The sequence below is a fragment of the Neopelma chrysocephalum genome, unplaced genomic scaffold, assembly GCF_003984885.1.
Source record: "Neopelma chrysocephalum unplaced genomic scaffold, ASM398488v2 Primary Assembly neopelma1_74, whole genome shotgun sequence".
Taxonomy (NCBI): domain Eukaryota; kingdom Metazoa; phylum Chordata; class Aves; order Passeriformes; family Pipridae; genus Neopelma; species Neopelma chrysocephalum.
In genome coordinates, this window is record NW_020897735.1 from 3876959 (window position 1) to 4021137 (window position 144179).

Genomic DNA, 144179 nt, shown 5'->3' on the forward strand with positions numbered 1-144179 from the left:
AGAGAAGCTGTGGCTGCCCCATCCCTGGAAGTGTCCAAGGCCAGGTTGGATGGGGCTTGGAGCAACCTGGGCTAGTGGAAGGTGTCCCTGCTCATGGCAGGGGGTTGGAATGAGATGATCTTTAAGGTTCCCTTCCAACCCAAACCATTCTATGATTTTTTAAATTAGTTCAATAAAACCATGATTGCACCACAAAGTCTACTTTTGTAACTAAAAATCGCTGTATTATGGTCGTGTTAGGGTTAAACTATTTTCCCAGTTCACTTTGTGCCACTCAGCAAAGGCACCCTCTGATGTGGTTTCTTTGTTCAGTAATGCTCAAAGTCTGAGGTTTTAAACAAAATAACACAAACACGTTTGTGATTATTTTTCATTTTAATTGTCTGATTCTACGTAACATTTTCAGACACAGCATCAATCTAAGTTCCTAACAGGACAGTAAGAAAGCCCAGCATCAGGCAGTTTCCAGAAGAATCTTCCAGAGATGGTTAAAATGCTTTAAAATATAGAAAATTTTTCACATTTCTACAAAACAATGACAACTGGCAGAATCTTTTTTTTTTTTTAACATACATTATTTTAGCAGTAGAGAAACAGTGGAAGGTGGATCATATTCTTGACTCTTTCTGGACCTGTTTGACTATAACAACAAATAAGTTTATAACATGACAATTACAAATATAAAATTTCAAATGTGCCAACTTTTAAAAAAAAAATCTGGATTTTTCCTCAGTACCTGCAGTACCTTGCTTCTGTAATAAATATTAAAAACCATCTTTACATTACAGAAAATGTTAAATAAGTTATTTACCAAAAGAATTCTTTTTTTGTCCTCTTTTCTTTTTTTTTTTTTTTTTTTTTTGGTCAAAGGCTGATTCCATTAAAAGAGCTGAACAAACATTTTTACATCAATAAATAGTAAGGCAGCATGAAGCAAACAGCTCCCAGGACCAGTCTTTGTTAGCAGAACTTTCTCCTTCAGAGAATCCTCTTTTTGCTGGTGTAGGAAGGTGATTTTTGATTCTCAGCTGGTGGGACCTGGTTAGAAAAGCAATAATTACTATTATTGTACAGTACTTCGATGCCCACAATTTGTCCCTACCCCATCCTGCTGCACAAGGAGCTGCAAATAGGAGCTTCTGTGTTCAGCAGATCTTCAAATTAAAGTGATAAGACTTTTGTAAGCAGAAAGACTCTTTTATGTCATCACTTTCTAGCTCAGGCAGGGCTGAGACAACAGCACAGCAGCTGCACAGGGAAGTGCTGAAGGAGGCACTGATGGGGATGAGGGAGAAGGGGTGCACAGAAAAGGTTAGAGGAAAATTCAAGGAGGGGCTGGGAGCTGTACAATCATTCACAGTGGAGGGGTGTGAGGAGCAGGTTGGGATTTAGCAGTCAAGAAGTGTATTACATTCTTCTGGGAGCAAAGTCTGAACCTTCTGGGAGAAATTATATCTGAGCAGTGATTATTTAAACACTCCCAGTGATTTAACACCTTCCACCAACAAAGAGATGGTTGCAAAAGCTTTGCCTGTTGGGTCCATGTTTAAAAAATAAAAGGTGCACCAGTTACTAATACACACTCCAGCTTTAAATAAGGGTGTCTTTGTGAACTTGTTCAGCAGGCAGGTTATCAGGCTGTGATCGCCTGAAAATAAACTGCTGGAAGGTGATGACAGACATGAATATTAATCTAGGGAAGCATCAGGAAGGAGAGGGTTTAGCTGTTTTATGTGGTCAGTCATAAAACTCTTAATTCAGACATCAAACACAGCAGACTATTTATCATACTAAACTGCTGTCACCCAGACTTGATTAGGTAGCAAACCTAAAGCAAATCAGACTAATTCTGCAAAATAGTCCTGACACAGCAATGCAGATTTCTGATTAGCATATACCAAGGAATTAAAAACAAGCAAAAATTTTACTTACTTCCAGGTTTCCTCTGGCTTTCTTCAAGACATCATGAGTCAAAACCACTGGAAAGAAAGAGGAGATTAAAAGGACTGCTTCAAGTCTTTCTAAATTCACTGTATTCAAGTCTTATGACCAAATATTAGATAACATCTGAGCAGGAGGACTTCCTCGGGACCACAGGGCAGGTCCAGAGGCCACCCCTGGAATGTCATTTCCTACTCCTGGCCTATATTCCATAATCTGCTTTTCAAATCTAAGCATCATGGAAGTGGTTTAGAAGTATTTCTGCCACACCAAGAACATTCCATGTGAAACAGGAATAGCTCAGCACTGCGTGTAACATCCCAGGCACCAACAGCCCCTGCGATCCTGAGCGCCCGGTTCCCTCCACCTAAGGCAGAAAGGAAGACTTTCTGTTCATTCTGAGGGGAGATGGTGCCTGATTTAACTCCAGTTTGAGCCATTATATATCCTATTTGGGCTGGGGAGGGCAGTTAGTAGGGAAGAGGGAAAATTTGCAGTGGAGATGTTATGGGGGGACCATGGGCAGGTGGCAAAAGGAGTCACCCAGATCCTCCAGCAGTTCAAGGACAAGGCAACTCCTCTGGACCATGGGGAAATCACATCAGGGGCTTGTTCTGAAGGGTTCCAAGTGTTCTCTGTTCTTCCAGCTACTTTGGCTCTGTGGGGACAGCAGCAGACCTGTGAATGGAGGGGGGGATGCTCCCAAACAAAAACCGGTATTTAGAAATGTCAGATTAAATCTGCGAGTCTCTAATCTGTGTCAGCTCCATAACTGCTGAAATGCACCCCTCACAAGTACCAATTTGATATTCCAGTCTCAAAAATAAACAATTTAGCCACAATAAAGATTTTTCATTACAACAGTAAGAACCCAACAATGCCAAGGGTAGAGCTGTCATGAGATAATTACACCCTTGGCAGATTACTGCAATTTGGCACCACATTGTTCCATGTTCAGAGGTTCAGAGGAGGTTTATAAGCAATGAGTTCTCTCACCAGAGAAAGCACACAGAAGACTCCGAGCCACAAGAATGTTCCAGTCTCTGCCTCTCAATATATTTAGGAATGTTCAACTAAATAACAGAGGGAACCTGAATATCCTCAGTGGAGGCCAGGTAACAGGATGTGTGGAGAATGAAGGCAGGCAAGGTCACCTATGGAAAGGAAAGCGATGCTTTTCCTTTCTTAGCAGCAAAAGGGGAAAGGAAGAAATCTCAAAAACAAGTGTGAACATCCTGACAAAATCCAGCAGCTTCACATGATCCCCCAGTTTCGCTGTATGCTCGGTCAGGAATTTGTGTACAGATGCAAATTAGAAACATTTATTAAATTGCTCTTTAAGGCAAAGGCAACTCGACATCCATAATTCCCATAATCAATGAAACATAGAGAAAATCATATCCAGGCCTTTCTGGTTAGCAGAGTGCTCTCTGCTCATAAGAGCTCTACTAGTAAATTCATTTCACCTGGCAAACTAGATTTTTTTCTAAATCAAAAATGTTAAATTCAGCCCATGAAGAGAATTTGGAGGCTGTGACACTGCTGGCACAGCTGCTGCTCCCCAGGCAGCACTTTTGCATTACGGAGGTTTCAGAAAATGCAGGTTTCAGTTTCTCAGCCCCTCGTTCAGATGAGGCTCAATGCCCTGCAAAGAGGGAGCAAAATTAGGGGGAGATGTGCTGTTTGCACATTTCCACAGTGGTGGAGTGGCAGAGGGATAACACTTTGGCTACAAGGATAAAAATCTCTGTTGATTTATACCCTGCCTAGTTCTGAAACTACCCAGTGTGTCCCAGATGTCACTGGAACTGGAGAAACTACCCCAGTAAATCTACCCCAGGGATATTATTTGGAAAGACATAATACAATAGCTTTGATCTTTATATGACAACCCCAAACTGAGCTATTTAGCTTTAAAACTTGAACAAAACACAGTTTATGATTTAATATAAGTAATTGGTACATCGTTTAATATAACAATTCTGAAAGAATGACCAAAAACCAGCCCATAAATGCTTAAAACAACAAAAATCTGCAGGCAGGAGATATATGGACCTTAGATATAAAAGTTACAGGCTATGGAGCAAAATAACATTTATCACTCTACACTGCATTTAAATGACTTGAGTCACATATAGCGTTATGGTTATTTTTATAACTTTGTATGGTGTGGAACATTTTCCAGTCTAGGTGAATTATTGGTAACACAAGTGCCACTCCAGCACAGACTAACGAGCCATTCAGTCCCACCTCTTCAGAGAAGGTAAGGAAGGACTTTTAAATTTTCTTTTTAAAGAAGAAAATTAAATCCCCCTCCCACAATACACATATTGCTGTAGCATGAAGGTAGAGGAGAGATCCATTCAAAGCTCTTCTGGTGAGTGATTAAACTCTAAAGCAGCAGAGATGGATCTCTTCAAATCTGGCTTAAAACAGCTACAATATTGCCCGTGCCCCACTTGTTTTCATGTTTCCAGCTAATTTCCTAGATATGGGATGCTAAGGGTAAAATATCATTTCACAGCATGTCCTAATTTTTCTTTAAAAAATTACTCATCATAAATTTTTGTTTCCCTCATTCTCAGCCTTGTTCTCCTGCACTCCCCAGTCTGGTGCAGAGCACTGACAGATCTCCTTTGCTACAGGGCAGCACCTCAGAAAATCTAAAAGCCTAATTCCATGTTTACTAAGACTGAGGCAAAATCACAATTCTGAGAAGGACAAAAATCTTTGGTTGAAAAGGTCTACAGCAACAGTAGCTTTGCCTCTGTCCAGAACTGTTGCAAGATAGAAAAAATAGTATCCAAAATGGAACTACTCAAGTGGCAATCAGGGGCAGCTGCATGGATTGACATGTTAGCAGTGGTTTGTGTAAAACTGCTTCCCATGATATTCTCTGCAGCATTCTGTACTTTGGGCAACTTTTTTCCACTGGAATGAGGCTCCATCAGTCTGGCACAGCCTGGACCTCGTGAGCTGTTTGTCACTAACAGCTGGGAGTGCACAAGGCCAATTTTAAAGGCAGCCACAGACTACAAAAATTAAAATAAGAATCATTAACAAAGCACACACTTACACTGGTCAATGATGACTTTCTCCATGTTTTCCTTCAGCTGGTTTGTGGAGTGCAGGCGTTTCACTGTGCTGTGCAACTTCTTCTCTTGCTCAGACAGTTTCTTCCGTAATCGAAATATTTCTGCTTTCATCCCTTCATCCTAAATTGAGAGAAGAAAATATGACATTAAACTATTACATAAAAGCACTATCTACATTGGGAATTGCTCGATATTTTTGTACAAGCACTCACTCTCAAGCTTCCTTAGAGTATGAAAAACTTAAAGGAGTGAAAGATGCCTGAGTCCTGTCCTTCCTCATTCACATCCCCCATGACATGATTCTATGATTCTATGACACCTGTCAAGAGACAACTACAATTTTTCTCTTACACTGGGGAAAGTCTTAACACCAGTGCCTATTTTTCTCTCTAAACTGGAAAAAATAAGGAAGGGCAGTGCCATGGGATCAGCAAGTGTCCTGTCTGCAGGTTCAGAACTTCCATCTTGCTCCTCCAGGGTTCTGTTAACAGTTGATGCTGCCTTTACAAAAGGGCTAAAAGGCACTGGACATATGAACAGGATGGTTTAATTGCAAAATTATTTGACAGTATCATTATTAAGGTTCAGTTTTCACCAGTTCCAACCAAGTTATGGTTAGTAAGTTGCAAAACAGGACAGTGAGCAGCCCTGACACATCTGCCCAGGATCCTTGGGCAAAGTTAAGCTTGCACGTTTTTAATCTTGTGCCACTTGTTAATTAATGTGTCTCTGGAATTTGCCCCCAGTACTTAGCTCTGCAGAACTGATTACTCACAGCTCCTGTGGGGCTGCAGAGAAGGCAGTGAATGCTCTGTATCTTTTACAATCAAGCTTCAAGAGACATTCTTTCATATGCTGCATTTAAGACATCAGAAGCAATCTAATACCCTTAAGATCTCGGGATGTTGGATAAGAAACTTTAAAAAAGATTCTATTAGGCTCTAATTAGGTGCATCCTGGGAACTCAAATCCCCACACACATTAAGGTCAGATTTTCATAAGTGACTGATCCAAATGAAGAAGGTTTAGATCAGTGTGACAGGGAAGCACAAGATGCATCACCCACATACTGAAAGCCCTGAGTGTGTGTGAGGTATGTTCAGATACTGCAACCCAGGCCAACATTTAGCTCTCTGTATAGATTACACACATGAGGATAAAAATGGAAGCACACACACTTGCCAAGACATTCCAAATATGGAGCTGAAACATCAGTGAATATATCAGACAGCAAACTCCTTCTGCTTTTGTGAGTCTATATAAGGATGCTAGAAAACATCACCAAAAATGATATGAAATTATATATAAAATGTTTATTTTCTTAAAGTTTGAGGGGTTTTTCAGGAATATCCTACTTCCCTTAAAAAACACATACAAAAACCTCAGTGAAAACACTTCAGATTTATTTTAAAGCCAGAGTTTGAAACAGTTGCTTTGCTGAGTGGTGGTACTCTGACAGTAGAGATAATTCATTCCTCATTTAGTTTACTTTCATTCATTTGCATAGTGCAATCCTTTTTAACTAAAATGTTATAAAACTTGTCTTGGGGTTTTGTCACACTTCTACAAAAGCATCCTCTTTTACAGCTTTGGCATCAACAACATTTTGTAGCTGAGATTACATCAAAGTTGCTGATGTTTCTGTTCTTACTGGAATACACATAATCAAATTGAATTTGGCTCAAATAACAGAGAGTCCAAACCTTTTCTTGCAGAAGTGGAACATTTGCCACCTGCCTGGGTTTCCTGAATATCCTGTAACAGGGTTACAGATGACATCTTGATTATAAAGTATGTTGTAAATTAACACCTGGGCACACAATATGACCAGGACAGGAACCAGCACACACTGGACATCCTGGGTTCATGATTTTCAAAAGATTTTCCCAAAGGACACGTTTGTAACTGGTCCATATCCCTTGACACATTATCAGAGATCAGAAAAAAAACCTCAAATCCAACAAATTCCAGTGAAACCCAGCAGTACCTGAGTGCCCTGAGCAGTACCATGTGCAGCTTTCAGGGGAAGGGAAACTCTCCAGAGAAGCTTCAGTAAACGTGCAGCCTCTTCTAAAATCTGCTGCACTGTGTGAGTATTTGTGGAAAAGCCATGCAGGGATGCCTGGGCTGGTACCTGTATCACAGGAGTAGAGACATGTCATATTTCATACTTAAAACATTATGGAAATGTAATCTTAATGAATGGATTTAATCCAGTGGGTGTGATTTCATATTTAAGATAATGTACACAGACATTGTTTGCCATAAAAACTAATTTGTTAGTTAACAAAAGCTGATGAATTATGCATTATCTGAGAATTTCAGGGAGGGAGGGGATTCATCCTAATCAATAACCATGATTAAGAATAGATTATATTTACTAGATTTGCTTTGCCACATGGTAACAGTTGGCAACTCTCTTCTTTCTCCATTTGCATTTCGTGTCATGTTATTTGAAAGTCAATGATTACAGACATCAATTTAAGCAATATAGATGTTTCTTCCTTAGCAGACCCTTTAAACTGTTCCATTTAATGCTAAAATAACCATCAGGACACACATAAAATGTTTTCCTCTGCTGACAGATGAGAAAACCAAATTGAAGAAATTGCATAAATGTGAAATAAAGGAGGGAAAGAATGTGAGGGGAGCAAATGAATTACCAAAGCAGTGGTGCTACAGAAGGGGGAAGGGTAATGAAAGAAAAGCATTTGCAGTTCCTACCCCATGCAGGATATAATCTGAATATTTATTTAGCATTGTTATCTAACCAGAATCCTCCTGTCACATAAAACATCCCATTTGCTAAGTAGTCTGAAAATTCAGTGATGTAAAGCTTGATAGGAAACTGCAAATTGTGAAACTTACTGCTTTTATCTTTACACCAACAAAACAAGTTAAAAACTTAGAGAGATTACTTTTCCAGTCATTATCAGTATGTTAACTAGGTCATTTGGAAATATATGATACTTCAGAGAGTCTTAACTGTCATTCAGGCATCATTTTCCTGGGTGAGCACACATGTGATACCACAAAAAGAATTTCAGAATTGTTGAAGACTGCACCTTCAATAGCTTCACTAATTAAAACTGCAAAAATAAGTAGCACAAATTTATCCCTGCAGTTACGACCTTCTGGTTTTTGAAGAGCAGCAGGAATGGTTTTTACAACATTTATATTATCATAAAATCATAGGGGTGAAAAGGACCTTCATTAGTCACTTAGTTTCCTTTCCCACTCCAAGGCAGGAGAGCATTACATGGAATTTTTCAAATATTGGCATAATCATTTTTAAAATTGCCTCCAGTAAGTGTCTCTGAGCACCCTCCATGCCAGTGGTTCATTATTTTTACCACTGGCTGTTGTTTTCAGTGCCTGTTCCAAGCCTTTCCTGTTGGGGTTTAAGTTTCTTAGTTCTTTATTAGATGCCACAGACATGTACAGATTGTTCCTTCCCTTTAATTGAAGCTTGTAGGCAAATTTATCTTTTCAATCCACCCCAAATATGCCATCATTAACTGTGTCCAGGAATTAAAAATATTACATAAGAAAAAATGAGCAGAAGTAAACACTAACCAGTTCTCCTGATTCTAGAGGAAAAGGACTGACATTATTCAAGACAACACAAACATTTGATTGGTTTAAACATTGTTATGTTTAAGATTACAGCAAGAGCACCAAGACTTGCAATTACTGTGTCACAGGATGCAGAAAGGATGATACACTGTGTTCCAGAAGACAATATTTGATCATTAATAAGATATTCCAGTCTCTGGGTAGCCACTGATATTGCTAAAATGCTCAGCTGATACCAAGAAGTGAAAAAATATTACAAAGCTTCCCTGAATAGGAATGTAATATGAAACAACCCTCATTAGCATGCATCAATCATTAAAGTACAGTTACAAGCTGGTGTTACTAAAGGGCTGAATTCAACTAAGTGGGGAACTTTATTAGCTCTGTATCCCATTTCTTTTAATTGTCTCATATTTCCTGCATTAGTCTCAAACCTGCATTACAAGAAAATCTCAATTAGTTTTATCCTTAGATTATCTTTACACACCACTACTTTATGCCCTCTTTAAAGCATTTTAGACTGTTACCTGAGGTTTTCTGTTGTTGCTTTCATTTGGCTTTTTTATCATTTCCAGCGTAACAAACACCACTTTTCATATAAAAGCAAGCAGTTTTACCTCATTTCAACTTGCAAGTAAAACTAAGATTGCTTAAAGCACCAGAATTAACTAATTTACCTGTAGCCTCATTAACTCAGAATCACAAATAAGTGCCTACATCTAGATGAGGCTTAGACTGTGAAGGTCAGGGTGTCCTGAGTCATTCAGTGCCTGCTGCACAATTAACCTGGTTCTTCTTCTTCTATAAATTCACCCTCCTTTAGCAGCTTTCTCTGCTTACCTTTACTCCAGGCTCCTGCAGCTTCGTACCAGTGATGTCTCTGAGGGAAATATCCATTTCTGCCAGGACCTGCTGCCCCTCTGTGATCTGTTTCCTCAGGGCCTCGTAGTCCTCGATCAGCCCCAGCACGTGGCGCCCGTTCTTGTCCGCCCACACCCCGTGTCCGGGCACCAGGCGAGGGGTGCACGTGGTGCTGGAGCAGGAGGTGCTGCTGCAGTGGGAAGCACTGTCTACATCATCCTTAGGAGCTGGGAGTGTACCTGGGACAGAAAAACAGTGGACTTATTTTATCCTTACACGCAGAACCGATTTACACTAAATTTCTCTCAAACAACACGTCTGAGGTACCAACAGTTACAGGATCATGGAATATTCTGAGCTGGAAGGGACCCACAAGGATCTTCAAAGTCCAACTCTTAAGTGAATGGCTCATACAGGGAACCCACAACCTTGGCACTATTAGCACCAGGCTCTGACCAACTGAGCTCATCTCAGGGTCATAACTGACATTTAGAACACATTTGGATGTACCTGTTTTCCCCAGTGAAATGCAACGTCCACTCCTCTGCTTCTGCTGTTCACAAATGTTTCTGCTGGCAGCAGGGCATTTGCAAAGGTTTTCTACATATAAAAAGGGAGAAGGAAAACTCTTATCAGTAGATGTTTACATCTATTAAAAAAACTTCCCAACTCTACTTCTGCTTCTTTTATTGCTGATGCTGCACTTGGACTCAGGAAGCAAGGAAATGCAGCCATGGATCTTCCAGTATTTACCTACTCTTGTATTTTAGCATCTATCCAAAGTTCTACATATCTCCCAAAATAGTAAAAAAATCTAAAATACCTCCTGAAGAGCATATTTTAATTAGTAAATGTAAGCTTCCTATTAATTCCACAAGAAGTATGACACTCTCCACACTACCAGATTAAAGACCTTCCAAATTCCCTAAGCACTTGTGAGTAAAGACAGCAACCTAAAAACCTAATAAAGTCAGCTGTTGACATTCCAAGGAGTTTTTCTGGTCCATGTGGCTGTATGTTGGATGTATGGAAAGCTGTTACTATGCAGAGCACTTTAAGCAGCAAGGAAGAAGATTTTCATGCCCTCTGCATCCCATGTACATTTATATTGGAACAATAACCTGAGTGTAAACATTACATTTTCCTTGATTTGCTAAAACAGCATCACTTAACAGTGATGGAAATAAAGGTAAAATATTCCTCAAGGGCAAAAAAGGGACAAGTGATTTATCCAGAGCCCATTTAGTGCACTTATTGATCATTCTTGGGTAACACATACTCACCCTTAGCAAACACTACAGAGCTCTGGAGTGAAAAAAGAACCCCCAGGTAAGGAAAGTTTCACTTCACACCCCCTGCACGAACAGCTCTACCAGGAATGGGATTTGGGTGCAGCTGATGTTGTATAAGGCTTTTAGAGCATCTTTAAAGAGCAAGGCACAGGTTTCACAGCACAACAAAAGCACACACAGCACAGTACCATTCACTCCTGCACAGTGCTGAGATCCTGGTTTGAAAAGACAGTTGATATTAACAGCTGACACTGATGCCACTTCCTCCCTCTTTCCTTTGGAAAGCTGTTCCTCTAATTTTTCATGCAAGGACTTGTTGGTGTCGATACTCCTTTCCAGCTGCACCCGCAGACTCTGTATTTCAGTCAATAGTTCGTGTAAGTCAAGTGGATTATTCTGATCTTTTCTGAATTCCTCCGAGGCATCACATCTGGGATCTGAGACAATTTCAAAAGAAACACTTAAACATCTTTAACAATTAAAAAATATTAGCCACTAGAACACTCAGCAAGTAAGTTATAGCCAGTGTTATCCCCAATATTAAGAATTAACTACAAACACCATTGAGATAAACAAAAAAGCACATCTTAATTGCTTCTACCCTGGAAAGATTTAAAGAGTTGAAAATTATTTTTCACTTTGTCCATTAAAGCTACTAAGTCTCAAGCCAAAAGCTAAAAAATGTGATAAAAACAGAATGAAGAGGATTTACAAAATCTGAAGCTCAGTAATGCACAGTCTGGTGAAAGAAAAAGGAATGGGTAATCTCAGAGTACAGAGGAGGGATGAAGTAGAATTGGCAGTATAGAATTGGCAGTTTAATTTTATACATAGAATTAAAAACAAAGTAGTGATCACCTGGCAACGAGAGGAACAAATCTGAACATGAAAAATAGCAAGGGCTATGTTTGCCTTTTCACAGAAAGAGATCAGCACACAAACAATTCCATGTATTCTTTCCTGCTGAAATCAGTGATCAGGGTGTTCTCCAGACAAGTGGGAAGGGGCTGAGCCACATGAGGAGGGTGCTGCTACTCTCTAATGGCATCACCAGTTCCACAAGGAGAATCACTTCCACTCTGAGCCCACTTTGACTTAAAGCCTTGTGCCAACAGGGCTCTTCTGCTGCAGCCAGGCAGGAAATCCAGTGGCAGCAGGGCACATTAGAGGAGCAGGGAGAAAAAAAATCACCTTTTACAAGAACTTCCAATAAGGAATTTGCTGGATCTGGTAAGGGGAGTGCAGCAATGAGCAGCTTTCCACTCTTTTACCTCACCACACCAACAGCTACGTGGTGGCACAGCTTCCTTACAAGGGGTAGGAAGAACAGGTGAGCTCCAGTCCCCATCTCACCTTTAGTGACATCAAAGTGGACTGGAAATTATTAAACAGCTGGTTCAGAAAGCAGTGCCAGCACTTCTCCCAGCCCCAGGGAGAAGCCATACCCTCACCTTCAGCCAAGAGAAAGCACAAGCTACCTGAGTAAGCACGACCTGTGAGGATGCAGCAGCAGGTACTTAGATGACAAGTAAATATCTAAGATTCCCAGGAAGCCTGAGCCACTAAATCTTCAATTCTTGTTTTTACCTTAGCTAAAAGATAAAGGAAACTTGGGGGGTGTGCAGTCAACACCTCAAACAGCCTGGCAGTGACACCAAGTAAAAAGCAGCATTTGATTAGCAAGTTGTCAGTTCTCAGCACAGCAGAGAAGCAGAAGCACAGAAACAGTGACCCAGCCCTACAAGGTCATATTCAGAGGGAAGGGTTGCAAGGGCAAATTTTGTGCATTTATACCTGTCCTCTTCCTTCTTGCTTCTTCCAACTTTTCATACACCTTGATCTCCGTCCGCAGCGACTGCAGCAACTTCTCATTCTCAGAGATCTGATGTTGCTTTACATTAATTTCTGTTTGCAACCTGTTAAGTCCCAATAAACAGCTGAGTTAAATTCTTATTTTTTTTCAAAATCTAAAATCCATTCCTCTTTCCCTCCGTAATTCTTGCCTTGCCTTTTGAATACATCCATGCACCTCATCAATGTTAATGGCTATGGCTAAACACGTGCTTGTCACATTGACAATCTTCTTCTCTAAATGACTGTTTAAATGTGGACAGAATCAATACCTGTTTAATTCATTACGACTGCTGTAAATTTGACATGTCAGGTATCTGATTTCATCTTCCTTTTGGCAAATTTGTTTTTGCAACTTTTCGTTTTCCTTCTTGATGCACTCATGATCCTCCTGAAGATGCTCAATGATTGCACTCTTTTTAGAAAGAGATTCTCTTAACTTTTCATTTTCCTTTTGTTTATCTGAAACAAGAAGAAACACAAGGTATCTGTAACGCCCCCACTAAAGCTATGGTTTTTAACTAAATCAGCTTTTTCAGAGGCTATCAGAAAATAACAGCTGCTACTCTATTATTGTTAATCCCAGTTTGAATGCTTATGGTTGAGCATGGAATTTCAGGGGTGGGGAGAATGGTTAAGTCAGTTTAATGAGTAGAATGTGACTATTTTATTGTTTTCTGATCTGGGATGAGTTGCAGGCTACTCCTGTAAAGCACAGTTCACGTTTTTACCTCTGGATCCTTTTGCTAACATTGCATTCAGAACTTGATTTTGCTTCCTCAGGAAATGTATTTCAGAAGTGAGGGAATTATGCTGCTCTGAGCCATGGATAAAAATGTTTGCAGAACCTATAAATATATACATAAAAGATGATTTATGAGTCATCTCTAGGTCATTAAAGATTAAACTTTCCAGACAAGAACAATTTAAAAAATTGCAGAAAAACATGTTATGAAAGCTATTTCTCCACTATATATTTTGAAGGTTATGACTACAGGCTAAAAGGCAGCTCAGGTTAATGCCAAGTAATCCAAAGCCCTGAGCATCACAAGTATCTCTCATTGCTGGGCAACCATTACCAAAATTGCAGAATTATCCCCAGCAGTCTTTACCCATCAGTTAATATCCCAGTAGGACAAAATGCAGGAGTATTTTGTGACATTTCTATGATTTGAAAACTGTTGGAGGGTTTATCATATATTTTAGTCTTGCTCTGCTCATACTCCATTGTATTCAGTGAGAGAACAACTAGATTCTACCAACTAATCCACAGGGATTAATGCAGGAGTAACATAAATAATCTGGTAATAGATCTGTTACCACACAGCCAAGAGTCACTGTCTTGGCCTCTGATTACAAACTGAGAACACATTTATGACCACAGGGATGAAGATTTATCCCTCTCAAATTCGTGTCTCTAAAATTCCAATAACTGAGCCCATCTTCATCAACCATCAGCAGCCCCAGGGAGGAACAGGCCCCTCCAGAGAGCAGCTCACCCCGTGCATCCTCTGCACACCCCTCTGTGGGTGAGAGCCCCGTTCTCCAAGAGCTGCACTTCTCTCCAGTGCCTCCACGAGAAGCTTTGGAAAACCAGCACAGATTTAGATGTCTAAATTTCAGAAAGATAAGGGTGATGAATCCTACCCTGAGGATCTTATTGCGTTAGTCATATGAATATAAGTGTTACATCCTGTATCCAGTCAGTCAAATTCCAGCCCAGGCACTCCTCATAATGTACTGTATTTATGTTACTCATCCCCCAAGTGCACTGTTACAGTACTGCCTGGAAAGTGCCACATTCCACTCTCAAGGTGCTGCCTCTGAAATGCAAGTCAAGTAATTGTTATTGCCCTTTACAGCCTTCTCATAGTCAGTAAAACACTTCAGGACCCACTGGAATTAAAAGTATTTTTCAGTTGATTGGTTATCCCAGTATCTCCTGAGATAACTACAAGAGTGTCAAGTATTTGGTTAATAGAGAAATAACCAGCTGGCAAAAAAAATTAGCTGAATGTACGAGGAGGATGCCTTTCAGCTCTGGCAGTTCAATTCAATTTGATGTGCTGCACTTCCTCTGAGTAATCTCATTTTATTGTAATCCCAATTGAAGCTTTTACCCACTACCTAACTGGGATGTAGTGTGCCATGATATGCACCTCTTGTCACTACTGAAAGGCTCAAAGGCTCCAGAAGCCTGGCACTAATGGCATTTCACTATCTATATGTTAAAGAGTTGAGGCAGCTATGTGAACTCAAAAGGCTTTTCCCTTTTCAGACTTTAACAAAGCAATTCAAGTTGAAGTGGCAAGGCTTGATGGTCTCATCTTGATTCTAATTTAATTTATTGCCCATCACCCAGCTTTATCCTATTTGAAAAGTTATGCTATCACAGTTCTACTGAAAGGCTTTAGAATATAACTAGTAGTTATCTTACATAATAAGGGATAATGTAGAGCCAGTGGTAATAGGGACACAATCCTGCAATTTGACCCACTATTGAGACTACTACTTCTGTGCAGAGCCCTGCTGACATCAATTACACTCTCCACAGAGGCAAAGGTCCATCTAACCAGAGGAAAGTGGAGCATCAGGGCCCACAACTGCAATACACTTGAGTTCTCATTCTGTTTTGTGCTGAAAAAGTGAGTGCTAAGGAAGCATACCTTGAAGGTTTCAAAGGAAACACTGACTGAAAGAAAGGCACTATTGAAAATCACAGCAAAGAGGAAGAAAATATTCATTCCCGGGTAAAGCAAAATAAAGGCATTGACAGATGAAGAGAATTCTGAGTAGATACAGTCACTTATGGGTTAAAAAAGCAAATAACCCCCCATTTTAATGTTAACTGACATTAATAACATTTGAAACCTGGGAAACTCAAAATTAAACCTTTGATTTTATTTTGAAGCCTAACATTTGAAATGATTGAAGCAATTATTTCAGTTCTACTTGCACTGCAAACCTCAGCTCTACAGGAACGATGTAGTCATTACCAGCACTTGAGTCATTTATAGAATACTGGAAGCCCAGAGGCATTTAAATACTTAGAGAATCTAAATATTAAAAATAACACGGCAAAAATAGTGGGCAGATGTGTGTATGTACATCCATATAATATTTATTAGACAAGAATAAATCTATGCAATAACTTTAGTTGAACAAATGATTCAATATCATGAATTTAACAGGCTCTCATGAACAATTAAGTATGTTACAACTTGGCTTCCTGTTTTAAAGGAAAACAAACTAAGGATATTAAATTAAAAGTATTGAATTCATAGAATCACAGAGTGGTTTGGGTGGGAAGAGACCTTAAAATTTATCTCATTCCACCCTAGGGGACACCTTCCACTAGCCCAGGTTGCTTCAAGACCCGTCCAACCTGGCCTTGGACACTTCCAGGGATCCAGGGGCAGCCACAGCTTCTCTGGGCAACCTGTGCCAGGGTCTCACCACTCTCACAGGGAAGAATTTCTTTCTAATATCCAATCTAAACCTACCATCCTTCAGCTTAAGGCCATTCCCCCTTGCCCTATCACCCCATGCCTTCAGGAATCTGCCTCAAACTTCACTTGTGAACTTCTTTTTACACTGAAAGTCAAAGAAATCTCATCTATCAGGGAAAAAAAGGAGCATCATTATTAGAAGAGAGCACAGGCTTATCTGATCTCATGAAACAGATCTTCAGTACAGAGAGAAATAAGAAGGACTGAAAGTACACAGTAGCAAAAAGGAGCTGTTCTAACAGGTAGTTGTTTTTTTTCCTTTACTTTTCCAAATTTCTCCTCCATGCATTGGTAGATGTGCTAAGGCAACAAGAAGACAGATGGAAGGCATAAGACAGTTTATAAAGAAAATATACTTTCACTGCATTAATGGATGCCCTTGCCAGAATCTTTATGAAGCTGTAAAAGAGTTGGAAGTGTTTCAATGTGGTTATTTCACGAGCACAGAATGCCTTTCCAGCAGTGTAAATACTTCATGGATGAAATGGATGCTTTTTATCCACCTTTCCATCACTGTAAATTATCCCTGAAAGCAAACTGCCATGTGCAGGTTGCCTCCATTTAAACAACAACAGAAATGGATCATGGGGTGATGTAAAACATAATGAATCTAATGTCAGTATTAGTGAAACTGAGGCAAAGGAAAGTATGTCTGTATTTATTGCCTGCTTTCAGTCTGAGTAATATTGCATATTAATCAATTGTCCTGTGGGGGGAATGTGGGAGAGCGAGAGCAAAGTGCAGGGAAGTGCAGGTATGGGGTGCTTCAAAGGTGCTCCAAAAGCATCCTTTTAGTGAAAGCTGGCTATCTCCTCGTGAAAAGTGTTAAACACAGCTCAGAGCTTGGCTTTCAGAGATGCTGAACACCAGCAACAGAGAGCACTGACTCCCAATTTGCATAACTATTCTTAGCATTTTTCATCCGCTGCTTTATATTAGAGTTTGGAATGAAAACCAACTCCGTGTTAAAATTTCCATCAGTTGCTGTCAGGTATTTCTCATTAAAACCTCACGGTGGCATTTTGTCCAGGACACATTTATCCCACCAATCAACTCCAATGACAAGCTGACATGGCCCAGGCTCTGTCTTACAGGCATTTTGTCCCTGTGTGTAAACACAAGCTGGCTTTAGAGTAGTCAGAAAATTCCAGAGAAGGCATCTCCAGCTGGCAGTGGTGCTGTGCTGACTGCCCCAGGTGTACATGGGACAGGGGCAGGAAAGCTAATTCTCCCCACAATTCCTACTTTGGATCAATAGCAGGGATGTAATTCAGAGCAAAGCACCTCCTTCTTTATTCAGACTGAAAAATTCATACTGAAATGATGTTGATGAAATGGGCTTCCCCTCCTGCAACTGTCCCTGGCTGGACATGGCTGAGAAGTGAAAGAGGACATCCTAAAACACAAGAACACTGAAATAATGATATCCCAAAGGCACAAAAACAAAAAAAGGAAAAAAAAGCAGGCTGTTTGCTGGTAACAGAACTAGGAGGGTCGTTCAGTTCTCTGTATGAAATTCAACCACAGCACCATGAAATGTTATAAAACTCCCTGGCAGTCCTGTTCTCTGAGCAATCTGTGCACGTGCAGGTTTGAGGCTCTGTGGTGCAACGTGTATCCCATAAAAGATTTGTGCTTTGGTATAGGGTACACTTCCAGCACTGGACTCAAGGAAAAGGCACATCAGGTCTGTATTTATGTCACAGGCAGTGTGGGAAACCAGTGTCTGCTGAGAAGCTCAGAATGCAGCAGGACTCAGAGAAAGGCACACCATTTTAAGGGGTGGGGTTATTAAAAAAAAAAATCACACAAAACATTTCCAGCAGCATTTGATCTCTCAGGCTCTCATCAGAAAAGGTGGATTTCATTTCTCATGAAATAAATTCTTACCTTGATCTAGTTCCTTGTCCGTTACTTGTCTCTCAAGCTGCTTCCTCAGTCTCTCATTAGTTTTTATGGAGTATTCTAAACGCTGTCTCAGGATTCTAATTTCTTGCAGATGCTCCATTAATAACTCTAAATAAACCAGGAGACCACTTCTTATTTAGAGCAAATTACTGTATTCTTTTAAACTACGTACTCCTGCCAAATCTAATGGCTGTTAATACTAAAAGATGATACAGAGCTGTTAAAAATGGCAGATATTAAATACTTGACTCCACAACAGTCTTTTTTTTGTACAGTGCTCAAGCCACGCATTTAGTGACAACTCCTACTCTACATTGTAACTTAAGCAATATTCCAGTTTTAAGGCTCTTCAAATTTCTTCTTCCTACAAAACTGGAGTAGATAACAATTTTATCTACTTAAACATTCCCTGTACTGAGAAATGAATTCAAACTCTGCAATGCAGTTCCACATTCTGGCTCAACACACCAATCATATACACTTTCCCTTACAACAAAAGGAAGCTCCCAGAGTAACTCAGACAGAAATTTGACTTTGACTTACCCAATGCATACCATAATAAATAAATCTGTTGAATCAAGTTTCATTACTGTACCTTTTCCTTCTTCCTCTGCCATCCTACCATTTTTCTTCCATTGGCTGCAAGTTTCAGCTTTATTCAGGAGCTGATCTGTTCTACCTGTCACTGTCTGATTTGTCAGTTTATCCGTGTCACACACTCCTGGTTTACTCTGCAATATTTCTCCCTGAGCAGTCGGTGCCAGCTCAGACATTAAATTTTCATCGCTGCCGATAAAGTACTGCAAGCATCACTCGTGCTTAGTGAAACTATCCAGGTCAAACATGACACCACTTATTAATTATGCAGAACTTAACAATCCTCCAGGAAACACAACGCTGGCTTTCACAAAATTAGAAAATCTCTCTTTTTCAACGTAATAATCTCTTGACAATTGTCTATTTTCCCCCTATAACTTGTCTATTTAAGGGCTGTCTGGAGCACTGTAAAAGCCGAGAGTCTAAAACAACAAAGGCACAAATGATCACGGTTTATTTTGTCTCAAACAGGAGGCAGCTCACATCCTTGCCATCTCTGTGTGCCTTAGCACTGGAATTGCAATGATTATGCAAGGAACTGGAAAGCTGAAGCAGACAAACATTCTTCATTATTTCTTAATTAGTTCCCTTGTGTGTTATTCATCAGCTTTTCCCAATATCCAGCGAATCTGCAGTGGGAAAAACATTACCTGGGGGGAACTTGCTTGGCACTGTGCTGTGCTGGCCTTCCAGGTCACGCCTGTGCTCGGGTGAGCCAAGGGGAGACTTCTCTGACAAATCCAAATCAGACAAGCTCTGAAGAGCAGATGGTACAGGGGACTCATCCTGCAGCTGCTGGTACATCGTGGCGTTCTTCTCGTTATCCCTTTTGCGCCAAACAAAACGGTTTTAAAATATAAACGTTGTTTTATTGACTTTGGAAGCACAGACAGAGGGCTTGGTGTCAAATTCACAGGTAAAGCAAGGGAATTTATACAGGACATGACAAACCACACATCAGAGGTTGTATCAAGACTGAAATTCAGAGCTCACTGAAGGCAGCAGGAATTAATCACTGGACCTCCAGCCCGTTTTGTATTTTCCAGCACCAGGTATTCACCTTGGTGTTCAGGGGACCTCAAGCTGCCTTGAACAGGCAGCTGAGGGTTTCTGTAGCACAGAAGAATCCCAGGCTGGCATAAAACCAACATATGCAGCACAACAACACCTGCTCTCTTCACCTTCAGCAGAAGGGGGCTGTGAGAACGAACCTCAGCTGTGCTGCAACTTCAGTGATCTGAGCCAGCCCCAAGGTCACAGGGAGCTCCCTGTCCCTCCTGGCAACCAGGATAATGTGTGAACATCCACCACAGTGGATCATGGCACATGTATTGTTTGTTCATCACTGGAACAGTCCTGGTAGTGTGATGTTTCTTTTTCAGTATCTCAGCTTTTTGATAAGAAGTGGGGAAAAAAGCCTTAGTTTGTTTTTGATGGATATTTTATTAAAAAATTGAATATTAATAAGCAAAGCTCTGCCAAAAAGCAAAACAGTGGAAGTTGTGCTACAAAACATCCTTATCAACTTAAGAAACAACTACATTTTTGCTAAACATTCAGTTGCACTCTTACCTTTGAGCTAATTCATAAAGTATAGTAACTTCTGTACCTATTGATTCTCCTGCAAAGCAGAAACAGCTGATTAAAAACACATACTGAGAATTACAATTTTTTCCCCTCCATCTTACTCTATTTAAATATAGAATGGTAAATTAATGAGAAATTAGAGAAGTCAACAGATACTAACACACTGTGTATTAGTGTTAAATGCTGTACATAAGTAAAACTATTTATAGCTTAGCAACAAAGCAGCATCTTGCTCTGAAGCTCAAAAAAAAATTATTAGGGACCACAGGTGCCAGATTTTACATCCTCGGTGTTTTAGTTAGCTCACAGATGTGAAATAATTCTGCTGTATGCAGAAAGATTAAGAGTAAATGCTTCAATTAAAAAATATATAAATAAAATGATATAAAAACAATTCTGTTGCACTTGGATTTTGTCCACCCAGCATCATGTTAACCAGTAATTCTTAATAAAGGGGCACACACGGGATTTTGCCTGCAATATTCTCTGTGGAATTGTGTGTGAGCACAAGCACAGTTTAGTGCAAGAGACCTGGACTCAGCCACTAATTTGAATAAGGAAATGAGAGTTTCATGGTGTCACCTTGGCTCCCCAGATTTTAAAATTTTTGTGCAATTAAGCAAAAGTGGCAGGGAGGAGCTGCACAGCTGAAGTTTCAGGGGAATGAACTGAAGGTCAGGATGGAAATGCCGAGACAGACGGTTGTTTATGCTGCTTCTTTACAGTCAATTCTTAGTACACTGGATGTTCTTTACAACCCTACAAACATCCTTTTATTTTAATGTGTGATTCAATGCAACACCATTGTGTTAGATATATTGAATTGTCTCGGTTGTCAGTGACTTTTCATAGTATATAGGATACCATCTGTTGGCTTAAAGGCATTTAATGTTTATTCACTACAGACTTCTCATTTGTAATGCAAGGAGTCTCTGCAGCCACTGAAATCGTTGAATACACTCAATCTTTTATTACCCTGCTATGACACAGTGCCTGTAATACCTTTTTCTCATATACAGCTGCTTTATATGAGCAATCAAAACTGCAACATGCTGCTGAGATCTTTAATGAAAGGCAGAACACAGATCATGGCATAGCTGGGCCCTGAATGGGGCTGAACAAAGTCATCTTCCAGAGCCAATTCCAGGAGGATGTGGGGGTCAGGGTCCCTATTTCAGGTGCCTCAAGTGTTTTGCTGAAGATGTAATTCCTGCTGCTGACATCTGTGGAAGTATTGCTGGTTGTCTGGGTCAGCAAGAGAAACACTTGCAATGCCAGGAAAAGGTTTTTCTTGCTGAATTACTCACGATAACGTCCCTTTTCCATCACTTTCCTGCTAACCTTCTTTAAACTACAGACTGAAGGCAATATGCAGGATATAATCTTCCTTCAGGTGACCAGTGTCAATTGTGATACTCATTTTCCCACACATGATTGCATTTTAGCTCTCTGTGTGTATTTCCTAACCAGTCAGACTATTGGCAGCGAGATAGAGGTCCCTCAAGCAAATCATAGAATAATTTAGGTTGGAAAAGACCTTTTAGACCATTGAGTCCAACTGTTCACCCAGCACTGTAAAGCCCAGCACTAACCTATGTCCCCAAGTATCTTCAACAGTCAGCTGGGCTTGAAACAGGAAATCCTGAAGCTACATTTAACAAACTTTTATCAAACTAAACATAACCACTGCATTTTGGACAGCTAAAATATGCTTGTGTTAAGATAAACAACTCCAAATAACAGGTGTCAATAGAGAGCACAATCACAAAAGTAAACTCCAGTCATGGAGTAATGGCCATAAACTAAAACCCAAGAAGTTCCACCTCAACATGGGGAAGAACTTCTTTCCACTGAAGGTGGCAGAGCTCTGGAAGAGCTGCCCAGGGAGAGTGCAGAATCTCCCTCTCTGGAGACATTCCAAACCCACCTGGTGTTCCCGTGTCACCCACTCCAGGTGACCCTGCCTTGGCAGGGGATTGGACTGGGTGATCCCCAGAGCTCCCTAATTAGCCTGTGATTCTTGTTGGAGCACAAAAATTTTACCTTCCAAGACATCCCTCCCCTATAACTGATTTTAAAGCAACCCTTCCCCTAAAAACACAATAAAACCCTTCCCATTTGGAGAACGTGAATACACGTGAAAATAAGCACAAAACATTGCTGCTTACCATAGAGGAATTTCATTTCCAGCTTCTCAAACAACAGGACACTTTGATTCAGCTGCTCACGGAAGCCTTCAGCAACATAATAATCAACATCACTGGCCTGAAGCAGCTCCTCAAAGGCTTTAACCAGACTTGTCAGATGCTGATGGTAAGTGACACAGCCACAGCGGATCTCTTTAATTTGTTGGCATTGAAAGGAGAGCTCTCGAGCTTGGGAATGAACTAATGAATCATATCTGAGAAAATGAAATTATCTGTAAGGCAATTTGCTGACCGTAAGCGACACTTAAATAAAAATAAAAAGCGAATTAAACTTATATTCCTGAACTATAATTTTACGCGACTCGATTTGCTTTTAAAACACTTTTACGGCCGTAATGAGAGATGTGTTGTCTCTAAGTGTTGAGTTTGGTATTTATGGGCATAACTTGTGGGTTATTCTCCATCACTGAACTGCTTCATCTATAAAATGGGCCAAAACTAAGGGAATGACTCGATGGTCTGCTGGGAAGGAACCTGGATGGCAGCAAAGGTGCCAAATTAAGATAAAGAAGAGTGAATCCATGAAAAGAAGTTTTAAGAATACACATATTTTTCCTGATTGAATGGTTTTGGGTTTTTTTTCAGGATGGGTTTTTTGATGCTTTGTGGGGTTTTTTTCTTAATTCATTATGGAAGAACAGAGCTGTCCCTTCTGAAATTTTATGTATTTACGTACAAAAGCACAATAGAGGACTTTCTGGTTTCACCCAGTCTGAAAATTCTGCATATTTCTGCATGTTTTTTACCAGAGACATGACCATGACAACCACTGTGGTGTCCAAACTCCTGTACTTCACAAGCCAGGATATACATTTCAACTCAATTGAATTTATTTATTGAGTTTACACTTGCAAATGTAGACATACCCTTTATACTGCCACTGTCTCTACCACAGGTATAGTTCTTTGTACAGAATCACACATTAGTAGAGAGAAAAATAGAGAGGATTTAAAAAGATGCAGAGAATCAACCAAAATCTATAATGGTCTGGGTTGTTATAGAATTTTTATTGTCACTTGTATATAAAATAATTCATTTTTGGGTCTGTCACTTGTGACTCATGATGTTGTCCTACACAGTGGCCATAAAAACTTCACAGTGACCCATACTGTCTCATTCCTTAATTTACAGTCAGATCTTCCTTTGTAAAATGGATGAAGTATATTTTCAAGGTATGTAAAATTATGAGGGCTATGTAACACAATTGTATTTTACAACAGTAAGACTCAGAGATATAATAGTCCGTGTTGGTGGTTGCTCAGTGTCTCCAAATATTTCTCCTCAAGCATTTGGAAGAAAGCCAAAAGGCTAAACCCCTTTCTTTGTTACACTTCCTGGCATCCTACAAGCCCTCAGGACAATAACAATATTAAAAAGGGAAAAAGGGGGGTGGATGTTAAAAAAGGTTCACTCTCATGAGCCCCCATTCCATGGCTGTGATTTGTACATGTGCAGCCAAAATGCTGCTCCCGGTCTTATCATACAAAAAGCAAGACTGATACTTTCCAGCTTCCCATAGATGATTTTCCAGCTTATGAGTTTATGCTATAAAATTTCATTCATTAATTTCTATATATATATATATATATATATCCACTTTCACAGGAAGGCATCACAGCACTTCAGCTGCAAAATAAACGGGAACTGGAGCGGAAACGTCTTATTTTACACATGAAGTCTGGTCCCATGAACAGAAGGGCCAGCGTGGATGTGCCAGCCAACTGCCCACAGAAACGTTTCTGGCTTTAAAGGGACGTTCCATTTTCTTGCACTTGCCACCTGAAAAAACCCTGAGTGATGCAAAACTGTGACACTTGGATTACAGAGCTCAGCCCTTCTCACAGGTAACCTGAGATGTGGCTGCTCAAGGGAGGGTATCTTGCAGCAAAGAGAGTTGTGGACCTGAGGTGTGGGCAGAGACAAAGGTGTGTGGCACAGGACAGTTACACATGAGCTTATCAGGAGCAGTTCTGTTGTAGAGGATTATTGTTTTGTACTTCAAGGGGCCTTTTAACTAAGTATTTCAGTTTATTTATGGTAATGTTGGTGAAATAGCCTTTACTACAACATACTTCTATGTGAATAAAATTATCTTCATGTTACCTTCCTATTGCTGGTTACAAAATAGAATCTGAAACAGCAACAGTTTTACTCACTTGGATGGTGATGTTTCCCCCAGTTTGTTCTGAAGGTGATACACTTCATCAAGATGCACGTTTGCAACTTGCTCTTTCTCAAGTTCTGCCTCATTTTCCAACAGTATTTCCTTAAGGTTTTGTGCTGCCCATGTATCAGGTGATTTTGAAGACTCTGAATTCCTGTTTTCAGCGTGGATCTCATAATCCTGCTGATGGACATCAGAGAATGCTTTGATTTCTTGCATAGCTTTATGTGACTCTTGTGTTCCAGACCCTTCCGCGGGCAAGGCTGTGTCACTCACAACTTCATTAGGAATACAACTGAGCAGGAGATGGTCAGAGCTCTGCAGCTGAAACAGGAACATTTTGTACTTTTCAAGCTCAGACTTCATATTCTTAATTCTTTGTTTCAGTTCTTCTACATCATCTGTGGCTTCACAGCCATCGAGTGCATCTGTACTTGTTCCACTCAATTTGCAGGAGCGCGGGCGCTCGGAACCCGAACGTGCCGTGGCTGAGTCCATGTCCTCGTGTTCCATGGGATAAAACTCTGCATCCATCTCTCTTAATGAACTCTGAATATTCCCATTGCTAATGTTATGATGATTTTGCATGTCTGAAAAACAGGAGGCTTGAGAGTGAATATTAATATTTCTTTATCTGACACTCTGTTCTCAACAGCACGAGAATGAATTCATTTAATTCTACAATAGCAGAATAAAAATGCAGATAATTACCAGCTATACAATATTAGTTTGGGACTTTTGACCTCTTTCTTTGATTTGTCTGTTAATTCAATAACTCAACCCCTTATCACTTTTCAAATAAACAATACTCAAAATACACCCACTTTCTTTTCCCAAATGTTTGGAAATTCCTTTTGCCATATGCTGTCCTGAATCAGACACCAATGAAGCCCAGACCTTCCCAGTCACAAAGATATAACCACAAATATGAGGCCCTGAGATTTCAAAGGAGACTCTGACTTCATATGGTTCTTCCTAAAGCTTCTAATTAAATATTCCTCTTCTCCTCACTTCAAAAATCTATACAAAACCAATTGGAGCATAAAGTCAGTGGAATTTTAAAAAGGTTATCAACAAAATAGTAAAATTTGAACAAGGGGCTTTAATAACTTCTTTTCAAAGGTTGATCTAAACAAAATCCATTAAAGTGTTTGCTCTTAAAGGTTTTACTGGCACACATTTGACATGCACATCACATTCCTCAGGTGACTTTGCCATTCCTAAGTAATGCAATCGCCCTAGATTCAGCCCAATAAAAGTCATATATTCCTACATATAATCCATGTTTATACTTGTGTGTGTGTTGAGGGCTGTATGTGTTAGTAGCTAGCAAAATGATTATTTTCTAGTTACCAGTAAATTAAATTTTGCCCTTCTATTAGTTCTGCAAAAGATCACTATGAATTAGAACTTCCCTTTTGGGAGTCACTCATTGATCTTTCAGAGGCCTTAATACTTTCAGATTGGTTTCCATGGAGAATTTGAATGCCCAGGTTCAAGCTTTAAATCAGCACAAAATCTCAGGAGGAGCAGCTCTATATGAAGGCCCAAGTCAAGTTCAAGCACAAGCAAATAAAAATAAATATAACATAAAAGCTTGAATAAAATAAAGCTGTGATACTGGAATATCAACACTGCCCAGAGAAGATGTGGCTGTCCCATCCCTGGAAGTGTTCAAGGCCAGGTTGGACAGGGCTTGGAGCAACCTGGGCTAGTGGAAGGTGTCCCTGCCCATGGCAGGGGGTTGGAACAGGATAATCTTTAAGGTCCCCTCCAACCCAAACTTTGTGTCTCTGTGCAACACTTCATTCATCAGCTTCTCCTCCTTCCCCACCAGTGGGTTGCTGCAGTAACACAGATGTCAAAAAACCGAAGTACTTGGTGAACTCTTAAACTCTGAAATCCTGATTCCATGTAAACATTCCAGATAATAAACAGATAAAATAACAAAAACAGATATTAAGGAAGAAATATTTCAGATTAAAGCACTGGCTGTAGTTTTAATGAACCAGTGCCCTTTAATTAAAGGAGAACTAATAAGCTCTCTGTGCCTATATGGCCACACATGGACACAACCCTGCACACCAAAGGATCACAGATTTGGCCATATCTTCTCTCTACAGTATTAATCAGGTTATTCAAGCTCTCCCAAAAAAAGACTAATGGATGATGCAGAAACATGGAACACACAGTATTAAGCCTATTTATATTTTCATTAAATGATTCCATTAGGTTTCAATCTAATTGAATGCCTTCAAATAATTCAGATAAGCAAAATTCTATCATTCAGTTGCTTCAATCCAATAGTTCAGAACTAGATGCAGAAGCAATAAGTAACAAACATTTAATTCAGAGGAGAGTTCAGAAGTGAGGACATTAGCAACAGAGATCAGAGTCAGGCATATAACTCATTATTTTTACTGGAAACCAGACTCATAAATCCCTGTGGCCCTTCTGAAAGCACAACCCTGAAAGACCAGCTTGGATCCTTGGAGCAATTAATCCATACTAGCTAAGAAAATGAGATTTAAAACCCACAAATAATGGCAAGGGAGATGATTACCTGCAGCAATTTATGATTTTATTCAACTCAGAAAAAAATAGAGTTTTAAAATTTCCTTTTTTCTTATACTATACCATATAAATTCTTTACCTTGATAGTTTTGCTGATTTTTGTCCATCCCATACTCATTCTTGTCCTCTGTACCTGGATCAACACCTTCCAACTCCACCTGGGCTTCACTATTATCCAGTTTGAGCAATGAGTCAACTGGAGAACAGCGGAGGAAAGTAAAACACAATTCAGTAAGTGACTGAAATAATTAAATGGGGACAGTTAAAAGAAACAAAACCAAAAACCAACCAACCAAAGCACAAAACAAAAAGCAAAAACAACCCCACCTCACAAATCCCAACCCGGTTCTCTGACAATTTGGAACAGGAAAATATTGGTCATGTGAAACAGTGCTTGCACATATTTTTAAAATATTTGATTTAATTATAAGGATAACTACTGAGAATGACTTGTAAAGGCTCCTACTAACAAATGAAGATAAACATTTGCAAGTCCCCTTTGTGATGTTACAGTTCATCAACTTGTAGTGCATTTTTCAATGTTTTATGTTAAGCTTAGAGAAAAGGCTTCGAAGTTTCTCCAGTATGAGCACTGATCATAAACTAATCTTCTGCAATCTCCCATTGCAGCAATTCTTGGAATTACCAAGTGTGCAGTACAACTGTTACCCAGGGGAAAGAAATCAGTGTGGAAAGGAAACCACAGGAGTGCAGCTTCTGATTCATCTCAGCATTCAATTCAAAAGTACTGCCCTTCTCAGCATTCTCCATGGACTTTGTACCTATCAGAATTAATTGCTCCAGTCCCATCACCTCAAGTATTTACAATAAATTGTACCATATCTGTCCCTTTCCACAACAACTTTATTAACAAAAAAGTCTCTGCAAACTCCGTGTTTGCCAGTGGTTCACTCACCACTTGATTGAATCTTATTTCTCACACTGACACTCCCTCCCCTATCCTTCAGATCTCTACTAACTTTTTATTCTAACTGCTAAGTGCATTTTTGGTTTTTCACCACTCCAAATCTTTCTGTAATACCCATTGCTCTCTGTCTTAGAATTTGTCATAGTTTGCTGATCCTGATACTTTGTCAACAGCTGAGTTTAGATTAACCCACCACACTGGAAACAGACACAGATCACTTGATTGATCCGTGGAATATTGGAAAAACTTAATTATGCAGCATAAACAAATACAGTATTTTTTACTCCCTTGTCTCCATTACTGACAGTTTTCATTAAACTTGGCATCCTGTAAAGGAAATTTTTTATTTACCTAAACACTGACAGACACGTGTGCACGTGTGGCACTCTGTGCATCTGTCATTTATTACGGATTTTGTGCCATGTGTACACAGCACTTTCTATTCCATAAAAAGCTGGTTTACATTTTAGTGGCAAAGAGGAAAAAAAAGGTGTTTTTCAAGATCTGTACATATTTGTCTACTCAGGAAATTCATAAGGTTAAGCAGCACTGTAGATATATAAAGACAATCTGGGTTTAAGCCACTATTCCAAGCAGCACAATCACCACGTCTGTTCATTATTTACCTCTCCCTGATGTGCTTCCCTGGGCAGGCTCTTCTCCAAGGTTTTCAGCTCCAGACTCATCCAATGAGTCTCCATTAGTTTGTGCCTGCAATGGTTTGGTTTGTGCTTCACAAGCTTTCAGACCTTCCCAGGGTGTCCTGGTACAACACTGTGGTTCTGACCCTGATTTCTGCATCCAGGAGTTCAAAGGCACATTTCCTAAGGGTCTGGAGGATTTTAAGAGCACAGGCAGACGGGATTTCTTGGGCAGGGAAGAAGAGCCAGCCTGAAAAAGGTGTGGAATAAAATGGGGAGTTGTAGCTCACATGTAACAGTCAAGTATAGGAACTATAAGGAAACATTTTGTAGAAAAATAAAATTTTTCCTGTAAGATCAGTCAGCTGTCACCTTAGTTTTGACAATAAGTTTGCAATGCCCTTGGCTACATGAAAAACATTCAGAGAGACAAAAAACCCATTCCACTGGTACAACTTTCTGTAAGTACCAGCTGCTCATGCATCCACAGCCTCCCAGTGACTGGCTTCTAGCTCAGGAACCAACACAGCAAACCCAGCAGTGATCAGTAAAGGTTTTTTAACCAGCAGGACTGTTAGTTCTGAATTTGTGGATGCCTTAGGAAAATAGTTTCTCACCCAAACTGACCTCTCTAACTGCTTCTTCCTACTGTCATTTATATCATAAATGTCTGCCAGCCCAGCAACTTAAAACCTTTAAGTTAACTTTAAAACCTGTTCCCCTTAAAATACTTTTTTTTGTTGTTTTAGGTGAGGATCTTCCTCATTTTTAAAAAATTCTGAGCTTATTTTCCTTTCTTTCTTTTGTCTCCACCTAACAACCCCTATTTCCATAGCTCTGAGAAAATCAACACAGCTTTGCATCAGCCACAGGGGACATTTATCCTGCCACAGAGAAATTCTTTGTGAACAAAACCAGCTCCTTCACCCATACAGTCCATAAATTGCTTCTGCAGGATTCCCAGTTCCTACTGTAACAGACATTCTGTCATTGGAATTGGGGGAAGTTAAATTTCTTAAGTCACCACATTTTAGCCTCTTGCCTTTTGGAAAGTCTGCATAAAACAAAGGTTCCTTGTTTAAAGCACAGAGCATAAAATAGTGCTATCTCCAAAAAGATAAAAGCATGCTATGTGCTGATGAGAGTTATGGAATTGTGTGCAATAATAATAATAATAAAAATCAATAATGGCATGCTCAGATAGATTGAGTTTATTTTTTTGCTGTTCATTTGCTCTACCAGTGTCCTGAGTCCCCTAATTTCTTTCACCACCCAATGCATTCTGAAATACCTTTCCTCATTCACTTCTTGGCAATTATAGTCTTTACACAATCTAAAATAATAAAAAGCAAGTTCCATTTTCCTAATGCCATATTCAATCCTTTTTGCACATACATGAATACAATATCATCCACAGGTTGAAATATAAATCCAGAATTTCCAGTTAACTAAACTGCATTAATAACAACAAACCATTCCCAGCTGTCTCAGGGCTGTGGCACAGACACATATGTCACCCAGATTACCCAAAGGCCAGTTCAGCTGGGTAATTTATAAAAGCCATTCCAGAGCTAAAGATACACTGCATTAGTCCAAACCAGAAAGCTTTTAAAGCAACTGATTCAGGGATTGCATTGAGATTGCAGCTGATTAAACTAGAGAGGAATCAGAAGAGTATATTGAAACTCAGGGAAAGCAGGAACCTGGAAAAAAGAGAAGTGCAGAAAAAATTATGGAATGGTTTGGGTTGGAAGGGACCTCAAAGATCAACTGGTTCCAACCCCTGCCGTGGGCAGGGACACCTTTCACTATCCCAGGTTGCTCAAGCTCCATCCAACCTGGCCTTGAACACTTCCAGGGATGGGGCAGCCACAGCTTCAGAAAAATGAATCCAAAAGGAACAAGCCAGAATAAAAATGAACAGTTCCTAATTGCTGCCTCCCATAAATCTCTTGATCACTAAAGTCATGGAAACCACTCTTTGCAGAAGGTGCTACAACATTCCCCATTAGTAGTGCACAAAATCAAAAGCAACGCTCTCCTTTGTCTGCGCCGCAGGAGCCAAGATCTTCAAAGAGTTTTCAACTTCACTTCTATCACTGCTACTGAAACAATACACAGGAACTCTTTAGCAGACACTGTTTTCCCACCTCTTTGTTTGGGATCACAGGCTGCCTGCAGACAGAAGGTTTGAAAACCGGAGTTCTGGCTGTGCTGACAGAACAGATTCTGTGCTCTCAGGTTCCAAACCAACACGACAAACTGCCCCCAGTTTCACAGTGCCCTACTGGCCACACTTCTCTAAAAGCAAGGCACAATTATTAGATGTTAATTAATGGCTAAAATTAAGGTTGGAGTTCATGGAAGTCTACCCCTGACTCCTCACCAGTCTGCTCTCAGACATGGTGCAAGGCTGGAATTTTCTAGAACACGTTTGCCATTTAGACTTAATCAATGAGTTCACTCTGCTCAGGCTCTGCAGGCTGTGACCATCTCTGCAGGAACACAAGGCAGTACAGAATCAGGCCTTTATGCTATAAACTCTTTCTCCAAAAGCTGTAATATTTACTAGTATCTGGTCCCGGTGAGGATTGAAATTCAGTTAATTAACGTTCTAAAGCAGGCTGAAGTATGTGATGAAAAGCTCTGAACATTAAGAACAATTATCTAAAATATATTTGGCTTACATCTCTTTTCCTAATATTAAAACTTACACAAAAGCAAGATTCAATATTAGAAATGAAACATATTTTTCCCTTTTATATATCTATTCCCTAAGTACCGGAACGAGAATAAACTTACTTCATTTGTTCTTGCAAAAAAAAGTCTTTCATGCTGTTCACCCTTCTTATACACATTTCCTTGCTGATGTTCTCTTTCTGCATTTAATCTTGAATAGTTTGACTTTTCTTCTGAGGCTCCTTTTTTGCCTTCATGTTTGAATCTCATGACATTACTCTCTAAAGTCATTGTTTGTGTAGCTGCATCTTTCAATTCCACTTTCAACAACTGAATATCCTGATTAATCTGTGGCACTGCATCTGGATAAAGCTTCTCTTTCCCATCAAAAGTTGATTTCAATTCTACTTGCTGCTTTAAGAATTTAGTGACCTGCTTGAAACGTTTGAGTTCAGCTCTTAGTTGAATAATCATTTGCTTAAGATCTTTTTCATCCTTTTTCTCTATATCTTCACTTGAACATTCTTCCTCAGTCGTGTTCAGATGATCTAACAGTTCATTTACAATTTTCATTTGTTCTTGTCTGCTGCACTCGGGAAAGAGGAGAGAAAAGCCATGAATTTAGATTTTTATTTAAGCAAACAAAAATACCTTCTAAGAAACTCTTCTGCTGTGTCGTGACACATCTGAAATTCCCAGGAGATTTTGTTTTACTCACTAATGAATTACGAACAAACAGAGTTTTTGAAACCTTTTCACAACTCATATTCTATCATAAATTATCAGTGCTTTTCTCCTATTTATGGCACAGACATGCTCTCCTGTCCCTCTCCCAATTTATGAACTGACACTAAACCTCTGGTAACTAAACTGATTGCTTATGTAACAAAGGAATATACGAAATATTAATGGATTTTCAAAAAAGTTTACTCTCTACCTTAAAAATTAATTTATACCAAAACCACGGAAGACTTTAGATCATGGATTCATGGAATATCCTGAATTGGAAGGGACCCACAAGGATCATCAAAGCCCAACTCCTGGCCCTGATGCTGAGTTTTTCTAAAAATCTATCCCTTCATGTATTTTTAATGTAACAGGGAAGATGGAAACTGAGAAAGCAGCCAAAAGCCTGCAAAACCAGCTCACTGCAGACCACCAAACTGCCCCATGGATAACTAGTGGTTCATGGACAACAGTTTGGAAAATTATGTTTAAGAGAAACTGAAGCCAAACAAGAGGCATTTCAAGCACAAGCAAGCTCTCAAGTTCCACAGACAATTTTGTGTGTCCAACAGAGAGCTGTTTGTGCCATTAAACATATAAAGCAGCATTTTAAACAACTGCATTTGTATAGTTTAGCATTTGAAATGGTAGAAGCTAACTAGGCTTTTTATGGCTTTCTCTGGCATCTGATGTCATTAGTGAGAATTGAGTTATGCAAAGTACAGGCTCATCACCCGTCAATCTGGTCATTTATACTGGAACATAGAAAAAATTACACGCTAGAGTGGTAAAGATGACGGTGCTGGAATTGCTCATTAGCAGACTTTTAAGTAAAGTTAACAAATAAACAATGTTTTCTGTTCATCTTCTAAGGGAGTAGTACCTCCTCATTCACCACTAACTACTGCTGTGACAACCAAGACCATTTATGCCTTTTGGGAGGGTTTTAAATAGTAATGCAAAAATAGAGAATTGCTGGAGTAAAGCCAGGTGCAGGATGGTGAACACAGAAACCAGGATTTCACTTGTGTAGCTCCACATGATATTCTGCTCCCAGCATTGCTCAGCACAGTTTATGGGGAAGGTCATTCCCATCACCCTCCAGAAATCACAGTGAAGGAACAGCACTGAAAGGCACTGAAAAGACATATAATCCTGGACATAGTGACTGCAGTGCAGAGAACTGGGAAAGGAAAATGAGAATCATCTCCACCAAGGCTCTAATTCAGTTCTCAATCAGGAGATTAAGTGGTGTAAGCATGAAACTGGGGAAACAAGTCGGGGTGTGTGGTTTTCCTGTACAGCCATTTCTTGCTTGGTATCAGCCAGTTCCTATGGAAATGAGCATTTTAGCTGGGAATTGATCAAATCAACACACACAGACACTTCAAAAACACCGGTTACACCAGGGCTTGTACAGATTTAGGTACACAAGTGTCTCCTCCTGCATTGAAAGTGACCCAAATACTCACAAAATGGTTCAGCTCAGCACAGTCCTACAAGTGGTTGTATTGGAATAACCTCCTATTCAACTGCAGGACATGGGCCCCAAAAATTCCCTGAACCACTGACAGAGCAAACCTCTGCCCAGGCAGTTCAGGTGAATGCATAGAGTACCATCCAATTCAAAATTATCCCTGTAAAAATCATTGTAACTCTAATTCCTTCACCCTCAGATCCCCATGTATATAGTTTTTACAGCAGTGAGGTGTCGTCCCCTCCACCACACCACCTGTGCTCTCAGATATTTTGGGTTTTTAAAGAAAAATACCACCTATTATGAACTGAGCCCTTTAACTCTGCTAGACCCCATCCTAGAAGCAATCAGTCCCTGCAGCAAAGCTCCACATATCAGTAACTTTGGAGAGTTTCTTTCTTGCAATGGGTTTTTCTTAAGGATTTCTACTGATAGTGTGTTTCCTAATTACTTAATTGCATGATAGACTAAAATGGCTCTGAAGGTGTCTTGCCAATCTCTCAGGTAAATTAGACAGTGCCATTATCTAAATTCACTTTAGCAAAATTACTTTATTCTCTTCTCAAATAGAAATACTGTCAAAAGCAGTGCATATCCCTCATACTTACATAGATTCCAGCACAGATGTTCTATTTTCTCCTAAAAGAGATGTGAGCAAGCTCTCTTCTGTTTCGTGTTCACTCATTCCCATTCTGCCCAAGTGTTTGTCAGCTGTATCATGCTCAAATTGAGGCTTAATTGGACTCCTATAATGTCTGTCTTTGCAGAAACTCTCTGAATAGCCTGATGGAGTTATCTGCTAAAAAAATTGCAAACACTGTCTTATTACACAGGTATGTAATGTTCTATTAAATTCAGGGCTGTAATCTTTTTTGTAATCAGGTTTTGTAATTCCTGATGCTCTTTATCTGCATTAAGAAGCATCCACAGACATTTCGCTGACTATTTATTAATAGGAAAACCAATTAACATCTATTTCCTATGATTAATTCATAGCCATCAGTTGTTTAGGAAGGAGTAAGAAGATTTCCCTGAAGGTCTTTATCTGTGAAGAGGTATGAAACTTCTGGAATGTTGCCTGCAAACTGCAGCTAACATTTTATTAGTTCAACTTGGAATCATCTGTATTTACAGTACAAATTCTGTCCTGGGACCTCCAGATGCAAGTGATGGCTGGGACAGGATACAACATCAAGTATTTTACAAGCTGCCAGCTTCTTGCAGAAAACACTGCAGATGTGTCCTAGGAAATTTCTACCTGGGATTTCTGCAGTCATTCAGCCCCCATTAAAACCATCAAAGTCAGTATCAATCACATGAGAATTCAGGCCCATGTGGGTACAATTTCCATCAGCAGAGAGAGAGGAGGATGTTAAAGAGCCAAGAGAATCGTATCAATACATCACTAACCTGTTTATCCACCTCACAAGGAAAATCCAAAGATACTTGAAGGCATACCTGGTAAGCAAACACAGAAATTACAGATTGCATCATTATTCTTCAACATTACTATACAAAATGCCCCATTTTGTGTCATATTTTAGAATGTTACAGTTTTTAAACCCAAAAGGTTCAATTTTAATTGCACTCGACGATTCTCTAAGGTCCCTGCAGCCTGAATTATTCTGTGATTCTGTGATGCTTTATATTAGAATAAGAGGACAGCAGATTCCTGTGTGTATGAAAATGCAGTCTACCAGTTACCAAGACATCAAGTACTTCAAACCTGAAGAAAGATCTACAGTATTTTTTCCTCAATCACAGCAGCAAACGAATTTCACACAATTGGTACTATAGGCCTGGGTGCAATGGAGGGAGAAGATCAGTGTGTGTTTAGATAAAGAAACATGATTTGAAGGGACTCTCTGTCATCCCCTTTCAGGATGACTATAAGTACTCCAACAAGAGAACACAAGGTCCACAATGAAACCTATTTCGACTGTAAAGCCAGCAGAAAAATACAGGAAAAAACTTCCACAAACTCTTAAGGATAACAATCAGTAGAAAGCAAAATCAGATAACAAGAAAAGCACGTTTTGGTCGCGTAAGACTTCGTGTTCTAAGAAAATAAGAGATTTTAAAGGCATGCAGAGAAGAGGGCACTGTAACCCAATGTACCCTGAGCAGAGTCCTACCTGACTGACCCTCTCACAAAACTGACTGTTCTGCATCTTCCTGTCATTGTCACCATCTTCAGTCTGCATCACAGGCTCCTCTGTTGTTTCAAGACACTACACAAAGTATGGAATGATGTGAAAATGTAGCACAAAAAAAAAATACTGTGATATGAAACATGCATAAATAAGTCAGTGACATGTCTTAAAAGAAAAATAAAAAAAGCCTGTAATACAAAGTAACAAACACTGAATTAGATTTCTTCGACAAGATCAAAGAAAATTAGTACAAACCCCAGGAATGACTCTCATCAAATACAGTGAAACTTCATCTTATACATTCCTTTATTTTTATCTAACCCTTTCTCCTCAGAATTTATAAAACATATAAAACCAGTCAGGCCCTCGTGGCAAAGGAGCTCTGTCTCCTCAGCCATATTGTTGTTGTGCCTATTTTATTTTCCAATTTCCAGAATTTATATTCATTTGCTACACAGTTCAGGCTCTTCTCCAGCATCCAAGAAATAGATGCTTTTAAAAGTAAGCACATGTGGCTCTCTGTACTCTAAAAACCACTAAGGTTACAAACTGCTGGGTCTTGCCTAAATTTGCCCATTTGTAGCAAACGGTGCCAAATCATCTTTTACTCTCTGTTTTCCAGAGAACCCAACCCATGTCTCATCACTAATATTGCCTGAGCAAAGAGGAGGAGGAGAATCCAAGTCCCTGACATCAGCATTACTGAGAACAGGACCAGGATCCCTCTGGTTTGGTGGATGTTACATCCCACAGCGAGGAGATCCACACACTGCTCCTCCTCCCTCAAAAGCAGTGACACCACTGAGCTTCACTGACACACAGGTCACAGGGAATATTTTCACTCTGCTTCCAACTCACCTCCTTCACTCAGTTTGCTCTGGAGGTGAGGCCAGAACTCAGCCTTGCCTACGGTGATTTAACACTGACCATATGAAAACTTGTTTACAATGAATTCTCATATTCAGTAGCCCCATTGCAGTTCACAGATTCACAGACTGGTTGGGTTGGAGGGGACCTTAAAGATCATTTTGCCCCAACGCCCTGCCATGGGCAGGGACACCTTCCACTAGCCCAGGTTGCTCCAAGACCTGTCCAACTTGGCCTTGGACACTTCCAGGGATCCAGGGGCAGCCACAGCTTCTCTGGGCAACCTGTGTCAGGGCCTCACCACCCTCACAGGGAAGAATTTCTTCCTAATATCCCACCTAACCCTTCTCTCTGTCAGTTTGAGGCCATTCCCCCTTGTCCTGTCCCTCCAGGCCCTTGTCCAAAGTCCCTCTCCAGCTCTCCTGGAGCTCCTTTAGGCACTAGAAGGGGCTCTCAGGTCTCCCTGGAGCCTTCCCTTCTCCAGGTGAACCCCCCCAGCTCTCCCAGCCTGTCTACAGAGCAGAGGGGCTCCAGCCCTGGGATCAATTTAGTGGCCTCCTCTGGAAAGACTAAATAAGCCTAAACCATACATAGGATCTTCCCTGACACAGAGGATTCCAACCTGCATGGGATAAACATTCTAGTCTTTAAGGACTTGTGGCAGTAACACCCCTGCTGGGTGTGAGTCGTGTTTTTGTGTGACTTGGGCCAAAGAAAAATTACCTTAAGTCAAGGAAAGAAGAACCTTGAGCATAGCTACAGAAAATTGAGATTACAGGTCCAGAGACTCAGGTGAAAGACTGGAGGGAAAGGAACTGGTGTCTTGGGGTCCTGGATGTGGTATTTATAGCTTGGTGCTGAAACTCAGAGAGAGAGAAACCTGCTTCCCCAGGATCACAGGCTGGAAAGTCCTGGCTCACAAGTCAGTCCCATTGCAGGCAAAAAGGATTCTATGAGCAGAGTTATTTCTGCTTCCTAAGAACACTGGGAATTGAATGCATGTGTGGGGTTTGATTTTTTAATTGAGCATACATTGAATGTATGTATATATATATATATCTATATCTATATATATGAAATTAATGAGAAAAACCTTTTTAGCTCCCAATCCCTTGCAGTAGAAGCAACCCAAATGGTTTTAAGTACGAATTTTAAAAGGCAGGAACCGGATGGTGCAGTGTATTAATACATTTGCCTTTTACAATTAGAATCCTATATGGAAAACTTTACTTCCAAGTCATGTTTGGATTATTTTAGTATTTTCACTCAGATTTGGTTTTCTAGGACAACACAGAAGAAAGACAACTTGAAAACTGGAGGAAGACAGAGATGGGACTGTGGTATATGGCAAGGGCATGCATTATAAAAAATCCTTTTGTTGTCATCATGGGATGACAAAAGTCCAATAATGTTAGCTATTATAAAAAAAAAAACTGTTTAGATTTAATCTTCCATGTGTAGATTAAGGACAAATCCTGCATTTGTGTATTAAAAATAAAATCGTTTGCACATGTAACTTATCCATCCAATGCTACCACCTTTTATAACTCAACATTTTTTAGTATATGCTCTTCCAAGGCCAGTATTTGGTTTTATAAGTGAGGATTCTTAGACTGAAACTACTGCATAAGACCAACAGGTTATAAATACACTATTACACTGAATTACTGCAGGTTGAGCCTGGTCCTATGGTCCTCTCTCTGAGAGGTTGAAGACAAACTTTCTGTGCTCCAAGGAATATAACCTAATGTGCAACAAAATATTAAGAGAAAATAAGTGTCTTAAGGCCAGAAAAATAAACCTACGAAGAATAAGCTGCTTGTTTTAAAGTATTTCCTTGGAGACTGAAAACCTTGAGAATGTTTTTTCGAAGTGAACCCTGATATGCTTGGTTTGCAAAGATCCTCGGAGCCCTGAAGGTTGAAATCACTGAGGCTGCTTCTCTCCAAGAAAGCAGATGTTCAGAGGACAGTACAAAAACAACCTTCTCCTCTCCTCCTTCTCCCTCCCAGCACGAACAGGAAGGCAAGAAACAGAGGACTAGGGGCTGTCAGACCCTGCAGAGGCACCAACATGCAGATTCATCTGATTTGTGCTGCAGCTTTGGGAAGGAGAAGCAAAATGGGAACATTTTAAGAACCTGAGAAAGATATATCTTCCTGTGTCTGTCCAAATTCCTCTTACAACACATGTTAGTGTCATCCCAGCACCACCTGCCAACAAATTTTAGCTCAAAACCCACACAAAAAATAGAACATAGGGTTTATTGACAGTGGTTATTAATATATAAAACACACTGTTGTCACAATCCATAACCCGAAATCCAGGTTGCCATTTATTGCCAGGCCTGATAAAATGACAAATGGTATAAATGATAAATGATAAAAACTTTTAAACTAAAAACTTTTAACTAAAGATCCTTTCACTTTTGAGCTCCAGAGCACTACTGTCATTCTGGCACAGGTTAAAATCCATATTTAATTTTCTTATTTCCTTTACCAGAATTGTGAGGTTTATTTATATTTTACAAGCTTCACTCCTCATCATTCTACATCTAATTTCATGTAGGGAGCTTTCAGAGAGCAGGTCTGTGTGCACTTGTCATGTGGAGACAAGCAGGAGAGCACAGTGTCCTGTCATGATAATCCCAGCACAGGACTGGAATTCCTTTGGAATTAACTGCAGCATCCTTGGGGGTGCAGCACCCTCTGCAGGATAACGAGGCAAATTGCAAAAAATATTAATTATGGGAAGTGCAGGCACTAGGAAAGGGATCACCCACAAGCTCTGTGCCCAGACCTGTTAGTGACACATAAATTCATTATTTCAATAAAACCACGGCACCTCTAAAGGCCTATGTCTCATTTAAAATGTATTTCAATTAAAGGTAGCATGAGTAAGTCTTAAAACTGAAAAAGCAAGAATATTTGGTGACTTTTGATGTTGTTGTTCGACAGCACATCCAGGAAAAGACATGAGCCTTTTTCCTGAGTCCTGCAGAAAAATCATCAATACCACAGTCCCAGTTCTGGAATCAGCCAGTCCCTACACATAAGTAATTCAAACTGTTCCTGTCCTTATTCTTCTAATTCATAAATTCAAGGCACAAAATACCAGCACCATCATTATTCCTTCCACATTTTTTTCCTTCCTATTCAATATGTTCTGCAAACAACAACGGGACCTAAAGCAAAAACCACAAAGGAATGTAAAGACAAGCACTACCAGCCACACTTCCAGAAATATTTTCCAACAAGCTGGAAGGGGCACTAGGATCTCCCAGAGCCTCCTGAACATCCTTCACCACTCACACACAACACAGTAACACAAGTGGGGACCCAGTTCCCAAAATGCTTCTCAGTGGAACCTTTTCTTTCCCACAGTTAAAAACAGCCTCAGCCTCAGGAAAAAGAAGGAAATACCAGCAAGGATTATTTCCACAGTGCTGGGGGTCCCTTCTTCATGTAATTCTCTATATATTCTTCCTGTAACTCTCTATATGAAGAAACAGCCACACATTTAGGTGACCTGAAGTGCTATTCTCTCTTTTTTGGCTACATTGGACCCTTTTGTTTTGTACATGCAAAGGAAATCTAAACTAAGCTCAGAGAATTAGACCCAGCATGAGAATGACTCTGCAACAGCAAAGAGATTTTCAGGAATAACTAAAATGTTATATAAGATACTGCTTTCTTTGTAAAATTAACTATTTCCTTCCCTTTCCATTGACAAAACAAATAGATCACAGACCCAATTAATATTTAAATGAGTATGTTGCTTCCTTAAAATCAACTTGACACATCACTGAACACTTGAATTGAGCTGATTCTCTGTTGTGCTAACATGTTAAGGTTGTTTACATCATTAATTTAAAAAGTTATTATAAGGAATTAGCAACTTCAGCCCTGAGGGCTTTACACTCCTTCTGAACTGATGTAAATGACTCCACAAGGTACATTAGATGAGAGAGTCAGACTCAGTACTTTAAAACAGAAAACCTACCTCTCTGTGTTTTAATGTTTTCAGTGCTTCCTTCCCTTGAGAATCTGTTGTACAACATCCAGACTGCCTTTCCTTAAGTTCTTGATTAATTGACTGCAGTTCCTTAACCATCAGGAGCAGATCAGACACCTAAATAATCAAAGGAAGAACAAGCAGAACTTTTAACATCCAGACTAGTATGAAAACACATGATGATATATAAATGTCCAGCTAAATCCAAACTGCAAAGTGGGAGAGGCTGGGCTTGTGTGCCTGCTCTTGAGGTAATCTATGTGTGGAAACCTGGTTATGTATTTGTGAGTTAGCATTCAAGGAACCTTAATTTGTAAGACTGTAGTTTCCAGTCAGTTATTAAGTTCAGGTATTAAGTTTCACAACTCAGTGGCAAGAACAAACCTGAGGGCACCTCACACCAACAGCTGATTTGAAAAGAAACATTTAATGCAAGAAAAAACAGCATTGCAGGGAAATAGCATCATCCAGAAACAACCTGTTCTTCTGCCTCCAAACCCATTTATAAATTACTCCCATTTTGAGCAACTTCACAAACACAAAATCTGAGTGGACACTCATGTTCAAAGCTCTTGAACAGACATTACAGTCACAAACCCATTTAGTATATCGACAACATTTGGAGAAGAAGGTGAAATATTTTTATTAGACCAATTAATATACTTGGAAAAACAGGTCGGCTTTCAGGCACACAAACCCTTTTTCCAGTAAGAAATTATATATAAACATCTTTTGCTAATGAGTGTCCCTGAACCTATTGAAGGGAATATGCTCAGAGATAAAAGTGGTGTAACCCCAGAATGGCACTGGGACACAATCTGGGGCTTTTTTAGTGACACCTGTTCAGTGTAAGGCAAAATTCCTTCCTTTAGATTACCCACCTCCAGAGTGTGAGCACCTGCCTACAATTCAGCTGGCCCTGAGAAATATAAAACTCCTCTTATGTTCACTCCCAAACAACCATATTCAAAATACTTCCTTGTCATAAACTGGAGCATGGACCAAAGGTCACTGCACGGGGTAAGGAGTAAGAGAACAAGTTTCTGAAGTCTGATATTGGTTTATTATATGGCAGAGGTCTGCACGTTTAACCCCTGTGAATTTCAGTTCTCCTTATGTAGAATGGAGACAACATTCATTTACCTCTGGATTATTTTATAACATGTCCTATTTACCAAAAGGTTTGAAAGTCCTAGAGTGTGCTGTATAAACTATATATCATCATGTTTATAAAGGTGCATGAAATACACATTGTGGGATATTTAATGTCAAAACTTTCCTTTGGAGTTGATGTACATGATGTCTGCAACATGGAATTGAGTCAAAAACTTGAGTCCAAGTGTCTCAGAGCATAAAACTTTGGCAGCAACTCCCCCCACCTTTCAGCTGATTCTGAAGCTCATGTGGTGTAACAAAGACTAAACAGTTCATAAAAGGTCGGTCAAAGAACCACAGAGATGTTTCCTTCAAATCCTTTCAGAACAATCCAACTGTATCTAAATAACATTTCTGTGAGAGATACAGAAACTATAAACAAAGCAGAATAAAGCCATTAGAAACAGTAAATAATAAAAAAGATCAATACCTTTTTCTTAAGTTCTTCAAGAGACAGATGATCTATCTGTAGGCTTAAATGATCTTGTTCTCCTAAACAGATACTCATATAAGATGTTTGATCGCCACAGAAAGATAGTGTTTCATCTGCCAAAATAACCATGGACAGGCATTATTTCAGAAACTCCATTTGCAGGAAAACACAGCACAAAAAGCACAGACAGGACTTTTCGAATAAGAACCTTCCAGTAAGTCTCTGAGAGGCCAGTTAAAATGTTTCATTCCCAAAATAAGCTTTCTGTTTAATTGAAAAAAATTTTGTCCTCATATTTCTTTGTGCTTCTGACACACAGACATGCTGCATTTTCTGTGGCTGTATTTTCTGTGGTTATCAGCATGAGTTGTGAATGTAATTCTGAATTACAATTTGCATATTTAGCATTACAATTAGACATAATTTTTAGGAAGGATAAGTTAGGCATGAATAGTTATTCTGTTTTAACTATATTTTTATGAACATGAACTCAAGGTCTCAAGGCAAAAGGCCAGGTTAGACAAAGTTAATGAATTTATTTTGCTTTTGGGTCAAAAGAATGAAGTCATTGAATTGTAAATAGTTACTTATTTGTTTCCTCTATAACTGCAGGAATTATTTGTTATGTTTCAATAAACACCTGCTTATTTACAATATAGATGACAGCTAATTCTACAAATGGATCTCATTAGATAGAGAGAAAGCATATCCAAAGTAGGACAAAGAAGAGACATCCAAATCCTACTCCCAGCTCTGACACTGATCCCGTGGCTGCTGCAAGGACCCCAAACTCACAAATCATCACTAATTTTTCAGTCTTCATTCCCAGCAGCCTCACCCTCAACAAAACTGCTCCTGAGAACACAGGAGGATCCACGAGGCCCTTTGGCCCACCCTGGTTGTGGATCATCTGTGGGCTTTTGAGGCTGGAAACTCTGAAACAGTCAAAGTTTACCTTTTATCACTCATCAGAGCTGTCAAGGGAGTGATGCTAAAATTGAAAATCCAAGTTGAAAGGGGAAAGTGAACAGGCTTTATTGTTATTTATATATCCCCTAAGGAATAAACCAGATACATCTTGTACATATGCAGTAAACTATATTTAACAGTGCCCACAGACATTATTCTTTCCTATATCTAAGAATATCCTAAAAACACCTCCCAAGACGTACAATAAAAAAGCTTGAAGATAAAGTTATAGTTTAAGGCTCTACTGTTTCTGAATCACTAAATAACAAAACCTCTGGCTGCCTTTTCTTTCTCTAGAAACAATTCTTCTGTTAGGAGGAGGTTATCCATTGTCTGAGACACAAGCTCTTTGGGAAGTAATTACATCCCATGGTCAGAGAGTGATCTCATTGCCACAGGTCGATTCCAAGTCAGGAATCACAGACTTCTGTGAAAAACATAAATTCTAAGGGTACAAAACCTGAGGCAGCATGAAATGATCCCTGCTGCAGAATTGCCATGGAATTACCAACACCTGCTGCATGGAAAGAGAGAAGCTGTCCCTCTGTATGTGCCCTGATTGCTCCAAGATGTTCTATTACAAATGCCCCAAATCATCTTCAGCATAGAAAGCCAAAAAGAAACCTTTTCACACCTTTTTTACTCTCAAATATTTCTTCTCCATCACAGCAAATTGACTGTAAAAAAAAAACAGGGTTTTTTTTTGTGCAGGGAGAGGGTTGGGCTGCACATGGCTACAGACCTTGGCGGTTTTTCATGTCCTTTATCTGATTTTCTAAAATCTTCTGTAGATTCCGGTTGCCTAAAACATCTTCTTCCAGTTGTTTTCTCAACATGAAAATGTTGTTCAGTTCCACTTGCAAGCTATTTATGCTGGAAAGAAAAGGGGGGGAAAAGAAATCTTTGAGATTCAATTCAAACCTCAGCACATTTTATCCACTTGGGCTTCCACCAAGAGCCCATTTCACGTTCCCCATCGCTGGGTTTCACCACAGTTACATCATTTTCATGCACGAGCACAAACAAATCCCTACACAGGAAGAGGAGACTAAATGTTTACACACACAGCCTCTTCCTGCTGTTTTGAGCTGTGCTGTTTCTAAGTCAGCTTCCATATGACAGAGTTATTCCAGCAGCCAACTCTGGGCGATTCTTTTGAAGGAAAAATCAAAATTACTAACTTCTGGAAAGTATGCCAGAAAAATATCATTATTATATAATGCTGATGGCTTTGTGTACTCCATTATGTGGTGACCATGGAAACTTCATTCCCTTGCCACAGAGCTACACTATATAATCTAAAGCTCCACTTAAGAAAAACATCAAAAAATCCTGTTTCACTGAAAATATGACCCAGACATAACCAACTGTTTTATTTCTTCATTTATCCACACAGTCTGTAAAAAGACCTTTTGAGGTCTAAATTGTCTCAATTATCTCAATAGGGCATAAATGTCAAAACTTACAATTTATAAATTTGTCAAGGTGAATTAATTCTTTAAGAAGCTTTGCCAGGGAAGCTCTTCAGCATCAGCCCCTCAGGTCTCAGAGTGTCAGCACCTGGAGCTGTCCCTGTCTAAATCTTCCCCACACCCTTCAACTACATCAACAAGACAGTTCTGATCAGTCCACAAAAAGACTTAAGTACTGAAAAAAACAACCTGAAATTGTACTAAAATGAAATAAATAGGATTTAATAAAAAATAAGTAACACGGTACGACTGAACTCATCGTATTATTTATTTTCACGTTTACTTTACTCGGTGTTTTAAAATAAATGAAGCTGCTGTAGAATTTCCACTGCACTAAATGCCAGAGAATTCAGGGATCTTTAAAAAATTTAAATCCATCTTACAGGAGACTGTACAAGAACACAGAGCACATCATACTTGCATGAAAATAACAGCGTATTGTAGAAGCACATTAATTAAAAGGCTGCATGTATGAAAAGACTCTCAGGCTGTCTCCTGACAACTGTGCTGTTGTCAGGGTTTCCTGCACAAGAAACTACTGCTTTAACCAATTCTGCCTCATACAAGAGCTTCTTTGAAGAGAGACCTCTCTTAAAAGCTCAGCAAAAAAATTAAGAATAAAAACAAATCAACGCATTACTAGAAGCCAGGTAAGCACATTTTCTCCTTTTCATGAGTTAGAGGTTTTATAAGAAAAAGCATTGATTCCCCACTTGGAGAGACGGGGAATGTCTTGGTCCTGTACCTTATTTTGAAAAATAACCACCCAGGTTGCTTAAAATAAATAATGCCTAAAAGAAGATATGTCAGCAGGAAAACAGATGTTTGCCTAAAATCCATGTCACTGCTGATGGCAATTAAATTCAGCTTCCTCATCTGTGTATCTGCAGGGCTTGTTTATCCATTTCCAAGAACTTTGGCTATTCAAGTCTTCCCTGATGAGATTCACAGCACATCTCAGCCCCCAAAACTACGAGGGGGAGAAACAAGACCAGTCTCCAACTTTGAGCGTCGCGTGCAACTGCTGCGTGACACTGCTCTGTGCATCCCAGAACCCCACAGCAAGAAACCACAACTAACCATCCTGATCCTGCAGAAGTTAATTGCAGAATTCCTAGGACCCTAATGATTACACCTACAGTTATAAGTTTCCTTATTTTAAAGGGAAAACTTGTTTCAGAGCCACTTTCCTCTGCTGTTGTTACTGCGAGGAGCGATGACAACCACCTTACCCACAGAACATGACTCAGTGTCAGGCCACACTCCTCATGTGAAATAAGAAATAATCCCCATAATCTGACTTCTGTCACTGTTTTTAATTAACAAAATTCTAGTATCTAAAGCAGCTCCTGAGCTGTGGCCAAGCACAAGCTGGCACAATTGTTAATGTGCTTAACTCACATACAGATCTCATCTACTCACTTGATGGTTTCCAAACTACAGTGGGCTATAGACCAACTGCAAAATACAAACACACATTCCCCCAGGGCTGGCAGGAATAAGCCATTGCCTTCAGGCAGAAAGAGTCAGGAGGCTCTCAAACGCTCTCAATATCTAATTAGGGTGTTTGTAATTATAACAGCAACAGTAAATTTTTCATAAAACATTTAAATCTATTTTACCTTACGGCTAAGAATTTTCTTTATTTTATCATAACATCTCCTCCTCAACTGCCAAGCAATAACAGGGTACAAAGTAGGCCACGGATTTCTCTCTAAAATGTTGTGTTCTTTGATTTTAAAAGGTTAAAAACCACTTGCTCCTGCCATACTTCTCAATGCCTTACATTGAAAGTGTACTATGTAATGTTCAATTATTCTGTTTTGTTTAACCTTTTCCAAAGTCTTACAGGTTTATATTCTCATCAAAATTCTCAAAGTGTCACTTTTAAGATAAGCATTATCTGCATTTTAGAAGTAAACCATGGCAAATTGTCCAGCACCCAGAAGTTCACTGCAATTTGATTTTTCCCCTATATTCCCACACACCACATGTAACTGCTGAAAATCCAGCTGCTTACTTTGGTACCTCAATGGAAATTTGGGTTATTTCAGATTCCAATCCAAACAGAAATATTTTCAGAAACATTTAAGTAATTTACATAATAGAGTCTCACTTACAAAAATATTTCCCTTTACAGAGACGACTGTGGTAAGTTTACAAACAACTGTCTGGTAAAAAATAATCTCCAGTTAAGCTGCACATTTTTCTCCCAAGTTCTGACTTTTGCCCTTTGAGTTTAATTATCCCCCAAACCAGAAGTACTCACCTGTCCGATTCTTTGAAGGTCTTCACTAGGGTAGAATATATATTTTGTTCTTTCCTTAAAGCAAGAATCAGCTTCTCATATTCAGCTTCTTTATTTTCCTAAATTAAACCAAGAACATACTGAACTTGCAAGGTAATTTTTAGATTTGTATTGTATCACTGTTTACCTACCATGAGTGAGTCACACATCTAGACAGTGAGTCACCATTTTTCTCACAGTCTAAGAAGATTCCCCCCCACCTCAACCCAAAGCATCCTCACTCCTAAAGTTCCAAAAATCCAGGAACAACCCAGCAGGCAGCTATTCCAGAGGAGAGGAAGGGAGGGAAGGGAAAGCAGACAAACCCAAGTTCCAAGAACACATTTTAGAACAAGTCCTCTCGGTGTTCTGGATAAATTTGGCTTTTTTGGGGCAAGAAGTTCCTGCAAATTCTGTTCCATTTCTGAACAACAACAAAAAAAAAAGGGTTGTGTTGAGCCACAACTAAAGGATGACCGTGTCAGACACTCTGTGAGTCAGCTTTCTGGACACTCAGCTGGGTCACCACAAGCTGCTGCTTCACTTGTGCAAAGGAAAGAAAATGGTTCACCTGCAGTCTTGCTCACAGAAAGGATATTGTTATTATTTTAAGGATAAACCCAGACTCTTAGGGTACATTCTCAGTCAGGATCCACTAATTCCCCCAGACTTCTTTGACTGCAAAACAACCACACAGTCACTTTTTGAGCAGCAAGCAAAAAATGCAGCTATTCAAAGGATTACTTGCTTGCACTTATTGCATAAAAGTATCTAAGATATCAGCCATCTCCGAAGAGAAAACAACTGGAATATCTGTAGCAAATTTAGATGTATTAATACCAGGCACAAATTCTGCCTCTGTTTAAGAATTGTTGCTTCTCTCAGTTTTCTTTTTTGACTGAAAACTGAAAGCAAGAACAGAAGAGGTGCCACAGCTCAGGGGGAATCTCAGCTAAGGGAACTCCAAAGAGATACTAAATCATTAGTGAACAGATCATTAACAAGGAACAAACCTACACCCAGGAGTTTTAAGCAGCTGTTATTACTCCAACTGCAATTCCTAAGGAAGGAATTGCAGCAAAAAAAAAAAATCAGCTACAGTATAATCTTGTTAATTCACATTAACGATGCAAAGACTGTTAATTTGAAAAATTCAGTGTTCTGCAAAGTAAACAGCACAAAAGCAAGGACAACTGGTGTTTACTTTTAATTATTTACACTCATACTTCACTGTATGCTGGCAAACGTGTTAAATAATATTTTGCAAGTGTAATCAAGTTTTGCTCAAATGACTCCTGTTCAGGTAACGTGCCTGGCAGGTCCTGCTGCAGCTTCTACCACCAAGGCTACAGAATCTTTGAAGAGGTGACCTTGCCTTTGGACCCAGGCACCGTGTTCAGCTGCCACCTACAGGCACCTGTATTCTAATAAATGTCTACATGTTCTAGTGCAATTTATACATTAAATACTACTCTGTACTGAAGTGCAAAATACTGAGATTCATATCAAGTTTATTATCTAGACAAGCAGAGGAGGAGCTCACAGCACAAGCTTCTGCTGACTGAGTAACACAAAGGCAAACAGATGGATGTGGGTGATCCAGAGGCCATTAATAAAAAAACCTCATGCAAAAAAAATGTTAAAAAGTACATCTTGCAGCCTGAATTAAGGAGCCTTATCAACGTGCTGGAACCTCAGCCTTTCAAGAACAGTCACTAAACATGAAATACACAGGTTGCTATTTAACTTGGAAAGGTTTGGTCACAAACACTGATCAGCGACATAGAAAAAGCAACAGGAAAAAATAAATCTTTTGACTTAATTTAGTCGGTTCGCAGTCTGTTAAAAGTTCTAGTGAACTCTTCCATATGTCTGATACAAGCCTTGCAATTATTACTGAAGACATACAGAGCTACATCCTAATTAAAAGCTCCTTCTGAAGCAGTGGCAAAGCAGTGTCACTCTGCAGGGTTACGGTGCACAGAGCAGGTAACGGGGTCTGTAACTGCTGCCTGAACAAAGCAGTGCTGAACACACCACCCTGCTAAACACACCACCCTGCTAAACACACCACCCTGCTAAACACACCACCCTGCTCCTTTTAGAAATTCACGTGTTCATTGAGTCCTACATTTGTACCAAAACCTCAGTGAGCTCGTGAAATCCTCCCAGCTCTTTCTCTGCGTAACGGGAGACAGGAGCTGCTCGTTAATTCCAAATGTCACAGACTATACACAAATTATTAAATTCTAAATTCAACCAGCTAGGTAAAGGTTAGCAAAATCATGAAGAAGTGTTCCTGATTTTTCAGAATCTTTCATGAATAATAAGGATGAGAAGGTACAGCATGAACTTCCTTTTTTTTTTTTTTTGGTACATTATTACTGTCATTTCTAAATAACGTGTAGGAGTGAATTATTTCAATCAACTCCCCGACGGTACACAAAACATAAGGCAGCTCTGTAACTTAAATAGACTGTAATGCTGGGGGAGTTAATGAAACATTAAACCTCTTGACACATGGTGTGAGGGAAAATGTGTTAGAGGAGATAGCTGTAAGACATCCAGGACCATATTGCAGTGAAAGATTTATATTCCCATGAAAGGAGGCAATCTAATACATTAAAGTCTATATTTAAGTCTCAAATACTATTGCTAAGCAGCAGCGGTGGAAAACATAACTTATTTTCATTAAAGGTTTCTCAGATTGTGAGCAATGAAAATAAAAGGTTTATACCTCCACAATAAATAACTTACTGGCAAAGTCACAAGAATATCTGGTTGCCTCACTGAATATTCTCTTGCTTCCAACAATCCTCAGGATCATTTCAAAATCTCTGAAGATCAGAGAATGAATGACTGAGAGAAAGCCATAACCTACACCTCTTTATTGATCCATCAGTCAATCAGTACCAAAATTTAGTAATTTCTTCTAACTTCTAAATTCCTTGGCTCTAAAATATATTTAATTCTGAGACTCCACAGACACCAGAGTCAGCAGTTGCCTGACTCCCCTATAATTATCAATGCCCTCATTCACTCTCTTTCTCCAGCCCATGACAGTGGCTCAAGAATCCAAATTCCAAAATTAGAAACTATCATTAAACTTCCCCACCCTGGCCAAGGCACCCAGCAGAGCTCTGGATGTTGGTTGCCTTAAAACTTATCATTGCATTAAAACAGAGTACAAAGATATGATGAAAGAGAGAAAGTTCTGCATCTCTCAGATCAGTTTCTTCAACTTTAAAGATCAGTGAGGCTGGAAGAGCTGGGTTTCTGTTCCCTCTGGTGGGGAGGATCCATCCAGCTGTGGTTTTGCTGGGAGTTGGTGCAGCATCCAGGAGTCCCAGGCAGCCAATGAGAGCAGAGCTCTGGATAATCCGTGTCCGAAAACTGATGATTAATATGCCAAAGTGGGTTCTTACAGGAGATATGTGACACTGGGGTTGAGCTGAGGGGACAATGGGCTGTGATTAGCTATTGTTCACAGCCACCGAGTGCACCAGCAGCAGAGAATGGGCTGTGATTAGAAGGTGGGTCTGGGTGATTGCCATGCACAGCTTCACCTACCACTGCTCTCACCCCTGCTTATACACCTGAACTGAGAGTGAGGTGTACAGAGGGGAGTTACTGTTTGATTTTCATTAATTCTGTATGATTTTCCATCACTTTTAGGTCCCTTTGTGACAGAAGTTACGTGCGTGCACTGCAGTTTGTTTTACAGAGGTTGAATTTCTGCTCAACCTTTCCCAGACTCTATTTCCTGCCTGTACATTCATATACACTGGATATACCCTCACTGGTACCTGGGCAAACAGGGCTGCAGCTCCTTACTCTGAGCTTCTCCCATAATCCATGACTCAACCTGTGCTTGTCTCTACCACGTTTAATAATAGTGCCCATCACATCAAACATTTCATGATTCAGAATGTGACCCAAGATACTGCACTTATGCTTCCTTTGCCATTGGCTCACTTTGTTTTGAACTCCCTTCAGAAAATCTCATTAATGACTGATTTATTATTAAAGAAATGAAAAAGCTTTCTCCACCATTATAATGTACTAGTCTAAATCTTTTTACCTTGCCTGATGCTTCAAGAAATCTTAACATACCAGGTTGCAAACAACACAAGAAAGACAAGAAATGTAACCTCAAAAGGAGCTTATTCAATAATCTGTACGTAATAATGCACTGATGGAGTCAGCAAGTGATTCAAAAATTTAACAGTATCTGACTTTTTTTTGCTTGTACAGAAGTGGGGGGTGAAGGGAGAAGGAACTAACTCTACATTTTAAGACTTTGAATTTTGAGATCTGATTTCAGTTACTAACAAGTTTATTCATTTTATGGCATTAAATAAAATGGGCATATAAATACATATATATATTACTGTACTATTGCCTTTCTTCTTTGCTTTAAAGCAGTTTTCTTCTTGCCCTAGACATATTTTCACTGCTGTATTTTTCCTCACACTCCATTTATCTCCTTTGGTCACTGGCTCTGTGCAATCTTCCCTCTTATCTATCAGAAGTATACAAACCTTCCTCTGTAGCTCTCTTCAGAAACACAGATATCCTCTCACTCAGGGAAATATGTCTGCCCTAACCACCAAAAAACTCTACCTCTTTATGGCAGGAAAACCTTTAACTTGCTTTCTAAGAGTACAGAGTTTAGTGATGCCATATGAGCTCATCAGAGTACAATATTGGTGAATTACAACATACATGAGTCCACAGCTTGGAAGTCAAAGGCAAAATTCTCTTCAATTTGAACTCAAGGTATTTATCTGCAAATGATCAATTATGAAAAACTCACCTCTAACTCTCTGGCTATCTTGATAATTGACTGTTGAGACTGTGCAGCACGTTTTTCCTTTACTAGGCCCTCATTTTTCAGCTCAAGTTCTTCATTAGCTCTTAGAAGGTTCTTGTATTTATTCAGGAGCTCCTGCAATTCTGCATCCTTTTCTTTAACTGTTCCATCCAGTTTCTAACAAAAGAAAGCCATGAGACACTTTTACAAAATTCACTCCAGTTCTAAATTGCAAAATAGCAAAACAAAATTCAGGAGAATATCCAAGGATGACCTGGCACATGTTATTGACACACCTTGCAAAAAGAGCAAAATTTAAGATATTAGAAGCAAAGAAAGACACACAGAAGCTTTGCCCAGCTATTCAATCTTTTAAGTATTAATAAATAAGTCAAGGCATGCACCTTGGTCTCCAGGTGCAGAGCAACCTTAAGTTTTTGTACTGCAGGCTGAACACCATCAGTACTTTTCAGTGTTATATCTCCAGTAAAAAAACTGAGCAGGGTCCATTACCATTCAGACTGGAACCTTCTCACACAGGTCATTTGGGCTTCAAAAAGGGAAGATAAAATATTTCAGTATCTCTACCTATTCCTCAGCTTCCAGTTTCTGCACAATAAACTGAAAATCACAGGCACTTCAGAGCTTTTGAGGTATCTTACCACAACAGTGAAAATTCTACATAAGCATTAGCAAAGTTTCCTTCTCCCTCTGTCCACACGCTTCAAAAAACCCTAAGAAATCCTGCTGAATGCCACACACTCTGTAATTATATGTCTGTTCTGCAAATAAGGCATTATAAAAACTGAAGGATTATCAGCAAAATCAACAGTAACTCCAAACACAAACGTGATTTTGTAATAATTCCTCACACAATATCAAATGATAACTTTCCATTTTTCATTTCAAAGTCAGTCTACCTACCTCAAGCAGCAGATCCTTGTGATTGACACTGTCTGTCAGCCGCCTGATAACGAGCTCTTGGCTCTGCAGCTTCTGATTGCTTTCACTCAAAAGAATATTGTAATGGTGTTCAACTGCCTTTTCTTTCTCAGTCATTTCACCATGTAATTTCTCTAGTTGATTTCTAAGGTCCTACCAAAAAAAAGAAAAAAAAAAGAAACTGAATATGTAGCAAATCAACTTTAAAAAATGTTTAAGGCTAACAACCCACATTATTATTTTATCTTTCCATCGCTTTAAATTACCCATATCACTGGGTAGCCCGGAAAACGTACTGAAGCCACTTTCTTTCTGTTGGCATCAGTGAACACAATTAAAGAAAGGAAACTTTCAGAAGAGATCTCAGTATTTTCTTCTAAAAATCTAGGTGGCTGTTGTTGTTTAAATGCTTTTCATACCGAATTACTGGACTGCAAGCCTGGGGGGAATATTACGCACGTAGATGTTGTCGCTGTCAGAATGAACACTCACTCCCGAGTCAATTCACTCCCTTGCTAGAAATAGGAGAAAATTGGTTACGGGTGATTCAGTTTGTCATTTGCTCCTTTTTCTCATCACACCATGAAAATTGTTGCACTAACATTGTATTACTGGTTACTTTTGCATCAAACGAAAGGTCAGAAACGCTCAAACTTTTTTCTTTTGACAAGAGCACAAACTTGAAGTGACCAGTCGGGTCAGTCTCGTGATCAGAAGGGGTGAATAGAACTTGATCTTGATTGTGGCTCTGTTAATTACTTTCTGCAGCTCCAGGATTAGCTGCATTATCTCCCCATCTTAGTTCCCCATGAGAAACGTGGGCTTCTTGTCCATTCTGCTTCTAAACCACAGAAACAGTGTCTTTCAACAGCCTGATGCAGTGGCAAGTCCAAGGGACTCAGAGATCTGTAGGACCAAACTGGAATAGTGCAATGCAAAGAGCAGCATCTCCTGGGTTGCAGGTTACACCACAATCCCAGCTCTTTCCTCTGCATCCCTACAGATCCTGTCCCACTCCACCTGATAACGTAGCTCTCTGTGGGGTTTCAAAGTCTGACCACCTGAGAAAGCCTCGGGTTCCAAGAAACAACATCAAACAATTCCTATTCCTTACATTTTGCTACAAAGCAGGAAAACACCTAAATCTATGTAAATATATGAGATTATCAGCATGGAATTAACAGTCAGCTCCCAGTTACTGAGTGGAAAATATCAAGAGCACAAGGCAATAGAAAAATCCATAGTGTGGCTTCTCTCCCACTCTTTGTGTCACTTCTGATTTTTTCCTGATTTGGTGAAAGTTTCAACACTCAGTTGAAGGAGGCAGAGGTTGCACAGACATGAGTTTCATTTTATAAACTGTTCCTCTGCATCTACTGCACAGATTGCATGGAAAAAGAGAAGTGGAAACTTGTAACAAAGGAGCTGTTGCCTAAAATTAAACAATTAAAACTTACAGAAGACTTTATACTATCTAAACTTCTGTTCAGACCCAAAGAACCAGGTAACACAGACTACATCTTAAAATAAATGTTTTCTATTTATTCTCCAAAGGGGCCCATTTGTGAAGTAGCATAAGCCCTTCAAATAGTTTGCACATATGGTAGTCACCTATAAACCTTACATTTACCTCCACTGGGATTTAAAATTTAATAGTTGTTTCTTATTCTAAGTTCAAAGAAATAGCACTAGTGACACTTTAACTGCAATCTCTTTACAAACTGTTTTATGTCCTTTTCTTGACTTAATTACCTCACTTCATGCAGGTTCACATCAAATCCTTAACATCATTTTATTACTGCAGTGTTTTACTTGTGTTTATTTTGCACAGTAAATGCAAATTGTCATTTACAATGCCTTTTGGTTTACTTGCTTCATTTTAGCTTCATCACCAGGATTGAGATAAGAAACCCCTAACAGCTCCCAAAACCCCCTCAGATGTTATTCAAAGAATGATTAAAACTAGACTTTCAGTTCTGCAAACTAATAAAGTTATTTTTTTCAGGATCAAAAAGAACTACTTGCTTGACTAAGAAAAATGAAGAATTGCAGAATCAGGTCCAAGTGTTGTCTATGCAAACAAACTCTCAAAAATGTTGCTATTTTTTCCTAACTACCTATAAATAACAAACTGCAGTAGGAAGTAGTGTAAGGTCTGATAACTGCAAAAGCTTATGGTTTCAAGTTATGGAGCTCTTCAAGTGGGTCAAATTAAGCCTGAATTCCCATTCCCAGCATGGGAATTGGAAGCAAAGGATCAACAGCAGCGTTATGACTTTCCCTGCACTGCAAAGTTCACTCCTTAGGGGTTTTTTTAAATGTTGTTTTTATGCTATTACATCATTGAGAAGCTTTAAGTGAATCAACCACCTGCAACTAAACACCAAAGGAACATTTTTGATCTGTCCTGTGACTTAGGTGACCAACACCCTGAGCATTCTTCTCTTTATAAAAACCATGAACAGCTTTAGGAAGGTGACAGACATGCAGAGACAGAAGAGATGCTGCTGCAACACCACCCCTGTTATCTAATCTCAGTCCTCTTGGTGTACAACACTTGTCAGGTGCAGAAACCAGGTTTCTGCCTTAAAAGCACTCTGTTATATCCAGGTTTATGGAAAGAACTGGACTGACAAGGGATACAATTGTGGAAAAACCAAAACAGCCTGTGAGAGATTTGCAATGTGCAGGTAACTTTGCCTCAACTATTTCTGCCCCCAGAGTTCCCTAAATCCTTCCCAAAACAAGCTAGAGGTGAGACTGAAAATGATCTCCTTTGCATGAGCTGGAATTCTGTAACACACCAAACTATCCATCACTGTAGCAGGTTGTCTGAACTCATTGACCACTCAAATTGGCTGGGAGAAAATCTATTGGTTTCCATACATTGAGTTGCAAGGATAATATAGTACCTACGGCTCTCGGAGCACAAACTTCGCAATTCCCCCTGCCAACCTTTTTCCCCAGAGACTTTCCCATGATTAATGATAGCTGAACTAAGAAAAATGAATGTGAAACACTGTAATATAGAACACTGGAGCAGATGCCTCCCCCTCCTTGTCAGATGAAATCCAGTTTGGTGAATAATTAAGTCACGAAGCTCCAAAACTTCCCTCTCAGGCTTAACTACAGGTAGGAAGGCTAAATAATAAATTCTGCCTAATGAGTTATTCTGCATTTCCCCAACCAACTGATCAAATATGAATATCTAGTAAATACACTCTAATTGTCTACATTTAGGTCTGGAGAGAGAATGGGTATGTGAGGTGTTTAATCATGTAAATTTGAACAAACTCCTCGAAGAAGGAGGACTGAATCCCTGCTAGAGGCACAGTAACATGGTAGGCACAAGCAACAAAAAGGATGAGTTGATGTTTATTCCTCATCAATAGTATATAAGAATATAGCTCAAACCTCCTTGTCTCAAAGAGCTTAAAGTGATACTTTTAGCAGCATCTCAGTGGTGATGCTCAAAGTGCTGCTTAACAGCAGCTTTTGGAAAGTACAGAACTGAGAGCTTTTAAAAGCTCTTTCAGAGACCTTTAAAGTTGCCCACCCTGAGGCAGGAACATGGTTCAAGGACATCTAAGGCCCTTATTCCAGAAGACTCCTAATACTGGACAGAGTCTGTGATTTGGATGATCAGCCCACATGTAACAGTTTTAACTGATTTAGTTTCACCCCCTTCCCTTCCAGGCCAGTAATGCCCAAATCATGCCCAGATAAACTTGGTTTACAACAGGGGAAAGGACATTTTCTGGACCTCAGGGTTTTTTTAGGGTTTGTTACTTGTGGTGTTTTTTGGGTTTTGTTGTTTTTCTTTTTAATGGATATATGAAAAAATTTGCATTATCCTAGTTTCTCATACACAGAAAGGCATTGAAAATTTCCCTGTGAGTGAGTGAAGAGCCAGGACAGCAGTTCATTACAAATGTTGAGGGCATTTTCTACAGTTTATACACTTTCTTGCTGGCTTTATTCTAACAAAATAGAAACACTGATAAATAGGTATCTTGGAGCATAAATAGAAAACTGAATTTTTAAGGTTGTCTCATAAAAAGTTTGCATCACATCACTGAAGCAGTTTCCTGTTTGTCAAAGAGCAAAATCTCACAGCATATTTTTTTACTCCCACATATCTACTACTTAATGGGCTCCACTTCACAGGCAATGTGGTTATATCCCAATGTACTCACAGCTCTGAAATGGAAGCAGCTGTTCTGCAAGGACTAGGAAATAGGTTAGGGATATAATTTTTATAAGACTGCTCATCTTTTGGCAGGAATGCTTCTCCCCAAGGAGCCAGTCATTTACATGAAAAACTTGGACATAATGGAGTCAAATAGGGCTTCTGTAATCCAAGCAACTTTGAATCCCCTGGCAACTCCTTACTCAGTCCTATTTTTCCTGTCTCTCCTATACAGTTATATTCTGGCTCCCCTGAAAGATGAAAAAAAAAAATTCTGAATAGAGAAGACAGTTAAATATAAAATACCTCAAATCAATAAAACGCTCTTTGTGGCTGTTTTACTGACAGGAGCGATCTGTTCTCGCTCTCCTTAACCTCAACACCCTGAAGAAATTTCAAAGCACACCAAAGATAGAGACTTTGTGACGGCAGCCAAACCACAGTTGACAATCAAACAAAAATGCGTTAAATTGGGGGTGGGAGGGGGGGAGAAGAACTTAATTGGTTTGTAGGTAAAGAGACCCCTCTGCTGGTTTTAAGGGATAGTGCAGGAGCTGCAATTTCCACGTCTCCCTGCTTTATTAAGGCCCTTATTTAATAATGGAACCAAAACAGCCACTGAATAAGGACAGGCTCATTTAATCTTTTATGTAATTTAATATAGCAGGAGGCTAATCCCTGACTGAGGAGGAGCAGACTCTGGATGCAGGAGGGACTCTGCTTGTTATGCAAATGCTGCCCTGATGGAAGCAACAACGGTAGGAAGAATGCATGTTCAGATCCTCCCATCAGAAAACTGAAACCAACAGTAACCATTTACCACTTCTAAAGGCTAATGTTTTTCCCTAGGACTTAACTATAAAAACTGTATTTATTTTAATATATTCTTCTGTGTAGATTATGTGCCAGAATTTTCCTCAGTCTTCTTAGCTACATTCTTTTGAACACTGGCATTAGGCAGTGTTAGGCATTTACCTTACCAAAAGCTATTTAAATTAAAAACCTAACTTTGTGAGTAAAGGACCTGCTAAAATGCTGAATTAAATGTTATGAAATAAAGCAAAAAAGTGATAATAACATTAATGGTTTTGTCACTTCTACTCTTCTGTAGCTGTGCTTCATCCAGCTCCTTCTCCATTTTCTCTCTTTCCTGATTCAAATCACTCAGCTCTTGACCGGTCACTTTAATTATCCTTTGTAGTCTGCGATTCTCAGCGTCCTTGGTGAGGTTTTCTGAACGAAGTTCTGCCAACAGGGTTTCCTTCTCCATCAGGAGAGCTTGATAATCTGCAGCACCCTGAAACATAAAGCAGCATTCAGGCTCTAGAAGGTGTTTGTAGAGCCTGGAATTATTTATTCCTATTGCATCCAAACCCCCTCTCCTGCCCCTCTTCCCACTACTTCAAAATTAGGGTGCAAAAAAACAGTGAAATGACAAAACAGGGAAAGTGTTACACTGATAGTTTGCCCTGCTAAAGTAACACAACTTTCCATGACATCCACTGCAGGATAACAAAGTCTGAGATAACAAAGAATGAGATAAAGGTTGACGTGCAAAGGAGGTGCAAACCAGGTCATAGTTGTATTATTGCTTCTCAAAGCTTTAACTGAATAAAGCTCTGCTTTTGGGGCAGTTTGAATCTGGCCTAGGGCAGGTAGCCACCAAGTCTTTCATGGAACCATTAAGATTGGAAATGACCTTTAAGATCATGGAGTCCAACCACCCTGCACCACCACTGTGTTCACCACTAATTCATGTCCTCAAGTGCCAGATCCATGTGTTTTCTGAACCCTTCCAGGGATGGTGACTCCACCACTGCCCTGGGCATAAGTATGATTTTTAATATAAAACAGCAAGTCAGAATTGTGTTCTTCCCCACCAAACACTGTTTCAAGTGGCTTTGAAGCTGACAGGAGTAGTGGGCTGTGCAGCACAGTCTACTCACAGAGAACTGCCTTCAACTCAAGTTTGTAGCTAAGGAGCCGAGTACTGAGGAGAAGGGCTGGCTCTGTCACCCACCATGCCACGTGGACTCTGTGGGCAGGAGGGATTAGCCACACACTTTATAAGCTTAGAACTTTAAAAAAAAAAAAATCAACAAGGTCTCAAAAATAAATAGATAAGAGTCGTATTTCAAAGCAGGTATGAAACAGCAAACATAAGCTATAGAGTCACATACAGGCCAAAATGACCTGAAAAAGAAATATGATAAACTTTTCTCAGTAGAGCACGATTAAAACATGGGCTTAAGTAAAATAAAAGGCTTTTGAAGAAATGGATGTGCTCTGAGAGAACTAAACATTACTACTCCATTAGACTCTGGGATAACAGCCAGTCACAAAGGCTGTAGTGGGGGCACCTCAGAAGCAGCTGAATCCACCTCTGCCATCCCTGCTGGGCTGAAACCACGTGGATGAACAAACAGCACAATGGAAGATGCAGCACTGCCTTAAGCAGTGTCAGTTTTATCAAACTTTAGATGAGTTTGAAAATGCTACAAGAGACATTTCATTGCCTATTTTAATATCTAATTCTTATTTTCTCCCATTTTACATTTTAAGACCTTTACAATGCAGAAATTATCATCATAAAGTCCTTCCTCCACCACACACTGGAAAGCATTACTAAATCACATTTTCACAAACAACATTCCACTATTTTGTAAATAGTGGTTTCACATTTATTATATAAATAAATCCAAACAAGTGTCTCATATCCACTCTGCTAACAAGAAGCCTGTGCTGGTACCATACTTTTGGAAGAGAAAACAAAACAGGTCAGCAAAAAAAAAAACCTCAAGATCATCTCAGCTCCACAACTATCTGTGTCTTTAACTTCTTTTTCTTCTATTTATTTCTCTCTTAATGTTTCTCAGTTTTTATGGAAGAAAAATATCAAGAAACAAGGTAAGTAATATCACATTTTAACATTTCACTTTTCCAACTATTTGATTTGGGAATTTTTTTTTCAAGGTAAAAAAAAAAAAAAATCAAACATTTTAAACAACATTTTAAACTAATTTCCATTTCTCTGCTTTCAAAGACACAAAGCACTACCCACTGCATGGAGTTACAGAGGAGGGAAGAGCAGGGATGGGGAAGCCACATTAAATTGTTTGTTCTTACCTTGAATTTTTGTACATGGGCCTTGTGAGTTGCCTCTCTTGCCTTAGCCAATGAAGCATTTAACTCTTCAATTTCAGAACCAAGCTCCTCATTCTTTAAGTAAAAGGAATGTAGAAATAGTTATTTCCAAGGGATGGCCACTCAGTAATCGTCATCCCACCTCATCATCCATTCATCCAGCTACATAAAACACTTTCAAGAACAAAACCACCAAATAGATCATAACAAATCTCATATAAAGAAATACTTGTTCTTATACAACACTCACTAGACTGCCTATCACTCAAGTTAAGTATTTCCCATTCTTCCACACATTCTGAATTTCAGCTTGACCTCTCCTCTTTTAGCTGCCTTTGACAGCTCCACTTACTCAACAAATAAAATACTCCTCATACCATGTAAGTGGTGCTCAGAGCTGATAAAAATCAGTGTGTAAGTGAAAACATTTTTCTTTTAAGTTCTTAGGGGAGAAAGTATCAGTTAAGTACCTTTTTTCTTCTCTCCTCCAGTCCAAGAGCCCAAACTCCTGGCAAACAGAACAGCTTAGAGCTGAGAGCAGTGATCAGGGACCCACTAGAAGCCTCCTCATGGTTACAGTGAGATCAGACTCTGTCACACACACAACACAAAATTCCACTCCCAGTTCAACAAACCAGCAAGATCACAATCACCATACCTCTCTTTCCTTTGCTTTTAAGGCAACAGTTAGGCCTTGGATAGTTTTGTCCCTTTTCAAACCATTCTTCTTTTCAACAGCAAGCTCATTTTCCCTCTCTTGTAGCTCTTCTTGGAGTGACTAAATCAGATTATGTGAAAGTTGCATTAACTTCCCACTAAGAGACACTGTAACTGCACATTAATAAGAACATTCCCTCAGAGTTCTGGAAGCTTATTACTCAGATTACCAACATAAAACACAGTCCCAAAATGAGAGTCATCATCTTAAAGATGTGCCTGGAATACAGTAGAAGAAGGCTAATCTCATGGGCTGGCCATGAGTATCAGCTCCAATATTTGATAAGTGGCCTTATCAGCTCTACTGAAAATTGGTTCAAAAAAAAGGAGGAGCCTTCCTGTCATGAGACATAAAAGAGAATTTACCAGAGGACTTGCTCTGCCCTTTCCTGTCTGTACCTATGAATACATAACAGAGGGAGCCCAACACACACTGCAAGGAGTGAGGGAAACAGAAACAAAATCAGAACTCACCTGAAATTTTTTTTCAAAGGAATTTCTCTCATTTTTAAGCTCCATTCTAAGAGCCTGTAAGAACAACATAACTCATATAAGAACCAAAAAATTCATTCTCAACACAACTATAACTCATTAAGCATTAAAATGAAGCAAAATGAGCTTAAAAAGCTCGGGGGTGGAGGGAAAACTTAATATACACATTTTGACAGGAATATATTGAATCAGTTGCTTCCTGGACGTCTAAAAATCTACCTGGGCACAGTATGAGCCAGTCCAAATTAAGAAGAAGGACAAAAAAAGAAAATAAAACAAAAACCCACACAACATGTTCTTCCATGAGACAGGAACAACTGTACTTGCCGAGTTAATAAAGGTGCATTTTTAGGTGACATTTATCTTTGCCAGCAAGATGCTTTTATCAAGGCAGATTTTAATTAGCACTTTTCCCCAGGGAGGTTACAGAATTATTTGTTTTTAAAAGGTAATCATATATAAAAACCAGAGCTGTGCAAAGCTATTCATCAGATTTTTTCCTCCAGTACTGCATCCCAAATGACCATGCAGGCTGTGCACCTCCTATGAAGTGATTAAAGATGACACTGTTTTCACCTTGACACACAAATATTCTTGTGAAACCAGAGTGGTCTTTCCTGACACACATTGATTTAATTGCAAGACCATGCAGACTGAAAAATTTAAATTTCACTAATCAGTCCAATTGTTGAAGGTTCTCATCTTATCTTGACATAAACAAAAAGGTGTGTAGGTACTGAGTAAGATTCAGTTCCAAAACAAATCCTGACAGCCCCCATGACTAACCTTCCTATTTCTGCCAGCTTTAATTTCTTGTTTGAATAACCAATGGGAAAAAAAGAAAAAAAAAAAAGACAGCAAGCCTCAGGACCTGATTCTGCATTCCAGCTGTCAGGATATCTGCCTTCCTGTTTAAGAGCCAAGTGAAATAAGACTGACTCTTGCGCCTTTAGTAAGCCAAAGGCTAAACTTCCACTTTATTTCATGAGATTTTTTTATGCCTACCTACCTTACCACAGCTTTTTTTCCAGACCCCAACAGTAGAGACACTTTCCAAGAACAAACTCTCAAGTCACATTCTTAACTTTCATAGCAGTTATGTCATCTAGTGAGGGATCTATTAACATCTAGTATTTCTTTAATATGTACTTCTGTAAAGCAATTGCACAGTATCTATAACACAGGCATAAAGGCAATAGGAAACACAACCTCTCACTGAATGAATGGATAATAAAGATGAATATTGCCCCCCAAACCACAGTATAACCAATGAATGGTAAGGAAATGGAGAAGCAAGGAGGAAATAATATTTTTAAAAATCGGCTTAGGTCACTCGCATACTGTCATGCACAAAACCTTTAAAGTCCTACCCCTAAAGATTTATAACATGTAACTGTTCAAGCAGTTTCCTCACCTCTATCTCACTATCCTTTTCATGCCTCAAAGCAATGGTAAGTTCTCTGATTTTTTCTGGTGACAAGTTCCCATCATAAGATCCACTCTTAGACTTTTCCTCTTCGAGGTATTGAATTAGAGCTTCTTTACTCTTCAGTGACAGATTCAGTTGCTCTATAAGTCTAAAATGATAAGATTTTTAATATTAATCTTGCATCATTTACCACCAATTCAGTCATTGTAGTAAATCTTGCAGACAACTTGCCTAGGTGGAGACTCCAGACAATACCTGTAAAATTTAGGGGAGGACTTTCACAACTCCTTCTCCCTCCAGAGAAACACAAAAAGAGATGTAACTTTAAAGCAAGCAAACTGGGTTGAGCTATTTGCAAAGTGCTCATTCTTATTTTCCTCCAGTATCACTTCAGATGTCAACATTTAAAGTCATTATTTAGTTACATTATCCTTTAGATAAAAACCTTACCAAGCTATTCCCTTTCTCTGCCAACAAAACACCACATGTAGTTTACCTTACACATCTAAAATAAAAGCAAAAACAATCCTCCAGACTACTGAGATTTGGGTTTATACACTTTCCCCATCTAAAGTTATTGAACAACTTACACACCTTACCAGCTACCAGCCAAAAAAAACCCACAACCGGTACTTTGCAAAGAACAATCGAACCCACAAAGCTCAAACACAGTGTTTCTCTTCCCATTAAATTTACCACCCTCACCAGGCACATCACTGGGATTGAGAGCACACAAACACCACGACATGAACACCAAGGGCTGTTCTCTTGAGCAACAGCTCAAGAAAGCAGCGAGCAGGAGGTGAGTCAAAGTTACAAAGATGCTTTAATGTAGGACACGCTCGTGTCTCAAGCATCCTGATCCTTTTACACTTTCAGACAACCTTTAAAGATGACTTTGCTACATGTAGCATGTGAACTGGTTGCTGTGTTGCCACTCATGTCCCAGCTGAGCAGGTAAGATGGTCAGCAACACTTCTGTATCCCAGGGTAGGACCAAACTATTAAAACCTAAACCCATGTCAGCTCTTCACACTTTCACAATAAAGAATTCCAGTAGTCAGAAACATCACTGGCAACGGTTCTGACCTGTCTTTCTCAGCTGCTGTAACCATATCCACATCCTTGGCAGGGGCATTCATAATTGAAGAAAGTTTCTGCTCAGCTGCCATTCTCAGAGCTTTCTCCTTCTCTGTCATTGCCACGGCTTTTTCCACATCTTCTTGGGCAGCTTTAAGGTTCTGTAATCAAAGCACACAATCCTGATGCTTATAAGAGCAAAATGCTCATGAAATTTTTCACATATTGAAGTTTTTTTCCTACCAAACATATGTCAGGATGTTTAATTTAGGACCTTTTACCAAGTATTTCAATGGCTTTACAAATGCTTCTGAACTCTGCAGCTGCATTTTCAAGATTAATCCATTTTCTGTGGCACAGAAAGAAGGGAAATTTGTTTCAAAGAAATAAAAGAAATATCCTAACTGATAGCAGAACTGGAAAAAAGTGCCCCTATGCTATGGTTTTAGATTTAGCTATTATAATTTGGTTTTGTCTCACTGTCCTCCCTCTATCATAATAAATTGCTACACTTAAATTAAAGAGGTTAAAGAAGGGCTTTTTTATTCAATAAAATTAATATTCCCAGGCTCACTGTAGCTAATTGGAACTCTTCCCAACATCATTTATAATATTTTGCAAGAATTGATAAAGTATGAACCAGACATTTTTCTCTTGAACAGCAAAGGAAATGGAGATAAGACCCAGAGATTCCAGCCAACTTCCTCTGGGTGACCCAACTCACAGAGACAGGGAACACCAAAAAAAAAAAAACTATACTTGCCTTACACTACATCAAATTTGTTTCAGATCTTCATTTTTATATTGTAGGCTTCCCTGCTGTGCTCACCCAATTTTGCTTTCTATGAAATAAAAGCCCCCTTGTAGCCTAATAAGTAATTCCCCTTCAGATACAAACTAAAAATAATCTCTCTGGGGGAGGGGGAGGAAAAGCTCCTTCACCACTGAACTTCCCCACTCAACCCCTCTCCTCAAAAGCTGTTGTGTCAACATTCATCTGTCAATCAAGAACTCTGAAGGAAATTAATCCTTGTTAGCATTACCTGGATCTGTATAATTACATGTGCTGAGAAAACCAGTGACTAACACCACACTGCAGTGTTTGCATTCATAAGAATACTAAAATTAATGTCAGAGGCCAACACTATCTCCAGGCTACAGAAAATACTCCATCTCCACAAGATTGGAATATTTGCCCTTCTACCTGTCAGATCTGAGAACACCAGTCTGACTGGCTGGTTTGGTACAGAGGAAGTAATTTAGGAACTTCTCTACCAATCAAACAGTACAAAGAATGCTTTCAGAAATTCCAGTTCCATTAAAGAGAAGAAAAGGTCACAGAGATCCCCTCCTCCCTGAAGGAGCTCACTGCTCAAATGGACTTGGATGATCTTTACAACTCAGGATTCTGTGATCCTGACAGAAAAATATGATCAGGAGTTTGCTTCTAGTATGTTCCTTGATCAGTTCATTCTTTAAAGATGGAAAAGCAAATATTGGAATTAACCCACTTGTGCTATTTCTACTTTCAGAAAGAGCACCAGACATGGATCCCCCTCACAAACACAGCCACAAAATCCCACTTCTCCAAAGAAGTGTAGACAGTTAATGATGCAAACCAACCACAAGCTTCTGTATTTCTAGAACTTGGCACAAACATTTCCAGCACAGACTATTCAATATCAGATTTGTTCTTAGTAAGGAACTGAACTTCTCCTTGCTTGGAGGAAGCATGTTATTCATACAAAGAATTTTTTTTTTGCCTTTACACAAAAAATGAGGAAACACGAAGCAGTTCTCCTGTAAAGATATCAGTGATGGCTCAACTATAAATACAGGAATAAATTGTCTCAACTACAGACAGTGGGGAATTAAAAAAAACCCAAAGATATAGGTAGGTCATGATATCAAATATGAGACAACACTACAAAGACAGCACTGATTCTTTACTATTCCTTCAGCTTTGGTCACTCACCTCTTCCAGAAGTTTTATTCTGCCAGTCAGCATCTCTTCCATCTCTTGCATCTTCTTTTGTGCCTCTTTCACACGCTGCACTTCAGCATCACCACCCTGGGCCAAGCTTTCAACTGCCTTGCTGAAAGGCAGTTACACAAGAGATCCCATTGCATATCAAAGTGGAAAACATTTCAAGTGCCATCCATCAAGTGCTGATGGATTATGCTCAAGCATCTTCCATTGTATCTGTACCTGCTTGTCACTTCAAGGTTAAATACAAACATCCACAGACAATATGGCAATTTGGGTGGTATAGTCTGAGAGTTCCACACACAAGCCTTGTCACAGCAGATAAAGAAGCATTTTATATGTATGATGAAAAAGTGAAATATTTCCTTTGTATTTTTAAAGTTTCCAAATACAGTATCAAGCCTTCAGCAGAGTTGTATTTTCTACAGGAAGCAGCACTGGAATAAACTGAAGACATGCAGCTGCTGAGATCTCTCCAGCTGCCTTTTCAGTATTTGCTAATGCCTTGTGAGAGAATAACAGGTAGTGTTTCCTTACTAAACACAGGATGACCTCTTGTATATTACTGATCCCTAAATTTCACTTGCTATTTTGACCTTGTGCAAGGTTCCCTTCAAAGCCCAGCAATATCCCTTGATCCACCTGGAAAGACCAAACAAAAATTGGTCTGGTCCTCAGGAAAACAAAGAAAATTCCATTGCAACTGAGGCCCATGGAGCAGCCAACAGCTGTCAGTCATTGCCAGCCCGGATTAGTTTTGAACCAGACATTTATAGATAAGTACCCTTAAAATACTACTGTAAATCCTCCTGTTCCTAAAGGATTAGGAAAAAAACAAATAGAAACAAGTCCAAGTAATGGACATCCAGAAATATTCTGGTACTTACTAGGCCTTGATGAGTAGTTTCTCTCTCTCCTGCAGTTCACGCTTCAGACTTTCTACCTCAACTTTCAGCTCAATGTTCTACAGCAAGAGAATGAAAACCCAAAAGTTATTGGCAATGTGTAGATTAATTGTTGCTTGGACCAGCAAATGTAAAGTGTCATTAGGGTAAGAAAAGTATAGAGACATTTCAGCTTCTAAAAGACATATTTTGCAAGGTTCAAGCCTTTCAGAAATCTCAGAAAGTATTAAGGATTCACTTAACTGCTCTAATGGGGAGTCCTGCACCTCAACTTGGGAATTTCTAGGGCTTCCATGCATGTTTGTTCTTGAAGACACAAGAAATTTTCTTTTCCTTGAAAAACCTGATTGCATCAGCTATAGAGGTTTTTAACAATTTTCGAATTATTTTGTTATAGCCTGAGAAAACCTCTCCTGATGTAATTGTACAAAGAACTCCTTGCCCTGGAAGCTGACAGATGCCATTTCCAAAAACAAAACAAAAAAAGACTCAAAAGTTAAGTGGAATAGGCAACCTCCCCACAAAACAAACTCTTCAAAAAGATACACAGTACTATGAAATTAATCTAAATGCATACAATTTTATATATTTCTTCAGTGGGACCATCAAACTTCTGCTGCATTCGCTCCTCCAGGAAATAGATACGAAGCTTCAGGTTGAAGTTTTCTTTTTTCAGATCAGTGATTTGCTGTGAAATAAGAAAGAAAATGAGCAAATTATGTGATGTGTTTCAAATGAAGAGTAAAAACTACTACAGAATTTGGTTTTGCTCTCCACAGTGCAATACTGGAATCCAACCCACGGGACATAATTAAACATGTAGATGATACACATACACATATATATTAAATTGTGAAGGTGTTAATTGCACCATATGACACCCAAGTCCAAATAAACATCCTTCCCTCTAAGACTGTGTCACCCACAGAGCTATAAATACCCCAAGCCTTTCAACAGGTTTCTGTCTCCTACAGCTTCAGCCCAAAGCACAGAACATAATGTTCTCCCACCATCTCAGCCATAACATTTTTTCCCCAACTCCATTTCTCACCTGAACAAGAAGAAATCCCACTCCAGCCTATCCCTTCTAAATGTTTTGAGATTTGTCTTTTAGTTTGGTTTTAAGACATGCAGCCATGTTGGCACACACATAAACGTTGCGTGTTTGTCCAAGACGTTATCATTTATGATAACATTTTGTGTTTATTTTTAGCCCTGCACAGCACTTAAGCAAATAACAACTACAAAACAGTACTGTTTAAAAATATATAATACAAGCTGTAGTGCAGACAGTGCTCTTTAGAATATTCCTTCTTTAAAACATTGACTGACTTGACAAAAAAAGTATCCAAAAAAAGTTTTTAAAAATAGTAGGCAATTCTTCTATAAGATGGAACTTGAAGAAAATATAAGACATTATGTTGAAACAAATATTTTCTAAGGAAAAGCCTGGGAAGGAAGCCTCATTCATGGGACCAAGGTAATCTTATTCATGGGAAGAACAGCCACAAGCACACAAGGCACATAAGCCCAATCGAACACCAATAAAACCTTTATCCCATCCCATATTTCATAGTGCAATTCTTCAGAGAAAAAAATTGCTTATCATTTTTAACCTTCCTTGTAGAAGCAGTAACATGGTTGATGGTTTCATTAAAGAAAGGAGTCTCCCTCTAAATTTTTTTAAGAGGCTAAGCATAAAACATTCACTCAAATAAGACTCGTGTCCCCTGCCAGATGCTTTCAGCAAATGGAAATCTAATATGTTACAGAGCTACTAATAAAATATTTATGTAGGCTTTTCCAGAACTGTACAGTGTCATTTGTAAGAATTATTAGCGATACAATTTCTAAAATATTTGGCTTGTGAAACCTAAGATTACTTTCTGTAACTGCACTCAGAACCTGCATCTGCAAACAATTCTTCAGTTTAACAATCCCTGCCCAGCAAGATGCCTTGTCATTATTCACACAAGTGAATATCATCCAAGCAACTGAAAATCCAGCTGACTACATAAACTTTGTGGCTCATTCCCACACCTTGTCAGTAGATCATTCCTAACAGTCTCTGCTCATTCAGAAAAAGTCCAAGCAACAAAGACACTCTGAATTTATAGAAGTTGAACTTCTAGTTAGTCTCCACACAGTCAATATATTTCTGAGTCAAAAGGAAAAAATAATGTCAAAAGAACTCAGCATACCATGATTTTAGTCACATGTATTTCAGTGGCAACAGAAATAAACCAAAGAGTTTAAGGGCAATATTTTCAAAAGGCAAATAAAACAGACTATGCAACCATAAACCAAGAAGTGAAACAAATGTGTCTCTGATGTTGTTTCTCAGATGAAAGTTAATTCAGGCAGACTACATCTAAAAAGTTATTGCTTAATAAAAGACAAGATGTATAATGTGAGCAAGTTCACACTGCAAAGAGATTTTAATGGCAACTCTCTCAGTTTATGCATTTGAAGACTAAGTTTTAATTCCTTTATGCATTTTGATTTCTGTATTTGAAAAAAGGAGTAAAACCCAATACAATGATATACACACTACACAAAACAATCCACACCATGGACAGCATGGCAGCAAATCCTAACTCAGATTAGCTCCTTTCCCAGCCTGCACAGAGCCACTTTCATGCCAAATGGATCTGTCAGCAGTGACTGTGGTTTCACAGCACAACACAGTTTTCACCAGCAGAGGCCTTTTTACAAGACAGTAAAACTCTAAGTGGGTTTGGAGAGACAAGAAAAAACCCACAATTACTATTACTCAGTTCCCCACCTTAATACCCATCACTCTTTCTATCCATGAGCACCTAATAACACATAACTAGGTCCTCAATTAGAGATTCTTTCACTTCGCCCATGTAATCATGTTTTCTATCACAAGGTGGTTCCTTCTATATTGCAAGGAAGTGAGACACCATAAATAATTCAAAAATGTGTACCTCTAACATTTTCCAGCTCAGCACCTTCTCCAAGTCTAAACATAAAAGGACCTTTCCTACATGGATCCACCTTTTAGCCCATTACATCCATCCTGCTCCCTCTGAGCTGCAAGGCCAAAGCCACTCTTTTTAAGACACTGTTTTAACTACATCCTTCTCATGTCCTAAATAAATAACATTTATAGAAATATCTCTGTGTTTAATGGATTCTTCTTCCTTTACTTGAATGGATCTCTGAGATTCATTATACTGCTGGCATCCATAAAAGTTCTTATCCCATGAGAAGTTTAACAGCTCAGTTTAACATGAGGGGTCTGCAGACACCAGGATGACAGACCTGTGGCCTTTCTCCCTACATAACATGATTTTTCCTCCCTGCTAAAACTTTTTCCCCCCATGCAAAAGAACCCTGCAGACAATAACCCACTTGCAGAATGTATAACCTAGACTGAGGTCTTTGGGATGTATCACAGTAAAAGATTTTAAGCCCATCCTAATGCCAAGGCAGCGTCTGCCTACCCCAGCAGACAAAAGAGAAAGAGAAATAGATACAGATTGTAAAAAAACATCCTTCACCAAGGCTTTCCAAAACAAGCTTTAAATTCTGAGCAAAGAGCATAGTTTCCCCTCAGGGGGATATAAGGCCACGAGAAACTGAAAGAGTTTAGAAGAAGCACTCATTTCAAAAACAATGCCACAAAAGATAACAGCAGCTACAGCAATGCCCTGAAACTGCAGACACTTAACACAGCCCAAAACCAGCAGCCACAGCCTTTATCTGCAGCAGTCATCTCAAATATTCTAGGTTGCTTTCCCCTCTACAGCTTCTTCTCACAGTAAGAACTAGAGTTAAAAAAAGTGTAAAACATTTAACAGGGAAGTTGTCCTGCAACACAGCTACACCCCAATCAAACCATCGTTCAGTAGATACAAACTTATTCAATTTAAACAACTAATACAATTAATATATTTTTAAAAACCTAATGTTTTCCTTTATATTCTAGTGAGTGCCAAAATAATTTTGCCTACAAAACTGTCACAATGACACTAGACCTTTACAACAGAAGTATTCTCAGCACTCTGGTACGTAGTTATAATAAAAGGCATCATGCTGCAGCCAATGAATTAAAAAGCCAAATCCTGCACTAGCCTAAATGAAAATAAACTTGATGCCTCCCTGAAATAAATCAACAGCAGATGTGCAAACCAAGCTCTGGTGCTTGTGGTGATTTGCAGGAACTTTTGAGCAGAGGGTGCCAATTTTTGTTTCACAACTTCAGCGCAGCAGTTGGCTGCTCTCAACAAGTTCCTGCCTCGGTTTTGGAAGCAACACTTAAGAAACGGAGGTTCAAAGCACAGCCAGGGACATCCACCTGGTCACACCTCCAACAGATGTGTGTCAGCCGACACCAACTACAAACCTGACCCCAAGAGGCAACACTTCAGGCAGCATGCTGGGAATATCTTGGCCATAAATCTGTCACCGAGTCCTATATTAAAAGTCTGCTTACATTTTCATAGTCCTTCATGGTCCGAGCTCGAGTTGGTGAGACTGTGTCTTCTGCCACATCTGGCAACACTAGACATTTAAAAAGACAGAACAAGTTCAGACAGCAGAATCCCTATAGCAAAGCTTTAATTTGGCAAAGGTCTACACTAATCTAAACATAATAAAAGTAGAACACCTTTTGGGAAGCAAGGGAGGCGATGCTTTGCCCCTTGTTTACATCACATGTTAGTTGTACTAAGTAGTATCTAGATTTCTTTCTGATCACAATAAGCTAACACTTAAGCTCCCAAATTCCAGCATCACCCATTTAAACCATGATATACACTGAAATTAGGCTATGTGAGGTGCACTCACAAGAATAAGCCCTCAGAGCAACTACAGAGGAATCCCATATTAAATTAATTCTCATTAATTTACTAGAAAGCAATTCAAGTCTCTCAGTATCTCACTGGTCACAGGACAGGCCTAAACCTTAGACTGAGGGAAAAGACAAACAAAGGAAATGGCCAGGATTTACATTCCTAAAATTTAATCCCTCCTGAACCTACAAGTTCTGTTTGCACACACATTCTGCAGCAGCCACATTTAACAGGGCTGCATAACTTATTTCCACTCAAATCTGAGAGAGTAAACTTCCAATCAGAATAATGACAATGTATAAAACATGTAGAACTTACATCATCTTAAATATAAAGAAGATATAGCTGGGGACTCAGACTGACTCTCATACTAACTAAAAGAAAATATTTCATTTAAATCACTTCCAAAATTGTTATGCAGCTGTGTAGAGCAGTCTTAAAAGTTACTCAAAGAGCCAGTGGTTTTCACATCTTGAAAGTCTAATTAGTTTCACAAGGCAGCTTTCCTTGAGCAGTTGCACAATAGAGCAACATTATTTTGCAGCACGAGTAAGTAATTTATATTTGCTTCCTTCTGCGAGTAAATATAACTTCCTGGTAAACCATCTAATTTGATTTGTCTTAGGTTCAGTTACTACTTCACCTATACCATGAAGTCAGCCATTCATAAAGGAAGTCAATGCATTCATAAAGAAACACATTCATAAAGAAAACCAAAACAGACACCTGAAATTGACCCTAACAGAGCACAGGGTAGTAAACAACAGAGGCGGGAGGTTTCAAACCAGTATTGTCCAGACATTTTACTTTAAAATAAGTGTTTCAAGCAAGTCTCCCACACCTGAGGATGAACAGTTACATGGCACCTGGCATACCTGATGGAGCTACAAGACAAGCTTTTCATAAGGACCTGGAGTGACAGGACAAAAGGGGAAGGGCTTTAAACTGACAGAGGGCAGGGTTAGAGTAGAGATTCGGAAAAAATTCTTCCCTGTGAGGGTGGTGAGGCCCTGGCACAGGTTGCCCAGAGAAGCTGTGGCTGCCCCATCCCTGGAAGTGTCCAAGGCCAGGTTGGACGGGGCTTGGAGCAACCTGGGCTAGTGGAAGGTGTCCCTGCCCATGACAGGGGGTGGAATGAGATGATCTTTAAGGTTCTCTTCCAACCCAAACCAGTCTGTAATTCTACGGTCATCATACAGAAAAATGCACAGAATTACAGCTCCTGTTCAAGAGGAACTGGACAGGAAGGTTTCTTAATGCACGACCAGCTAAAAGCCGAGACACCGGGTCTAGATCTTCAGGCAGGCGGGAACCGAACAGCCGAACTGAGAAGCGGAGGATGCACAGCGAGCAGAGCACAGCCGGGCAGCATCGCCCGCCTGGATATTCCAAGCATTTTAAGTACGCGCTCCACAAAATCGCTGATCGTCTTATGTAAGGCTGCGAGCCGCAATGACCGCGAGCAGCGGAGCTCACGGCAGCGACGGCAGCAGCCGCTGGCCCTAAAAACCCTTCGCTTACACAAAAACACATCACGTAAAAGCCATATTTTTGCCCCTTTCTTTTTCCCGCGGGGCTGAGGTTTTGTCCCGCAAGGTTCGAGCACCGAGCCCGGGCGGGCTCCCGACAGCGACCCAGCCTTACCTTGTCCGCCGGGCGGGCCGGGCTGGGGGTCCCCGCGGGAGATGTCCGGCAGCTGGGAGGCGCTGGCGCTGGGGAAGGAGGAGGAGAAGGAGGAAAAGGAGGAGAAGGAGGAGGAGGAGAGCGCTGAGAGCCGAACGCCGGAGGGGCTCGTCCCGCTGACCCCGCGGCCGGCGGGCCCAGCCCCGCGCCCCAGCGCAGCCCCCGCCGCGCAGCACTCGCCGTACCTGCCCTCCAGCGCCAGCGGCAGCGTGGGGTCCTCCCCCGGCAGCGAATCCATGGGACGCTCCCGCGGCTCCCGCCGCCTTTGTGCGAGGGTTTGGCGGCTTCCCTGGAATTCAAACGCCCGCAATCGCCGCCGCCATCTTTGCGTCGGCAGAGCTGAAGCCGCTGAAGCCGCCGAGGGGGCGCGTAGAGGGCGGGCACTATAGAAACTGAATGGGAGCCGCCATGTTTGTTGCGGGCAGCGGGCGAAGGTGGGCGGGCAAGGCGCCATGTCGGCTGAGGGCAGAGCGGGGCGGGTGCCAGATGGGCAAAGGGGGAGGGAGCCGGCGGGCGCCATGTTGAGTGAGGGAAGGAGCCCGAGAGCGACCCCCGCCGCTCCCCGGGCCCCGCTCCAAAAAATACCCCTTTGGAAGAGGCTTTTGCAGGGATGCGCCACGGCCCCGGGCTCCTGCCGGGTCTGGCAGAGCCGCTGGAGCTGATGGTTTCCATGTTCCCCCCGCAGCGCCAAGCCGTCATCAGGCTTGGCGGGAGAAATAATGACGCTTTAATTCCAAATTCTAATCGCTGCTCTCCGGAGCTGGCAGGGGCGAAGCCAGCTGCTGTCAGCATCCATGCGGGCTCATTTTAAGACAATCTGGGTTTGTTGTTTGTTTTTTGGTTTTGGGTTTTTTTTTTGTAAAGCAAAGGTCTAAGCACGTCGGCTCTCCCGCTTTTTGGGGGCGGAAAATGCGATTACGTTGAACATTTCAGAATATTGACAGCTGGAAACGCTAAACTGGATTAAATGCTGTGGTGTCCCCTCCTACACCGTGTCCCCGAGGGCATGGCCATGGTGACCCTGCCGAGCCAGTGGAGCTCCAGACACCCCTTGCTGCCCATCCTGCTTGCCCTCCTTTTGAATTCATTATTTGGGAGCTGTTTGTGTGTAGGGCTGAAATATTTCCCTGCAATATTTACAGTGTCACCGTGCTGGGACTGGCTCTCAGTGTTCCGTGTAAGACGAGGAAGCTCCATCCGTCCCAGCGGGACACTCACCTCACCCACGGGAGTAACCGTGTGCCTTAGATTTGGTTTCCTCTTCCAGATTTGGTTTCCTCTTCAGTACCACTGTCTCAGGTTTCACTCACTGTGTCAGGTTTCACTCTCCATCCTCTGGGCTGTCTCAAAGGGACTTTTACCCGGCCAGGAAATCAGCCACAGACAAGGGCTGACCATGGGCCACAGTAATTCTGTGAGTTTATCATCCCCAGTTGTCCTGGTGCCCAGTGAGCTCCGTTTCCTCCATGCACCTGCACCATCTTACTGTTCAGAACAGACTGATGCTGTCACCTGTCAAATGCCCCAGGCGGGTGGCAGCAGCCCCTGCAGCTCTGGGTGTGCAGGGTCATGGTGGGCTTCCCATCCCTGCTTCATCCTTTCAGCTTTACGAGTACAAGTGCAGGATGGAGCAGCTGTCAGAGCCCCCAGACTGACAGGAAACGCCAGGTACTACTCAGCACAACTAAGCTCTTAATCCCATCTTCCGTCCAATTGGACATGCCTCACGCTTTGCCTTTGGGTTCTGGTGACCCCAAGGGATGTTTGGTCCCTTCAACTCCCCCATGGCAGACCTTGGGACACACTGGTCACCTTATGTGACTGGGACCCTTCCGCAGTGACCTCTGCCAAGATGAAGTTATGTTCACATCTGCCATATGGCACCAGACCTGACCAGCCAGGCTGAAATGTGGCTTCCCTTCTTTACAAAGCAGCTCTTCATAAAATTAATGAGTCCATTCATTGAGAGGATGATACCAATTTGCTCTTGTTTAAGGTTTTGGTGAGGTGTGACGTATTTGATGCATGTCTTTAAATCAGTGTCCATAAGCCACATGTACAGAGCAAACCACTCTCTGCTCATTTGCTGTGGGCACACACAGCACCTCTGTCTGCAGAGCCACAGTCCATGTCGAACATCCTTTATTCAAAAAGAAATCAGGAGGGCCCTCCTTGTGAAGTTTATTGCTCATGAAGTGTTTGTCCAATGGATAAAGATATGGATATATAGAGATATATCCATGTCTATCTTCCCTGGAAGTGTTCAAGGCCAGGCTGGATGGGGCCCTGAGCAACCTGGTCTAGTGGAAGGTGTCCCTGCCCATGGGGGTTGGGACTTCCAGCCCAAACCATTCCAGGATTTTATAAGTCTATGTATACACAAACAGATAGGATGGGAAATTTCCCTGGGTTACTGCACTGCACAATGTTTTGAAACCTGCAGCAGCACCAGGAAGCTGAGAGGGGCAGAAAGGCCTGGGAAATGCGTTTAGAAGCAGTTAACAACTTGCCTTCTGATAATCTGCTTAATGTTGTTTAACCTTAGCTTAATTAGCAGCAGCACATTTGGGGAGATTACACTAAATCCTCATGCCAAGAAGCTGTGTTGGAACTTCCCTCCTTCTCAAGGAAGCCCGAGGTCCTTCCCACCTCAGGAAGAGAGTCCCTAAAGAGAGTCTGGGAAGGAAGTACCTATGGTGAGTGTAGTGTAGGGATGAGTTGTGCACAAGCTGCCCTGGAGCAGGACAAGAGCCAGCTGCTCACTGTGCTGGGCTGTGGTGGCACAAGGAGGGTGGATGTCACCATCAGCTAAACACAGGTCCTCCTCACCCTCCTGCTCTCACTCCCCACTCTGGGGACCTGGTTCAGCTCTCAGTTCTGCCTCCTCCTCTCACAGCTCACAGCAAGATTCTTCCTAACTTAAGTCATCCACAGTCCAACTGCTCTGCTAATGCAAATCAGGTCCCAATAAACTCCCTGGAATTTCACCGCTGTGGCCCTTACTTATATAGCTCTGGCTCAGCTAAACATTTGAGTGAACACTTAAAACCAAGTGCTCGCTTAGTTTATGAAGCCTTACCTCTCCAAGTTCTTTGCTTAATAAGGGCTGCAGAGTCAGACACAGCTTTCAGCAGAAAAGCTGAGCCTTTAGCAGTTGTATTTGCAAATAAATTAATTTTTTAATGCTGCCAAGTGAGACAGAAACACAACTTTTCCACAGACACTCCCTGAAGTGTTCAAAACTACTGACGCCACACATGTGGATTTCTGAGTATCTATAGCAGAAACGGCCTTTGAAAGACATTTGTGGTCATGAAGAAAAATCTGATCCAATATCCTCATCCCATTTCTAGCTTTGCTCGGAGGGTTTTGTTGTTAATGACTCACATCTCTGACAAAATGTGCCCGTGCGAATGATACAGAAAACAGTGGCAGAACAGACACTGACTGTGGAGATCTCAAACATGTCAGTGTGAGCAGCTGAGGGCTGGGATGGTTCACAGCAGACACAAGAGACCAGAGGACTCATTTTTTAGCTGGATTATCCGACACAGGATGTCAACTGTACTTATGGATATCTGATGTTAAAAAGCATTTTTGTGCCTTGGTTCTCATCTCACATACAGGGCTGTAATGAAGGAATAATTCTCTTGGAACAAATATCATTACTAGGATGAGATCAGATTCAATCCTTTCTGTCATTGGAAAGACTCCTGCTGAACTTCAATGAACAAAACCACAGATGCAAAAATCCAAGTGGCATAGATACAAATTATATACATTTATTTTTATTCATTTTAAATAACATTCTTCTGTATAAATTCTGACATATATTCAAATCATACACTTTTTTTTTCTTTTTAGAAATGCATTTGTAAGCACAGCATATGCTTGGGAGACGCCGTGTTTGGACGTGTAGTGAGACTGATGGGTTTCAGTTGGGAGCAAGTATAACTTTTAAGGCCCACATTTTTCTTATTTTAATCCATTCCTCTGACACACAAAGAGCAGAGTCCTGTGGGAGCTCATTCTAAAACTTCACTTTAAAGAGAAAAGTATTTTTATACCCTTTATTTAAAGGAGACTGTGCAAACTTTCTGCCACGTTTACATTGCCTGTAACACTGAAGGTAACAATGCTGCACAGCAGTGGTTAACTGACCCAGGATACCTGAAGGATGCTGAATACATCCACTCCTCTTTCCTAAATGCTAAGTTTGCTCAGCCTGGCCCAAGGGAATTACCATTCCAGGGGCTGACATCTCCTGACAGCTCCCCAGGGCCAGCGTTCCTCGCAGCTATTTCCAGCCACGTTGGTTCACGAGACTCGAGATCATCTATTCTCATTAACCCAACCCCTTCTCTGCACATTTGCTGCACTCTGTGCTCACCAACTGCTCTCCCAGCCATGAGCCCTCCAGGCTGCCCCAGGCCTGACACACCTTTGTGCCCTTTACCCGCTCCAGTCCGACCTCTTGCCTTTACTGCAGAACTGGGCTCACCCCATACGGACCAGCCCGGTCCTCATGACCCCAAGGATTGTGCCTTGAGGTGGTTTCCCACACCCACTCAGCCTCCCCTGCCCTGTTGTGCCTTCTCTGAGCTCTGCAGTTACTGTCCCATGCCACGACCCCGTTCTCTGGGACACCCTCACCGCTGGATCCGGGCAGAAGGTGCTGCCCGGTGGCCCCTCAGGAATGCCACGTGTACCTGTACTGTCACCTCGGCCCTACAAGATGCCTCCCCCTGCCTCGCTGGCTGCTGAGATGGGCCTCAAAGCAGCCCTGAGAGTCCATTTCTGGTTTACCTGCCCCTACCCCAACGTGGCATAACCTGAGCACCCGGGAAGCCTCCTGACAAGCGATGACACAGATCATGGTCCTGGTGACCTTCAGCAGAGGTGTCTGAGCTCTGCACCCCCTCCAGTCAGAGCTGACTGGAGACAGAGTTAGCTCAGCCTCTTCCTCCCCTCTGTGGTGCCAGGTATGATTGATGAGAGCACGGAGGATCTGGTCTCACATCACCAAAGCCAAACACAAAGCTGTTTATTCTTTCCTTGCTGAGGCATCGACCTCCTCCTCTAACTGTCGTTCTCGTGTGCCAAGGCCTGGGTGGCAGGAGGTGGCTGGTGGGTCCCTGCTGAGTCATTCTGCCATCTAACAAGCCTCGTGCCAGTGCCACATCCTTGCTCTGTGCCCTGCTAAAGGACATCCTGTGCTTTCCTCTGCCATCCAAGCCTGGGCAGCCAGGTTCCTCCTGCCCAACCAAGCTTCCCATCACACCTGCCAGGCCATCTACATCCCTTCATCCAGATGTGCAACCCACAGACAACAGCTGCACTGCCCCCCCTTGCATCCTGACTGCAGGGCATCCTGACCTCCTCCTCTGTCCAAACACAGAGTGTTTGGAGCACTCTGAAGGTCAGAAGCAGCCCAGGTGCCAACACCTCCTGTGCTGTGGCAGGCAGGGACTAGGAGGGCTCAGCACCTGAGCCCACGCTCTGCTTGTGCAGATGGTCCTTATTTCTACAGTGAGACAAAAATCCAAGACTGTTCCCATTACAAAGCAGCCCAGTCACACCAAAATTTGAGGAAGAGGTGTTTTGTGGCAGAGATTAAAAGATCTACTAAAGTATTTTAGAAACATTAAAGTGAACAGTCCGTCCTTCACTTTGCTCTCTAGTATCAGTCCCCAAAACTAACACTTCCTAAATTACCTTGCCCCACCCTATGAAGTGACCAAGTGCAAGTGTATCACTAGATTACCAATGCTACATAATTACAATTTTTAGGAAATTTTCTATTTCAGCACCACTCTGCTCTTTAAGAGTTCGGTGAGTAACTCCAGGATAAGCAATATCCAGATTTTCTCCTCCAGTCCTCCCCCGTTTTATTACTAAAAGTAACCCTATTATGAATGACATCAGCCAGATTTATTACCTAAACTATGGCACCTCACCCAGGCTCACAGCAGGCAACTGCAGCTTTCCCATTGGGCCTATATGCAATTCCACACTCTGCCCTCACCATTTCCCTTGGTCAACCTCAACTATTTCCCTCCTGCCTTGTCATGCCTCATCTTCAATTCAAATTTTGAGGCAGAAATGGCATCCTTGTGCATGTGTTTAAAGCACCTATTTCCCCCCCTCCCAAGCCTCCAAAGATAAGAAAAGCCTCCACGCAGCACCAGCAATCAAATAAATAACCACCACATTCTCCCTACCATTTTTCACCTGGAGAAATATCCACTTTTGCCTGGCTCTGAGGATGCATCCGCCAGCTCCTGCTGACCTTTGGCAGGTACTTCACTGATCCTCAGCATTAATTGCTGGACAGCAACACAGCTGCAGCTCTGGGACTCGGCAGGAGTGAGGTGCAATATTTGTTCCATGCCCTGTTTCAATGCAATGGTTTGATTTCCAGGGGCGGGACCCCCGTCTTGAGGCTCACAGGCTGCAGGGACCAACTGAGGAGCTCCCTGGTGTGACCTCCCTGTGCTGTGCTGCCTGTTTGGTGTTCTCCCTCTGCAAACAGCCCACCAGCCTCCCACAGAAATCAAGAGACTCTCTAAAACCTGTTCCCTGTAGGTTTGTTTGACAGCTGACTACCCCCCCTACCTTGTGCTGCGTTAAATTCCTGAAACCACCCGTGGTGCACTTTTACCTGTTGAGCCTTGAAGTGCAGATCTGCCCCTGTGAGCTCTTCATCTCAAAGCTGCCTCCACCCAAATCCAGGAGACCTTTGCTTTTGACCCTCGAGAGGCCAGGAGGCTGCACTCAGCCCGCTGGCACATCTGCCCCATCAGAGGTGTCAATGGGATCCCTTCACCCCGTGAGCAGCTGCTTCAGAGAACCTCAGCCATGGAGACCAGGCTCTCAGTGTGTTCGTGACAGTGAATTTGCATTTTGGATGGAGATTGAAAAGCAAACAACAGATTGGTACATCCGATTTTTGGACACCTACTCGGCCCTAGTCATGGCAACACTGGTATTCGCTCTATATTTAAAGGAATGGCAAAATTTGACAGATGCAAGTAGGGAGCACTCACATTTTCTCTAAAAAAGAAAGTTATTCAATGACACTAGAAGAAAAGCTTTAAGCAGTCGTTGTTTGCCAGAGGCCCAGCTCCAACAATATTGCCATCTCATTTACAGTATTTTAAACAATCCTCATGTTTTGTTTTTGTTTTTTTTTTTAACAACGCCACTAACCGCTGTACAATTAAAATCTAGAGGATAAAACATGACCTGGGGAGTAGGGGAGGTTGGGAAGGGGTTCATGGTTTTACGTTGTTGGGGGTTTTTTTGGTTGGTTGGTTGTCTTTTTTACAAATAATTACAAATACAATTCCAAGAAGATATATTACATTTTATATACAGAACACACCATTTCTATCAGGGTAGGGTGTTAAGCCTGGCTTTTATTTTTACACGGCAACCCTGAGATGTCTTGTCGTCTTCCCTTGCACAGAAACTATACAAGTTCATTAACTCCTTCTAGAAAAAACTGGATTGCTATGCTTTAACAGCATCATCACCCTGTATAAATACTCAGAAAGGGAAAAGCTTAGTCTCTTCCCTAATTTAAATGTTCTCATGATTTTTATCCTGTTTCCCTGCTTAGTGGAAACAGATAATGGTGACTTTTTTTCAAGTGTGCAACTCACTCCTCTACTTGCCTTTTGGTAGCACAGTGAACAATTATTTCCCTTTTTTTTGTCCTCCTTTCAAACAAATTTCTATCAGGAACTAAAATGATGCCTTTCTAGAAGGTTTGCTTCCTGAAATTCCACTGTTACTTCATGAGCTACTTCTCAAACTAAAGGATGCAGACACAAGTGTTGGGCTGGCTGGAAACAAAGTAGCTTCTGATTCCTCACGGGGTTTCTGCTCTCTCCACCCCACCACCTCTTCATAACAAAATGTTTCAGATCAGCACAATCAAGTGTTTAACAACAGTGAATTCTATGGATCTTTATGGAGAACAGGACACTGAATGCATTTCACCACATTACCTGGAATTCGGATGTACTACACTGCCTTCTGTTCACCTGCAAGCTACAGCACGCCCAGCATTAGAGTATCTGAAGAGCAAATTCCTCTGCCTGGAGCCTTGGCACGGATCCTGATACCCCTTCCACAAGCCCTGTAGCTTTTTGAAGCCAACTTTGGAATAGCTGGATCGCTCCTAAGCTTTGTAATTATGCATGGGAGTCGTCAGCGTGAGCTGTCCGTTCGGTGCCACTTCATTGCCATCGTCCTCCAGCAGCCCCGACACGTCGGCGTTGGGAATGCTGTCGTGGTAGCTGCTGAAGCTGATGTTGTCCTCCTTGAGCTCAATGGTCCAAAAAGGAGCGTTCAGTTTTCGGTTCTGATACTCACGGTACATGTAGACGGCGCCCACAAAGCCCATCAGCAGGACCACCACGATGATGATCACCGTCAAGATGATGATGTTGAACTGAGTCCACGACACGTCTGCGAAGGCAGAGGTGCTGTTGTCAGAGGAGCTGACAGGAAATATCGTCTGTAGGGTTGTTGGTGGCAACGTACTGTTCAGCACTGCCGTGGAAAATGATGTTGCCTTGGTGGTGTTTGGAGCAGAAGTTGTAAACGTTTCTGGGCCAAGAGTGGTTTCTACGAAACAAATAAGAAATGATCAATAAAAATCTCCTAAGCTGGAATCGAACACAAACAGAAGAGATTTGACATTTATATCAGTTATTATGGCAATTCAGTCTACACTGTTAAAGCTGGTATTTTTTTTAAATAGTTTACAAAATGGTTCGCCAGGGTTGGGTTTCATGGTTTATTAAACTAATTCTCTGTGCTAAGTACCCACGGACTGCAGCATCCCTATGAAAAATCTGGTGCTGGAGGGATAAGTGAAGCAGTCAGGATTCAGTGTTCCATACATGAGCTTGTGATGAGAGCAAGTCACCCAGCCCAGCTCCTGTTCAGCCCACGAAAACGAGGCTTTACCAAGCTCAGCACATTTGGACTCTGAACCAACGTGTCACTTGGTGTCTGTGTGGCTGCACAGTCAGGCTGGGAGGACACAGCGACTCCAGGAGCTTAAACCCCTCACAACCAGTGCACCAGATGTAGGATTATTTTCATGATATTATTTCTGCCTTACTTGTACAAACAAGAAGATCAAAACGGAGAAAATGAACCACAAGTATTCCGCCGTCACAGCCTTTAGCAACAGGTTTCAGTGTTTGCAATGCTTTAGGTAAAAGGGCAAAATAACCTCAGTTCTGCTTTTGAGTGAGGAAGTTGTACACAAACCTCATGGAAACCCCCTGCCTGCACAGCCAGAAGCAGAAGGTGACCAAATCACAACAAAAAAAAGACTGTGGATGTTCTTATGGAGCTTTCAAACACAGCAGGGGCCAGTTGGGATCCCGTGTTGGTTTCAGCTGCTGCCACATGAGCATGGATGAGAAAGAACATGGGAACTACCAGAGTGTGCCACGAGCTCTGCCTTCTTCTTGGCACTAAATATCCAAGAACCTGCCTTGCTTCCAGCAGTCATGGGATAACTCCCTTCTCAGATCTAGGAATCAGTGACAAGTCAACGCTGGAGATCTCATAAGTGGGATGCAAAGTCATTATGCCTGCATCAAACCAGCTGAGCCACAGGCCTCACAGAGCACCATAAATCCTGAGTATTAAGCTCATAAAAGCAACTAATAAAGCATTTCCTCACATGAACAACCTGATCTATTTTAGACTCTCAAGTCCAGGCAGCAGGAACCCTCCAGAAACTGAAGCCTCAATCAGCCAGAATGTTCTCTACACCTATTGCTCCACAGGACTCTCTTCACCCTCTTTCCCACTCTCTTCCTGCTCTCGGAAAAGCAACTTCATTTTAAACCCACGTACAGCTGCAGCAATTACAGCTGATGGTGCTGTACAGATCCAGCTCTCCTGAACATCTACTAATTATGACTGAGGAGGAGAGTCACTTCCGAAGGACTAATTTTGCACTAAGTTGCATCTCCAACGGCAACAGGAGCTGGAAATACTCAGCACATCTCCTGCCACGGGTCCTCAGGGGAACTCCCACGAGTTAACTTTGGGCTGTCATGTTCCCAGTTCATGCAATGAAGAAATGCCTCTGGAATGGGCATCACACACCTCATGGAGCCTCCTGCTCAGAGTCCCCTCCCTGCAGCAGCTCCTCTATTATCTGCAGGTCCTGCCTTAGGCTGATAAGGACTCAGGATGCTGAATGCCAGAAGGTGTTTCTCTATGGGATAATGGGCAGAATTCTGCAGTAGGAAGCAACATGACATGAGCAAGAGGTTCCTGGAAAACCTTTGACTTTGGGGAAAGGGCATGAGGAATTCAGTCATCCTTCCCAAATTCCTTCATCAACACTCAATCCTTGGCAAGCCCCGCCAGCAGCTATAATTAGGGAAAAAAACAGAACAGAGACAATGGCTGATTCACCAGCAAGGAAACAGCACTTTTCTGGGCTTTATTTGTGAGTCAGCATCAGCTCAGTGCTGGCACGGAGGCCCTGGGTGAAGACATTTCCTGCAGCTCCCGGTGACAGGGCGGGCAGTGCCGAGCTCCGGCCGCGGCGTCGCTCCCGGGCCGTGCCACGGCGCTGCCTGTTCCGCTCCCGGGGCCGTGCCAGCTCTCCAGATGTCCCAGAGCAGCTCCTTGAGAGCAGCAGCTGTTCGCTCAATGGGCTGCTTTGGCAGCTTTGACGTGAGCATCACATCCAGCTGCTTGATTGAGATGCCAGCTCGGCAAAGCTTCTGCTGCCTCCTGCGAGGAGTGAGCTCTGGCGGGAGCCCACGCGCCAGCTCCCGGGTGGCACAGAGCCACACTGCACCACTGAGTCCTTGCTCTGCCTCACCATGGCAGCAGGAACACCATCCCCTCTGGGGCTGGAAACACTGACTTCAGTCACCCAGCACGTCCTTGGAATATTCTCTCCATCAGCCTTGAAACCATCGGAATCTTGGTCAGGTTTAAGGCTCTGTGGGTACCCAGGGTTGGGTTTGGCTTTGCCCAGGCTGTGCAGAACCTGTTATCTCGTTTCAGCTGCCACCACTGAAACAGAACTTGGGTGATGATTTGACTCCAGAAGCCCCTCAGAACTAGGCCACTCTGATGCACTCGTGGTTTAGAAAAATCTTAACCTAAAACTAGTTAATGCTCAGTACCTCAGCATGTCAATTTTTAGGCTATTTGCGTGTAAGAAACGGGAAAGAAACCACACACATTTTTAACTGCTTAATAAGAAAGGGGAAAAACAAGTGTCAGGGAAAGAGGAAAGCTCAAAGAGCATGTCCCAGTCCCTGTGAAAGGCAACAGTCTTCCCCCACATCAGGAACTGCCTATAACAATGCTATTAAAATAAAACTGAATGGTGAGAGCTACAAGTACACAAGCAAAGCCATATATATGGATTTTAATGGAGCAAGGTCATGTGGATCTTTGCACAAAGCCAGAGCTGTGCAGGGGGAAGTAATGGATGAGCTGATGCAAAAGTGCTGTTTCCAGCTGCATGACAGCACTGTTACAGCTAATGAGCCTCCAACTTTGCTGTATTGATCACCTCCCTGAGCAGGGAAGGACTCTGTGATTACATGTCCAGAGAGCAGCACAATACTAAAAAACCACATTAGCTCCTGATGGAAGATCTGAATTGAATCTCTGTTGGTGATAAGGCCCAATTTATGCCCAGACACTTCCTTGCACTCTGGGTTCCCTCATCTAATACATCACACCAGTAATATTGCCATGAATGGAGCTGAAGATCCAATGTAAGGACCAACCTCCAGATAAACACTGAAGGAGCAACTTCAGAATCATTTTCTTTCATTTTAGTCCAAGCCCTCCTGCTGTGCAGCAGCCCCTTTAAGCACCAGAGTTTGCATCTGAGATGCTACAAATAGTGGATTGGAGACTGATGAGACCCCCAGAACTGCTACCAGCAAATTCTGGTGTTGACTCTCTCTGAAAGTTTGGATCTCATCTTTCTGAGCTTTGGCTTCCCCATTTAGAAAGAAAAAAACCACAGAATACCTAAAGTTGGGCCAAGCAGCTCTTGTTTGCAGGGTGTGAAGAGTGATAACATTAAGAACAGCCTTCCTAGGGAACCAGCCAGTGCTATGGAATGGAACAGTCAGTAAGGACAGTTCACTGGGCACTACGACACCAAACAATGGAAATCTGAAAACCTCCATTTAAATTCACTGCAAATAGGGTTTTCTTTTCCAGCTTGTTCACTAACAGTGCCTTCAAGGGCACTTCAAGGACAGTAGGCACCAACACGTTACAAACATCCAACTTTCTTCCCTTCACCACAGGCCAGATAAACCCAAACCAACGCAAACAACCAACGCTACTCCCTCTCCAAGCTGCTCAGCGAGCTTTGACAGACCTGAGGAGCCTGTTTTACCTTTCCTGGTGCAGTTGCTGCCCTCGGGGTCCCTGGTGTAGCCCTCCTCGCAGCGCTCGCAGTGGAAGCCAGCGGTGTGGTAGAGGCAGCCGATGCACTCTCCGCTGTCGGGCCGGCACACGCTGGGGGAACGCGCCGGGTCCACGTTCCCGTTGCACCTGCAGCTCACGCAGATGCTGTCGGAGTTGTAGTAGCCCTTGTCACACTGGTTGCAGTTGAGGCCCATGTAGCCCGTTCGACACCGGTCACACCTCGGCACGGTCTCACCAGGCTCTGGGGGACACAGAAAGGAAAGCAGGGATGTGCCGCAGCCCCTGGCGAGAGACACGGGGATTTTTCCCACAAGGCGCTCTGACAAAAGTCAGCAGCGTCCAAGTATTAACCAAACTCCAGTTTTTGAGCTGGAAACACAGTTTTTGAACTGCAGCAGTTTTTCTCTGTTCCTAGGGGAAAAAGCAGCTTTAGGAGTTTCTGATGCCTCACACCAGCCTCACAGAGCACTCTCAGCACGTTGCTAAGGAAAGAGATCATTATTCCTGAATATTTCCGTCTCAAACAGGCAATTTCAGAGAACAGCTGGAACTATATCGGGAATGCTTGTCATCTGCAAGAACTTTTTGGCCTATAAGAAGCCAGAAGTGCCTTGATTGCAAAACTGATTAAGGAAGTATCAAAAAAAGTTATACACATGATTATTACAGCCATGACTTCTCTCGGTTACATTGAGGAATCTCTACTTGGAGTCCCATGGAGATGTTCAGAAGCAGGCTCAGAGGTACAGATGGCTACATGGCACCGCTGGGCACCTCTCCTGGCTGCCACAGGCTCAGCAGTTTCTCTCTGCAAAGTTTTGCAGGTTCTTCAGAGCAGGCTGCAGCAACACACTAGGATTTAGACCTAGACTTTTAAGATCCCTTTCAACCTAAACCAGCTGATGTGATTTTATGATTCTACGTTCCCTCCACTGCACAGCTGCTCTCACAAGAGGCAGCACAAGCACCAGGGACACGTCACAGCGGGAGCTACTTCCACAAGGTGCCCACAGACAGGAGATCCACAGGTGTAAAACACCTCACTGGGCTGATGCACTCTGAGGGGCAATTTAACAGAAGAGAGTAACGTTCATTGTGAGGAATTAGAGCAAAAGAAAAGGCTCACGTAAGCGGCAGGTGCCGGTGGATGCCACGGTGGAGCAGGGGCAGCGCAGGCAGGCGTGGGCAGGATGGGCGCTGCGGTAGAAACCCTCCTTGCAGAGCTCACAGTGGTCCCCCTGGGTGTTCTCCTGGCAGTTCAGGCAGGTGCCTGGGGAAGGGAGAGGAGCACAGGCAATGGTTCAGCAGCAGGAACTGGAGCAGAACATTTGGAGCAAGAATCCGCGTGGAGCGCTCTCAATTATTGGAGCTCACAGGTGGGTTGGGATGCCCTCTGGCCAAAACACAATCCTGGCCTCTTATGACCTTCTGATGCTCATCCCCTCGCTCCACACACACACTGATCACGTGAAAAAGCAGGTGGCCCCAGAAGAGAGGCCCCACAGCTCATCACTGAAAGGTCACTGCAGGTAAACAGGGCCTACCAATGTTAAACTCTCCTCAAGGAAAGAAATTTCAGTTTGCCTTTGTACCAGTGAGATGGAATTTTGAAGCTTCAAGTCTCCCACCCCCACAAGGGGTCCCTCAGGTTTATGTCTTCAGGTTTTTTTGTGTGCAGCCTCTTCCTACACCCCAGAGCTGGTGGTGAGGGGTGTGTCACCATCCTGCTTTGGGGACAGGCTGCTCCATCCCACCAGCGTGGCTCCAGCTTCTCCATCCCCAACACAGGAGAAGGCAGCAGCGAGTCACTGACCTTCCCAGAGGAACAGAGGAGAACTGGGGGCTCACATGAGCCACCTCCCCTTCCTGGGGAAGCCCCTGAATCAGAAAGTCGACGTGCCGTGTCTCAGCAGAGGCTGTGTCCTAATGGCCTCCAAATTGCATTTTGATACCACTGTGACCAGAGAAGAAAAATCTCCCTAGTTACGAAAGCACAGCCTCTATCCAAAGCTCATCCATCACCAGGAACATGCTGTAATTCAGCCAGCTCCTCAGTGAGGTGGCAGGGAGCTGAGGGAAGCTTGTGTGATTAAATCTCAGTACCACGCTCTGCAAAGGCAACAGCCCCCTTCTGTAAAGCAGGGTGGCACAGAGCAGCGTATTCAGCTCATGTGAGAGCACAGATTCACTGAACTGAGCCAGCAGCGCTGCTGGGGAATGGAAAAGTCTCATATCAACACCAACCACAGGAAAAAATCCTGATTTAGGTTAATGCTGGCTGTTAAAAAGCCCACAATAGATTTTCTTATTAATATCAGAACAGTTTGGCTCCCTCACAAGCCCAACATGCTGTATGGCTCCTGCTCCTCTCTTTCCACAGCGATGACTCTGCAGCTGAGCATCCCTGAGCCAGCCTGGAGCGTCCTTGCAGCCAACCCTTGTGCCGAGGGCAGGAAGCAAACCCGGGAAGCAGCTGATTCACCCCCCAGCAGGGTGCTGACAGCACCCCATGACTATGGACACTTGCTCGGCATCAGCTCCCACCCACTGTTTGCTCTTCCCTCAGCAGCTGTCAGACACGAGCCAGTGGTTTTTGTGGGAGAGATGTCAGGGTTAGAGGGGAAAATTATTTGCTGGGCTCGGTTTCTCCAGCAGCAAACCCTGATCAGCTGTTCCAGCAGGATGGATTCCTAGGACAGGGCAACTCATGGGAAGTTCATTTTCCCGGTCACAGCACAGGTGCCTTGGACTGTCCTCCACAGGCATCAATGGGGGCATAAATCTGGAATCACACCTGCGTTGTCTGCACAGTCCTGGTCATTTCAGGACCAGTGCCTTTCCCATGGGCAGAAATCACTCCCATTTATCCCCAGCAGCCCTGCAAAATGGTTGTGTTTCCATGAGTCAGCACATTGCTCAGCCCTGAGGAGCACGCACAGGCCTGCCATCAGGTATCGCTGTGGAAAGCCTTAATAATTAATAGCACTTCTCATCCCAATAATGCCCTCAGGAAGGATCAGACCTCACAGTACCCCAGCTGGGAAGAACCAACCCACCTGATTGCACAGACACACCACGGGGTGCAAGGGTCGTGTCGGAGGAAGTGCTGTCGCCTGGGGAGCTCTCGCTGCCCAGTTTATTTATTTATGCCCAGTAATTTTGAATATTCCTCCTGGACAGAGCAATGCCAAGCAGGAACCAGCTGCAGAGCCGGCAGAGGGAGCCCAAAGTACAGCATTAATGGGAAAAAAAACCCTTGAAAATTTGACAAAGACTACATAGAGTTGATGCAAAGCTGAGGAGGTCACACAGAGTGCAGTCTCTAAAGCAAGCTGAGTGTTCTCCTTATTTATTAAGTATCAAATCTAATCTTTAATTGACTGTTCTCTGTTCTGGTTTTGTTGGGTTCCCCCGCCCCCAGATGGAGGAAAATTTAAAAAAAAAATAATATTTTTGTCAAATCAACAAAAGGTCATTAACCAAAATGAGGGGTTTTCCTTGCAATGCCATGGGCAGCGATGGGCAGTAGCAGCAGAAAGGCTGCCTGAACAGCCCCATCCCAGGGACAAGGTCTGTGCTGGGTTTTCTTTGGGTTTTGTTTCATAAATCAAAAGCAGGGAGAACACTGAGGGGAAAAAAAAAAAAGGAAGAGCAGATTATCCTCCTCCTTCACAAAACCCACACACCCAGCTCCAAATCAGTAACACAGCTGATGTGTGCACAGCTTTAGGGACAGTCTTATATCCTTCAATACTGGTAGGACATAAGCACATTGAGCTCAGTAGAGGAGAGAATGCAGTAATTCATCCTCGGGGAAATGCAGTGATTCATCCTCAGGGAGCACAGATCCGGCACCCGCCGCTAACGCCGAGCGGGATCGGGGCACCAGCACTGCAGCTGCCTGTTCCTCTGCTGCAAACACACAGCCCAGGAGGGAACACTGGGGCAGAAACTGCCCAGAAACACCTCATTTGATGGGCTCTGCCTCTCTGCCAGCTACACAAAAGCCCTGCAACATTACTTTGAATTATTACCCCTTTCTAAGCTCCTGGATAAATATCACACCATTTCAGCTGGAAGTTTGGATGAGAATTTGGATTTTTAAGAGAGTCCTGTGGCTGAAGTGAGGGTTGCACAGGCAATCACATAACATCTCTCCTCTGGGATCTGTCCTTCCAGTGGAGATGGGAAAGTGATTAGGCTCCCCCCTGCCCTCCCATAAGCTGTTCAAGCACAGGTGCCTTGACATTTGCACTTCATCAACATCTGAGTGAGAGACAGTCAAAGAAATTATCTAGGAAAATGAACAAGACCAATTTATAAAAAGTGGGCAATTAATTAGGGTTTTTTCCAGCTCTAATCCTGCTATCTGTAGCAAAATGCCCCCTTACATCAGTGCCAGTACAGTATATGTTTCCAGGTAAACAGCAATTAAACAAAAGCTCTTAAAAAGACCATGTTTTGTGTTTATGTAAGTGCAGAGAACAATAGAGCCCTGATTTTCAATACAGACTGCTGAATTAAGGCTCTGCATTGCAGCCTGGGGTAAAACACACAGCCTTTATTGCCTTCCTTCAAAGAGGACCAGCTCCATCCTCGCCCTGCATTTCCATTTCTGTTTTAAGGTAAAAATTTTGGGTACTCGAGGCATAAAGATGTAGATGAAGGGGATAAGAGCAGAGGTGTGTGAAAGCAAACAGCAAAAACCAGAGAGAAGGAGACAAGTGAAGTCTGCAGCCCCTGCACTCACCTGTTGAGCTGTTGCAGGTCTGGGAGTGGTTGTTGCACTGACAGGGCTCACACGTGGTTTCATTAAATCTGTAATATCCGTCACTGCACTGGTCACACTTCAGGGCCGTGACACCCACCTTGCACTGGCACTTCCCAGAGCTGCAGAGGGAAAAACAAACACTGAAACCTGGCTGTACTGGAAGTCATCCAAGGTATAAACCTGCGGGCAGGGTTTTGGACTTCCTTCCCTCTTTTTCCTCCATTCTGCTGGAAGCAGCACATGAAACCCACGAGCAACCGATTCCAGAAAGTGATGGGAAGTTCAAGAAAGGCTGAGTCTCTGCCAAGCCAGTTGCCCTGACAGCAACTTCCAGCTGGGCACCAGAAATCATGGCTCATTCTAGAAAGTTCTGGCCCAAAGCCATCCCGTTGCATCAGCCCCAGCAGATGCTCTGACAGCCCCTCTCCAGTCCCTGCTCCACCGAGCACCGGCCCCGGGTCCTGCAGGACTCTGGGACACCCGTGGTCACTGTGCCTGAACAACAGCAGAGCATCCACGTGGATAATGACCTCCCCTCCACACCAGGGCCGAGCAGCACCTCCCAGATTTTCGGGTGAACAGACAATTCCCTGCTCACCACCTGCTCCACCAGCTCCCCCGGGAGCTGGCACAGGATCTCAGGTGTCTCGCTCGGGTTCCAGCCAGGGTAGGTGTCAGCCACCTGCACTCCCTCCATGACCCCATTTATCCCTTCCACACAACACCTCCATGGATGGACAGAGGGCAAAGCCTCTCTCCACTTGACTTCTGCCACCCAGCAGGGCCAGGGAAGTACAAGAGAGGGTTTTCCCTTCCCCAGAGAAGGTTTCCACTCCAGCTGACCCCAGACAGAAGCTGTTTACTTGGGCACAGTGTGACTGCAGGAGGGTGGAGCCCTGCACAGCGAACACAGAGGGCATTGCTGGTGGCTGCCACGAGCAAACAAATACCAGGAGCTATAAAAAGCAAAGGTTACCCTCATTCCTTTGGCTTTCCAAGCCACTCTCTCCACACAGAGGCTTCAAACCCTTCGCTTTCATAAGCGACTTTCTACCCTGGCAGCATTTAGCTCAGCTCTCCCAGGAATCACAGGAATGGATGAAATGCTCTTTCCCATCAAGCCCTGGGCACGGCAGTGGCTCGTCCCACCTGCACACAGGGAACAGCCAACGCCTGAGCCGAGGGGCAGGGAGCACTGAGTGCCTCTGCATGTGTCTGAGAGCCCTGGGGTGACCTGCAGAGAACCTCAGCCCTGCCTGCTGCACAGGGAACCAGGACAGCAACCCCAATAAACAGGATTTGGTCTCCTCTAGGTGATGGATTTATCTGCAGATGAGGCAGGTACCACCCACAGACACCCCTACACGCTGCTGGATCTCCCTCCTTTTGGCTCTCCCCTTTATAACCTCCACCATATTCAAACACTTTTTAAACACCTTTGAAATACCTTTTAAATTCAGTATTTCAGGGCTCGCTGTGCCTGCACAAAGCTCATCCATTGTTCCCCCTCTCCTCCAGCTGAATAGTGAGCAAGGCACAATTCACCTCTAAAAGCCTCCAGAAGAATTTGCTGATTAAAACTAATAGAGGCTTGATGCACTGTTGATGTGTTGTTTTTAATTAAAATGCAGTAGATTGCAATGTTTCAGAGAAGACGTTGCTTCTGTTAGAAATCAGCATAATTTAATATTTCTGTTGTTTGTTTGCTTGCCAAAGGAAGAGGAAACACCAAAACAGGGACCTCAGCCCAAGTGGCTACACAATTAAATAGTTCCAGAATCTGAAACCTCAGGCATATTTAAGGGCCTGATTACAAGAAGGAAAAAGAAATATGATGTCTCCTTGCTCTCCAGACCATTATCTGGAAGGGCAGCAGGCAGATGCAGGATTCAAAGGGATGCTGGTAAGCAGCTCAGTATGTTTGACTTTTAAAGAGCTTTTCACAAGACCTGACATTAATCCAAACGTTGTCACAATGTTTAAAATAAGCGCAAACAAAAAGCAGCTTGTTTTTATTTGCTTCTGACTGCTACTGCACAGATATTCCTGTAAGAGGGCAGGGCACAGGCAGAGCCAAGCAGGGAAAAGTAACTGATATGGGAAGGAAAATATGATATTTAGCCTGAAAATGAATCTTCTGGAGATGCACCCCGTGAGCAGGGTTTTGTAGGACCAGGCATTAGAGCTGCATCATCTTCACCCTCCCTGGCTTCCTCCTGCAGTCCAGGGAGCTCAGTTTTACTCCCTCCTGTCCCTGATGAGGCCTTTATCTTAATGACACCCTCCTCTTCCTCCTGGCTGGCCCCCTTCCACCCAGACTCCCACTTCATTTCATTAAAGGAGGTTTATTCCCCCAGTGACCCTGCTAGAGCTCAATGCAGCATTTTGGGGCAGAGTCCCTTGGTTTTACTTGTTAGCTTAAAAATAACAGGAAAGAAAGCTGTTTTATTTTTTTCTGAAGAAGTAAAAAAGACTGTTTTGGAAAGTTTGGTTTGAATGCCTCTCAAGCAGACCCTTTTTCAACATGTTACACATGGCAAAAAGCCAAGTCCTGCATGTGCAAGAATTAAATCACTCAGCAAATATAAAGCTTTGCCTGTGGTCATTGCTTCCATAGAATAAAGCCCCCTTACAACACTCCTTTTTATAGCTCTAGCCCAGCAAAGACTGTCAGACACTTTTTAAAGCAAAGGTCAATGATATAAATGCATTGAAACCACACAAAAAAAAAAAAAATCCTGTTAACAGACCGATTGTGCCCATAAAAATCCAGAAATCTGAAAGAAAAGACCCACAGTTTAATACTTGCACAGCAAGAACTGAACTGGATTTTGATTATCAGCCAGGAATTTCTTTTTGGGGGGAAGTGGGGGGAAGGAGGGGCAAGGGAAGAGGGAAACATTTTGATGCAGCAACATCAATTGCTCAACTCCATTTCAGATGACAATTAACTCCACTGAAGCCAGCCAATTTTTAGCACTTGCAAAAGAATTGATAGAAGGATGTGTTGGGACAAAACCAGACTTCCAGTAACCAAAGTCACCTGCCAGCTTTGGCTTCTATTAGATTTTTATGAATACACTTACTTTAGAGACCGTGTAGGTAGTGTGAATCACCAGCACATCATCCATCAACTTTATACATGTCTCCTCATGATTAAAACCATCACCAGCACACGAGACACTGGCAGAAGGAGCCGGCAGTGATTGTTGCTTGGCAGGGACAGACCACGTGTAAGGCTGGGATCCAGCATGGAATGACCTGACCCTCCAGGAGTGGGGGCTACACACCAGGTTTGGGACCCCCCCCAAGGCAAGGGGGAGTTGCATCTGATCCCTCTCATCCCTGAGTCTCCATGTTATGCCTTGGGAGCAGCCGTCCCTGCAGGGAGAGAGCCTGGGGCTGGACCAGGATGCAGCCACCCCGTGGATGCAGCCTGTGTCCCGCAGATATGGGGCAGAGGGTTGCAAAAAAAAGCAAAATATTGGGCCAGGGAACAGCCTACACCCCAAAATATGCCTGCAAAAGCTGTCTGGTTTCACTTCCACTCCCTAGAGGCCTCCTCCATTCCCCTAAAGGGAAACAGCCACAGGATGTGGGAAATCCCATCACTCGCCAAGTGATTCGTGCCACCAGTGGCAACCAAACATTTCCCATGTGGGATTTTACAGGTCTGATGGCCAGGGAAGGACACACTGAAGGGACAGGCTCCACCTGGGAGCTTGGGCAGTGCCCTCACCTTGCACTGCTCAGCACAGACCGCAGGAGCTCAAGGCCTCATCACAAGGGAAACAAAGCATTAAAATATCTGTGGTCTGAGACAGCCCACAATGTGCAGTCACATCTGCAAGGGGTCTCCACTCCTCCTCCACAGAAACATCCTGACTTTAACTAGGACACGACAGGCACAAGATGGATGGGAGGATGAAGGACCATGGCCTTAGGGGCTGTTGGGAGACAAGCTGTGCATAGTTAACGGTGTAACAGAAAACCCTTAGCAAGCTTCAATCATTTATTTTCTTCCTTTTTTTTTTTCCCAAGGAGGAGGGAAGGGAGAAATTAATTTTGAATATTTTCCCAGACACCAGAAAATCCTGGATGCCCAGATCCCAGTCACAGCCCAAGGACTGCCTGACAATGTCAGAGCCAGCAGAAACAGCACAGCACCAAGCTTTTGTGCCTTTATTTTTAAAACATAACAGACTGCTAAGATTCTGGGGCAGAGTCAGACAAGGAAGGAGCTTCCATGGGTCCTAAACCAGGGAATGAGCCCTGCAAACTCCCCCCTGCTTTGAAGAAGAGTTTTGCCAAATATATTTATCATCTTCTCCCTGAAGCACAGAGAACACCTACACACCCCACACCTCAGCACCAACCAGGACCAGCCCCAGGAGAGATGGTGAGGGGCCATTTCCCAGCCTGGTGGCATCTCCAGCTTCTTCTGCATCCCATCCCCTCCCCTTTCCCTTGGAAACCTTTAGTGACAGCTATGCCCATCATTCATCCCAGCAGGGCCCAGAGGTGTTCCTGGAACAGACACAATTAATAGCAGCAACAGCGTATGAATGAGGAAAATCGCGTTGAGCTACGAGCATCTGTAAAACAACCCCCATGAAAAGGCTTTGTCACACTTTGATGGGATAAGACAAAAGGATTCTGCACAAGATTAGGAGGATTCAGAAGGGATGTCTCTAAAAATGGTGTGTTCCTCCAGCGTGCTTGGCTCTTTTAGTGCTGATTTTCTGTGATGTCTGACAGCAGCCAGGGGATGAATCTCTCTTATATTTTCCTGGGTTGCATGGAAAAGTTAACATTTGAAAGCTAAATGCTCCAAGACACTTTGGTGGAAAACCAACACTGTTAACACTCAATCAAAGAATGATTTAGGTTGGAAAAGACTCCAAGATCATCGAGTCCGACCTGTGACCAACCCCTACCTTGTCACCCAGCCCAGAGCACTGAGAGCCACTTCCAGTCATTCCCTGAACACCTCCAGGGATGGGGACTCCACCACCTCCCTGGGCCTGACAACCCTTTCCATGAAAAAATTCTTCTTCATGTCCAACCTGAACCTCCCCTGGTGCAGCTTGAGGCCGTGTCCTCTCATCCTGAGGAAACCACAAACTCCTCTAACACGAGCTGATCTTCCTTCAGGTCACTTGATTTGAACATCAGCACGTGGGGAAGGGGAGAGAAGGAAAAAGCCCCACGTTGGGTTTCTCCTCCCCGCTCCCTCGGCTCAAACCAAAGCCCTGGCAGCCAAAGCAGCTCCGTGGGAGGGTCAGTGGGGCCAGGGCTGAGCCCCCACTCAGAGCCCCTTTGTGGAGGGCAGAAGAAGTGGGGCTTTATGGGGGCCAACACTGGCCCATTGTGCGCCGCATTCCTCGCTCCGTGCCGGGGGACGGGCGTCTGTTTGTGTGGCAGCCCTCGGCAGAGCAGGGACACTTCACAGCTCTGAAAGGCCACTCTGTGAATGTCAAAGGGCCACCTTGTCTGGCCACCGCCGCCTCCACAGCCCCGGCTGGCTCCCCCGCCAGGGAAAGCCGGGAATCTCCAGCCCCGGGGCTGTGCTGCCTCCTCCGGGGGCCCTCCCGGCACCACCCACCAGGACCAAGGGGGCAGGAGAGGGAGGAAGCGATGGGCAGATTGTGATGGCCCTGGAGAGAGAGGTTGGATGGGGTCCGTTATGGTTTCCATAAGGAAGAGCAACAAAAGCCTCACTCACTGCAAAATTTCAACCCCAGACGGTGCGTCCTGGTTTCTCAGAATAAGCCCTGGAGATCATGGCAATGCAGGGATGGGACAGGAAACCTCAATGCAGAGAAGGACACATCAATGAGGATGGCAGGGAAACAGGGCTGGTCCCCACTGGACACACCAGTGGTCCCTCCATCCCCCAGATCTCTGCTCAGGCAGCAGCAGAAGACACGGGCTGAAGCAGTGCCTGAAGTCAGGCTGGGCAACAACCCCAAACCAGAATTCAGCCACAAGAGCTTAAATAGTTGAGCCAATATTTTTTTTTTGAGGGCAGTCAGTGTTTGCCAGAGCAGCAAGTCTGCAACAGAACAACACAGGAGCGGCAAAGCCTGCTGGAAAACCCACAAAATAACAGGATTTCTGAGAAGCCACAATTACCATAGGGGAGATGATAACAATCCACCTTTTCCTGCTGCTGTGTCCAGTCACTCACTCATTTCCTATCCCTGTCTGCAACCGAATAAAAAGGGGTGCAGGTACAAAATTTACCTGTTTGTGGGGGGAGAGGGGAGGAGAGCTAATTGGATGTAAAGGATGCAAGAGACTGAAACAGAAGAGAGATTTAGATAATTAAAGCATTCAGAAAAATAGGCTCTAACAGGGTATTCTTCTGCTTTTCTGACGTCCACATGTAATAATTTCCGCTACAAAACAAGATCTGTTCTCTGCAGAATGATGCTGACAAGGCATTACTGGGAGATAATGAGCCACCAGTTGTGCTCAGCTGATCTATAAAGGGGAGAGTAGCCTTTTTAAAGGGAAAAAAGAGGTGGCTTTTTGTCTGTTTTTTTGTTTTTTTTAAAGACAAATCCTTAAGGACTTGAGCTGCCAAGGTCATCTCTCCAAAGGGGAGCAGTGCCCAATGTGGTTTTACTGGACTGCTGAAGTACAGCAGAATGGAAATACAGATCCCACGCAAAGAGGAGACATTTCAGAAGTGTGATGACACTTCAAAGACAGAAAATGAAGGTTTTTATCTATGCAAAATGAGAACTCCATTGCTTCCCCCAAATAACCTCCTGGGGTTGGGATGGGCAGCAGCCCTGGGAACATGAGGCTTCTCTGATCTCAAACCACAGCCTTGAGCACCCTTCCTGTGCAGGCTGGTGGAGCTCCACAAAAACCTTGAATTTCAATGGATCTGCATTTCCTGACTAACCAAACAACACCAAATGCTGCCCCACATGATGCTCAAGGTGCCTCCAGACTGTGACCCACCTGGCTGCCTCCCAACACCATCAGGACCAGTGTTCCTTGCTGCTTCTCCCCCCTTGATCTCTTTGCACCTTTCCACATCCCACCAGCTCCACAATCCCAGCGTGTGGCTCTCCCTGCCCAGCTCCCCCAGAAACCCCAGCCCTTACTCAAAGGCCTCAACAAAGCACATTGTCCAGAGCTGCTGACCTTACCCTCACCAGCAAGGCTCTTGCAAACCCCCATGAGCAGGGGTCACAGGATCAGCCTCTCCACACAGAATCCCACCACAAAGGCAGCACACAGGGATGGTCACTGCCCTCCCTGCTCCAGGGGACAGCCATGTACACATGCTCTCAGGGACACTCTGGCTTCTTTCTGTTCAATATGGACATGATGTCCCCTCGAGGGGGCAAAACATCTCTGAATTAACACTTGGACATTTATATGCATGTTATTCTTTTTTCTCAATGGAAATGAGCGACAGGAGCTGTCTCTCATATGATTTATGCCAAGCCTGCAGCACAAACCGTGCAGGAACCAGGAGCACAGAGCTGTCTCCACAGCCAGCAGTAAGGAAAAGCTGCTCAGACAGCACAGGAGCAGAGCACTGCACCCTTGGGCAGTGGGTTTCAGCCCACAGGAACCAAAGCTCACATCACCTCCAAGTCTCTGCTTCCCATCACCCTTCTGATTGTGGGGAAACTGAGGCACAGGTAGAAAGAGCAACTTAAATCAATCCACAGATCCCAGTTTAACATCCTCTGTTTTCACTTGGGACAATGGCAGCAAATATGTGTGTTTAGTCTGCAGCTTTTTTAAGGAAGTGGAAAAACTTTAATCCAGTTTAGATTGTTAACCCAGGTTTAAGTAAACCACAAGACGAAGCTGTGCCAGGGGAGGTTTAGGCTGGATATTAGGGAAATATTCTCCCCCCAGAGGGTGGTTGGGCACTGAACAGGCTCCCCAGGACAGTGGTCACGGCCCCAAGGCTGCCAGAGCTCAAGGAGCATTTGGACAATGCTCTCAGAGACAGGGTGGGATTGTTGGGGTGTCTGTGCAGGGCCAGGGGTTGGACTGGATGATCCTTGTGGGTCTCTTCCAACTCAGAACATCCTGTGATCCTTGAAACACCCCACAGCAGCCACAGCTCTCCTTTTGCTCACTGGCACAGGTCATGGTGCACCAAAAGTTGTCTCTCCTAGAACCAGGGTAAGTTAATCTAAAGCACAAAACCTCCCAGGGAAATGGGGAATTGAGGCTGAGCCCTTCTGCCAGGCAGCAGCTTCTCATAACACCAGCTCCACTTCACAGCTCTACTCCCCCATGCACATCCCAAATCCTGGGGTGCAAGAGCACCCACACAGGGACAGCTGCTCATGGGCTAAACTTGCTGCCTCCACGACTGCAGGAAAAGCAAAGCCACAAAGGCCCATCCTAGGAAAGCCTCGGGTGAATGACTTGCAGGAGGTAAATCAGGGTCATCCCACCTCTCCCTCCCTGCCTGGGAGCACAGGAAAGCCCCACACCAGCACCCAGCAGATGAGCTGCCAGGGCCCCACACCACTGGGCTGCCCTTGGCCAGTGTTTGCAGCCCCGTGTGGGGATGGGGCAGGGCTGGCAGCGAGGTAAAAATAAAGAAATCAAAAACTGCAGAGTCATTTGACGTCTCCTGCTCCCCAGGAGGGTACCACATGCTGCCTCATCCAGGCTGGCCTCATCCTGCTCCTTTAAATCCATCAGCCAGACGACAGGTTTACACGGGAGAGTTATTTTGGTGTGTGTTGAAGGAGCTGTGCCCGCAAGGCTCCTCACACCAGGGCACGACAGCTGTGAAACTAAAAGGCTTTCTCAAACCAAACCTCTTCCCCCTCAGCCTGCACATCCCAGGGCTGCTGAGGGAGCAGCTACTGTGCCGTGACTCAGCTGGGGACACGAGTGGCATTTGGGGCAAAGCTGTGCAGGGCACAGAGGGCCAGAAATACTGCAATGAGCCCCAGCACTCCCACTGCTGCTGGGGCTGGAGACCACCAACCCACCTTTGCTGCCTCTGGCTTGGCCCCCTGCCCAGCCTTGGGGAGCAGGAGATGAGAGTTCAGGTACAGGACTCTGCTCACATGAAGTAAAAAGGAAAAATAAGTGCCCAGGGGTGCAAGGCTGGGAGATTTGGGTTAGGCAGCCCAGACACAGCGACCTTCTCCAGCAGCATCACCTTCACCTTTGCCTCTTCCACCAGGAGGGAGGTTCCTGCTTCCTCAGAGGACACAGAGACAACTCAGCTTTCAACTCCAGGTGCCCAGAAGATGGTGTGAGATCTGTGCCTGCAGCTGGTGGGAGCTGCTGCTCCCGGTTGGAGCTACATCACCATGGGCTGGGCCCACCACCAGCCACCCTCCCCTCCCTGTCCCCATCCCCAGGGCTTTGCAGCAGGAGCACAGCCCTTCCAGCTCAGCCCGTGCACCCAACATGAGTCACCATCCTCATTCTCCACTACTCTGACCTTGACCATGGCCCTTGAAACTTCAGCTTCATTCCCCACCCTTCCTCTATGGACTATGAACACTTCCAGGCCACAGCTATCTTTAGCAAGCATCTGCACAGCATCCAACCCAGAGAAATGTGGTTTTATCTGAGGTTTCTAGGCGTTAACCGCAACAGGGACAACTCACTCCCCCTCTCTGAGCAGCCCAGGACTCCATCCAGCCCCACAGCAAGCTCCAGCTTCAACCACACACAGCTTTTCATCTAACAAAAAAACCCACCCAAACCAGAGCACAGAAATACTCTGCCATCCCAGAGGGGGATCTCAGTGGATCTTCCCAGATAATCAAATTTAAACCACCACCAAAACAGACCTTTGATTAGCAGCCATGGAGGCCATTCATAGCGACAGCATGTCAGGTCAATGTGCACTCCCAAAATCAACTCTGTGCCTGGGGAAAGGGATTTCTTTTTATTTTTATTTGACAGTCTGCATTTGAGGTCTAGTTAACAAACAGCAGACTTGGGTTGCCATCTGGCCGGCCCGAGAGCGTGCCGAGAAATAATACTAATAATCATCATATGGTGGTGCTTTAAAAGGCAGTTTTACAAAAGCCTGGGCAAGCTGATTGAAACCTATGAGGCATGTTTTGTGTGCCCCAAGGGCTTGGCCTTCGGGCACTTTGCCTCTCCAATCAGCCTCCCTCAAAAAGGGTCAGAGTCCAAAAATCACGCCGCTGTTTCACCCGGAGACTGATCTGAACGGCGGCCGCTTCTCTCTGAGGGCAGCACGCAGGAATTCACTTGTGCAACCTGGAGTTGGGCTGGTGCCTTATTAATTAAATAAATAAATAATGGAGCTTACAGGATTTTTCATGTCAACAAAGCAGTAGCTGGCTGCTGGTGTTGGGCAATGCCTGCGTGCCTCATCCCGAGCAGGGATTGCCCGGAGGGACACACGCCGCTCCTCCAGGGACTCAACAGCAGACACCCAGGGTTTCCAGCACCAGAGCCAAAAATCTCATTCCTGGATTCACACTGCAATGCAGAAGAGGTTCTCCCACCCATCAGGGCATATCCCACTCTGGGACCCACATCCCTGATGCATCCCTGCACCCATCCCAGCAGTGCACAGGCAGGAGCTGTGTCCAGCCCCTGGCGTCCCACTTTAACACAACAGAAACCAGGAGAGCATTTGCCCCACCGGGTTTTGTGTCCCACTCCATTTTCCCATACACAGCACTATGCACAAGACTGCCCATCTTGCAGCTATTCTGATGCCCCCAGCCCTACAACACAGACAACTGACCTAATTTTCCTCTTTTTAAAAACACCCAGAGGTCATCTCCGTCTGCAGCAAACCCCACTGAGCCGGGAAGAGAAACACAGAGCGACCTCTGTTAGCAACATCCCCCCTCCCCAAATCTGCCTCTGCATTTTGTCCTGTGCTGTCTCTTCTAAATGGCTGAGAATGAGCATCTCCCACATCCCTCAAGGCTGTGAAATGGTGCTGAGGAGAAGCTGGGGAGGTCCCTGTCATTCCTGGGAGCACACACGCTGGGGTGTGGTGTGATGGCTCACTACATGCTCCGACTCCACCTCATTCTCCTTCACAACTCAGAGCATCTCACCTGAAGTTCCCAAGGGCGTTTCTTGTCTCACCCCACACAGAGAAATGTGGAGAGACATCACACACTCCATGCTTCACCCATTGCCCAGTGACTCAGAGCTGGGGCAAGAATATTCCCTCCCAGTTAACCCAGTTGCTCCAGCAGCGCTTTCCCTCCTCTCCCACCTCTCAAAGATAAGATTTGCCCCATTTGCCTTTCTGCCCAATTTTCCTTTGCAGTAGATCTGACCAAACTCGCACTTTCAATTCTGTGGCAAGCCCTGATGCTTCCAGGTACATCTTCCCAACCCCAAAACAGCCACTAAAAAAAAAAAAAAAAAAAGTGAAAAACTCCATACTTTCCACCCCCAAGAATCACCTTTTTTAGTAAGAAGGTCACTCCAGTCAACTGGAGTGTTACTTTTAAGTTCCGAATTCTCAGAGCTTATGCAAGCAGAAAAATGCAGCATTGAAACAAAAAGGAAGGACATCAACAGAGGGCTTGGGTGTTTGGGAAAAGATAATGTATAAAATAATTACAGGCAGCATGTCCCTGCAGAGCATTTCAACTCTGACTCAGCCCCAGCCTTGGCAGGGAAGTGCAGGTGTTCAACACACGCTGAGCCCAGACCAAACCCTAAAAGACAGAAAGGCAGCAGGAGCCTGGGAAGGCTGGAAGTCACTGCAGGGTGGTTTGCTGGGATCTCCTCCAAGGACAGACCTTGCAGCCTGCTGCATGTGAGCAAGAGTTGGGGACCCAACGGGGCAGGCTGCTGCTCAGTCCGTTCTTGCAGGGACACAGAGACACCCTCAACTCAGCCACGAATCTCTGACAGCCGACAGATCACTGGCTGCAGGAAAAATAATTGCGTGCCAGCTTTTAAAAGGCAAGATGTGAGGGTGGGTGAGGTGAAATGAAGAGGAACACATTCATTATACAAGAGCTCAAAGCATCAGCTCCGGTGACTGCAAACACCAGGCAAGGCAGGAGCCCACTCTGTGGTCAGTCTGCTGCTTCCATCCCGAGGCTCGGCAAGGGCAGAGCACAAAGCTTTGCCTGTCTCTGGCATAATGAATATCCTCTTGCAAAATAAACCTCTCCAAAGCCCCTGTGCTCCACCCCAGCCTCCCCTCCCCAGCTGAGGCGTGAAAGCCGCACTGTCCGACAGGGACTATGGGATGCACAAGGCATTAGAGGAGAGGTTCTGCTTCCGTGCGACTCAGAAATGCAAGTCAACTCCCCTGGGGGCTGCCAGGGCTTTTGCCACAGCTATGGATATTTTTATAATCCAGCCCTCGAAAGGGAAAGAATAATCTTCATGAATTTTTATAAGACCAGCTTCCTTCCTGCTCTTTTTTTTTTTTTTTAATTTTTCTCTTAAATACTCGCACCAGATGACAAGATTCGTTCTCGCCTGATCCCGAGTCCCAAAACACCCCCCAAATCCCGATGCCATGCGCACAGGCCCCCCAGGAGGGACGCCTGGCCTTACTCACTGGTCACACTGGGCACTGCTGGAGCCGGTGGGGCTGCAGGCACAGGGCTGGCACTGCTGGGTGCCCTGCTCCAGGTAGAATCCGTGGGCACAGCTCTCACAGCGCAGCCCCGCGTACCCGGCGAGGCACCGGCACTGCCCCGTCGTGTGGTTGCATTCGGACACACCAGCACTGCCCACGGAGCTGCAGTTGCACAGATCTCCTGCAAGGGAAAAAGAAACACATAGAATCACAGAATGGGTTGGACTGGAAGAGAACTTAAAGCTCATCTTGTTCCATCCTCTTGCCATGGGCAGGGAGTCCTTCGACCAGACCAGGTTGCTCCAAGCCCCATCCAACCTGGCCTTGGACACTTCCAGGGATGGGGCAGCCACAGCTTCTCTGGGCAACTCGTGCAAGGGCCTCACCACTCCCTTTGTGCATCCCTTGGAAACTTCATCACTGGAAGGATTATGTTTGCTTTAAAATGTTGAGATGATAAAAAAAAAAACGTTGGGAGCACACTGGGGTTTGAAACCCCATGGTTCGTTCTTCAAATCTCACACACACCAACACAATGAACTGGAACCAGCATCTCCCATTCCTGAAGAAGGAATCCCCTGAAAATCTGCCCTCAAGGGAGCACTGAGCACATGAAAACAGCTTTAAAAACTGGGGGGGTGGAGCTGTGGGCAGACAGAGACCTCCACCACCTAAACCACAACAGGTGAGCGGGGACAGCTCTGGGGACCCACATCTCTGCTTTGGGGACACTCTGTATTTACAGGGGTTCTGGGAAGCACACACTGATCAGCTGCTTTTTTTAAGAGAGGAGCAAATCTTTTGATCAAGTGATGAATTCCCAGTCCCCCGCATGTTATTTCTCATAATACTTTAAAGCCCCAAACGCACTGAAGAGAACAACCCTCTCCCCGGCAATTTGTTTCTGCCAAGAGCTTTATCTCCGTTCTTTCATTGCAAAATATTTAGTGCCTTAATAATTTAAAGTATTTCTCTGCCAAGAGTGAATTATAAACAAGGATTATTTGCAGGAATAGTGCATAAAGTATCGGGGGCTTTACGCAACTGCTGGTGTTTGTTATTCCCTGAGAAGAGCCAGTGCTCAGGGCACTTCATGGAGAGGGGAGAGGCCAGGTCCCCATCCCAAGAAAACTTGACTTAAAGCTCAAATCATGTTGAGAAGACTCAGCACTAATGCTCTGTATCAGCACAAGTATTTCAGATTATTTAACGCTGATGTTGTGCCCCAATCCAATGGAAAGGACCTGAGCAGGTGCCGGACCAAAAACCCAGTGACCAGATAAAGATGAATTTATGAATTTGTAAGTAATCTGAAATCAGACCATACTGAAGACCTCAGTGTATCTTTGGAGCCACAAGCCATAAGGTCTCCCTCACCACAGCAGTGATTTTTCAAGGAATGCCAGGAGTCATGTGGGAAGGATCCCACTCTCCCCAAAAAAGGACTGTGCAGGAGCATCTGGTCGTTAAACAGCCCCCCAGAGCTTTTCCTCGTCATCCATTTTCTTCAACACACAAAGAAATATGAGTTATTTAGCTCTGTTACTCTATCACAGGATCCCCACAGAAGTCATGTTGTCCCTATACACCTGTGAAATTGCACCGACATTTCCTTCAATCCAAACTAGCAAATAGGACAAACGCCTCAAGATCTGCAATTATCCACTTCAGCAGCCACTTCACATAATGAACCAAATTCCCAGTTCAATTATCCAGAACCTTATCGATTTGGGCACTTGGGCTTCCCCCTGCCAACAGATGCTACAATCACTTGTTGAGCAAAAGCACTTTGGAGTTCGTCAAACGCGCATCAAAACAAATTTCCCTTTCAAAGCTCATTACGTGCGGTGCCATTAGACCTGCCAGACTTGATTAAGACAAGAAAACGAGCATCATACCCCTTCTAATGTCATGGGAGGCACTCAGAGGGCAGGTCCCACACAGGGTGATGAGCTGCTCCGTGTGGAGACCACCCCTGTGCTCCAGGAGCATCACAGCCAGAGCCACCCGAGACCATCCCGACGCTCCAGCCGAGAGCTGAAGCTTGGTTTGGAAGCTATAGGTGATACAAGTTGAATTCCCACTGGAAGTGCTGCCATCCTGCTGGAGTGACGTGATGGGGAAGAGCCCCCCCATGCCAATGGGGACCACTCGAAAGCACTGCCCCGCTCCTGCCCCTTCCATCCAGCAAACCAGCTCTGCAACACTGGCTCCTCAGGAGAGCAAGAAATGCTGCAATAATCCAAACTAACACTGGCAAAAGCAGCTTTTTGTTGTGAGGCTGGTCGAACTCCAGCTCCAGCTGCTTTGGCAGCGCCGGGGGAGGCTGGTTCTGCTGGTGATGGGGGCACAGAACTGAGCCCATCTGGTGCAGAGGCTGCAAAATCACCCCCGAGTGCGTGATAAGGCACAACGGGGCATGTTGATGTGCCCCAAAAGGGTTGTTTGGGGGAGGTTGTTGCCTCCCCCAAACCACCTCAGAGATCTCTGGGGAGGGATGGTGGTCCCCATCAGGGAAGCAGCATCACATGTGGTCCCCACCCACCCCAAATGCACCCAGCTCAGCTCACACGTACGCTTGGCTGATGCAACTCCAAAAACGCCCCGAAGCCCCTGAGGTCGGGCAGACGAGGAAGGAGATCCAGACACGGCACTGAAACCCATCGCCTGGCACAGCGTCGAGGTCAAGGCTTGACATGATGATGTACCAGACTATGAACACCCGAGGCCTAATTTAAAAGGCACTTTGTTGTCCCGACGGCAGCCGGGCTCGAGAAGGCGAGAACGGTCCTTCAGCCAGATAACGAACATCTGCCCTGGACTCTGGGAACACAGCACAGATGATGAGCACTACAGAAGAAAATCAGGGAACATTGTCCTGGCTCCCGGCCATATCCTGGCTTTTTGGAGCCTTTATTCAGTTTTCTCGAGCAAATGTTTTGCTTTTGAAGGTAACCTTCAAAAACACCTCACTGAGAGCTTTTGTGAACACAATGGAATGAATAAGGGTGGACGAACCCCGGAACTGTCCCACTCCAGGCTGCTCAACCACAGCTGGAGGTATTGTGTTGAGGTTGGGATAACACCATCAGCAAAGGGAGCCAAGGGCAAAGACCTTCCAGAGATGGGGCACTAGTCCAAGCTCTGACTCTCCCCAGCTTGCTCTAGTGACTCACCCTCGCCCTGCCTCAGTTTCCCCATCTCAGGGTGTTCACCCACCCCCAGGGCCTCCAAGCCCTGCTCATCTCTGCCTGTTTCCCATTGCTAAACCATCCAGGTTCCCCTTCCCTCCCCACAAAGCACCACACAACAGCTCAAAGCACGTGGTTATCACTGATAAAACCCACCACCTTTGCTCGCAATGGCATTGATAGGCTTTAATTAATTAACAGCCCCATGACGTTTTGAGGCGCCAGAAGAGAGGCACCATAAAACTGTGTGTCACTGCCACATGTTCCCCCTTCAAACAACCCAAACACCACTCCCTTCAGGAACAACATTTAACCTTCACTTTTCGTTGCTTAGAGGCAGGTGGAGTGAAAGAGAAGGTTCCCCATTTGGTACAGCAAGGGGCACTGGGTGGGACACAGATTTTATATGCAATTTCAGTCACCCCAACCTCAAATTGATTAATTATTATTATGCAAAAGTCATAGGTTACCAATAAACTGGAGAATAGATACTGATTAGATCTACACCATGGCTGTAAGCAGCACTGACACAACCAAGAACCTCCAGGTTTGCAGGTGCCCTGTGACCCCTCGGTGTGGCCACCTCAAGCTCAGTGCCAGCCCCCCCAACACAGATCTCAGCCTCCAAATCCCACCCCAGTGCAAAACCCAGCTCTGCAAACCCCAGTAACATCTCAGCCTGCACCAGGCTCATCATCACATTGCATTCCTTCATCTCCCATCCCCTCCCAGTACTTAAACAGGGTTTGTTCCAAAGGAAAAATCCTTTCTCAAATTATTTTTTTCACATCCTTTCAGCTTTGCAGTGTTTTAGGTCCTAACACGTATTTTAAGCGTGATTCCGTCTTCCCTCCAAGCCACTTAGTGAATGAATAATTTAAAAACGGGTGAAATATTTACAAAGGGCTAAAGAAGCCAACACTGTGAAAAGCACGAAGGTCTCTGTAAAACCACAATTGCTGGGGACATCCTGAAACAGAGAAAATCCTGACCAAACTCACCTACTCTCTGGGAGCCAGTACGGAAAAAACCAAGATCCACATTTTTTGTTATAAGAATGTGCAGCTGTAAGAGCAAGGGAAGTCCCAGGGATGCTATTTATTGTCCTGCTGCAAAAGCACCCCCAAGGAGACAGACATTCTCTGTTCTGTGGAAAAGATGAAGAAAAAAAAACCATATTTAACCTGGAGGTGCTGTTGTGGGTTTGGGTGGTATCACAGCCACGGTAGCACTGCAGCCAACTCAGCAGGAACCTCACCTCCCAAACACCCCACAAGTATCCTGCTGGATTTAAACCAGCAGGAATGATGCCAGGCAAGGGGCATCTGCCATTTCACAGAATCATTAAGGTTGGAAAAGATCTCCAAGATCACAAGAGTCCCACCTTCGACCGATCACAACCTTGTCAACCAGACCAGAGCTCCACATCCAGTTGTTCCTTGAACACCTCCAGGGATGGGGACTCCACCACCATTTGTTGGTAGGGGCAAAGCCAGAAGTCCCCACCTGCTCCCTCCCTCCCCTGCACACTAAGGTGAGCACCCAAAGCCCAGCCCCAAGGCTGGAGACACCTGCTTCTTGATTACAGAATGTTTGTAGTTACCCTGGGTTTATACCAACCTCCCCTCACACCACTCTGACCTCCCAAAACCAGCTTTGACTCAACACCCCACTCACTTCCACAGGGAGGATGAAGCCACTGTATCCACTGCAAACAACAGCATCCCATTGCTGGAAAGGCTCTGTTTTGGGATTAATTTAGCAGTTTCCCCCACTCTCCCTCAACCCCATACTTCATTCCCAAATTCAAGCCCTACCTTCTCTCCCTTCTCTCTCATTTCCCCTTCTCTATCTCTCTCCAGGCACCATATTCCTGACAACACAGGAATAAAGGGATCAGGCAGCAGGTTTAAAAATCTATCCAAGGTCATTTCCTTTCCCCTTGTAATTAAATTGTGGAACTCATTGTCAGGGGATGTTCTGGCTGCCAGAAATACCTACGGCTTCAAAGGAGGACTGGAAAAGCTCACGGAGGACAGGTCTGCTGGTAGCTGTTAAACACAGGGATCTGGAAGAAGCATCCTGATGGGAAAGTCCCTGAAATGCTGGCTGCAAAAAGCCAGGACTATGCCCTGCCCTCTTGGCATTTTCTTCTGGCCAGTCTTGATGAAGCTTTGCCCTGAGCCAGGCTGGCAGTTCTGATTTTCTCCTCTTTTCCACTGCTCGGGGCAGTGGAGGCTCCAGTTCCCTCCCCCCAAACCCACAAATCCCCCTTAAAGAGTTAGGCACGGCTTTTTCCACTGGGAATTTTCTCTTATTACAGCCAAAGGCACAGCTGTGCTGCACCACTGCTCTTTCTTTCCCCCTTGCGTCCCAACGGGCTCTTTCTCTTACCCCCAAGAAGACACTTCATCCCCTCAGTACAATCCACCGATGGGATGAAAAGGGCAATGGGATGAAGGTCAGGACAGCACTGTCCCAACATGGGATAACGAGAGTATCCATGAGCTGATTGTTAAAAGAGAAGGTCCTACTTTACATAGCCCTTGTAAAACAATTTACTGAGCTCTAGCCCATTCCTTCCACATCTCCAGTGCACCATCTCACTGTGGCCCAGTCTAGCCCTGGACTGGTATTTGTGTTCAACTCCACCACTCCTCACTTGGATGCAACCCCACTGATGCTGTGAGTGCAGGAGCTGCTGTTATCCCAGTGCAAGGATGCTCTGGCCTCCAACCTTCCCCCACAGACTGCAGCAGATCTGAGAGGGCACAGCCTGGCTGAGCTCTCCCACAGGGAGCTGAGGAACATCTGCCACGGGCTAAGAGCTCCTGCAAGAACAGGATCAGAGATGAGCTGATGCACTGTGACTTCCCTAAAGAAAAGTGTTCTGCCAAGTCCCAGGACTCATTCCCATCTAGACAGCACTCAGCACAAAATAATAGTCAACTCTTGCATCACGAAGGTGCATTAAAGTGCTCAGACCTGTAATTTACTCTCACTTGAGGCTACAGTGCAAAGCCAGACTGGTAGGAAGAGTATCTCTGCCTACTCCAAAAAAAATTTATATACATATAGGAGTGTCTTCTGCTATTTAGCATTCACTTATTACTGAGTGCACCAGATTCAAGGCACTTACAGACTCCACCAAGCTCTGGGCACTGCAGTCAGGTGTGCTGGTGGTGAAGGGAACAACAGCATTCACATTAATACTGTTAAGAGCTTTACACAAGTCACTTGTGCTGTTCCAATAAAAGGCTTTTATGGGTCAACAAGGGGAAAAATACAAGAATTTCTCAAAGCTCATACATCACTTGTAATGTCATTAAAAGATTAAACATTCTTGTTGAGGAAAATTAAATCAGATTAAATCTCTCTCTTATCACTTGGAAAGAAGTACAAAGCCAAGGTCCCAACTCTTGGGGGTCACCACAAGCACTTTCCATCAGCGTGAAGCAGGCAGGGCTGGGGCTTCAGCCAAACTCCAGCTCAGCCCTAACAGTGTCACACTTCTGCCATTCCCTCAGCAAACCCACCCTCAGACCCTCCCTAAATGCACAGGCTGCTTCACTCCCTGGGATTATTCTTATTCCTTCCCTGCACCTGCAATGAACATACAGGCATTTGGTTACTGAGAAGTTCCTGAAAGCTTCTCCACACAGAGGAATTCTGTTGTTTTTTATTCCTTTTTGATGCTAAACAAGTCAGTAACCTGTGCGGGGAGCTTTGAACCTGCTCATTCCCCAGTAAACGTGCTTTAAAAGTCAGACTCACAGGTGTAAAGCTGTCTTGGGAGACTAAAGGATAAAGCTCTGCAAACATTAGGGGAAAAAAATGAAAAAGTAAAATATGGATTCTCATTAACTTCATATTCCTCCTGCACTGGGAGATCCCCATGTCACAGCACAGCTGGGGCACAACACCTGAGGAGCTCCTGTGGATGGGACAAGGCGACGTCAGGAGGAGCAGGAGTGGTCCTGGAGTCATTAAGATCCAGGTTCTAAGGCAGAAAGCTGTGCAGGAGGGATTGCACAGCTGCAGCCCAGGAATTATTCATTCCTATATAACAATAAATTTCCATACGCAGACAAACCCTCCGGGTCTCTTACGAAGCAGACTGTGTACAAAGAGGAATGTGGCCCTAAAATGTTTATGATACAAGAAGCTACAGTAACTTCAAATAGACCAAATACATGCTTGAGGATTAAAACCTCCACAGTTTGAAAAAAACGGATCCAAGCCTTTTAATTAATTTAAAAATAGTTTTGTTGGTGTTTTACTTTAGTTGGTTAGATTTTCCCACTAATATTTCCACAAATGTCTGCAACCATATAAATATTCCATGTTTCTGTTTGAAAATCTCCATATTTTTTACCACCCAGAGCGTGACACAGCCAACCCAACTCAGGGTTTAGAGATAAACAGGGTAAAAAGTAACTTTGGCAAATATCTCCCTACCAGAGCACAGCAATCCTGGCAGCTCATACCCTCCTGACAGATGTACTTGTGTGGCACCTCTCGGGAAATTAAATTGTCTTGTCAGCAAAATACTTTTGGTCAAAGATCAAGACACCTCACATGGGATGGGGCTGGGAATTTAGTAGCAGTTTCCAATTTTAGTATCTATCCACCATGCCCTAGCAGAGGGAGGGATTAAAAAGAGCTGCATGAATAATATGAACTATAATCGTCTGTTGAAGGCTCTGTGTGCTCAGATTCCTGCAAAAAGTAATTAAACTCACAAACTTTGCTCGGTGCTTTGGGGAGTTGCAGCTAATGAACGAACACGTTAATTTGTACGGGAGCTTTAAGGAGCTACAGAGAAAACCCTGAGCAAGAACTGTGCTTCCAACTGTTTGTGTTTGGGCTATAAAGTTGTGCTGCATGAACAACCAGCAAGAAAACAGGGGTTAGGAGATGAGTTGGAGGATGAGCTTGGATGAACAGCCCTTTACCACATCCCAGCCTTCCCAGCACAGCTCCCATCGCAGAGTCCTCTGGGTGAGACCTCGGGGAGAACCAGCTCTGACCACCACCTGGGCATAGTTAAACTACACTAGTGATTTCTCCTTGCTTGAATTAACAAATGAAAACTTCCTTGCAAGGAAGATGCAGAGTGCAGCCACTGGATTCCTTAAGTATAGAGCAATTAGGGAAGGAATCACCAGAGACCTGCTCCCTCCACGCCTCCATTTCTAAGATGGTTACAAACTGCAAGTCAAGGACAAATCTTCAGCCCCAAAAGCCCAGGTGAAGAATGAAGATGACTCCTTTGCTCCACTAATGAAGCTGGGGTTTGCTTCCCACTCTCTGTCCAAGAGCTTTTTTGCACAAACACAGTATTTGTGGCTGGTTCATCCCACCCCACACTCCCAGGGCTCCCTCCCAGGGATGCTGCACGGGCTGCAGAGCAGAGAATTTGTCCAGCTTGCAAGGAACTAATCTGCCCAGCTACAGGAGCTGCACATTTGTCTGACACAATTAAGTTGCTTAAATCCAAAATACATTGCTCCAAGGCATGCAGCCTTCCAGAGCCTTCTCCCCTCTGGACCTTGCCTGCAGATACAATAGCTCCTCTTCTCCCAGATCACTGCAATTAACTCCTCATGCTCTCAGGGACAATTTCAGCTTCAGCAGGAATTGCTGTGACTTCCAACCTCTTCCTTCCAGACCACCCTGGGCCGTGCTTGCACTGAGCATCCCCTGAGAGCTCTGTGGGTACAGGTGAGGAGAGCTTGTCACCCCCAGCCATTGCTGCCCCAGGTCCTGGCTGTGCTCACACTGCCTGTGAGAAAAGGGAATGGCCAAGTTCAGGCTGCTGGAAAGCCATTTTTTACTTAGTACAGAGATCACAGACTAGGTGATAACATCTGATTCAGCACCACCAGCTGCTGAAACCTGAACTGAAGGGAGGGGAGCTGGTGGGGACTGTGACAGCCTCCATCCCTCCGTGCAGGTACATCGTGGTATGAGCTGCAGGGCCTGGATCTCTTGGGAGGTTTCCTAGTGAGGTGGCAAACACACATGGCTGATCTAGCTGCAAAATGCAGCTTTTTTTGTTGTGGCAAAGACGTAACAACCCAATTTCTTTACACCGCAGTGTAACCAGATCCTTCACTGATGTACAGAGGGAGCTGCAGCTTTGCCTCACCACTGACCCCAAGCAGAGTTTCCAAAGCTCAGTCCAGCATAGAATGGCTGTGGTAGGAAGTCATCCCTCCCTTCCCTCTCCTTTACAGCAGTCTCTCTTACACTGGAGGGAAGGCAGAACAAAAGCTGGAGATGCCAACAGCGACGGCGCAGGTGTGCAATCAATCCATAATTCAATATAAAAATGCTGGGAAGCACATCCTCCCCCAGCCACAGGCAGAGGAATGCTCTGCATCTCCTGGAAGCAGCACATGCTCCTCAGATGGCTGCCATAGGCCCCCAGCTGGCTTTGGGGTACACACAACCTCTGGAGAAGGTCTTCACCTTTTGAGGCAGCACAAGTATCAGGCCCAGGTTTCTCTCTGAGTGAGCAGGAGTGATTTTAGATTGCTCTAATAATTCCCCAAGACAAGAGGTGCATTCAAAAGGGGACTCTGGGCACCCACAAGAAGGGCAGGATGGACCAAAGGAGGGTCATATCACTGCTCAGCACACAGGGAGGGGGCCCACCATGCTTGGCACGCAGGCAGCAAGAGGTATTTTTACAATTTTTCGTGCCTTTTTTTTTTTTTTAAATGAGGAAGAGAAGGCAGACTTGCCTTGGAGGGTTTCAGGCTATTTTTTGTTTAAGCCTGTGGAGAAAATCTGGAATGAAAACTTTCATCAATAACTCCAGCAGGTGCCCAAGGCAGTTCCTTTTAAGCTTCAGCTCCTCCAGCCGAGGAGCAAAGGGACAGTTCCATTAACAAAGGCCCCTTTTATCCACGGTGTTAATAAACACTTACTGAAAGTGTTAATAAAAAGAAGCTTTCCAGAGCCTGAGCTACGACCCCAGTCCATCTCAGCTCACTGCATTTTCAAGCTCAGAGGTTTCACAGAGTATTCTGAGCTGGAAGGCCCCAACATCACAGCATTCATTCCCAATACACGCTCCTAATTTTTTTTCCTGCTCTAAATAAACATATTTAAATACAGACTTTTATTCATCACAAACAGCAAAATCTTTCTTCCTTTCTCACTCACTTTAAAGGCCGAAGAGGGGAAGGGAGAGGGACTTGAAGAGAAGAAAACCCTTTGAGAGCCTGCAGCCAGCAAGTCCCGGTTCTCTCACTGCTCCCAAGCTTGGTTCCAAGTTTAATAAAGGTGTTTTGTCTCCTTGCTTAATAAGTGGAATTACCATAGCAGAAAGCCCAGCGGGGGAGAGGGATAGCACGGAGCATGAGTAATCACAACTGGTTTCAGGCAGGTTTTGCCATTTGGGTCCTGTTTCAAGGTTATGATGACATAGCGCTACAGGCTAGTTTGGAGTTACCATAACTCCTGCCAGACAAGGGGTTGTAACTTACAGCGTGCTGTAAGCAGGGAGAACTGCTGGGACAGAGCAAGGAGAATGTCATCCTAGCTGGGAAGAGAGGTTTCCTGCTCCCTAAGTTTTATTCCCTTATTTTATAACGCAGCCTTGTGCTTGTCCCGCTATACTTTGCACAGGACAGCGACGCAGCCACCTCCAGCTCAGGTGATTTAAATTCCCCCTCCGACAACCTGCTTCACACCTTCATCCAGCACCTGCCAAACTGGGTTGCAAATACTGCAGCAAGACAAAATTTTCTGGCAAATCCATAGGGGAGAAGTTGAACTTTCAAAGAGGGAACTGATATGGGCCAGGACACGCCATGGAAAGACACCTGGACAGAGAAAGCTGCCACTTATCACTGGAAACAGGGAATTGCAGCAGATCCAGTATCATCTGCTGAGGACCTGCTGAGGGGGAGCAGCCAGCACGGTGCACCTAAGCTGTACTCCAAACCTTCCTCCAGCAACTGCCACCATGGCATGAATTTAGGGAGCATAAATTCCCCCCCTGCACACACGGCAGGGGCAGAGCCCACCCATAGGGGTTGCAGGGCAGCTGCCAGCCCCTGGTTCCCCCGATCTCTGCTTTGAGCCCCTGGGCCCTGCAGCAGGTGAGGGACCCCAATCAGGGCTGCACATCAGCTTTTCATTCCTCTCTCCTTAGTCACCACACTGCTGCCAACACGGACAGACCCTGTAGCTCCATCCAGCCCCAGCTCCTGCCTCAGCTACAAGGTGTTACCTGTATTTATTTCTAGCAATAGCTCACCTTTCAAAGGGAAATGTTTCCATTAAACAGCACAACTTCAGCAACCACAAACAAACAGTGACTTCGAGCCCAAGCCAATCCTCTGAAACCTCCACAATAAATACCAGGTCATCCAGTAGAGTACAACAGGCAACAGCTCTGTCCCATAGAACACCCAAATCCTCTTTAAATAGGGAAAACTCTTAAAGGTGGGACAGAAAGGATGGAGGCAGCCAGGTACAAGGGTTTCAGGCACCCTGTGCAGTGTTCCCTGTCTCACTCACAGCTTTAGGCACTAAGCTGAGACCAAGTCTGAGCCAAGATGCTAAAACCAAACTGGTGATTTCCAGGGTCAGAGCTGAATCCCCCACCATCCCCAAGGGGGAATTACCCTCGGTAAAAGCAGCACACTCAGTCTTGGGTTGGTAAAACCAAGCCAAAGAGATGCTCAAAACCACAGAGCTTCCTCTGCAGCCTGTGGGCCAGCTAGAAGAGGTTTGTTGACATTTCTATCCTGACCATTTCCCCATTTTTGAGGGCTTCATAATGACTGTTTTGGCATTGCAGGAGGAGGAGTGGTGCCTCCTCTTCCACCAGCTCTGCTGCAAGTGAGAAACCCTGCAAAAAGAGGATCTGAGTCCCATCTGCAAAGAGGCATTCAAAATCCTGGTGAACCCAGGGAGCTGCAGGTACCTGACACAATCCTGAGGCTCTGCTTTGATATGGCAAATAGTGCACTCACTGTTAAATATATTACCTGGTATTACATATATACAGGTGGGAGAGCATCAGCTCTAAGGCAAGGACCACCTACCCCACGTATATATGACAGTGGACACAAGGGATCCCCAAAGAGGGATCACAAAGTGATGGGTGGAGGAGCAGAGAGAGAAGGGCATCAACCTCCCAGTTCATAAATTTGAACTCACCATCTACACATCTCCTGGAAAGCTTTTTAAGGGGGTTGTAACCAAAAAGTGTAGATAACCACTGCCCCAGACATTCCCTGACACCAAACTGGGGTGCTGGGGGGAAAGGCAGGACTGTCATTCTGCCCATCCCAACCCAGAGCTCGCCTTCTTCTGCAGGGAAGGCAGTACCACCCTTGGAACCCACTGTCCCTTCAGAGACCAGTCCATTTCTTGTTTATTTTTCATTTTAAATGGATTAGACATGTACAAAAGCCTCCCTTGAAAAGAAACAACCAAGATGCAAAAAGGATGGGAAGATCCAACTGCGAGGCGTCAGCACTAATCCACGTCAAAGGGCACACTGTCAACAATTCACTGTGAACTTCCAGGAGGGGAAAAACGCTCAGAATAAAACAGTTAAGACCAGATAAGTGTTTGTCATTAATTATCTGGAGTTAAAACTTGGATTTCTCAACAACACAGCCAAGCCAAAGCAAGCACATTAATAACAGAACATCTCTTACAGGGAGCTACACGCCGGGCGTGCAGCCTGCCCTTGGAGGGAGAAAGGCTGGAGGCAGGTGGAGGCTCTGTTTGCTTTTCTCCGATAACAGGTATTTAGTTCTCGACGTCACTTCGCTTTATCGTAGCCTGAAACCCGGCCCAGCAGCCCGGCTCCACCCCCCCATCTGCTCCCTGTGCCAGCTGGCCCCGTGGCTGAGGGGATGCTGGGCAAGCCACGGCCATGCCACACAGCCCACCAGCTCCCCAGACCCACACGGGGACACCCACCCTGCCCAGAAACTGGGGGGCACCGCCAGAAAACCCCCCAGGACAGATCCTAACAGGACACAGCTGTTCAAGGGAGGGGAGTGCTGGGAGCTGGGATGGCTGCGCTCGCATCCAAGTCAACTGCGGAGCTGAAAAACAAGGCAAATCCCCCCAAATCCTTCCTCGAGTACTGAGAACAGTAGGAATAAAAAAAAAAAAAACAACAAGTGGCCTTGGCAGGGAAGGGCAGAGCACGAGCTGGGGAGGCTCGGAAGACATCACCTGTGTTGGCAGCAAGTGAGCAAACACCCAGCCCAGGCAGGAGCCGACAGGTCGCTGTGCTCCACTTCAGTTCCAACAACCCTTTAGCTCTGACAAACAACCTGGAGCAGATCCTCCACATTCTCAGGATACCCTGGGGTCCTCACTGCATCCCAGCCCAGCTCCCCACAGCCCTCAGGCTGCAGTTTGGGTGGGAAGGGGAGCATGGGAATGCCCCCATCCACCCCACCCAGCTGCGCTGTTACGAAAGGCTCCGGGTCCTTTCACCATCCAGCAACGCTCCAAACAAAAGGCACCTCAAAGGTTGGGTGCCTCTGCCCCATTACTCACACATCTGCCATCGAGGCATGTTTTGGGGAGGTAGTTTGGTTCGTAGGAGCCACATCCAAAAATCCTGCCTGTTCCCTCAGTGCCCAACATCCCTCCTGATTTTGCCCCCACATAACTGCTCAGGTAAGCATGTCTCTATTTTGGGGCAGAGAAAGAACATCCTAAAAACCAGTTTCTAACGTTTGCTTTGTTCCAGGTGATAAAAGACATGAGTTTTAGCAAGCAGAATATATATACATATATATATTACAATATATATGTATATCTATGTATCTTTTTTTGAAATAGAGGGAAGAAGGAAAATGGAACCATTGAAGTTTTCATGGCCCAAGGAGCTTTGAAAAATCTGGAGGGAAAGAACAGAACATCAAGTTTAAACCGTTTTCAATGGAAAAGCCCATTAAAGGAAACAGGATCTTTTGCAGAAAGATACATATTTTGCTGATTTTGACAAAAAGGCCTGTTCAGAGGAAGGGGAAAAAAGCTTTCATTTAAATGTTTTCAACTAGCATTGCTTTGCACCTTTACAGTGCTGCTGATGAAAGCATCCTCACAAACCTGTTATATGCTGGAACATGGTGTGCCCAGGGAGAAGGGGGGTCTGACCATGTGCCAGGTGCAGGCAGGGGTTTGGAGACAACCCTTGCCTGCACCACGGAAATGAGCAGGTATTATAAAAGGCAGGGGGAAAACATATGTATTTAAAAAAATAATCAACTTCCTCCCTTCAATTTTGCCCCTAGGGAGGGGGAAATGCTGATCCTCCAGCTCACAGATGGTTCTTCTGAAACAACCTCCCAGTTTCCACCCCGTTGGCCACGTCTAGTGATGGGGAAGGATTTGGGAGGAGGGATGAAGGACATCAGGCTCCCTCTCCTCGACGTCAGCAGCAGCAGCACTGCACATGCCATGGGATGCACCACGGGATGTGGTGGGTATTTCCTGGGATGAAACATCACCTTTGCCCTGTGATCCCTCCCCAGCCACGACCACAGAGGAGGAAGCTGCGGGTCAAGCACACACCTCCCTGGCAATTAAAATCATCTTCTTAATACCCCCCAGTCCCAGCCATCCTGTGACAGGCCACAGAAAATATTAATTACACCCTTTCCCGTTCAGACCAGTTTCTTTCTCCATTCAGGTGTTGCTGGATCTGAGTCAGAGCCAAGCTGGCATTCAGCAATTGCACACAAGGGAAGACGGAGCATCACCTGAAAGGCTGTTGTTCCACCTTGTATCTCCCTTGAAGCTTCACACAACTGCACACACAGCAATGAATTTAGAGTAATGCCACCAATGAAACTCCCAAATTAATAGCAATAAAGTGTAAGTGCTCCACGTGGCTGCAGCAGAGCCGTGCTGGGGAAAACGACCTGTGAAGGCTTAAAAACCAGCACACGATGAGACCACTGGGAGACAAAAAAAAAATAAAAGGCAACAAAACAAACAGTCCATTTCAATCTCTTTTTCATAAAGAGCCAAAATGAACCCAGGAACACATCAGAGAATAATCATTTAGCACAGATCAAACAGGAGAACTAGCATATTAAAAATACATGCAGCATTAATCAGCTACGCAGAGTTATGTGCCATCATTTCCATAAATAATACAGGATCAAAGCAGCCCAAGCAGCACTATCAGTTAATATAGTCAGCCAGTCAGTCAAAATAGAGTAAAGCTGCCTGAAAACTGTGGCTGTATCATTTGCCAGGAATAAAGCAGATTCATCTGAGAAGTGGCACGACCAGTTAAACGGGTAAAGGTTACCAACAGCCTCCTCGTCACAGGGAGGTGATGCCACAAAGGAAAGGAAAAAAAGGAAGGAATTAAGGGTTAATGCAGCTTCAAAAAGTTATTTTAAAACAATGAGCTTGGGGAATATCAATATATCTTGTCTAATGGTAACCCCATGAAGAGCCAAGGTGTGGGGGAAAGGTGGGAGGACCAATGCTGCTGGGAGCATCCCCAGTGGCTGGGGCAGGGGTGAGCCATGGGGTGCAGCCTACCCAGAGCCCCTGCCCAGGGTCAGGGCAGTGCCAAGGGGCTCCCCTTTGCCCAGGAGAAATCTCCCTGCTGCAGAAACCATTCATCCTGCTCAGGGTGAAGGCTCAGCACCAATGGCCTTTAAACATCCACCCATCCATGCATAGAAAATGCCTGTGTCATTAAGCCTTTTGCTGAAAGGCTGCAGAGCCATTTAGCTGCCTGATTTTTAAAACAGGCATGTGGAGCAGCTCGAGCTATAAATAGCAGGGATGGTTGCCTCGTCATGTGTCTGGGGGCTTATTTATAAGGACAGGGGCAACTGAATTAAAAATGGTTAAAAAAGAAAAAAAAAAAGCATCTTGGACTTCTCTGTTTGAAGTCCAAGATGCCAGAAGGGGAAAAAAAAAAAACCTTCGAGGTTTTTTTTGCTTTTTTTCTTTTTCCAGGCGCAAAGCAAATGCCCATTGCTCATGCTCAGACTCTGAATCAGTTACATTTACAAGGCAAATTGTAATTCATACAGCAGGTGTTCAGAAATAAAAAAAAAAAATCCTCCTTTAAGCAGCACAAGACCGAACTAAGGCTTTGCATTAGTTCATGAGGCTCCGGGGAAGCGCCTCATTCACTGAAATAGGACCCGTGTGTGTGAAGCAGGAGCAGAGACTTCAAAAATCTGTTCCAGAGGGGGAGGAATAAAAGCCCTAAAGGGTTGGAGCAGAGCTGCTGCCAAATAAGAGGGCTGGCAGCCTGCGTGGCATCAGGACCCTGCTGCATTTCGGCTGACGAAGGGCGATAGGAATTTTGCATGGGAAGATCCGGGATGAGCATCAGCCAGAGGAGGAATTCAGCCTCCAACAAAAGAGCCGCTTTGGGCAGCTCAAATGGTCCCCAGGCGATTAGTGGCCCGGCAGAGTGTTTGGAGGGTCTATTCTTCGCAGGCAGCAAGGCGCAATCCCGGGAAACCACGTGGACCCAGCATCCCCCTCTCTGTTCCCTGCCTTTATTAAATCGCCGGAGAAAACAAGGGGAGACAGCCAAGCTGCTCCCAGCCCTTCAGCGCCAGGACACCGGCCAGCTGGGATGCAGGAAAAGCTGGACCACTTTTCCAGCATCCCTTGCTGTGAAGAATCAGGGAGAGGAGCCATGGGGGAACAAGTGACCCCATCAGATGAGGTGACAGCCTCCACTGCTTCTCCAGGAGCCAAGACCAGCACCACTGGGAAGTTTCCTAGTGAATAAGGGGAAAAACGTTCTGCCAGACAAATGAGGTTCAATTATTCCAAGTCCAGAATATCTTGTTAGAAATGCTTCCAGACTGACAAGCTTTAATCCAATAAAAGACCCTTCCAGACAAGCCCTGCTGGGATTTTGGGAGCGTTTTCCCCCTGGCAGGGACCCAGAAGTCCCCAACCCCACACTGGGGATGGATTTAGCCCCAAGCACAACAAGCACATCAATCTTACAGGACAGCATCGAGGCACAGGACCCTGGACCTTACTGGAAGCTTAAGCAGAAGCAAAGCAAGAACAACCATTTAATTTCAGTCTGACCGAACCCAAAAGTCAAATTAAAAAAAAAAAGCAAATAATTTCCTGTGAACCAGAAATCTGGTTTTTAGCCAGTTTAATGAGACTGAATTGCAACTGGTTCTGTTCTCCTGCGGTGGTGGAGACACAAGACCCCCCAAGGCAGGGCAGATGGCTGGATTGCAATCTAGCCCTTAGCTCATAAAACATATTAATATCCCCAACCAATTATAAAGTGCCAGACTCAGTCCCTCTGGCCCCTACTCCCACTGAGCAATGCCTCGCTGCACAAGGCAGCCCTGTTGAGCTCAGACATGCAGCACCTGCCAGGGCAACAAAGTCTGTGGCTTTCCAGGACCTCTGAAGCAAGTCTGAGCTCTTGCTCCATCCTCTGAGATCTCAGAGCTTGATGAAGTCTCAGGTGCAGTCAAGGTGCTGAACAACAACCTAGCTCCTTAACATGATTTCTTTAATTTTATTTTTTAAGTGCTTGTCAGAGGTAAAGCAGACGGAGCCTTCCCATCCAGCCAGACGGCTGGAAGAGAAATCCCTGCCTTCAGCACCCGGCCTTGGCACGAGTTCATTCCTAACACTGGCAGATGCATCACACCACCAAGATCCTGGAAGCACCAGCGAGCACCTCGGATACACAGCAGCGCTTCCTGACAGTCAGCTGGTGTCAGCTCCACAAATGTTAGTGGCACACAGTCAGTGCCCCAGCCCTGGGTATTTATAGGCCACGGGCTCTAATCAAAAACCTCTGAAATCTTTCCCCTGACTTCAGCAGACTCACATCCGGGTCCTCTGCTCCTCAGGGACAGCTTGTCCTGTGCTTCCCTGCCCACAGCCCCGGGGTGTGGGATGTCCTGGATGTCCCTGTCCTCGTGCTGCTCACCCACAGGTAGCTGGTGAGGACAGACTCGGGGACAGGCTCGATGCTCACCACTACACAGCTGGGCAGATCCCAGGTTGCTGCAGCCACCTCCAAGGCTGCACTGGAGCAGCACAAGGACCACAGTCCTCTCTAGGATAGGGTCATTCACCCCCTGAGGTTACACCTTGGTGTAACCTGAGATGAGATGAGGCCACGAGATGAGCTCTGCTGCCAGCCCAGCACCATCACCAGCATCTCCATAACCACAGTGGTCCTGTCCCCTCTGGTACAACCGGGCAGTCGGCAGGACTGAGGCCAAGGTGCCTCTCTGGGAACAGGGAGCCTCAGGAAGATGCTCCAAGGACAAAACCAGCCACTGACCAGGAAGCTCATCCTACACTTGGCCACACATTTCCCAGCTGTTTGGACAGACACAACCTTTGCACTCCATGCAAACCCCAGCCAGTTTTGCAAGAGTCCCCCTGGTCACACTCCAGCACTGCCCTGACTGTCCCAGCCACCCTCACAGAGCCCAAAGGACCAGCAAAGCCACTGGGACACCTCCTGCCCACCACTCAGCTTCAGACAAATCACTTTTCCGTGCTCCAGCACCTTTGTCCTGCCACAGGCTGGTGTTTGGCTATTACCAAGAGCAGCCAGACAAATAACATCATCACACACTGCCAGTGCCATTTTACAGATGGCATTTTCCAAGTGGCAGCTCAGTGATGTGATGTCTGAATCTCAGCTATCATTTAAAATAAAATTAAAAAAAAAAAGCAAAACCCCAGCAGAGAGAAGGTAACAAACAAGACCCTGGATGCTCTGTAGATCCTCCCAAAAATATCCTGATATTCACGAGCATCGCTATAAGTCCCAGAATCTCAAAATCTTGAGTCAGGACAGTTGGATGCATCTGATACAAGAATGACTCAGATGGGAGCGTGGAGGCAGGGAGTGACATTTTCTGCTGTGGGCAACATCCCTTTATTTTAAGCTCAAAGCTGCAAACCTCACAATTTATTACTTGATTGAAAAAAGCCCCTCTCTGCCCTGGCTGCTCCCATACTCATCCCAAGGAACAAGAACCATCCTCCTTATCCTCAGCCTTCACATCCGTACCTTCATTTCCATTTCTTTAAATAAATTTAAATCCTGCTGACACCTTGAATACAAGTTATCTCAGTAAACACATTGAACACAATCCCAAGCCCTCAAACGAGGGAAGCTTAATCTGCCTTCCCAAGCAACGAGCAGGAGGAAAGCTCCAGCTCATCCCCCTGGCTCCCTCAGATTGTCTCCCACGGGGTCAGAGGCAGACCAGGGGCATTCAGGTAGGTATCTGCATGAACCCACACAGGGGTGGGAAGACCTCTACCAAAGGGGGTAATGGCTCAATGGGAAGAGGGAAAGAGTCATCCAGAGCTACAAAAGGGACCAGCACTGGCACAATGTCCTGAAACTGCCCTTCAGCAAGCTGGCTGTTTCTGTCCTACCAGGATTTGAGAGCTCCCAACCCCTCAAGGAACACAGTCCCAGCATGGCAGGGTCTGGTTGCTGATGGCTCCATGGCTTGGACCAAAGTCTTTTCCCCACAACAATACTGCTGGTGCTGCAGGAACCCCCCCATACCTGCCCCCACTATACCTTGTGCAAGTATGGGGTGCACAGCCCTGTACCTGCACAAAAGTAAAACCCTCCAGCTCTCCAGCTGGATGATGAAGAGCTGAAGCCAGCACTCACCAGTCCCCTTCTCGCCCTAACACCTCCCCTGCACCCAGACAGTCACCCAGGTCACCCCCAACGCCCCCGGGGATTTGCCAGGCTCCTCTTTACATGCTAAACCCATCAGCTAATCCCACCCAAAGCCACAGCCCCCACCCATTGAGGGGGCTCTGGCTGCACCCCCTCCTTCTGAGCTGCAGCACCTCAGCAAGAGGTGGCCCCATGCCAGAGGCTGGAGACCCATCAGACATCACTGCACACCCTGACTCAGCTTTCACACATTTCCGTAGCAAATGTGACACCTTCCCGTGGTTTAACTGCTCTGAGCCACCGGACCATCTGCATTTCCTGCCCTGTGGCTGCAGCAGAAACTGCTCATTGTCCCCTCCTCTGAGGTTCAGAGGTGAGGAGTCAGACCCAGCACCACTTCTGGGAGCCGGTGATCCTGCAAGGCAGGTGGAGCACAACAGAAACCCCAGGGAGGAAAGAAGGCAACAGCTTTTGGGATCTGAAACATTTAGTACAGTCTAAAGATGCCTAAATCCAAGGTTTGGGTGCAACTCCTGTGCTGACCCAGGCTGTGAAAGGAGGTTTGGGCTTTTCAGCCCGCATGGGACTGGAAAAAAGAGTCAGAACAAAACGTCCTTCAAGAAGACCCACAGTGTTCAACACCGCCCCACAGAAACGGGTGGAATAGAGCAGTTTTGTTCTTTAGGGAGGCAAAGTCCAACCAGAACCACACTGGCCACAGCAGCCGCATCTCTGCTCCAAAACAAGCACCCACCCGAGCAGCAGCCATCCCCAAAACAGCTTCCCCAGCAAAGCTCCAGCTTCTGCTTGAAACAAGACTGTTGTGGATAAAAGGAAGAGGCAGAGTCTCCCTGGCGGGTGTTGGAGGCTTTGGCGATAAGGCAGGGGATACTTCTAAGCTTGTCTCCACAAACACGGGGATTAGCAATTTACTTCTCTTAAAAACAAAATCCGGGATTTTAACATGATCACAGGCTTGGAAAGAAAAATAAACATCACAAAACTGGGAAAGGGAAGAAGAGAAGGAGAACGGAGCAAACAGGCAGCTCAGTGAAAGTTGAAGTGCTTCTTAAATAGGAATGAGAAATGCATTGAAGTCAGACTTGAAATCTTGGTAGTGCTGAACAACACTGCCTGGGAGGACTCTCACACCCATTTCTTATCAGTGATAACACCATGGGCATTAAGGGAAGCCTTTCTAATGATGTGCATGAGAAAAGACCCATTTGTTTAATGCAACAGAGCATATAATGCATTAATTACCTATTGAGTCGGAAAAGTAATGTTGAAAACATGCTTGAATTAAAGCTAAAGGAGGGTTTCAGCTAAACCCATTATGTTCACTGGCTTTGCTGTACCTTCAGTGCTTAATGCCCTTTCAGAGCAAACCGCTGCACAGGACTCCAGTGTCACAGCAGCCATGGCAGCACAGAAAAGCCTCATAAAACCCACAGAGAGACCAGCTCCCACACAGACCCCGGCCATACCACCCACCCATGGCACCTCCACAGGCTCCCACATCACACAGGGGGATGCTGCAGAGCCCACCATCTCCTCCCTCAGCTGCCTCATCCCTTCCACCCAGCCCACGAGCACACCAGCAATCCTTCATCAGCCAGGGCTAATCTCAACCTGTCACACTCAGGACTAACAAACTGGGCTGTTGGAGAAGACATAATCTGCCTGTGTGCTCCTACCCTGGCCATCACTGCAGAGTAAAGGCACCAGAGAGCAATTCTGAGATCAAGTGGCTGTAGCCAGTAATAATTAGCACTTTAAAACTTCAAAGGGTGATGCTGGCCTCCACAACCCAAGCTCAGCACACCCAGGGATGGCAGGGAGGAATGCTCATCCTCAGTGCTCCCGTTTCCCAAGGGAGAACTGAAACACAGGGCTGAGGGTGCCCATGGCAGCATGAGGAACAGACACAAAATCCCCCCCAGCTTGCATCCCTGACAGCTTCTGGGCAGAAGACAAAGGATGTTATGTGAGCATCCCACATGGGCATCTGGGAGCATCCCAAGCCACTGCTAAATCAGTCACCTCCTGCCTTGCAATAGTTGCACTTGTCACTTGGCCCATAGGAGAGTGATGCTCTTAATAAACCCATTGGAGCCCAGGGGTGGGAGAGATGATACCACCTGATACTGATGGAAACAAACACAACACAGGAGGTCAGAGGGGGAAATGTGCTCCAGGAAGCTTGGGGTGGGTCCGTGCATCCCCCTGGTTGGCACCCAGAGGGTCACACTGTGCTGCACATGCCAGTGAGTTGTTCAGTTGACTCAGTTTGATTGTGGCACAACAGAGAAAACTGCTTCTGCTTGAAGAACACTCAACCCATCCTACCTTTATCAGAAACTCCTAATCTTAAGCCATTCTGTTTCTTCCAGAAAAAGCAAAGACAGAAACCTCAATGGAAAAAGGGAATTAAAGTCTGAAAACAAGCAACTCCAGATCTTCAGCTGATTTTCTTTCCAGCCAAAAAAAACAAGTTGATTAAACCACTTGCTCAGACTGCTAAAGCTACCAGAAGAGCAGAATGCATCCCTTTCACATCAGAGGAAGCTAAACACACTTAAACCAAACATCTTCCAGGAGAAGAGAAAAAATAAATACAAAATAGGAAAGGATCAGCACTATAGTACTTGCATGTGTCTGAACATAAAGCTTTGGAAATGCAGAATGAAGCCAAGTTCTCTGCTAAAGTAAGTGAACAAAGCTCCATACAAGGACTCCAGCAGAGTTTTGTCTGCTTAATCTATAGGTAAACTGCAGTCTCAGCTTTGAAGAGCATCACTGTTTCCATCTCCCTGGGAGTGACCAGCACTGTCAGTGCACAACACCCAGCAAGAGCCTGACCTGAGAGCTCAGCCCTCCCATCCACCCCTTACCTCTACCCTCCTCACACTCTTCATTGATAATTTATTCCCATTCTCACAGCACCTTCCTCAGCTCTGTGCAAGCCCCGGAATACAATAGGGTCAGGATTGGACCTACTGAGGTGCATTTCTCCCAGCACAGAAGAACCAATGGATCTTTTCTGCCCTCACACGCCCATCAGGTACCACGGGAGTGTGGGGTTTGAGCTGCAAACATAGCTTCTGGCACAGGTAAGAACAAGGGCTCCAGCGACACCAAGTCATCGCTAACCCCACTCTCTCTGCTGCCGGCACGTGGAGGTGGGACACCGGGAAGCCTTGATGCTCACAAAGCTACCTGACCTCCACGGTCCCGCCGGGGGATGCTCAAGGCCAGTGCCCACCCTGTTGGACACTGCCCCGATACAATGGTGATGGCAAGGACGTGTCTTCACCTCCTCCACGGGGAGCACGGTGCACAGCGGGGACCGCTGCCGTGAAGGATGCTTTGGGCAGCCTGGACCACCACCTGCCCCGCTGCTCCCCCAAAACCACCAGTGACACCTGTAACACCCTCGGCACAGCAGGGGCATGACCCACCTGCCCTGCCAGACCCCATCCCGGGCTCGGTACCCCCGCACCCAGCCCCAAGGTGGGGAGGGTGTGCCGGGCACACGGGGCTGAGATGCTCCGGGGGTCCCACCCCGCGGGGGTCGCTGCAGCCGGAGGGGCCCGGGGAGCCGCCGCCCCGTCCCCGGCCGCGCCTTTGTCCGCCCGGCGAAGGATGGGGTGCGGACCCGTCCCGCTGACACCCCCCGCCCCGCCACGGACACGCGTGGGCCGCTCACCTGCGGGGCCGCTGCTCACCGCCTCCTCCTCCTCCTCCTCCTCCTTCTCTTCTTCTTCCTCCTCCGCCACCGCCTCCTCCTCCTCCTCCTCCTCCCGCACCTCCTCCGCGGGCGGCGGCGGCGGCGGCGAGGGGCTGCCCCGGGCGGGCGCGGCGGTGGTGCCTCGGGGCCGTGCGGGCGGCAGCGTGCCCGGGCTGCCCTCAACGGGGCCGCCGCTGCCGCTGCCGGGCTCCGAGGGCGGCGCGGCGCTGGAAGGCGGCAGCGCGGAGGCGGCGGCGGCGGCCAGGAGGGCGGCGAGGCACAGCAGGGCGAGCGCGGTGCTCGGCCGGCGCCTCATGGTGCGGCGCGGGGCTCCGCCATCCACTCATTCATTTGACGCGGGCGGGGGCCGGGGGAGCAGCGGCGGCGGCGCCGGGAGCGGCGGCGGCTCCTCCCGCCGCCTCAGCCGGCCATGCCCCGCCGCGCCCGCTCCCAGCGCCCCTCCGGCGGCTCCCGCCGCGCCGCGCCCCGGCTGACAGCGCCCGCCCCGCCCCCGCGCCGCCGCGGCCAATCGGCGCCGCGCCCGCCCTAACTGACGGCTAGGATGAACCAATCAGAGGGAGGAGGGGGCGGGGCGAGGGGCGGGGCGAAGAGGGGAGGGGGCGGCATTGTGAGGGCGGAGGGGGCGCGGAGCGGGACCCGCTCAGAGCCCCCGCCGGGCGCGGGGAGCGGGGGCGGCAGCACACCTTCCTTTCTTATGTCTGTATATGTACATATAGATACACGCTCTATTTTAAAACATACGTTTTTAATTTTTTTAAATTTTTCTGATTTTTAATTTTTATTTTTAAAAAATTTTTATTTTTCAATATATATTTATTCACTTTCAAAGATATCCTATTAAAAAATTAAATTTCCCCTCCCGCCTCAGTTTTGGAAGGCACCGCAGAAGGCGCCGGGGACACAAAGCGTGTTGCCGGCAAGCAAGGTCCATCCCAGCCTGAGCGATGCTCGCTGCCCCTGGATGCTCCAGGTCCCTGGACGGCTCCAGCGGGTCGCAGGGTGTCACCGCCCCGCTCGGCACGACCCCCCCCCGCAGCCACCTGCATCCATCTCCCCCCGCCCGCCTCCCCCATCTCCAGGCCTGCGGTTGTGCCGTTCCCCTTTGTGCTGCTCATCGCCGGGGTTGGAGCTGTTCCCCACCCAGCAGGGGATGGATCAGCCATAAGGACAATGACACCTGGGGAACCCCCCAGGGCTGCCCTCCCTCCCCCCGTGGTCCTGCTGGGGCTGACACCGCCAGTGACCTTGGCCAAATCCCCCGGTCCCGGAGGAGCGATCGGCAGCGCGGCGGGGGGAGGAAGCACAGTGACACAGATATTAATTATTTATGGGACCCAACTGGGTGATCGCTGGTTCACGCGTGCTGGAGCAGGAGGCAGGAGTGCGCTGCCAGCCCTGCGCGGTGGGAAAACGCTGCTCTGATCAACACAAAGGCACGTGGCTGCACGCCGGGATGTGCTGGAGCAGCTGGGTGGGCCAGCAGGAGCAGGATGGGCAGCAGCGTCCCTGCACATCCCGCCGTGGGAAGGTTCAGAGCACTGGGGGCTTCGTGGCTCTTGGCTGCCCAGCCCTGCCCTGCAGGTGTGTGGCACTGCCAGGGCAGTGTTTGCATCATCTCTCGTTCCTGCGGGAACCAGTGGATGCTGACAAGTGTCTCTTCGGAATTAGACAGCCCCACCTTCACCCACCACATGATCTAGGCTGCCAGTCCTTCTGCAGCACAATATTTAGGGGTTGTCTACAAGGGAAATGCTGCCCAGCATAGCTGCTGTGGAATAATTATTCTGCAATCACTCACTGCTCTTCCCCCATACCCGTCCCCTTCTCAGAAATAAATGGGACTTTATTCCTGCATAATAATATAATTATTATTCCCCGGCAGCGCTGCTGTGCCATTTCCCCCACGGAGACAAACTCCTCTGAGATCTGCTTTTCATAATCGCCGTCAGCCTGTCGCTCCCCACGGGGCCAGAGGGTCCCTCTGATCAGTGGGAATACAGCTGGCAGGGAGGCAGGAGGGTTTGCTGATCAAGTGCCTCCTCCAGCACTTCACACAAGGTTATTGTCTGTGGGAATGGGAAGAAGGAGCCAAGCAGAGGAACGATTAAGGAAAGAGTTGTCTGGAACAAAGAAATTCCTTAGTTTTAAGTTAAAGCTGTGCAGCCTCAGCAGCCAAAGGATGGACCCTGAGCCCAACTCCTGGCTCGGGGCTGTTCCCCGCAAGGGCCTGCACAGCACAGGCTGCCGGATCTGCTCATCTGGTTCCCAAAATATTACATTCTCCCTTTCTGCTTGGGAGGAGCAGTTAAGCATGTCACAGCCTTTCATCTCTTTATCCTCAGGTGGCCCTGTGCTGCCACCCTGACACAGGAGGGAGACAGGGACACTGCTGGAGTCAGATGTCCTTGGTCATCCTTATCCCAGCAGGACCCACAAAAGAGGACTGGACACCACTTGGACATGGGATTACAAATGAACCCAGAGGCTCCTTCTGCCCAGATGTATGATTTCAGTGCTGGCTTATCATGAGAATCATTACAAAGAGCCACAACAATAAAATTTGCTATCTTTACCACACTGTGGGTACACACAACCCAGAGCCTTCATGGCGATGCCACATCCTGATGGCAGCAGGGGTGGAAAATGCAAGGGCTGAATTCCCACCTTGGTGGAAAACACTGCCAGCCCCCCAGGCTGCCAGCGTGCCCAGCAAGGGCTGGGTGGAAGGCTGGAGAAAGGCTACAGGAGATGCTGGGCAAAGGGAATGGAGGAAGCTGGGCAGAGGGGATGGAGGACACTGGGTGAAGAGGATGAAGGATGCTGAGTTAAGGGGATGGAGGATGCTGGGCAAAGCGGTTGGGGGATCCTGGGCAAAGGGGATGGAGGATGGCGTGTCCCAGGCCCCGCGCAGGGACAGTTCCGCAGGACCTGCCGCTCCCCCTGTTGATGTCGGATAGAGTTGCAAGTGCTCCACAGCCCTGAGCACCGGACACAAACCATCCCTGGCTGAACCCAAAAATCCAAGCACCTGGAAAACTGTTGGCTCCTTTCAAGGACGTTCATCCAGGGATACCGAGGGTACAGAGCAGACCTGTGCTGGCACCGCGCCACCAAAACGTTCACACTTTCCTTCTTTTTGTGTTTTCCTTTTGCAATAAAAAGGTGAGAAATGCACGTGTGAGCAGGATGGATCCCCGAGGAACGTGGAAGGCTGACACAGATCCCAGGTCGCACACAGGCAGCCCAGCCTCCACGCCTGCTTCTTTCATAAGTTTTAGAGGAATCGACATCCTCCCCAGAATTGTTCCTATTCCATCAAATCAGCAAGATTTTCTTCCCCAGTGGAAAGTTTCCATCAGATACGTAGCAACTAGCTCTTTCTCTGACCTATTTGCAAGCCCCAAGCCACTCTCCACCACCCACTGCTTGAAAGCTTTGATAATTCAATGAGATGTTAATTCTGACATCCAGCATAACTCTCGATACAAAAACTTCTTCTTTTTTATTTTAATTATCATTAATTGCAATGCAGGAGTAATGAAACCTCTCCGCAGATTTGGCATTCAAAGCACCCAGCAGCATTTTGCTGCACAACTCCCATTAAGTCAACGTGTATTAAGTGGTTTTTGACAGTCCCGTGTGCTCTGGGGTTGGCAGAGCCCAGAAACAACGAGGCAGCACAATTCTGCCTCGGGGACTGAGGCACAAGGCAAAGTCCAGCCTGGTCAACACATGTAGGTGTCAGCACACGGCTGCTTAAAAATCACACTGCAAAAGGGCACTGTCACTTTTAAGCACGTCAGGATCGTCTTTTAGGGCAAAATTCTGCTCTAAATGCAAAGGGTTGTTAGTGAGATCCCATGTGCTTTCTCAGGACACACAGCCTGTGAGTCTGAGCTGCACACGATGCTGGAAACTTTTTCACCTTCATTTAAGAGCCTGACTCAGTGGGTCTTTGCAGGACTGGCCCCTGAGCAAGGTGCCCTCCACTCCCTTTGCAGAGCCCTGTCAGGCTCTCACGGATATCAAATATTCTTTAGGCTGCACTTTCCTCCGTGAATATTTTCTTTATTCCATATACATATTTAAAATTTGTTTCAGTCATCAAACAAAGAGTGGTTGAGAGTAAAAAACCTCGGGAGCATCTGTACAAAAAACCTCAGCATAATCAGGCACAAGACACAGGAATTGACTTATAGCACAAGCAGAAGCCATGGCTTTATTTTCACTGCTGGAGCAGAGTAAATGGGATGTGCATTGGGAAACAAATAATTTTTATAAATCTTTCTGTTTCCGTGACCAGGCCAACATTACCAACGAGAAAATGACAATTAGAGTGCAGAACTCTGTGTGTCTCCATCTCTTTCTTCATCTGTTTTAAAAATAAAGCACCTTCTACGTGGTTGCTCTGGAACAGCAGCCCTGCCTGAGCCGAAGCACACGCATTGCCTACATTTATCTGCTGATTTGAATATAAATGAAAGAGAGTGAATTATAAACGGAGCCTGGGGAGTTGTCTCTGCAGGCCTGTGGCTGCTGGTGGCAGGGCTCAGCGGGCAGAGGCCTGGGGCCTCACCTCTGTGCGTGGGAAGAGCATCCACAGCACCACTGATCCTCCAAAGGTGACAAATCCCTCCTTTGCTGGGTCCAGGTTCCTCACACGCTGTGCTCACGGGGAATTTACCCTTGTACATGTCTCTGAAATAATGGTGTTGCTTTAAGGGGGGCCCTGGAGAGCTCTGCCACCACAGTGCTGAGCACTGAGCATCCATCCCTCCAGCTGCCTGCAAATCCACCCAAGAGAAGCCTTGGATCCTGGGGCATCCCTTTGCCCTGGCCACGAGCATCCCCACGCCCTCCACACACCTTTTTATCTGCATAAAGCCACGGCAGAGATGAAACAGCAAACGTTTGTTGTCCTTCTTGCAACTTCCCAGCAGAAAAGTCCCACCCTTGGACAAGGGGGCTGCAAAACACCACGTGCTGCATCTGCTGCCACTCCTACCATGAGCATAAACAAACCTGGTGTTGGCACAGGTCTGCTGTCATCTCAAATAAATGCAATTACCAGCCAGACCTCCTTCTCTTGCTGGGGGGACATCGGCAGCAGGGGCAGGACATGGTGGGGGTCCCAATTCTGTACCCACTTTAAGAGCAGCTTAACTTTAGGCACCTCAAGGTCATACCAATGTAAAAATGTCCTACAAATGCAAAAGACTGAACAAATTGGCCAGTGCATATATTTATCACTGCTCTCCGAGAGCTTGGATCAGAAGGTCTGAGCAGGGAAGGTCAGGCTGCTGACTCAGATTGCTCAGAAAGTGCAATTTCTCTTCCACGGGAAATTGTGGCACTCTCAGATGTGTTTTCCTCTCCAGATCCTGGTGTCCATCCCAAATTTGCTGGAGAAGTTTTTCAGACGTGTCGTTGGGCAAGGATTGCCTGTGCTGTGTGACTGGGAGGGGAGCAGCAGAGGATCCAGCTGTGGGTGCTGCTGGATCCCAGCACTGCCAGCATCAGACAGGGCACAGCCCAGGAACCAGCAGCTCACACACGTGGAAGATTAAAATGAAATCAATTTGAGTAGTGATGTCAAAACTAAACCAAGCAATTTGCTGAAATGAAATGCTTTTGAAAAAAAATTATCCTCTGAAGGTTGAAATGAATGGTTCAGATTTTTTTCCCATCAATGGTTTCCTACATGTTCCCACAAAATGGTTTGATTTCAGGAAAAATGCACTGGCCAATAAAGATCACTTCCACTGAAACCCTTTCTAGCCTTCCTGCTGCCAAAAGAGCTCTGCCTGCAGCCAAGTACCCTACAGATCTGCAAGTTGGGCAGGACCCCCAGGGCTGGTCCATGCCTGGGGGTGCAGCCCCAGAGCAGGTCTGGCACACAGTGCCCCTCAGCTGACCCAGGGAGCTGGGTATGGCTGCAAGCAAACCCTCCTGCAGCTGCTCCAGGCTCCCACAAGCAGATTTTACTTCCCATTCCCCTCTCTCACACACCCAGTCTCCATCCCAGAGCAGGACAGGCAGCCCCACACACATCTTCCCACACCAGACATACATGCACTGTCCTTGTCACACACCCAACCAATTCTCTCCCCACCATGTGCACCTTGTCTAACTGAAACAAGCCTCTGCATACTCCCTCTCCAAGGCAGCCCCCAGCACCACCCTGGACCTTTCTCCCCAGCCCCTGTCCCTGGGAACACTGGGACTTTGAGGGGCATCACTCCATGGCAGGTGCATTCTTCTCCCCTTTTTATTTCTGACTATTTCTGCAAATGTGGGTCACAAAATAGAGACAACCCTGACACTCGGCAGGAGCAGAGGAGCATCCCTTCAAAGGAGATTTAGAAAAGCGGTGTGGGAAGGGTTTCTGTAGTGCTCATCCACACAAGAGAGCAGCAAATCCTCTCCTCTGATGGCAGATCGTGAAGGCAAGTCCTTGAGCGTGAGACACTGAGCTACCAGGGATTATACAATTCCTTTGAAAAAGGGCTTTTCTTTCAGATCCCTTTTGCAAATCTCCTGCTATTACCCACCCTAAAGCACTGGTAACGCTTTCAATCTCTTGCTTTCTGCCACAGACAGACATTTCACCTTTCACTCACTTTCACTGGGGTTTTTTTTATTGGATATTGAAAGAGGGTTATTGCCTCGGACATGCAGTGGGAGGGGATGAGGGATTGGGGGCCTGTCCAAATGAGACAGTTATTCCCATATTACCTAATGCGGGGGACTGAACACACTGAGCCAGGTGCTCTTCCCAGAGCCTGAGCTCCTTCCCAAAACACTCAAGGTGTTTGATTCTTTCCATGTGTTTGTTTAAATGAATCCCCAGGAGGCTCCAGCAAGGCTGGGGCTTATCCTGGTTCGCATCAGGGCCTGGTGCTGCAGTACTGCACAGGCAGAGGGGCTGAGGGATGCAGCTGGAGCTGGGATCAGGCTGGACCAAAGCCTAACTATGCACACTGTTTGGGACAAGATGCCGTCAGTGTTTGACCATTTCAGCTGCCAGACCCTCTATCCCCTGCACAATTTAGCAAAGTCTCAGTGTGAAAAGAGGACAAAAGGTCCTTGATATTCACAGGGGCACAGGTGGGACACTGAGTGGCCATTTGGGCTCTAACCCTGGACAATCCATCAGCCAACAAAGCAAGACCTATTTCTGTTTCTCCATCAAGTGCTTGGGGCTGAGCTGCTTCACTACAAGGAGAAGTCACAACCAGGCACTGCCACATCCCAAAATCCAGCTGTGCCCAACTGCTCCCAGCTGTCAGAGAGGGTGGGTGTGAGGAGCCTGGGAGCAGGCAGTGGGAACAGGGCCAGGCACGGCAGCAGGAGCGGGAGTGCAGAGGAAGGGGCCTTCCCATTGTCCAGAACAAAGGACCAGATGTGCACCCAGGGTAGGGAAAATCCCACCCTCCAACAGCCAGATCTGGCGTTCCCACTTGGAAAGGCCCCAAGGCTGTCATTAGGAAAACGTTCTACGCTGGGGCAGCTAAATCCCCTCATAAACTGATGTCATTAATTCAGGGCAGCTACTCGTCCAGAGGGTTACTCTGAGGCCATACCTGGGCAGCTGCTCTGCACCTGCAGGTGTCTGGGTCAAGGACATCACTTTTCCTGGTCTCTGATTTTTATTTTTTTTTTCTTAAAAGCCAATAAGCAAAATCAGCCACATGGCGAATTTTTTTTTCCTTTCTTCACTGCATCCTTACTCCCAAGTTAACATTCTTCATTAGTCCTGCTCAGGCGGATAAGCCCAAAGACAAGTGCTAGTGCATCTCTTTGGATGCCACTGCAATGCTGACAGTATCCACACAATCATTTTAACCCAACCTCCACATTAAGCCATTTAGTGCTAACCTGTGCCTTAGCTAACACAGGTCTTTCAGAAAAGCACCCAGTCTTCATTTTCAGACATTGAGAATGAAAAAACCCACCATTTTCCTTTGGATTTGTTCCAAAACATTGGACTTGCTGGGGTTTTTTTAAACAGTGAAGGTGATTAATTTCCAGTTTGCCTTCATCTGTCTCTTTTTTCCAGCCATCCGTGGTTTCCCCCCTGCTACATTACAGAACCTGCAATGCCCACAGTTTTCTGCCTGTGAAGGTATTTATACACTGTCATCAAGTCACCTCTCAACCTCTTTTTTTAATAATGCAAACAGATGGAGGTCTTTAAGTTCTCCCTCCTGTAAAGCTGTTTCTCCAGTCTTTCAATCATTTTTGTAGCTCTTTTCAACACTTTCCAACACTCTCTCTTAAATGCAGACACCTAAACTGGATGCAAAATTCCTGAATCAGACTCCCCAGTTCCCTACAAAGGTTAAAATCCTCTCACAGCTCCTACTCACTGTGTCCCCTCTTACACATTCAAGAATCTTTTTCAGTCTTTTGGCTAAAACATCACACATTGACAGGAAGCTTTCATTGAGCTGATGTTCCACTATAGCCCCCTCTTCGAGCCCTTATACAGGTCCAAAGCACCTTCTTTGTTAAAGCTGGAGCTCCTTCTTCTTTCCTAGATGTTCCTCACTGAACTGCTCCAATTTCTCAGGTATTCAGGCCATAACAGCATCTTTTGGACTTTTATTGTAAATGCCTGATTTGCTAAACACTGGACACTGAACCATAACCTGAGAAAACAGAGATTCTTCTGGCATCAGATATTACAATTTCCCTATTTTCCCTTTTCTCCCATTCCCTGTCATCACAACTCCTGGGTTTTGGTGCTCAAGGGTGTCAGACATCCATCCATGGCTGGGCTAAAGTCTGAAGAGCCCTGGAGAGCAGAGGATACCCAGGTGCCATATGAGCTCACATTACCCTGACTGTGTGCCAGGCAGCACAGTGACAGCGCTGGGGAGCAGGGCTGGCAGCCAGGGGAGCCCCAACCTCACACCATTTCCCCTGGCCAGGTCTCAAAATGGACCAGCACTGATAAAAGGGACAGATTTTCAGCACAGACACCCGGTGTGGCCAAGCTTTTCTGAGCAGTGTAGCTGCCAGCATCACACCCAGAGCTCCTGGGAGCTCAGATATCTGAAACTCTTCTCCTCTCAGTCTTTTCCTTTTCCAGTTCAGCATTGCAGCTATAGCATAAACACACTCTTTTCCATCTGGGAACAACCGTCTGTCAGCATCCTCTGGGCTGCAGCACCATCACTTGCAAGCAGTGTTATGGGACAGTTTTAAAGAAATTTGAATAACACGCTGGAGAAAAACGCTTCTGCTATCAATTCCCTCCTCTTTACCCAGCAGGTGGTTTCTCTGTGGCAAACACCGCTTTTGTGGGATGAAGATTACCAGCCGGGATGTTTTTTCCCACTGGGAAATAGCTACGTTTTTGGGAAGCAATGCGAGACTTGGCCTGGGTCCATCCCCTGGTGAGGCTGGGCCGGGGAGGGCAGTGGAGGCAGGCGGGGATGCAGCCGCCGGCCGCTGCATGTCAGTGTTGCTCCACGCAGCCCGTCCAGCTGTGCAACATCTGCCGCCCGCCGGAGCGGCTCTGCCCGCGCCCAGAGCTCCGCGGTTTGGGGGAATGCGGCTCTAGGGACGAGGTGACAGCACGTCCCAGACAGAAGGACGGTCCTGTTTGTGTGGCACCACTGGGCAATGGTGCCCGGCTCCTACTGAAGGCTCAAGGGGTGGGAATTGCACCCCCAGTCCAGCAGAAGCTGCCTGACCAGCAGGCAGGTACCCAGCAAACTGTGGCCCTGCACTGCAGGGACATTTCTCACCCCTTTCTGAGCCCCAAGCAACACGCAGCACCCCCCAAAATCCCACCATGGTGTCTAGTATGGCTATAAGGATAATGGATTACCCAACATTTCCACTCCTGGTTTCTACAGGGACCAGGTTCACAGAATCACAGAATATCCTGAGTTGGAAGGGACCCACAAGGATCATCGAGTCCCACCACTGGCCCTGCACAGGACCATCCCCAAGAGTCACACCATGTCCCTGAGAACGTTGTCTAAACACTCCTGGAGCTCTGGCAGCCTTGGTGCTGTGCCCACTGCCCTGGGGAGCCTGTTCAGTGCCCAACCACCCTCTGGGGAAAGAACCTTTTCCTGAGACCCAAACTAACACTCCCCTGGCACAACTCCAGGCCATTCCCTGGGGCCCTGTCCCAGGTCCCCACAGAGCAGAGATCAGTGCCTGCCCCTCCTCCTCCCCTCCTGAAGAAGTTGTAACTGCCATGAGCTCTCCCCTCAGTCTCCTCTTCTCCAGCTGAACACACCAAGTGCCCTCAGCCACTCCTCATATGGCTTCCCCTCAAGCCCCTTCACAAGGTTCAGGAATCAAAGCCAGTGTAAAGCTGGGCAGGCATGCTCTGGACATTGCCCTTGTTTCCAGAGCTGGGCTGGTGTAACCCCACTGAATGGCAGTGCCAGGACCTGTGGGTTCACTGCTGGGCTCCCCAATGCAGCAGCGTCCCCTCACAGCTCCCCTGATGCTGTGCAGAGCATCCCAGTGGGGCTGTGCATGGCTGCCCACAAAAACCCTCCAGTAATGCAGAACAGACACAAAATCCCTACAGGATGAATAATTATTGCCAGGGTCAGAGGTGTGGGGAACTCAACCCTCCACACCAGTCTCATGTAGCTCTCACTGAATTCAATAGTAATAAATTCACTAATAATGTTTTTCACTTCGCCTCCCCCCCCCATTCCCTCCAAGTCCTGCTGGAGAAGAAATCTGTCATATAGGGCCTGGATTTTCCATTGCCTTGGTAATGTATTTCCTTGTTGTGTCCACTACCTCGAAGAAATAGATATTAAAGGTGTGAGGAGAAAGGTGAAAAGTGCTGTGGCTACCAGAGGAGACACGTTTTCCTGGGAACCCGACATGCTTCCCACCTGCAGACTCAGATCTGGGATTCACACAGGTGCCAGGGTGGAGCAGTGGGTTCATGAAAAGGGAAAAAAAAGATAATAATTTTGCTCTGATGTAGTGGAAAAACAGAACTGGTGGTGCCCCACACCCATGTAGAAGGGGGCTGGATTTATGTAGTGGGAATTCAGCTGTCCAGAGGTGAACAAAGCTCTTGTTGACATGGGGGGCAGAGGGGGGTGTTGAATTCAAAGGCTGCACATTTGTTGGCTGCATGCCCAAGTCCTACAATGAGCCAGGAAAGCTTGTCCAGGTGTTTCACCAGGAATGAAGTGAGACAACTCAGCTTCAGAGATGTTCTCCTTCTCCATTCAGAAATTCCAGCACTGGGCTCTGAAGGAGAGGCCATTCTGTAGATCAGCAATGCTTCTCCCTGTTTCGCTTCCTGACCTCCAAAAATGAAGTGGTGGGAGAATTTCCAGCCTTACAAAGAGGCCGGAGGATTTATCTGTCAAAGCTCTCAGAGGTAGTGTTTCCCTGATATCTGCCCCCATGAGATTCTTGTACCTGCAGGTGAGGCCTGAGGCATTCCTGGGATGAGCTCTCCAGGAGGAGCCTGGACAGTGTGAGACAGCCACCACCACATCAAAGACAATGACAAAGGGACACTGACATGGATTCAGAGGAATGACCAGGAGCTACCAGCTTTGGGGTTTTTCACATGTAAATTTAGTCCTAGTATTAGAGCTTGTTGCATGGCATCATTTGTTTAAAAGTACAGCAACTGGCCTAGACACTGCTTGAGAGAGAGTGTCCCAATGCCCAGTCACACTCTCAGCCACACAGACTCTGCTAGAATAGGGTTAATCAGCTCTTTTTTAATTTCAAAACCATTCTCTAGACCAGTATCCACAACAGACTGCTGTGCTCCGGGGAGATGACAGCCCAAATCCTGGCTCACTTCAGCCTGAACCCAACAGGGAGCCATCAAGCTGGAGCTGTGAAGGCAACAGAAATTCCTGACCCTCTTCTGGTCAGCCCGAGAGGCTCCCTGAGCCACGAGGGAGGCACAGGGGCAGATTACTCACACCCCAAGTATGAGCAGCGGGGAAGGAGGGCCGTGTGGGGCTGCACTGCTGAGCCAGAGGTCGAGGCAGAGCCGTGGAGAGCCCATGGAGATGCTGGAAGAGCCCCCCAGCACATGCAGAGCTCCGTGCACCGACCAGCAGTGGCAGCATCCAGCAGCCCAGAGCCTCATCAGCAGCTGCATGGTGGGCAAGATGGCAGGAGATTAATTCCTGGGATTGTCTTCCTCACCCAGAGCCTCAATGGGCTTGATCTCCTTGAATCCTGCAAGCATCAGCTTTACAGTGAGGAATGACCTTGCAGACTCTCTTATGGGTGCCAGAGAGCAAACAGGAGGCTCCAACCTGACAGCTACTGGAGCACTGGAATGTTTTTGAGGATCAGAACCACATTTTGGCTGCAGTTTGGCTCCCTGTGCACTCCAAGCTGGATCTGAGCTTCCCCTCCCCAGCTTTGTACTACACAGACGCTTCTGTGCAGCCAAGAGATTTGCTTGGTGGCTCTGAAATAAAGTTGGGAAATATTCCCTCAGCCAGGGAGTTATATAAAGTGCATTCCCTACGATGCACGACTTCTCTGTGCAAAGAATATCCATGGTGATGGTGCCCACAGCATCTCGCCTGCACTGCCTGCAAACAGCAGAAATTCAGCTCTCGGTGCAGGTGCTTGGAAAAGCCACTTCCACAGAGTCACCATTCTGCTGGACAATGCAACCATGTCAAAATGAAAACATCAAGAGGTCACGGCCATTGCACAGAAACATCATGTCAGGGACAGAAAGAGAAACACATTTCTCCCACCGAGTCACAACATCCTCTTCCCAAACTTTTGGAATGAGTTATCTTAAGTTTTTCCATTTTGAAACAATTTATAAGGTCTAATTTTAGAATACAAAATAAATCATGATGAAAAAAAGAATGTTTTTAATTATCAAAATCTGTTTGACCAAGCAATAAATATTTTTTCCAGTCTCTCACAGAGAATTCTGAAATTTTCCAATGTCCCTCCTGGCTGGAACAAAAGCCATCACCAGATCTCAGATACCCAATTGCTCTGTTGAGCAGACAGAGAGAAGGTGGATGAACAGAGCCAGCAGAGCATTGTGCTGAAATTCTCTGGCTCTGCCACCAAGATTTTGCCCTGAGAAGACTGAGAGACAATGAATTCACCTTGGTTATGAGGACCAGCACAGACTACCTGAGTTATTTTATTCTTCAGAGTTCATGAGGCACCAAGGCCTTGGATGTGTGGCAGCACTGTCACTGGCTGTTCATGGCCCAAAGACCAGCAGCATCCTTCTCAAACACACAGGGCCCCCTTTCTGCAGGAACAGGCTCCTTCCAGCCCCTTGCATTCATTAATTCATCCAGAGCCATAATCTAGCCACAAGTTTCTGAGCAAATCCAACCTCCCCCACTAGCAGTCAGTATTTCCAGCACTCCCTTACACATTTTCCTCTGCCACATACAGCACTGCATGTTGTTTCCCAGCTCTTTGGAGCTGTCTCCTTCTCCTCCTCTTCCCTCCCCAACAGCTCCCACCCCGTTGTTCCCATCCCTATTCCCTGCAAAGAGCCCCACAGGAAAGAGGCACCAGCCAAACAGCTCCACAGATTTTTTTTTTTTACCTGAGCCTCAGATGCAGAAACTTTTGTTGTTAAATCCCTTGAAAAAACATAACTGAGTCTTTATAAACACCATGGGAGGAAAAGCCCCGTTTCAAGATCTGAGCAAAATCAGGACGGATAATCCGGAGTGGCAGGAGCGGGTTTCTGTGCCCAAAGGGCAAGGGAAGGGGGAAAGGCAGGGGAACACAAAGGGAAATGCTTCATTAACTCCTCCTGAGGTTATCTGCTCGCTTTAAAAGCTAATGCCTCCCCCAAAAGGGTACAATGCATCAGCTTGCAGCCCAGTTCATTACAGAATTCCTGCAACAGGGACACTTCTGCCCGGGCCTCTCTCAGGGCTGGCTTTGACCAGAGCCACCTGCCACCACACAGCCCAGCTAATGACCTGCCCCCTGTCATCCTGCCCCTGTTGTCTGCAATCACCCGGCTCTGTGATCCCATTCCCCATTGTCTGGGAACAGATCTGAAGTTGTGGCTGCAGTTCATGGGGGGATATTTTTCTCCTTGTGTTTCCCCGAGTCCTTGAGGTCTGCCAGCCAGACCAACCCATTTGGATGAGCATGGTGATAAGTCTTGGCATTGGAGAGGTGTGGGCCTTATGGGCATTGAGATGCTCTAGGGAATAAAACCCCATGGACAATCCCTTAAAGCTGTCAGTGGCCACCTCTCTGTTGAGGACGTGGCTTCACAGCATCTCTCCCACTTGTCTGTACCCAGTGGGCACTGAACACCCTGGCACAGCCTTTTGCACAGCTCCAGGCAGCTCATTCCTGCAGGGTCCTGCCTCAGAGCCTGTTTCTCCCTTCTCTCTCAGACAGCTGTTTACATTTCTGTTTGTATGAATAATCTCAAATATGAAGGCTTTGCTTTGCTTTTCACCCCATTAGATAACATTAATTACTGTAGGGAGCCAAGTAGCTTGGAAAAAGGAGGGTAAAAAACCTACTCGGGAAAAGTTACAGACCTTGCAAGTATTTAAAGGGCCATCTGCATCTCCTCCAAAACTGTGCAGGCAAACGAGAGCAGCGGTAGCACATCTTTATTCAGTAGACATCGTGGCAACATTCCCACTCCTGTCTCAGCCAAGAACTAGCACCAAAAATGTCAGGCTTGCTGTTCCTCAAGCCCTCCTCTCTGTTGGGAATGTAGCAGAGAAGTTGTTTGGATGCATGGCAGGACTCAACCTGGGGAAGGACTCACATGGAGTTTTGGGTCAAACGCCAGGTCTGCTCTCTGCCTCCTCCCCCTCAATGCATCTCACCTTGGGGCTGCCCCTTAGAGCTGCTGCATGTCTTCTCCTTGTAGGTTTCCCAACAATATTATGGATTGTCTGGCCATTGGAAAGATGCTTTGCTCAAGCAAATAAGTACAATCCTCAGGTGGGAAAGGTTGCAAACAGAAACACAGATTTCTGATCCTTTCCTATTGCCCCATAAACACAAATTCCCTCTGGGCATCTGTCATTGACATTTACCATCCCCACTCACATCTGGACATAAATATTTGTTAGGCATAATAAGGAAAGACTGAAATCCATCTTAACATGTGCACTGAGACAAGCTGTTTTAGAACAATAATAAATAACAATAAGTTTATTAATAATTCATCCATTTCAAGCAAACATCTTCAGGCAGACATTCCTGCCTATTGTCTCTCTGATATTAAGCAGAGCTGCTGAGGCCTGGCTCTGATTTTTCCTTTGGATACCAGCCAGCAAAGCTTCCAGGTGGATGATGCTGATTTACAGCCCATCTCCGTTCCCTGCTCTATTTACACAGCTTTGTTTAGGGGGTATTGTGTGAATTAGCTTCCAGGGCAGTCATTACTTTTGAAATATAGGAAGGAAACAGCAGCGGTTGGAGGAAACCTACAGTGAAATTCAGTCACAAATCTGATATATTAATTCCTGTTCCATCCCTTTCCTTCCCCAGCACTTGCCTTGGGAAGTCGAGCCTACCCCTGGCATGCTGCTTTTCACCAGAGATATTACACTGCTATAAATGTCAGACATTTGAAGAACAATTCTATCTATTAGCATGTAAAAGAGTATTATTGTCTGCAAGTTCTTAGGTTCAAAGGCATCATTGTGTTTGGAAAATGGCTGTTTGCAGCTCCAGATCCCAGTAACAGCTATGGGGGCTGATGGTACACTCTGGAGAGACAGAGGTTCTCATCCAGCCCAAAACACAGTGCTCAACAAAAGGAGAACATTAGGTAGGAGAATGGTACAAATGTCTTCAATACAATTTTGTTACTCTTTTACGTTACTACTAAGTTTCCCTTTGAAAGTAACCTCAACTTCTAGATCTTTCCTTCTACTCCCAGACTAAAATGATACTAAAATGAGAGAGACCTTCCAAACATAACCTGGATCATCGGCTGAATGGAGCAGGCCCTGCTTGGTCCCTGGGAAGGAGCCAGTGTGAACCATCCCAGTATCTGGCCTTTGACTTGAAGGAATGATGCTCTCCCACCCCAGATGTGCTCTGCCTGACAGGTGTCAGATCACTTCCAGCTGCTTCTCCAGCAGCCACTTGTAGCTGCCTTCCCTCCCTAACCCTCAGGGGCTAGAGATAACTTCCACTAGCCCAGGTTGCTCCAAGCCTCATCCAGCCTGGCCTTAAACACTTCCAGGGATGGGGCAGCCACAGTTTCTCTGGGCAACCTGTGCCAGGGCCTCACCACCCTCACAGGGAAGAATTTCTTCCTAATATCCAATCTAAACCTACTCTCTGTCAGTTTGAAGCCATTCAGCCTTTTTCGTGTCACTCCATGCACATATAAATAGTCTCTCTCCATCTTTCTTGTCAGCTCCCTTCAGGTACTGGAAGGCTACAATTAGGTCAGCCCAAAGCCTTCTCTTCTCCAGGCTGAACAATCCCAATTCTCTCAGCCTTTCCTCACAGGAAATCATCTTGATGGCTGCCAACTCTGGCCATGCTCCTGTTGGAAACAAATAATTGTGGGGAAGGATATATAGCTACGTGTATATATATATATATATATATGTACAATGCTTCTGTGTAGTGAATTACCAAAACAATCAGACCAGCACAGCAAATCACATGGATTTGGGCAGAGCAGGGTTTCAGCACGGGTGGTGGAGCTTGTGCCCATGAGAATCTGCAGCAGAAAAGAGCAATAACCTCAGCAACTCCACAGCAATGGGCTCTGATACAGAGGGGCTGAACCGGCTTTGAGGCAGGACTTGGGGGAAGCCAACACAGAGCAGGTGGTTCGAAACTCTGTTAACAACCCCGTTAACAAGCGCCGCAGATTAGACCAAACAACAGCTCATCAGCATTCAGCCCAAAGGCCACGGGCTGCAAGGGAGAGAATAGAGGAAGAACGAGAGGGAGGGGAGATGAAAAGAAAGCAGAGATGGGAAGTGGTTTTAATAATATTGTTTCCTAATTACAGCACGGCACAGAGAGCAGATGCAGACTGCTTTGACGTTTACAGTCAGCAGAGGACGTGCCAAAAGCACAGCAAGGGAACTGCTCACACGAGGGAGGCAGTGGCAGCACCTGTGTCCCCACTGTGGGGGGAGTGGGTGTCCCAGCGTCTGACCTGGGGCTCCTGTCAGCCCAGGTGAGCTACTGCTGCTGCTCAGCACCCTGCTGGGGTTTCTTTTGAGGCTACAAAATGCAGTTTAAGGGCTTTTCCTGACCTGTGTGAGAGATGTATCGGTGAGGTTTGCCGGGAAGAGGCGGCATCATCCTCAGAGGAACTCATCTGTAGGGTGGGGGACAGCACCTGCATCACCTGGTGTGGAGAGACACGTTTCTACACCAGCTCTGTGCACTGTGAGTGAGAACACCACTTAAACTGCTGCAGATCCATCCTCCCAGCACAGTGGGAACCTGTTGCTTTTTTCATTACGTCCTGAAACATTTATGATGGGAATTCAGCACCGTTATCCCACTATGAGACACCAAAATGAGTTATTGCACAGCCCAGCAGCACAGCTGGGGCTCTGGGGCAGATCCCTGAGCCAGTCCCTGGCACTAACCACTGCCCCACAGCAAACTGGGCAAGG

The 144179-nt window shown here is 44.8% G+C and overlaps 2 protein-coding genes across 6 annotated transcripts; both read right to left on the reverse strand.

Annotated features, from left to right (window-relative positions):
• Window positions 1-356: 356 nt before the first annotated feature.
• Window positions 357-73486, reverse strand: CDK5RAP2 (CDK5 regulatory subunit associated protein 2). 5 transcript variants are annotated; one of them, XM_027687678.1, is made up of 39 exons: window positions 73350-73486; window positions 73126-73193; window positions 71124-71191; window positions 67239-67349; window positions 66644-66720; window positions 65745-65865; window positions 63779-63930; window positions 62675-62837; window positions 61243-61296; window positions 60710-60829; window positions 60034-60126; window positions 57986-58204; window positions 52701-52871; window positions 51780-51953; window positions 46946-47043; window positions 43947-44077; window positions 42233-42348; window positions 40636-40764; window positions 35749-35844; window positions 35024-35071; window positions 34222-34409; window positions 31534-31996; window positions 28717-28981; window positions 27242-27358; window positions 24581-25178; window positions 22386-22618; window positions 20203-20251; window positions 19281-19456; window positions 18016-18141; window positions 13348-13464; window positions 12889-13078; window positions 12560-12681; window positions 10954-11202; window positions 9984-10073; window positions 9453-9712; window positions 7024-7170; window positions 5018-5156; window positions 1933-1979; window positions 357-1038 (listed from the first exon to the last, which is right to left on the reverse strand). In XM_027687678.1, exons 1-39 carry the CDS (start codon window positions 73400-73402, stop codon window positions 979-981), a joined length of 5898 nt encoding a protein of 1965 aa, XP_027543479.1. In that variant the 5' UTR covers window positions 73403-73486; the 3' UTR covers window positions 357-978. The 5 variants fall into 5 exon arrangements, with proteins under 5 accessions (XP_027543479.1, XP_027543477.1, XP_027543478.1 ...); XM_027687676.1 differs by having other exon boundaries at window positions 9984-10076; XM_027687677.1 differs by having other exon boundaries at window positions 34222-34412.
• Window positions 73487-76933: 3447 nt separating this feature from the next.
• MEGF9 (multiple EGF like domains 9) lies at window positions 76934-126871 on the reverse strand. The gene is made up of 7 exons (XM_027687925.1): window positions 126740-126871; window positions 126535-126634; window positions 102927-103128; window positions 90368-90507; window positions 86744-86887; window positions 85586-85858; window positions 76934-81798 (listed from the first exon to the last, which is right to left on the reverse strand). The coding sequence occupies exons 1-7, from the start codon at window positions 126869-126871 to the stop codon at window positions 81350-81352; spliced, it is 1440 nt and encodes a 479-aa protein (XP_027543726.1). The 3' UTR covers window positions 76934-81349.
• Between the last annotated feature and the right edge of the window lie 17308 nt (window positions 126872-144179).

Coding starts and splice junctions, on each gene's coding strand:
- CDK5RAP2 (XM_027687675.1), bottom strand. CDS start 73,402: ATGGATTCGCTGCCGGGGGAGGACCCCACGCTGCCGCTGGCGCTGGAG. Junction 71,192..73,125: donor CGGCCCGCCCGGCGGACAAG/GTAAGGCTGGGT, acceptor TTAAATGTCTAG/TGTTGCCAGATGTGGCAGAA. Junction 18,142..19,280: donor GCCAAGCAAGTTCCCCCCAG/GTAATGTTTTTC, acceptor TGGTTTATTTAG/AGTTATTAATGGAGCATCTG.
- MEGF9 (XM_027687925.1), bottom strand. CDS start 126,871: ATGAGGCGCCGGCCGAGCACCGCGCTCGCCCTGCTGTGCCTCGCCGCC. Junction 90,508..102,926: donor AGCAGTGCCCAGTGTGACCA/GTGAGTAAGGCC, acceptor TTCCCTCTGCAG/CTCTGGGAAGTGCCAGTGCA. Junction 81,799..85,585: donor CAGCAACTGCACCAGGAAAG/GTAAAACAGGCT, acceptor TTTGTTTCGTAG/AAACCACTCTTGGCCCAGAA.